Source organism: Chelon labrosus, assembly GCF_963514085.1.
Source record: "Chelon labrosus genome assembly, chromosome: 6".
In the NCBI taxonomy this organism is placed as follows: Eukaryota; Metazoa; Chordata; class Actinopteri; order Mugiliformes; family Mugilidae; genus Chelon; species Chelon labrosus.
Genome location: NC_140342.1, coordinates 27683760 through 27799759, shown reverse-complemented (window position 1 = coordinate 27799759; position 116000 = coordinate 27683760). Strand labels below are relative to the sequence as shown.

Below are 116000 nucleotides of genomic sequence, written 5' to 3'. Positions count from 1 at the left end.
AGAGCAGAAGAGAGTAATCTTAACATGGAAACACTGCAACTAGGGATGTACTGATTAATTCTTTTGCCTCCTGATCCGATTCCGATCTTTTAATATTCAGTATCGTCCAACTTGAGTCCTGATCCAAACCTAAATAGCTTCCTAAAGTCTTTCCTTGTCTTCTCCTAGAGTTGGTCTCCTGTGTCTTCCTAAAGTCTGTCCTTGTCTTCTCCTAGAGTTGGTCTCCTGTAGCTTCCTAAAGTCTGTCCTTGTCTTCCTTGTCTTCTCCTAGAGTTGGTCTCCTGTAGCTTCCTAAAGTCTTTCCTTGTGTTCTCCTAGAGTTGGTCTCCTGTAGCTTCCTAAAGTCTGTCCTTGTCTTCCTTGTCTTCTCCTAGAGTGGACTGGATTCAGTCCAATAAATCTTTCTGTCAAAGTTAATGTAGTGTGGAGAGGGTAGCTGGTACCTTGTGTTCTCTACTCCAGAAATGTTCTGGTCATCCGACGGTGCCATAAACTCCCTAACCCTCTCTGGAAGATTTTTCTCCTTGACGCTGTCTCCAGGAAACTTTTCTCTTTTGTTGTTGTTGTTTGGGTGCAGCCTTTGACTGAGTGGACTCCATGGATTCTGTTTAGATGATCAACTACTACCACCTCACCAGACATCCATATTCAGCTAGTTACAAACATGACGAAGAACAAGGCTCCGTTGACCCGTTACCATCCGGGGGGTGGACATTGTCGAGCATTACAAGTATCTGGGAGTGCACATCGACAATAAAGTGGACTGATCAAAGAACACAGAGGCTGCTCTACAAGAAGGACCAATGTTGACTCTACTTTTTGAGGAGACTGAGGTCCTTCAACATCTGCCGGACACTGTTGAGGATGTTCTACGAGTCTGTGGTGGCCAGTGTGCTCCTGTAATAGACTCAACAAACTGATCCCAAAGGCCAGTGATGTCATAGAGGTGGAGCTGGAGTCTTTGAACACAGTGTCAGAGAGGAGGATGTTGGAGTGAAGACCATCCTGGACGACTACTCCCATCCACTCCACAACACACTGGCCAGTCTAAGGAATGCACCACAGAACACCTACAGGAGCTCATTCCTGCCTGTGGCCATCAAACTTTATAACTCCTCCCACTGAGTGTTGGTCACTGTTAACACTTCAGACTCTTTTATGTTTATTTATTTACTCGTAACCATTTTACCTCTGTTAAATTGTGAATTACTTTTTATTCTATTTGTAGTTGACAAACATTGCAACTGTCACATTATAGGAGCAATAGCAACACAACAATTTCCTTGAAGGATTAATTAAGTATTCTGATTACTAACTGCGGTCTGACTTAGTCGGAGGATTATACTTCTTCTTCTGGCAGCTATAAGGATGTGGTTTTGGTTCATGGAAGACCTAAAACAAATGACTACCAAAGATCAGGCTTGGCTGAAGCCGATGACGTTAAAATGCCTGGATCACCGCTGCCGCCCCCGATACCAATCGAGACCAAAGTCCCGTGAAACAAATGCAGATTAACATGTCAACGCATGTCTTTAATATATCAAATATTTAACCGTAAGCTAACAAGCCAGTCCGCTAAATGTTAAGAAACATGCAACTATGCTAACTCATTCATTTCTTCAAGGAAAATGGTCCGGTTTTCCTTGTTTCAGGTTTTTGTTTAATTATTCGTTTTTTGGATATACCAAGACGCGGTTGTCTGAGAACATGAGGCATCCCTAAAGGTTCCCTCATCAGAAAACAGCCAATGGGTTCTCAGACTGTACTGTCGTTTAATAATAAATATAGAAAAGTACGGACGTAAGGGATATTGTGTAGAAGAGAGCTTTTTTCTCTAAAGGGGAAAAGGAGTAATATTATTTAAAGGAAGACTGCATCGTATCCAATAAATATGAAAAACATTTATTTGGTTGAATGATCATGTTGAATGATAACAAAGAAATTCCAGTCATTAGTTTAGAAAGCAGTGTGTCATATTTGTGAATATTTAACTCCTGTATTTTGAAATCGATTGCGGTATAAGCTAATTGCTGGAAGTGTTATTCATGCTCTTCATCTCGATCGCAGCTTCTACTGGGACACGTTTCAGTCAGGTTTACCTTGGACCTGGGCTTTCCACACACAATCACACAGGTGAGACATTACATTAAGTCTAGAAGATGGAAATTTGCAAGAAAAATAGGAATGGAGCTGCTCTCCGAGTAATTCACTAAAGATTTCTCACGTGTTGTTACTGCAGCGGTCAAACCTCGCGTCAACACGGCGTGATCGACAGTTTTGCTTCCTGCCTCTGTCCAAGTCGTTTACTTGTACTTGCAGGTGGGAAGTTAGTGGGTCGGGTTACATTTTACAGCCCAGGTCACGTTTCGCAGCACATTCAGTCCCCTGCGGTCCCAGTTTAGAACATAACTTGGGCTCTGAAGTGCTTCTGCTTGGTGGTGTTGTTGCTCACGCCCATCTTCAGCATCCACTTGGACTTCATCATCTGTACGTACTGCATGTCTTTCTGTTTTTGATGGAAGGAGTTGATGCCTGAGAGAGAGAAGAGAGAGAAGGGAAGGGGGATGGGAGTAACATGCATGTTTCGAAGTTTAATCACAGATATCATGGAGATAATTCAATGTGAACACAAGGGGAACCTTTTCTACTACGCCCACTGTGGACTGGACACGCATAGATTAATTGCCGAAACCAGAGAATGTGCACATCATTCAGAACATTGGTCAATAATGATCATCTCCCCCAAGTCATGTCTCCAAGTCAACAACTTGGTCCTGACCACATGATGTTTGCCAGTGGTGGTTCCGTCAAGACCAGTGACGTCTTCTCTCCTTGCCTAAACTTTATCAAAATCACTGACTTTCCCTTTAATCTTATTCAATCATTCCCTATAGCTTGTGCTTTTCTTTTTATGGCTTCTCTTGTCTGCCTCTCAGCTTAGCATAAGAGCTTTTATCCAATCATATTTCATCATCATGTGTCGCTGGAGTCAAAGAAATCTGCCTGGGCTTTCACAATTAAAACTGAAACACATTGTAATGATGCTGGTCCTTTAACCAATCACATTTCTAGTTGGTATTCTTAGTCCTTCTCTGTGTCCTACGGTAGCGTCAGCGTTTTACCGTCCTCTGATTGGACGGTCAGAGAGCTGCTCCGTTTAAGCTAAGCTAGCGGTTCATGTTCATCTGTTGCTAGCTGCACAACGTTAACGTTTTGATAGCTATTTGTTGAACTCATGATGGAGGAAGGAGGAGAGGCTATCCATTTGGTTGCAGATCTTCTTAGAAAGACATTTTCACGAAGGATTTTCCAAGAAAATATGCATATTGTGAGGAAAGGCCGCCACTTTCAGGTCAGCAACTATGAGCGCTACCCTTGGTTGACAGGATCTGAGGAGAACTCTAAATAGTTTCTAAAGTTATGGTGAGTAAAATGAATTACATTTACATATTTTATGTTTTTATTGGGTTGACATTGATGCTCCTGCTGGATTTGGCGCTGGTGCCCTGCTGCAGCGAGTGAGAGGAGACTTTATGAATCGTTATATGCGAGTTTCTTGCTTTTGTAATGCCATTCATCTCTCGATATGAGACATACGTCTACGTTTTATTGTGTGTCTGTATGACGTTGATGTTTTCTATAGCAGTGGCGTCATAATGATCGTATTAAGACGTGAATAAGGGTGGAAAGCACTGAAGGCCTAGGTGGAAAATGCACGGCCCGCCACCGGCATTTCAATCAGCTGTAGAGGTAGTGGTGGTGTAAACCTTTGACAACCTGACCTCCTAATAACCATGTTTCTCTCTGGTTGGAATAAATCTGTTCTCTCTGATCATATCCGCTCCACGTAGTTTGAATTAAATCATGTTCAGATGATTCAAACAAACAAAACTGTTCTGACGTTTCTGATTAATCCGACTCTTACCTCCGTCTCCCCAGCCCAGGGCTCTGTACTGGCGAAGGACTCTGCCGACAGCGTTCCTATTGTGGGTCAGGGCCACCGCTCGCTGTGCTCCAAACCGCTGCTTATAGTACCTCATGAGGGACCGGTGGCCGATCTTAGCGCCTGAAGGAAGGCACAGACAGGACATGCATACCGTTACAACATAAGATCCACTCAAGTCCAAAGTTAAAATCAAATTTCCATTATCTTTAAATCTAGATTACTTTGGGGAGAAAAGGAATTTGTTAACCAACACATTTTGGGCTATTTAAAATAAATCTAGGGTCCTGTCTTGTAGTCCAAACATTTCATATACCTGAAGGGAGAGTCAGCTCCAGAGTGTCGTCGTCATACTCCAGGTTCTTGTCGTCAGGCAGCTCTTCGTCGTCCATTTCAGCGTCCTCTCCCTCCTTCTTGTCGGGGTAGCTGCTCCTGTAGGCGAAGAAATAAATAAATGAACCCGACAGCAGTGCGCCGTAAATGCGTTCTTGTTGATTTTATAATAATTGCCCATTCCCACTAGCCTGGCTGACGCGACTGCACATCTCAATGAGATGCTGGTCTGGAAACTACGTGTTTATTTTCTCGTATTTGAGGCGTGGTTTTACAAATGCCTAGAGCCGTTTATTGGGCGCTACGAATGTCTATCAAATGCGCCTGGTAATTCCCATGCTGCCTTGCGCGCGATTCATAGCCAAAGCCTGTTGGTAGCAGAGCAAACACATCCTTCTTGGCAATGAAGTCTTTCAACGCCAAACGTTGCTCTTTTTTTAAAATAAACTTGCGTTCTAAGCTACTTAAAACACTGTCTAAGGCTGCATCGAACGGTAACGTTAGGTCCGCTCGCTGCCATGTTGGATTAACACACTACAAGCTTCGGTGTCGCGCATAGACGTCGTCATCGTCTTGCTGCCCCACCCCCCCGTTCTGTGATTGGTTTCCTATCTCAGGAGAAAATATGGGCGATGGTTTCCAGACTGCTTTTGCAGCGAGAATGAAATCGCGTGCAAAGCAGTATGGGAACACCCAGGCTACATTCCCACTAGAATAGGTTTTACAGCTTGTTATATAAAAAAGGTTTTATTACCTAAAGTCATAAAAGTCTGCGAACTCCAGGGCAGCATCGCCGTCTGTGAAGAGTTTACAGTGACTTTTATCTGTCATGTGACTCTGTACCGCTTCTGTTGAATAAAACGAACGCCCCTTTTCGTTACACCATAAACACACGTTCCCGGCACCAACTTTTTCACCTGTAAAACAAGAAAGGAAAAAAAAATAAGTTTACCAGAAAGCACATTAAGAAATACGTTTTTCTTTTTCCCTCTTTCATTTGACTACTGCTGATAGACACTCCTAACTCACCGAGGTAACGGATGAGGCCCCTCAGGTTGACGAGGAACTCCACATCTGGGATGAAGAAGCTGTGGACTTTGGTCATGTGGGCCACGTTCTTCATGAGGGACTTGGAGTGGTGACTGCAGAAGAGGCAGTCGGTGACGGGGATAGAGCCCTGCAGAGCGGCGGGGTGGCGGTCAGACGGAGCCTCCGAGTCTCCTTCCTCCTGGTCCATCGTCTCCTCCTCTTCCAGATCCTCCTCCATCTCGTCATCTTCCTCCTCATCAATGTCCTCCCAAGCTTCTGCAAAAAGTTTAATGCCAACACATAAAAAACACACAAAGGGCACACAATTCAACCTTTGGCCAATTTATTTAGCATACATATCATCAATTTCGACTATTGTGCACATTATAGAATCCATAAAAATACTGACATGTCCTCCGTATGGCTGTTGTGCACGTATGTATCTCCTCAGAGAAACAAGTCACCAAGGCGTGCTGAATATCACTGCAAACTAATCTTTAGTACCACCATTAGCCCACTAGATGGAGGCAAAGGACCACGTATGAAATTGAGGCACATGGCTCAGATTCGGTTAGGTGGAGCACAATGTGGTGCACAGATGATGGAGAATCGTGTGGATAGACTCAGAAGAACCACAATATAAATTGCATTAGTTGTCAATTATTTTTTAGATTTGATAAAAATACTGAAATGCTGACTGAGAAATTCAGAGTTTGGCTGTGTGGTTTCTCTGTTAGCTGACGCTAGGTGGTTAGCTCCAGCTACGTGATGCTTTGTGTTAATGAAAAGACTATCTCGTCTAGTTTCAAATTACACCCAACATGGCAGAGGCATGAAAACTCGGCCTTGCCCGGGAGTTTAAGTATAAAGAAATTGATTAACATGTTGCTGGTTTCGTTGTTTCTTTGATATCTGTCAATAATACATTGGTTTTATTTGACCTCCCTACCTTCTTCTGCTGTGGCTCCATCCTCTTTCTCTCGTCTCTTGGCTTGCTCCTCCAGCCACATCAGCCGGGGAGGTTTCTCTGACTTCTCTACCTTCTGCTTCTTCGCTTCCTGTGACGTCTGGGCCTTCTCTTGCTTGGCCGGGCTCGACCGCTGCTGCTCCTTCAGGGCCTGCTGCAGAGCCTCGTTCCTGGCATCGTTATCGACCTTCTCGTCAGCGAGTCCCTTCTCCAGGTTCTTCTCGTTCATCTTCTCCAACCTCCTCTGGGCGGCGAGCATGGCCTGCTTCTCCGCCTGCTGGTGCTTGTGGGACTGCAGGTGGTTCTGGTAAGCGTTCGCGCTGGAGAACTTCTTGTTGCAGACGGAGCAGCCCTCGGTGGCGGCTGCGTCGGTCAGCTGCTGTTCGGCGGCGGCCCTCTGCGCCAGGACGCGCTCCTGGAAGTTCTCGGCAGTGACGGGCGGCATGTCGGCCACCTTGCGCTTCAAGTTGTAGCGGTGCCAGTCGGTTTTGTAGTGCGCTCGCTGAACCTCGCCGTCTGCAAAAGTCACTCGGCAGCTGATGCAAGTGTAGGACGTCATGGTGACCTGAAGAGTCAAGTAAAGACATAAAATCACCGGGTGTCAACATGATGTTAAGACGAACTGGAGGAGTCAATAAATATACGTCTTATATTCAATTATTATTCATTTTTGCAGCTTTAAAATATTTTAATTTGACAAAAATAATACCCTCACATTTGAGGCTCATCTCAACAAGACATTTTAGTGATTGTAAATCAGAAAGAAATGAATATTTTAAGATTATATATACACACTATATAGACCTTTATATGGAGAAGACACTGATGAAATGAGGCAACGATTTAAAGCGGAAACATTTTCAATATTATACTGTTTATTTGGTTACTGTTTTGCAATTTGATTCTATAATTTGTCTTATAACAGCAATAATTTAATTTTGTTGTACCACAATAACAAATAAAGACATTATATTCTGTTCTATTCTTCTAATAAAGCGACGACTTGATTCTGGTTCATTTACCCTTATGTCTGTGTGCGCAGACGCAGTGTTTCACTCAGCGTTCACAAAAACAAATCATTAAAGAGCTTTAATTAAATATAAATCTTGGTATTTTTAAGATAATTTTCACTTATTTCACAAATCCACACTCTAGTGGGAGGAAGGTGGCAACGGAAAAGAGGGCCACCGAATAAAAGAAACACAGCAATTTATTAAAATTGAAGGGTTAGAGGGTTTGTGTTTCAGATAAAGTAAGCCCCAAGAATTAGGGATATCTTTTAATCACCTGCCAGCACTTGCATATTCATTTGAAATGACTTGATGCAAATAAATAAACATAAAATGCTGAAACAACTAAATAACTCACTTCTCTGCTCAACCACTGTGGTCACCTGCTCCTGTAATTTGTCTTACGTGACAATGAAACGACAAACTGGGGTTTAGTCTGTTTAATAACGTTACAGTTAGCATAGCATAGGTAGCTACACATTAGCCAGCCCCGTAAAGCAGCAGTACATATTATAAAGCAAGAAATTAACGAACACAACTTATAAGTAAGAATAATTAAACGATGTTAAACAATGTTAAACCATGGTGCTGCGTCAGTCTGGGCTCAACTATATCAACAGTAGCTAGCAACCAGCTAGCTAAACTTTACACACACTTTAGTGTACACGCCAGCTAAACACAGCTAACGATTATCACAACGACAACAGGACGCGATCAACGGGGAGTCCAGTCTGAGCTTTACTTACTTATTCTGTGAAAAGACTCTTCTGACAACACTGTTTTAAGCTCCGTTTAGTGGAAACGTGCTCCAAACTCAGTGTCGTAACCACACACGCCGATACGCGAGGTAACTTCCGGGTGAACTTTGAACTTCTTCTTCTTCGCGAGTTTCATTGCGGTTGGATTTCAGGTGGTATATCGCCACCTGCTGCTTTGGTGCAAAATAAATTAAATTAAATTAAATTAAATTAAATTAAATTAAATTAAATTAAATTAAATTAAATTAAATTAAATTAAATTAAATTAAATTAAATTAAATTAAATTAAATTTAAAAAATTTCATTATGTGGCAAAAGACAAAAGAGACACAATACAAAATTACATCAAAAACATTTAATAAAGAATATAATTAAGATGAAAGATAAAGAATGACTCGGCTGAAAAAATCTCAGCTGAATTCAATACAGTTTATGTTGGTTAAATTCTTATTAGGTGATTAACAGTATATCCAGAAACTTTACATTGAAGTTTACATTGTCATGGAAATAAAAGTCATCATGAGCAGTGATATCCTCCACGGCTAAACAGACACAGGCTCCACCTAAAGAAAGTGATGAAACATCAAGAGAACAACTATTAAACATGTCAAGGTAGCAGCCATAATGTTTGACTGACAGCTGATCTCTGTGCAGAAACACCACAACAATGAACTCTCAGCAACAAACATGGAGAGAAAACAAGTTGATGAAGAGAAACACAGAATTTAACTCTCTGCTCCTGAAGTAACCTGTGTCACTTTAATCAACTCAGCACTTGACCCTAAACCAACCCAGAGTCCAGCATAGAGCGGCTGAGTGAATGTGGTCTGGACTCTGTGGAGGAGAGTCATGGTTTCAGAAACGCTGTAGAAAGACAGAATACCTGCTCTGTGATCCAGGTACACTCCTACTCTGGACGAAACAGGACCTGAGATGGGAGTGTCGATGTTGTTGTAAGCTAAACTAGGACTGTCGTAACAATTTAATGTCCAAGATTTGTGATTACGTCCAAATCTACTTTCATCTCCTACTCTGCTGATATTCTTGTATGAAACCGCTACACCAACTCCTCTTCCTCTCCACTCCACCTCCCAGTAACAACATCCAGTCAGACTCTCTCTACTCAGGACCTGAGTAAAACGAGTGAATCTGTCTGGATGATCAGAATAAGACTGTATTTTTTTCACTAATCTTACTTTTCTGCTCCTCTCAGACAGTACCAGACGTTTGTGCACTGTGTTTGGATCCAGTGTCATTTCACATGAATACTTTAAGAATTCATCTCTGGTCTTTGGCTCTGGTTGTGGCAGTAAAACATCCACTTCAGTCACTGTCAGTGAGATGTTCGTCCTTGTCTCTCTCAGAATGTCCTGTACTTTCTTTCTGAGCTCTGTCACAGCTACTTTCACGTCCTCAAAGTCGCTCAGAGGACGGATATTGATGCTGGATGAGTGTGTAGATTGACTGAGTGGTGACAGTGAGGGGTAGTTGTGTAGAAACTGATTGTGATCCTCTGTGTCTGAGAGCTGCTTCAGCTCAGCGTCTTCCCTCTTCAGCTCAGTGATCTCCTGCTCCAGCTTCTCATGAACCTCTTTGACTCGACTCTCTTCAGTTTCCTGCTGGGATCTGACCAGCTGCTCCACATCAGAGCTTCTTTCCTGGATGAGACAGATCATCTCAGTGAAGATCTCCTGACTGTCCTCCACTGTTTTATCAGCAGAGTGAGCGATGGCCTTCAGCTCCTGTTGAAGCAGCTTCACATCTTTCTCTTTGTCCTGGATCATCTGCTGGATGTTTTGTCTTCTCACCTCCACCTCTCTCTGTCTCTCAGTCCTTTCTGCTGCAGCTGAGACTGTGTCGTGGCCTTTATGTTCATCCACAGAGCAGAGATAACAGATACTCTGCTGATCAGTACGACAGAACATCTTCATCACCTCATCATGACGAGAGCAGATGTTCTCCTGGAGGTTCTTGGAGGGATCCACCAGCTTGTGTTGTTTAAATGTAGGTGACTTATAGTGAGGCTGAAGATGTTTCTCACAGTAAGATGCCAGACAGAATAAACAGGACTTGAAGGCTTTCAGTTTTCTTCCAGTGCAGACATCACAGGCCACATCTTCAGGTCCAGCATAGCAGTGATCAGCAGGAGCAGCTTGGAGTCCAGTCTTCTTCAGCTGCTCCACTAAAACTGTTAACATGGTATTTTTCACCAGGACAGGCCTCGTTGTGAAGAGTTGTCTGCAGTCAGGACAGCTGTGGATTTTCTTCTTGTCCTCTTCATCAAAGTGACCTTTAATACAGTTCATGCAGTAGCTGTGTCCACAGGGAATAGTCACCGGATCCTTCAGTAGATCCAGACAGATGGAACAAGAAAAGGTTTCTCGATCCAGCTCAACTCCTTTCTCCGCCATCTCAGCTCTCAGTATAAGTTTCTCTTTCTTAGAAGTAAAACTATTCTGATCTCATCTGATCTGAACATCATGTGTTTCTGCAGTGAATGGGGTCAGTCAGCTCTTACACTTCACCATATGTTGTGCAGATCTAAAGGGGAGGGAAACAGGAAGTATGTGAATTATCACATTCATTCCAAGAGGAGGAGCAGCGCTGTCAATCAAATTTTACTTCCTCAGTGGCAGTGAAGACCAGGTTAAATCCTGCTCCCTGTTTTTATTTATCTCATTATTTAATAGTTAAAATAATTATCTACATCTCAGGATCTGGTGACTGTTCCACATTTTTCTAAGTTTTCTTCAGATTTCAACTTTAACTTCATTGTTGACTTGAAACCTAGTTTTTATTTAATCATTTGACTCTTGTGTCCTGATTTTGTCTCGTGCAGTTTGAACTGAGCTGCAGATTCATGTTCATCACTGAGTGAGCCCTTCCACTCTGTCATGTGGTTCATTGTTATCATAAAATACAGATTATAGACATGTGAACATGATGTAATGTTCAGTAAAGGAAGACGTTATTGAATAACTGAGCTTTTCACAATATTAGCAGGGCTCTGTCTGGAGACTCTGTCTGGAGACTCTGTCTGGAGACTATGTCTGTTCTGTTCAAAGTTTAGTCCAGACACCAATCAGTTCATTTGACACAGTAAGTTGTAAAATCACCAGTTGAGTTGGTGACAGGACTGTTGGTCACATTCTTTGCTGTATTATGTTAAAAGAAGTTGCTGCAGATGAAATTCAATCTGATCCAAACTGTCAGCTCAGAGGAGGAAAGGACTTATTCCTTCACTTGTAGAACATCACAAGAATGATTTCAGCTGAAGTAAAGACCTTTCAGACACATTTTATATGAGACGAGAAAAGAAAACAGCTTTGCAGCAATCAGTCTGTGCTTTATAAAATAATGATACGTCCTTGTTTGCTAAGGAGAACCATTTGGATGACTGCTTGATCTGATATTTATACAACATAAACTATGGACGTGTTTCAGGAAAAAGACAGAGTCTCAATTATTCTCTCATTCATTTCAGATTCTAGTGAGATCCTGGAATGAAGACAGAAGTCAATATTTGATTTCCTCTTGGGGAAAACCCTTTATTTATTGTTTAAACCTTCAGTTGGTTCACACATTAAACTGGTTAAAAAATCCGCACAATCAATCTGCTTCACTAAGAATCTCAGTTATGGGAAAGAAGAAAAAACTATGAATCTGATCAATAAAGAACATTATTCTGTCCTGGCTGACAGATAGCGAACTAAATGAGAGACCCAGTAGATTTGACTGAGGTTGCTTTACTGAATCTTCTCAGATGTTTTTTGTAAAACTGAAATACACAACATGTTACAGTATAGAAATAAACACAACATTACATTACAGTAAACACACACCATTTTTACATACATGCACCCATATGAAAGCAATCATAATACAAAAGATGCAATAAAGATGCAAATTACCCCATACAACACAAATGAAGCGCAACAATGAATTACATTAGCCAAAGCAGCCTAACTAGCCCCTTGCTAACGGTTACCTTTGCGATTAACATTGGCATAGTTCGCACGGTTTTCGTGACTTAAAATTAATGCCTCAAACACCACCTTAAAGATCACAGTGCTGTGAAACAACTAAAATAAATCAAGTGCATTTATACTCACTGTTGGTTCCACCTTAAGGCTCTGACCACTCTTAAAAATGCAGTAACTCAAAATCGCCACCAGGGGGACACTTAACTTTTTTATCAGTCACTGACAGGAGTCAGAACAAACATGATGATTAGAGGTTTATGAAACTGGATTTGTACAAATCTCTAAAGCAACTTAACAAAAACAGACAAACACACAAATGTAAATGTAATCATAGATTTGCTTCTCTACAAAGTGATCAACAACATATCAGTGATAAAGGAAGGTCTGCTGATTCCTCAGCTATGAAGTGGAAGAAAAACAACAAGACACAAAAACATCAGTACAAATATTCAGCAGACATTTAGAGCTCAGAGAAGTTTACATTGTCATGGAAATTAAAGTCATCATGAGCAGTGATATCCTCCACGGTTAAACAGACACAGGAAAGAGCTCCACCTAAAGAAAGTGATGAAACATCAAGACAACAACTATTAAACATGTCAAGGTAGCAGCCATAATGTTTGACTGACAGCTGATCTTTGTGCAGAAACACCACAACAATGAACTCTCAGCAACAAACATGGAGAGAAAACAAGTTGATGAAGAGAAACACAGAATTTAACTCTCTGCTCCTGAAGTTACCTCTGTCTACTTCACTTAAATCAACTCAGCACTGGATGATAAACCACACACCCATAGTCCAGCATAGAGCGGCTGAGTGAATGTGGTCTGGACTCTGTGGAGGAGAGTCATGGTTTCCGAGACGCTGTAGAAGGACAGAATACCTGCACTGTGATCCAGGTACACTCCTACTCTGGAGGAACGAGGACCTAATGCAGGAGTTTGGATGTTGTTGTACTTAAATGTAGAACTGTCTGTGGAATAATATAATGCCCAAGATTTGTCATTATGTCCAAATCTACTTTCATCTCCTAATCGGCTGATATTCTTGTATGCGACTGCTACACCAACTTTTCCTCTCCTCTCAACCTCCCAGTAACAACGTCCAGTCAGACTCTCTCTACTCAGGACCTGCAAACAATCAGTGAATCTGTCTGGATGATCAGGATGCGATTGTTGTAACTTCAATGTTACTTTTCTGTTCCTCTCAGACAGTACCAGAAATCTGTTTGCTGTGTTTGGATCCAGTGTGATTTCACATGAATACTTTACGAATTCATCTCCGGTCTTTGGTTCTGGTTGTGGCAGTAAAACATCCACTTCAGTCACTGTCAGTGAGATGTTTCTCCTTGTCTCTCTCAGAATGTCCTGTAGTTTCTTTCTGAGCTCTGTCACAGTTGGTTTCACATCCTCAAAGTTCCTCAGAGGACGGATATTGAAGCTGGATGAGTGTGTAGATTGACTGAGTGGTGACAGTGAGGGGTGGTTGTGTAGAAACTGGTTGTGATCCTCTGTGTCTGAGAGCTGCTTCAGCTCAGCGTCTTCCCTCTTCAGCTCAGTGATCTCCTGCTCCAGCTTCTCCTGAACCTCTTTGACTCGACTCTCTTCAGTTTCCTGCTGGGATCTGACCAGCTGCTCCACATCAGAGCTTGTTTCCTGGATGAGACGGATCATCTCAGTGAAGATCTCCTGACTGTCCTTCACTGTGTTATCAGCAGAGTGAGCGATGGCCTTCAGCTCCTGTTGAAGCAGCTTCACATCTTTCTCTTTGTCCTGGATCATCTGCTGGATGTTTTGTCGTCTCACCTCCACCTCTCTCTGTCTCTCAGTCCTTTCTGCTGCAGCTGAGACTGTGTCGTGGCCTTTATGTTCCTCCACAGAGCAGAGATGACAGATACTCTGCTGATCAGTACGACAGAACATCTTCATCAACTCATCATGACAAGAGCAGATGTTCTCCTGAAGATTCTTGGAGGGATCCACCAGCTTGTGTTTCTTTAATGGAGCTACATCATAATGAGGCTGAAGGTGTTTCTCACAGTAAGATGCCAGACAGACTAAACAGGACTTGAAGGCTTTCAGTTTTCTTCCAGTGCAGAAATCACAGGCCACATCTTCAGGTCCAGCATAGCAGTGATCAGCAGGAGCAGCTTGGAGTCCAGTCTTCTTCAGCTGCTCCACCAAAACTGCTAACATGGTGTTTTTCAACAGCATGGGCCTCGTTGTGAAGAGTTGTCTGCACTCAGGACAGCTGTGGTTTTTGTTCTTGTCCTCTTCATCAAAGTGTCTTTTAATACAGTTCATGCAGTAGCTGTGTCCACAGGGAATAGTCACCGGATCCTTCAGTAGATCCAGACAGATGGAACAAGAAAAGGTTTCTGGATCCAGCTCAACTCCTTTCTCCGCCATTTCAGCTCTCGGTATAAGTGACTCTGTGAGTTCCTCTTTCTTAGAAGTAAAACTAGTCTGAGCTCTGATCTGAACATCATGTGTTTCTGCAGTGAATGGGGCCAGTCAGCTCTTATACTTCACCACATGTTGTGCAGATCTAAAGGGGAGGGAACCAGGAAGTATGTGAAATATCACATTCATTCCAAGAGTAGGAGCAGCGCTGTCAAAGTTTATTTCCTCAGTGGCAGTGAAGACCAGGTTAAATCCTGCTCCCTGTTTTTATTAATTTCATTATTTAATAGTTAAAATAATTATCTACATCTCAGGATTTGGTATTGGAATATAAGTATTCTTCAGACTTCAACTTTTAACTTCATCGTTGACTTGAAACCTAGTTTTTATTTAATCATTTGACTCTTGTGTCCTGATTTTGTCTCGTGCAGTTTGAACTGAGCTGCAGATTCATGTTCATTGCTACGAGTGAACCCTTCCACTCTGTCATGTGGTTCATTGTTATCATAAAATACAGATTATAGTCATGTAAACAAAATATAATGCTCAGAAACGGAAGGACGTGAATAACTGACCTTTTCACAATATTAGCTAAACATCTCATCTGTGCATTTCTGTCAGCGATTGCAATATTCACCTATCCAACACAGTCCATTTCCCTCTAGTTCTTTCAGTGATGTGCAGTTAACGAGGCTTCTTGTCAGGTCATGTTCTGCCTATCAGACGTGTGAAGGGAAGAGGTGTGCTGTGTTTGAGAGCAGAGAGAAGAATGAGGGTTGTCAGGTTTGCCACATTCCAGGACGAGGAGCAGCACAGCCAGATAAAAACAGCAGATACTTTCACAACAACAGCCGTGAAACACACAGAGCAACAAGTAAGACAGCTGTTCACACTGAAAAATCAGTTTAAAATCAAATCAAACAGTGTCCTCTACATGAATGCCCTGCTAGCTGCAAGTAAAATAAGTTCAAATGAAAACTGAACACTTCAGATAAAAATGTTAAAGCTGCTGGAGGAGCTATAGATGAGTCAAAGTCTCAAGAACAGTTTTTACAGTATTCATGTTAAACCATTATTGATTTATTAATTGTTCTTTCTTTCATATCATTAGTCCTGCATTGTTTTAACACCATGAGCTGATGCTGAAGAGAAGACGGAAAATCTACTAATATCTAATAATGGTATGATGAGTAAAACCTTCACTGAGCTTTCAGCCTCTTAAATAACACCAGTAAAGAGGGACTGATACTCATTCACATCAGGCGGTTCAAGATTAAAGTGTGTTTAGTTCAGTTTTCAGTTTTAGTTCAAAAGAAGGCCCAAATGTAATGTGAAGGAGAGGGAAACGAGACAAAGACAGGAAGTTAAGAAAAACATGAAACACCAGACAAAACAAAACAAGAAACAATCCAGAATACACAACTGGTTAATTGTGCTGGCTGGTTGGAGGGAGTCTAGAGGAGGGATCAGAAAACCTTGGCAGGACCTCAGCCTGAAGTAAGAAGCTCCTCAAAGTTCCTCAGCTTTTCTTGAATGGCCACTTTGAGTTTAATGAACTCAGCACTTGTTCCAAAAGAAGGACAACCACTAATCCAGAGTCCAGCATAGAGCGACTGAGTGAATGCGGTCTGGACTCTGTGGAGGAGAGTCATGGTTTCAGAGATGCTGTAGGAGGACAGAATACCTGCTCTGTGATCCAGGTACACTCCTACTCTGTAGGAAGGAGAAATGTAAAAATCTTCTACACCAACTCCTCCTCCTCTCCACTCCACCTCCCAATAATAACGTCCAGTCAAAGTCTCTCTACTCAGGACCTGAGAACAATCAGTGAATCTGTCTGGATGATCAGGAGAACACTCACTTTGACTCATAAATGCAGGTGACTTATAGTGAAGGTCCAAGGTGTTTCTCACAGAAGTCATGAACTTTGGGTGTTGACTGAGAGACCATTGTAGATCCAGGTGGATGGAATGAGGTTCCTCTGTAGGGTGGCTGGACTCAGGCTTAAAGAGCTGCTGCTCTTTTGTGTTGAAGGGCTCCAGTTAAAGTGGTTCAGGCATCTGGTGAGGATGCATCATAGACGCCTACCTTTGGAGATCTGCTAGGCATGGAGAGCTGGTAGAAGAACTTGAGGTTGACCCAGCTGGTTGGATTATATATCTTGACCGGTCTGGGAACGCCTCCGACAAGAGAAAGTTGAATGTTTGGCTCAGGAGAGGGATGTCTGGAGATACTTGCTTAGGTGTTGGGACCCAAACTCAGATAAGAGGAAGAAAGTGGATGGATGGATGGATGGATGGATTGAGACTCTGTCTGTTCAGCTGAAAGTATAGTGCATACACCAACCAGTTGTAGAATCACCAGTTGAGGTGGTGACAGGACTGTTGGTGACATTCTTTGCTGTCTTGTGTTGGTTAAGTTCTTTTAAGATGATTAACAGTTGTAAACCATTCCTTGGTAAGTACACCTCGCTCTAGGTTCTTTAGGAGCTAAGTTAACAGTGGAATAAACAAACCCACAAAAAAAAAAAATGATTCAGTTAACTGTAACTTTAGTTTATAGCAAAGTTGTAAATTAAATACACGATTAGAAATGTGGCGCAGCCGGGTGGGGGAGAGTGTCGAGTTCGGTGATCGGAGGATCTCGTCCCTGCTTTTTGCGGATGACGTGGTCCTCTTAGTTTCATCAAACAACGAACTCCAGCTCTTGCTGGGGCGGTTCGCAGCCGAGTGTGAAGCAGCTGGGATGAAAAACAGCACCTCCAAGTCTGAGGCCATGGTCCTTAGTCGGAAAAGGGTGGATTGCCCACTCCGGGTCGAAGAGGAGGTCCTGCCTCAAGTGGAGGAGTTCAAGTATCTCAGGGTCTTGTTCACGAGTGAGGGTAAGAGGGAGCAGGAGATCGACAGGCGGATCGGAGAGGCATCTGCAGTGATGCGGATGCTTAACCAGTCGGTCATGGTGAAGAGAGAGCTAAGCCGAAAGGTGAAGCTCTCAATTTACCGGTCGATCTACGTTCCAATCCTCACCTATGGCCATGAACTTTGGGTAATGACCGAAAGAACAAGATCGCGAATACAAGCGGCCGAAATGAGTTTCCTTCGTAGGGTGGCCGGGCTCAGCCTTAGAGATAGGGTAAGGAGCTCGGACATACGGTAGGAGCTCAGAGTAGAACTGCTGCTCCTCCACGTCGAGAAGAGTGAGTTGAGGTGGCTAGGGCATCTGGTAAGGATGCCTCGGGCATGTCCCACCGGAAGGAGACCTCGGGGCTGACCCAGGACACGATGGAGGGATTATATCTCTCGTCTGGCCTGGGAACGCCTGGGGGTTCCTCCAGAGGAGCTGGCTGAAGTGGCTGGGGAGAGGGCTGTCTGGACTTCCCTGCTGAAGCTGCTGCCCCCACGAATCCGGACCCGGGTAAGTGGAAGAAGACGAGACGAGACGAAACGAGATAACAAAAAAATAAATTTGTGTCCTTTAAAGAAACCAAAAGAATAGAAACTGTCCTTTAGATTAATTGTCCACAGTCCAATTAGTTTGAAGGTCAAGTTCGATGACCAGAGTGGTAGGTCCAAGTCACTGTAGACGTGTTAGATGTTCACACCTAATGGAGGACTGATCTGTCAGAGTTGAATGAGTCAGGAGTCTAAAGGGTCAGAGTCTAAAGGGTCAGAGTGCACTCTAGTTCAATTGTGTGTTCGGCTGGTACCAATCCTGGTGACTGGCACAATCCTACCACAAGGCAGATAGTCCATCCAGCTTTTATGTAGAACAATAGATCCAGGTTCCTTTTATCTGAAGTGGGTGGCTCGCCATCTACTGGAAACTACAGGATCTGCATGCTGCATTTCATCCCCAACAAAAAAACCTGACCTGTACTTCCAAACAGCCTCACAGTCTTTGTTCTGCTTATCTATATATGTTCATCTTGTTTAAATCTCATGTTGTATAACATTAAACTAGACTGTAACACACTGAAATTAAGCGTTACCTTCTACTCTAGATTCTAAATTCTCAATATCAGAACTGGGCTGTTCTAACTAAATATGTAGAACATACATTAACATGCACATATTAAGCATACATGCAAATATCAAGCATGAAGATAGAATTAAACGGTTTGTGTTTAACATTTAGGTAGTAATAAAACTCACAACCACACAAATCTTACTTGGTCTGTGGAAGTAAACTTGTATTTCCCACTAGAACACAGTACTTCTTTCAGCACGGAGTAATGTTAACACACAATCACACAATGTTATCAAAACTGCAACTTAACAATCACTCACTAATCTCCAGGGAGCATAGCAAGTGACTGAGAACTACACATTATAACAGCACTGTTTTAGCACTTTGGTGAATATTGTTGTAAAAATTACACACACCAACATCAAATTAACTCACTTTTGGACATTACTCATCAAAACTATGACACAAGGCAAGAATGGCTTCACTTTTATGTGAAATGAATATACAACAACCTAAAGGAAAAAGAGAAGCTACCATTAGATCACAGAAACATGTGAGATGCTACTCATCAAGGCAAGCGTCACGTCCAGCAATCGCGCTCCTTCTGCAGTGAATCTGTCTCAGTGTTTTTCTGACGACTGCTTGACTTCAGAAACTTTTTGACTAGATTTAATATTTCTCCTAACTTATACAACTCTACCGTTCTCAATCAAGCCACAACTTCTCCCAAACATGGCGACTCTCTTCTGCATCTCAAACTTCTGTTTAGTGGGTGAAACAGGAAGTCAGTGGTCAATTTCCTGTCGATACAAAATAAAAGCATCAACATAAAAAGTATTAACTGAAAAACTTAAGTTGATCTAGTTCAATTGTTTAAAACTAAATTTCTATGTTAACCCAGTTTTTGTTTCAGCTGGGTCTCACAGTATATCCAGAAACTTTACAGACTCTCTGAAATAAACAATGTTTGCAAAAAACTACAAATGTCAGTAAAAGAAGTTGCAGCAGATGAACTTCAATCTGATCCAAACTGTCAGCTCAGAGGAGGAAAGGACTTATTCCTTCACTTGTAGAACATCACAAGAATGATTTCAGCTGAAGTAAAGACCTTTCAGACACATTTTATATGAGACGAGAAAAGAAAACAGCTTTGTAGCAATCAGTCTGTGCTTTATAAAATAATTGTAGGAGCCATTTGTCATGTCTTTCATTTCTCATCATTTTATCTCCAAACCGCTAGGCGGCAGTATTTTCTTTTGTTTCTAACCTGAACCGGATGTTGGTGGTCAGGCGGGGTTATTTGAGGTTGCTCAGTGTTGAGCCAGGTGCTACTGATGAGAAGGAGCAAACAGTTTTTTGACGGGTACGGTCCTTAAAGGCCTAAAAAGGTACTTCTAGGTTGGAGCATATATCTTTGTTATTTTTGTATACAAGTGGCTTCGTTAAAGAAATAAATGAATGTTATTATTTCAAACACAAAAGGATTTCGTTGGTTTATTACGCTTTGGAGGACCAGTCAGAACTAAAGCAATCAGTAACCAGTAGCGACCACAGGATTGGTCCCTACAATAATGATACGTCCTTGTTTGCTGAGGAGAACCATTTGGATGACTGCTTGATCTGATATTTATACAACATAAACTCTGGACGTGTTTCAGGAAAAAGACAGCGTCTCAATTATTCTCTCATTCATTTCAGATTCTAGTGAGATCCTGGAATGAAGACAGAAGTCAATATTTGATTTCCTCTTGGGGAAAACCCTTTATTTATTGTTTAAACCTTCAGCTTGTTCACACATTAAACTGGTTAAAAATCAGCACAATCAATCTGCTTCACCAAGAATCTCAGTTATGGGAAAGTAGAAAAAACAATGAATCTGATCAATAATGACCATGATGATTACAGTTTTATGAAACTGGATTTGTACAAATCTCTACTGCAAGTTAACAAAAACAGCCAAACACATAAATGCAAATGTAAACATTTGCTTCTCTACAAAGTGATCAACAACATATCAGTGATAAAGGAAGGTCTGCTCATTCCTCTGCTATGAAGTGGAAGAGAAACAACAAGACACAAATACATCAATACAAATATTCAGCAGACATTTAGAGCTCAGAGAAGTTTACATTGTCATGGAAATAAAAGTCATCATGAGCAGTGATATCCTCCACGGCTAAACAGACACAGGAAAGAGCTCCACCTAAAGAAAGTGATGAAACATCAAGAGAACAACTATTAAACATGTCAAGGTAGCAGCCATAATGTTTGACTGACAGCTGATCTCTGTGCAGAAACACCACAACAATGAACTCTCAGCAACAAACATGGAGAGAAAACAAGTTGATGAAGAGAAACACAGAATTTAACTCTTTGCTCCTGAAGTTACCTCTGTCTACTTCACTTTAATCAAATCAGCACTTGACAAGCAGACCCAGAGTCCAGCATAGAGCGGCTGAGTGAATGTGGTCTGGACTCTGTGGAGGAGAGTCATGGTTTCAGAGATGCTGTAGAAGGACAGAATACCTGCTCTGTGATCCAGGTACACTCCTACTCTGGAGGAAGGAGGACCTGAGACGGGAGTTTTGATGTTGTTGTACCAAAATTTGTAACTGTTTGTCGAACAATCTAATGTCCAAGATGTGTCATTACGTCCAAATCCACATTCATCCCCTGCTCTGCTGATATTCTTGTATGTCACTGCTAAACTAACTCCTCCTAATAATCCTCTTCCTCTCCACTCCACCTCCCAGTAACACTGTCCAGTCAGACTCTCTCTACTCAGGACCTGATAACAATCAGTGAATCTGTCTGGACGATCAGGATAAGACTGTTGTTCAAATCTAAATGATGCTCTTCTGTTCCTATCAGATAGTACTAGATGTCTGTTTACTGTGTTTGGATCCAGTGTGATTTCACATGAATACTTTAAGAATTCATCTCTGGTCTTTGGCTCAGGTTGTGGCAGTAAAACATCCACTTCAGTCACTGTCAGTGAGATGTTTCTCCTTGTCTCTGTCAGAATGTCCTGTAGTTTCTTTCTGAGCTCTGTCACAGCTGCTTTCACATCCTCAAAGTTCCTCAGAGGATGGATATTGATGCTGGATGAGTGTGTAGATTGACTGAGTGGTGACAGTGAGGGGTAGTTGTGTAGAAACTGGTTGTGATCCTCTGTGTCTGAGAGCTGCTTCAGCTCAGCGTCTTCCCTCTTCAGCTCAGTGATCTCCTGCTCCAGCTTCTCCTGAACCTCTTTGACTCGACTCTCTTCAGTTTCCTGCTGGGATCTGACCTGCTGCTCCACATCAGAGCTTCTTTCCTGGATGAGACGGATCATCTCAGTGAAGATCTCCTGACTGTCCTTCACTGTTTTATCAGCAGAGTGAGCGATGGCCTTGAGCTCCTGTTGAAGCAGCTTCACATCTTTCTCTTTGTCCTGGATCATCTGCTGGATGTTTTGTCGTCTCACCTCCACCTCTCTCTGTCTCTCAGTCCTTTCTGCTGCAGCTGAGACTGTGTCGTGGCCTTTATGTTCATCCACAGGGCAGAGATAACAGATACTCTGCTGATCAGTACGACAGAACATCTTCATCACCTCACCATGACGAGAGCAGATGTTCTCCTGGAGATTCTTGGAGGGATCCACCAGCTTGTGTTGTTTAAATGTAGGTGACTTATAGTGAGGCTGAAGGTGTTTCTCACAGTAAGATGCCAGACAGACTAAACAGGACTTGAAGGCTTTCAGTTTTCTTCCAGTGCAGACATCACAGGCCACATCTTCAGGTCCAGCATAGCAGTGATCAGCAGGAGCAGCTTGGAGTCCAGTCTTCTTCAGCTGCTCTACTAAAACTGCTAACATGGTGTTTTTCACCAGGACAGGCCTCGTTGTGAAGAGTTGTCTGCACTCAGGACATCTGTGGATTTTCTTCTTGTCCTCTTCATCAAAGTGTCTTTTAATACAGTTCATGCAGTAGCTGTGTCCACAGGGAATAGTCACCGGATCCTTCAGTAGATCCAGACAGATGGAACAAGAAAAGGTTTCTGGATCCAGCTCAACTCCTTTCTCCGCCATTTCAGCTCTCGGTGTCAGTGACTGTTTGAGTTTCTCTTTCTTAGAAGTAAAACTATTCTGATCTCATCTGATCTGAACATCATGTGTTCCTGCAGTGAATGGGGCCAGTCAGCTCTTACACTTCACCACATGCTGTGCAGATCCTAAGGGGAGGGAAACAGGAAGTACGTGAATTATCATATTCATTCCAAGAGGAGGAGCAGCGCTGTCAATCAAAGTTTATTTCCTCATTGGCAGTGAAGACCAGGTTAAATCCTGCTCCCTGTTTGTATTATCTCATTATTCAATAGTTCAAATAATTATCTCCATCTCAGGATTTGGTGATTGTTCCACATTTTTCTAAGTATTCTTCAGATTTAAACTTTCACTTCATCGTTGACTTGAAACCTAGTTTTTATTTAATCATTTGACTCTTGTGTCCTGATTTTGTCTCGTGCAGTTGGAACTGAGCTGCAGATTCATGTTCATCGCTATGAGTGAGCCCTTCCACTCTGTCATTTGGTTCATTGTTATCATAAAATACAGATTATAGACATGTAAACATGATGTAATGTTCAGTAAAGGAAGACGTGAATAAATAACTGAGCTTTTCACAATATTAGCTAAACACCTCATCTGTGCATTTCTGTCAGCGATTGCAATATTCACTGATCCAAAACAGTCCATTTCCCTCTATTTTTCTCACTGATGTTCAGTGAACGAGGCTTATTGACAGCTCCTGTTCTGCCTCTCAGATGTGTGAAGGGAAGAGATGTGCTGTGTTTGAGAGCAGAGAGAAAATGAGGGATGTCAGGCGTTGCCACATTCCAGGACGAGGAGCAGCACAGCCAGATAAAAATCCTTAACAGATAAATAACGACTTTATTCATCAGCAGTGAACACGGGTCAAGATTAAAGTGTCTTTACTTGCATTTGTTAGTTTCAGTTCAAAAGAAGGCCCACATGTAAAACACACAGGCAACAAGGCAGAATGATCACACAATTAGTGAGCTTTAAGTATGAGTACACAACTCATACAGCTGACAGGTTTAAGCAGGTGATGTAAGGAAAATGGGCGGCATGATGAAGAAGAGGGAAACGAGGCAAAGACAGGAAGTTTAGAAAAACATGAAACACCAGGCAAAACAAAACAAGAAACAATCCAGAATACACAACTGGTTAATTGTGCTGGCTGGTTGGAGGGAGTCTAGAGGAGGGATCAAAAAACCTTGGCAGGACCTCAGCCTGAAGTAAGAAGCTCCTCAATGTTCCTCAGCTTTTCTTAAACAGCCTCTTGGTGTTTAATGAATGAATCTGTCTGAATGATCAGGATAAGACTCACTTTGACTCATAAATGCAGGTGATGGCCCAAGGTGTTTCTCACAGATGTCATGAATTTTGCGTGTTGACTGAGAGTCCATTGTGGATCCAGGTGGATGGAATGAGGTTCCTCCTTTGGGTGGCTGGGCTCAGGCTTAAAGAGCTGCTGCTCTTTTGTGTTGAAGGGCTCCAGTTGAAGTGGTTCAGGCATCTGGTGAGGATGAATCCTGGACGCCTACCTTTGGAGATCTGCTAGAAGAGCTTGAGGTTGAACCAGCTGGATGGATTATATATCTTAACTGGTCTGGGAACACCTCCTTTAAGAGAAAGTTGAATGTTTGGCTCGGGTTAGGGACGTCTGGAGATACTTGCTTAGCCTGTTGGTGTGTGGACCCAAACTCAGATAAGAGGATGAAAATGGACGGATGGATGGATGGATGGATGGATGGATGGATGGATGGATGGATGGATAGTCCAGACACCAATCAGTTCATTTGACACAGTAAGTTGTTAAATCACCAGTTGAGCTGGTGACAGAACTGTAGGTCACATTCAATGCTGTCTTATGTTGATTAAATTCTTCATAGATAATTGAAAGTTGTAATCCACGCCAAGGTAAGTATACCTCGCTCTAGGTTTGCTAGGAGCTAAATTAATAGTGGAATAAACAAAACCAAAAAAAAAAATAATAATAATATTCAGGTAACTGTAACTTAGTTAACAGCAAAGTTGCACATCAATTACACGATTACAAACAAATAGATTTGGGTCCTTTATACAAAACAAAAGAATAGAAACTGTATTAATTATTGTCCACAGTCCAATTAGTTTGATGGTCAAGTCCGATGACCAGAGAGGTGGGTCCAAGTCACTGTAGATGTGTTAGATGTTCAGACCTAATGGAGGATTGATCTGTCAGAGTTGAACGAGTCAAAGTCTAAACGGTCAGAGTCTAAAGGGTCAGGGTCTAATGTTTCAGAGTGCACTCTTGTTCAATTGTGTGTTCGGCTGGTACCAATCCTGGTGACTGGCACAATCCTACCACAAGGCAGATAGTTCATCCAGCTTTTATGTAGAACAATAGATCCAGGTTCCTTTTATCAGAAGTGGGTAGCTCGCCATCTAGTGGAAACTCAGGATTTTCCACGCCTCATTTCATCCCCAACAAAAAACCCGACATGTACTTCCAAATAGCCTCATAGTCTTTGTTCTGCTTATCTATATATGTTCATCTTGTTTAAATCTCATGTTGTATAACATTAAATTGGACTGTAACACACTGAAATTAATCGTTACCTTCTACTCTAGATTCCAAATTCTCAATATCAGAACTGGGCTGTTCTAACTAAATATGTAGAACAGACATTAACATGCACATTTTAAGCATACATGCAAATATCAAGCATGAAGATGGAATGAAACGGTTTCTGTTTAACATTTAGGTAGTAACAAAACTCACAACCACACAAATCTTACTTGGTCTGTGGAAGTAAACTTGTATTTCCAACTAGGACACAGTACTTCTTTCAGCACGGAGTAATGTTAATACACAATCACACAATGTTATCAAAACTGCAACTTAACAATCACTCACTAATCTCCAGTGAGCATGGCAAGTGACTGAGAACTACACATTATAACAGCACTGTTTTAGCACTTTGGTGAATATTGTTGTAAAAATTACACACACCAACATCAAATTAACTCACTTTTGGACATTACTCATCAAAACTATGACACAAGGCAAGAATGGCTTCAGTTTTATATGAAAATAATGTACAATAACCTAAAGGAAAAAGAGAAGCTACCATTAGATCACAGAAACATGTGAGATGCTACTCATCCAGACAAGTGTCACATCCGAATCTCTGGTCCTGAAGTTACCTATGTCTACTTCACTTTAATCAACTCTGCACTTGATTCAAAACCAATCCAGAGTCCAGCATAGAGTGGCTGAGTGAATGTGGTCTGGACTCTGTGGAGGAGAGTCATGGTTTCAGAGACGCTGTAGAAGGACAGAATACCTGCTCTGTGATCCAGGTACACTCCTACTCTGGAGGAAAGACGACCTGAGACAGGAGTTTGGATGTTGTTGTACCTAAATGTGGAACTGAACAGGAAATACTCTAATGTCCAAGATTTGTCATTACGTCCAAATACACTTTCATTCCATGCTCTGCTGATATTTTTGTATGTGACTGCTACACCAACTCCTAATCCTCTCCACTCCACCTCCCAGTAACAACGTCCAGTCAGACTCTCTCTACTCAGGACCTGATAACAATTAGTGAATCGGTTTGGATGATCAGGATAAGACTGTTGTTGTTCCACTAATCTTACTTTTCTTTTCCTCTCAGACAGTACCAGGTATCTGTTTGCTGTGTTTGGATCCAGTTTGATTTTACATGAATACATTAAGAATTCATCTCTGGTTTTTGGCTCTGGTTGTGTCAGTAAAACATCTACTTCAGTCACTGTCAGTGAGATGTTTGTCCTCGTCTCTCTCAGAATGTCCTGTAGTTTCTTTCTGAGCTCGGTCACAGCTGCTTTCACGTCCTCAAAGTTCCTCAGAGGACGGATATTGATGCTGGATGAGTGTGTAGATTGACTGAGTGGTGACAGTGAGGGGTAGTTGTGTAGAAACTGGTTGTGATCCTCTGTGTCTGAGAGCTGCTCCAGCTCAGCGTCTTCCCTCTTCAGCTCAGTGATCTCCTGCTCCAGCTTCTCCTGAACCTCTTTGACTCGACTCTCTTCAGTTTCCTGCTGGGATCTGACCTGCTGCTCCATATCAGAGCTTGTTTCCTGGATGAGACGGATCATCTCAGTGAAGATCTCCTTACTGTCCTTCACTGTTTTATCAGCAGAGTGAGCGATGGCCTTCAGCTCCTGTTGAAGCAACTTCACATCTTTCTCTTTGTCCTGGATCATCTTCTGGATGTTTTGTCGTCTCACCTCCACCTTTCTCTGTCTCTCAGTCCTTTCTGCTGCAGCTGAGACTGTATCGTGGCCTTTATGTTCATCCACAGAGCAGAGATAACAGATACTCTGCTGATCAGTACGACAGAACATCTTCATCACCTCACCATGACGAGAGCAGATGTTCTCCAGGAGCTCCTTGGAGGGCTCCACCAGCTTGTGTTTCTTTAATGGAGCTGCATCATAATGAGGCTGAAGGTGTTTCTCACAGTAAGATGCCAGACAGAATAAACAGGACTTGAAGGCTTTCAGTTTTCTTCCAGTGCAGACATCACAGGCCACATCTTCAGGTCCAGCATAGCAGTGATCAGCAGGAGCAGCTTGGAGTCCAGTCTTCTTCAGCTGCTCCACTAAAACTGCTAACATGGTGTTTTTCACCAGGACAGGCCTCGTTGTGAAGAATTGTCTGCAGTCAGGACATCTGTGGATTTTCTTCTTGTCCTCTTCATCAAAGTGTCTTTTAATACAGTTCATGCAGTAGCTGTGTCCACAGGGAATAGCCACCGGATCCTTCATTAGATCCAGACAGATGGAACAAGAAAAGGTTTCTCGATCCAGCTCAACTCTTTTCTCTGCCATTTCAGCTCTCAGTGTAACTTCCGCTTTCTTAGAAGTGAAACTAGTCTGAGCTCTGATCTGAACATCACGTGTTTCTGCAGTGAATGGAGTCAGTCAGCTCTTACACTTCACCACATGTTGTGCAGCTCTAATGGGAAGGGAAACAGGAAGTACATTAATTATTATATTCATTCCAAGAGGAGCAGCAGTGCTATCAGTCAAAGGTTATTTCCTCAGTGGAAGTGAAGACCAGGTTAAATCCTGCTCCCTGTTTTTATTTATCTCATTATTTAATAGTTAAAATAATTATCTACATCTCAGGATCTGGTGACTAAGTGTTCTTCAGATTTCAACTATTAACTTCATCATTGACTCGAAACCTAGTTTTGATTTAATCATTTGACTCTTGTGTCCTGATTTTGTCTCGTGCAGTTTGAACTGAGCTGCAGATTCATGTTCATTGCTACGAGTGAACCCTTCCACTCTGTCATTTGGTTCATTGTTATCATAAAATACAGATTATAGACATGTACACATGATGTAATGTTCAGTAAAGGAAGACGTGAATAAATAACTGAGCTTTTCACAATATTAGCAGGACTCTGTCTGTTCAGCTCAAAGTTTAGTCCAGACACCAATCAGTTCATTTGACACAGTAAGTTGTAAAATCACCAGTTGAGATGGTGACAGGACTGTGGGTCACATTCTTTGCTGTATTATGTTAAAAGACGTTGCTGCAGATGAACTTCAATCTGATCCAAACTGTCAGCTCAGAGGAGGAAAGGACTTATTCCTTCACTTGTAGAACATCACAAGAATGATTTCAGCTGAAGTAAAGACCTTTCAGACACATTTTATATGAGACGAGAAAAGAAAACAGCTTTGCAGAAATCAGTGTGTGCTTTATAAAATAATGATACGTCCTTGTTTGCTGAGGAGAACCATTTGGATGACTGCTTGATCTGATATTTCTACAACATAAACTCTAGATGTTTTTCAGGAAAAAGACAGCGTCTCAATTATTCTCTCATTCATTTCAGATTCTAGTGAGATCCTGGAATGAAGACAAAAGTCAATATTTGATTTCCTCTTGGGAAAAACCCTTTATTTATTGTTTAAACCTTCAGTTTGTTCACACATTAAACTGGTTAAAAATCAGCACAATCAATCTGCTTCACCAAGAATCTCAGTTATGGGAAAGAAGAAAAAACTATAAATCTGATCAATAATGACCATGATGATTACAGTTTTATGAAACTGAATTTGTACAAATCTCTACTGCAAGTTAACAAAAACAGCCAAACACATAAATGTAAATGTAATCATAGATTTGCTTCTCTACAAAGTGATCAACAACATATCAGTGATAAAGGAAGGTCTGCTCATTCCTCTGCTATGAAGTGGAAGAGAAACAACAAGACACAAATACATCAATACAAATATTCAGCAGACATTTAGAGCTCAGAGAAGTTTACATTGTCATGGAAATAAAAGTCATCATGAGCAGTGATATCCTCCACGGCTAAACAAACACAGGAAAGAGCTCCACCTAAAGAAAGTGATGAAACATCAAGAGAACAACTATTAAACATGTCAAGGTAGCAGCCAAAATGTTTGACTGACAGCTGATCTCTGTGCAGAAACACCACAACAATGAACTCTCAGCAACAAACATGGAGAGAAAACAAGTTGATGAAGAGAAACACAGAATTTAACTCTCTGCTTCTGAAATTACCTCTGTCTACTTTACTTCAATCAACTCAGCACTTGACATCAAACCAATCCAGATTCCAGCATAGAGCGGCTGAGTGAATGTGGTCTGGACTCTGTGGAGGAGAGTCATGGTTTCAGAGACGCTGTAGAAGGACAAAATACCTGCTCTGTGATCCAGGTACACTCCTATTCTGGAGGAAGGAGGACCTGAGACGGGAGTTTGGATGTTGTTGTACCAAAATGTGGAACTGTCTAGCAAACAATATAATGTCCAAGATTTGTCATTACGTCCAAATCTACTTTCGTTCCCTGCTCTGCTGATATTCTTGTATGCAACTGCTACATCAAGTAATAATCCTGTCCTTTCCACCTCCCAATAACAACGTCCAGTCAGACTCTCTCTACTCAGGACCTGCCAATAGTCAGTGAATCTGTCTGGATGATCAGGATAAGACTGTTGTTGAATCCCTGAGGTTACTTTTCTGTTCCTCTCAGACAGTACCAGATGTGTATCTGCTGTGTTTGGATCCAGTGTGATTTTAAATGAATACTTTAAGAATTCATCTCTGGTTTTTGGCTCTGGTTGTGACAGTAAAACATCCACTTCAGTCACTGTCCGTGAGATGTTTGTCCTCGTCTCTCTCAGAATGTCCTGTAGTTTCTTTCTGAGCTCGGTCACAGCTGCTTTCACGTCCTCAAAGTGCCTCAGAGGACGGATATTGATGCTGGGTGAGTGTGTAGATTGACTGAGTGGTGACAGTGAGGGGTAGTTGTGTAGAAACTGGTTGTGATCCTCTGTGTCTGAGAGCTGCTTCAGCTCAGCGTCTTCCCTCTTCAGCTCAGTGATCTCCTGCTCCAGCTTCTCCTGAACCTCTTTGACTCGACTCTCTTCAGTCTCCTGCTGGGATCTGACCTGATGCTTCAGATCAGAGCTTCTTTCCTGGATGAGACGGATCATCTCAGTGAAGATCTCCTGACTGTCCTCCAATGTTTTATCAGCAGAGTGAGCGATGGCCTTCAGCTCCTGTTGAAGAAGCTTCACATCTTTCTCTTTGTCCTGGATCATCTGCTGGATGTTTTGTCGTCTCACCTCCACCTCTCTCTGTCTCTCAGTCCTTTCTGCTGCAGCTGAGACTGTGTCGTGGCCTTTATGTTCATCCACAGAGCAGAGATAACAGATACTCTGCTGATCAGTACGACAAAACATTTTCATTACCTCACCATGACAAGAGCAGGTGTTCTGCTGGAGCTTCTTGGAGGGATCTACCAGCTTGTGTTGTTTAAATGTAGGTGACTTATAGTGAGGTTGAAGGTGTTTCTCACAGTAAGATGCCAGACAGAATAAACAGGACTTGAAGGCTTTCAGTTTTCTTCCAGTGCAGACATCACAGGCCACATCTTCAGGTCCAGCATAGCAGTGATCAGCAGGAGCAGCTTGGAGTCCAGTCTTCTTCAGCTGCTCCACTAAAACTGCTAACATAGTGCTTTTCACCAGGACAGGCCTCGTTGTGAAGAGTCGTCTGCAGTCAGGACAGCTGTGGATTTTTTTCTTGTCCTCTTTATCAAAGTGGCCTTTAATACAGTTCATGCAATAGCTGTGTCCACAGGGAATAGTCACCGGATCCTTCAGTAAATCCAGACAGATAGAACAAGAAAATGTTTCTCGATCCAGCTCAAGTCCTTTCTGAGCCATCTCTACTCTTGTTGTCAGTGACTCGTGTCCTTTGAAGACTTTACAGTTGATAAATGTGTTTTTGAGGAAGTAGCGTGAGGCGTCATCAGACTCTTATTGTCGGAAGAGGAGTGACCTGAAAGTATCTGACTATTAAAACATAAAACAATAAATTTTATGCACCCTACATAAAAATTGTACGAAGTACAAATCAATACAGATTTAAAGCTCTAAACATTTTCCTTATTACAGTCCGGACCAATTTTAAGAAGACAGTTTGTCTCATAATCAAACATATTTAAAAAATTATAAAGAGGTTAACATTAGTTTTCAATCTATTTCTTAAATAGAAGGGAACTGTAAAGTGCTTCCTGAGATTATTACATATGAGTTAAATATTAACCATGGCCACGGCAATGTCCTCTCAGTCTCTGATAAATAAAATGCTTCTACTGTCATCTCACACTATTAAAAGGAATCACATTTTTCAGTCAAAAGGTCACATTGTTGTATATCTTTATAACAATCCTACAACCAATCAGAATAACAAATTATGTGACATATGCTTCTTGAGAAATGCTTTAAACACTGTTCACTCTTCTTTTAAAGTCATTTCATAATCAACATCTTTTACAACAGATTGTTATGTCCCCCGAAATGCTAGGGGAAAAGGGGAGTAACAAACAGTCAAACCACTAATTTACAAAAGTAAAACATAACCTAAAGACAACGCCAAAAAAAACAGGTCTTGCCTCCCTCCTAGATATAACCTGCTGAGCAATAGGCGTCACTTGTGGGAATCCAGAGAGGAGGAGGAGCACCTGAAACACATAAGGGAACACATGGGGGAGGAGAGAGCAACCAAACACACGCCCCCTGGGCCGTAACAAGATGCAACAGCAGAATCTAATCCTTTCATTTTGTGTAACATAGTTCAACTCTATGGTGCTCAGGTGAAGTATATGACTACTTGAGATTGTTGTGATAAGTTAATCTAAATGATATTATAACTTTTGTATGTCATTGGCATAAGTAAACATGGGCAACTAGTATACTTGTGTAGTGTAGAATAAAAAAGTTTAAGTTATACAAAGAATAGTAAGAAAGGCCTAAAAGGAGTTAAAAAGTCCCCTTAGCTGTGTTTAAAAAAGTCTCTGGTAATTTCTTCCCCAGGATCCATCTCGTCATGTTTTTGAAAATATATTTTTTAATTATCAATTAGAATTCGGTCAAAAAAACTAAAGCGGTCAAAAAGTGTAAAATGTCCCCTCATACAGTGGAATGAAGCAGAAAGTAGCGGAGACATAAATATGCATAGTAAATTTGAGTAAAACACAGAGTTTGCTTATCCCATGCAAATGCGCCATATGAAACACAGATGTAGGGGCGTCATTCCTAAATCACATGACGTCCCAAGGTAACTAGTCCTGTGTGAATAGGGGTTTTAGGAATGTACGGCTGAAAAGGGACTGAAATTTGCTTACTCAACTAAATTTGGCGAGCCAGCCAGGAGGTGAAAGGGCAAAGGAAAAAGATCAGTGTATGCTGTCATCTGTTGCCTTGTTGTTGTGGTTGAGTAGATTTAGAATTGTAATTAAATCATAGATTGGTTGAAACGCTACATTGTAGCACACGCTTTTCTATTTTGGAGATTTTTGGAAATCTTTTATTGGAACACATCCAACATGGTGACTAAAATATACATGCTGTCTCGCATATTCAGTGTGTATTTTCAGATTATTTGAGTTTAAACGCTAATAAATGCAAAAGGCTTATAAGGACTCATGCCGTCAACTCAACTCAACTCAACTCAACTTTATTTATAAAGCCCTTTAAAACAGCTGTGGCTGACACAAAGTGCTATACATAAAATACAACCTAAAATATAAGACATCAAACATAAGAGACAATATAAAAGCAATAAAAACAATATAAAAACAATAATAAATGATAAACAGTATTAAAATAATAATAAAACAGAACAGAAAACAGGGTCTCATGCTGTGTTAAAGGCCAAAGAATAAAAATGGGTCTTAAGATGTGTTTTAAAAATGGACAGCGAAGGGGCTTGTCTGATGTGTAGGGGGAGATCGTTCCATAATTTAGGACCGGCAACAGAAAAGGCTCTATCCCCTCTGAGCCTCCGTTTGGCCCTTGGTACCTCCAGGAGCAGCTGATCAGCTGACCTGAGGCACCGGGCAGGAGTGTAAGGGTGGAGCAGCTCAGAGAGGTAAGGCGGGGCGAGACCATTTAAAGATTTAAAAACAAATAAAAGAATCTTAAAATGGACTCTAAAATGCACAGGCAGCCAATGGAGAGAGGCTAAAATGGGAGTAATGTGCTCCCTCTTACGTGCTCCAGTTAAAAGGCGAGCGGCAGCATTTTGAACCAACTGGAGACGTGCGAGGGAGGATTGGCTGACTCCAAGATAAAGTGCGTTACAGTAATCCAGCCGCGAAGTAATGAAGGCGTGGATTACTGTTTCAAAATGCTTACGTGCAAGGAAAGGCTTCACCTTTGCCAGCTGCCTAAGGTGAAAGAAGCTGGACTTTACTATTGCACCAATTTGCCGATCAAGTTTAAAATCACTATCCATCCTAAAACCCAAGTTTGTGACTATTTGCTTCCTGTAACCCACCAAGGGGCCCAAATCAACAGGAGGTGGTTTGCTGGGGCCACCGGGACTGAACACCATCACTTCAGTTTTATTTTCATTAAATTTTAAAAAGTTCAAGGACATCCAAGCTTTAATGTCCTCAAGACATAAAAGAAGCGATTTCAGGGAGAACGCATCCTTCTTTCTTAGTGGCACATAGATCTGGCTGTCATCAGCGTAACAATGAAAAAAGATCCCATGCTTTCTCAGGATTGAACCCAGGGGCAGCAGGTACAATGAGAAAAGTAGGGGCCCTAAAATTGAACCCTGTGGAACCCCATATGACAGCGGAGCAGAGCGGGACTCAGAACCACCAAGGCGTATGCACATGGTCCTGTTTGCCAGGTAGGACTTAAACCAGTCCAGGGCGGTGCCAGAAATACCTACTAGGTGCTGCAATCGATGCACCAAAATGCTGTGGTCCACGGTATCAAAAGCCGAAGACAAGTCCAGAAGCACAAGAGTCACGTAGTCTCCAGAGTCATTTGCCAGGAGGATGTCATTAAAAACTCTTAATAGAGCTGACTCTGTGCTATGCATTGTTTTAAAAAAAAAAAGCTCTTAAAGTAAAAAAACAAGTGGTGCAATGGGTCAAGCTCTCTCTGTCAGCATAAAATGCTGAGGTCAAACAAATGAAACTACAAACAGTGTTACAACTTTTTATTGATGTTGTTGTTTCATGAAATTACATTTAATTAATTCATTTTGGTTCTGACCCTCCAACACCATTTGAACCTGGTTCAGTGGATTCCTCACGTTTGATATACCATGTTACACCTGAAGGTAAATTTGAAAAAGAACAGTTTCAACAGTTTCATCTGTTCAGTGAAGCTTGAAACTGCCTGGACCGTCATTCATCAGTTATTACATATGTGCTAAATATTAACCGCAGCCTCTACAAAGTCCTCACAGTCTCTTCTCCTGCCATCTCACAGCAATAAAAGGCATTACATGATTCACTCAAGAGGTCACACTGTACATTGCTGTGTCTTTGTAATAAAATTCATGTGTTTAAATTTACAGGTCATATTATATAAACAGTTTAGTCGTCATGTGCAGTCGGTAAATCCTCGGCTGATTCTTGGTTCAGAAGACTTCTCTATGCAGGGGCTTAGTTGATTCATCATTCAAATAGAAATGCAATGCTCTAAAACTACATTTGGCTTTACTTTGAGTCTAGTTTCAGATCAGAGGTCTTAATGGGTTCACTGGGTTCTAACTGAGACTCGAGTCTAAACCGATCCTGTTCTGATGCTGCAGGTCTGTTCAAAAAAACAAAAGAGGACTTTCAGGTCTGATCACATGCATCTTCATCATTGGAGGAAGGAGGGCATGAACTGCAGATAAAATCCCATGTACTGTACTGATGCTGTTTGTAAGCCTATAACTGCATTTAGGACTGGGTCAGTTCAGACTGAGTCAGGCTGCAAAAGCTTCATTTGTAGCCTGCGCTGTTTGTTGGATTGTATGTCTCTGCATCAAAGACCTAGTGTGAAGGAGCCAGACGTCTTTAAGGTTATACAAAGAAAAAATATCTCTGCATGTAATTGGATAGTGCTCCAACCAATCAGAGCAACAAATTATGTCACACATGCTTCTTGCGGTAGGAGGAAGTTCTGCCTTCCAGGCTATCAGAGGCCTCCACTAACAGGCGGCGTTGTGATTTATTCAGGTAAATAAAGCTTACACGAGCAGGTGGACCAAATCTTAGATAAGACTCCAGATTATTTGAATATTTAATTGACGATGAGGAACATAAATCCCACTGTAGACACTCAAAGGTTTGTCATTTGAACTGGAGGCTACAATTCAATACGGGTCTGTAAAAGGAGAAGAACAGTAGAAGACAAGAAAAAACTTATACTTAAGTAGCAACTAGGAAGCAGCATAAATTAAAATCCTGATCTCCTGAAGGATATTGTTCTTCATATTTGTCACAGACAGGTTGTATCCATCATGAAGACGCCACCTGCTGCCATTTATTGAAGGTTTATGGCAGGTTCAGTGATGATGTCGACATTGTGATTCTTTTTGTTGCAATAGCTGCAATAGAGTTGATTTTCTGTGACAGCATAATCAACATAATAATCAACATAATAACTCTAACTAATAAACTAATAATAAATAATTGTTATTTACCCTCTAATTTCAATGCCTAGTTTTTCACATTTCAATCTGGCCTTGTGATGTAGAAACAACAACGTATTGTATTTCAAATTTCCTCCAAGTCACAGGAGATAACGGAGTATTTCATCAGCTCCTCAGCCTTCTACCAGAAACTTGGAAGTGGAAAGCCAAAGCAGCCTGAAGAGACTAAAACTTTATTTTTAATGTTCATCACTTAGTCAGAGAAAGGCCTGTTTTCCTCTGACTGTGTCATAGATGCAGTGAGTTGAAGGTTAGCACATTTCTGCCCTCTAGTGGTCAAATAATATTTACTGCACTTGACTCAGTGATGAGGTTGGAAAACAGTAGTTGCAAATTTAGTATGAGAGGACACTGAACTCCCTTTTTTACCATGAGTTCTGAGAAGTGGCTTTTCAGGAGTGTAAAACTTTCCTACGGAGACCAGAATACAGAATATAGACTGTGACCATCAGCTGAAACCAGTCCCACAATGAGTCCCGTCGTTGTTTTTAGATTATGACACCAATGACCACATTTCCAGCACAAAGATCTAAACTTTAAATTGGAGTTAATATTAAAGAATCAGATGTATCCCCTTCCAGTCCTTCCAAGAAATCCACGACTCAAAGCTCTGGAAGTAAGTTTTATGTTTGAATGTCGTGTTTTCACCTCAAAATGCGATTTCCATGCATAGTATTTTGAGACTGGCTGCATTTTGTTATAAAATAAATATTCATGAAAAAAAAGTACATATAAAATTAAAAAACTAAATAATTAAAAAAAATTGGTTTCTTTTTTCCTTCTCTAAACTTTTATAGTGCACCATCCAAACATAAACAGCGATTTGATATCCTTGTGATTGTCTTTTGATTTCATGTCTGTTGAATTCCGGGTAATGACATTGTGAGTTGTCTATGTTGTAGCTGCAAATCAAAGGAATTTGTAATATATATTTCTAATGTGTGAAATTAAGCTAAAATACAGATTTTACTGCAGTCTTTAAGAATCTGCTTAGATGTACAGTCAGACTTGGATTACAATCTAAAAAAGTGTCTTTTTAAGATGATTTTTTTTTTTTTTTAATTTTCTTTAAAAGTTTTTACTTACTGCTTAGAGGTTGTTGAAAAATCAGTTCCATTTCTGAATATTTTGTGTCCAGTGCAGAAGGATGTTCTGGGTTATTTTACTAGTACCTATTTTTTTAGCATTTCTAAGCAACATGTAGTTTATTAAATGGTTTATCACACACTACAATTTAGTTGTAAGCAGATATAAAGAACTTTGATGAGTGCTTTGGTTTTGGAATTTGAGAATGTAAAATATGACTTTTTGTAATTACTATGCTTACAATTTGTTTATTATATTGATTCTTTTTAAATACAATAAGCTGGACTTTGTTCATTACCACAATTACATGTAATTATTTGCTTACAGCCAAGTAATAATATGTAATAAATCATTTAAAGCGAGTATTCGTACGGTGCTTGTAAATGCTAGTGACCTCTCTATTATTCAGCTGCTTCAATATAACAACAGCAAATGATTAAAGTCAATGCAGGAGATTAGTCAACAACAAATCAACAACCGATTATCCCGTGATCAGACAACAACATTTTATCAAATTGTCACTTATGGTGATGGGAGTCATAAGGTCAGCTCTGGAGGGTACAGTCACTTTTCATCCTTTATGAAGCCATAATATTAAAAACCAACAAATTTGGCAGAGAAACCAACCCATTACCCTCTGAGCTGGGTGATGGCCACTATGTACAAAAACAGTTGGGGGCATGAGAAGAAACTAAAGAAATCTTAAATTAATACTGTGCACAGTCTGAATGCACCATGTAAAGTAGGTGTGATAGAAGGAACAACACAATCGCACTCTCAACCAGACATTGTGGAGCGTTCCTGAAGTAGTTTAAAACAGGAAACAGTGCCCTCCTGAGCTGATTTGCTGTGTCAGGCTTGATTTGATGTAGTCTGATATCGGCATTAGGATTGGTTGATTCAGACAAAAGCAGCAGAATATCTTTCAGTGTAGATAATAGCTCTAAAGGCAAAAAAAATACATGGAAACATTATTTTCTCACAACCCCCAAGAAGTTGCCTATGACCAGAACATCCTCGTCTACCATCCACATGTCCCTTGTAACCCATCCCCCACCCCTGCTTAACTTTTCATCAATCATTGGCGTCGGAGGAGCTTGGAGAAGAATCCAGAAGAGGCCGGCTTGTCGGCCTCGTCCTGCGCCTCCTCTTTTGGATTGGCCTTCTCCTCTCCCAGCCCCAGCTCCCCCTCCAGTTGCTCCAACTCTGACTGGTCCAGTAGCTCAAAGTCCTCCACTTCGCTGTCGGACTCCTCGGGCAGCTCCAGCATCCTGCTCGAATCTGGGAGCCTCGACCGCTCGGTGTCTTCGCTCAGCGCCATGAAGCCGACCGCTGACTCTATTCTCTCCTGGATGGCGGCAGTGACTGCGGCGGCGATGACATCCCCTGCCATCTGGTTGACCAACTCCAGGGCTTTGTCTGTGGCTTGGACTTCGTGATGCGGAGGCAAATGCTTGGATTTGACTGGCTGCTGGGGCTGAGGCGGGGGGAAGGGAAGGCCGAGGCTCAGATCATCTTCGTCGTCGCCATTGGTCGTTGCACCGTTGTCTAGGGAAGGGAATTCTGGGAGGCCGCCAATGAAGGCTTCTTCTCTGTCGAGATCTGTGAGGTTAAAGAAAAAACAGAAATTGTACAACAGTAGCGTAGATAGGATCATGAAGCAAGCACAAACTCCTCACAGTGTGAAAAAAACTGGATGGTGTGGAACTGACAAACGTACCCTCTGAGTTCTCAGTCTGTGGTGTGTGTCCTTCTGACAGATTAAAAGTACCGTTTTCAGTCCACGTCACATCAGACACCTCGGTGTCCGATACAGACATTTCTTTACACACAGTGGAGTCGAGCTGTAGGGAGGGAAACACATGGAGATTTTACAGTGCAACATCACAATAACGCTGCTAAATGGTATTGACATGTGTGATCCCGTGTGAAAACACCCAAGGTGTATTGAGGACGCATTGGAGATTGCTATACGATCACTCTGACGACATTTGGAGGTGGTCTGGGCCACTTGTGACCACATCTCTTCTTGTGGTGTGAACACACAATGTGTCCTGGCCACATTGACGGACCACATGCTCAGCTCACATCCTTTTGCATCAGCTTAGCTTTACCACAGTCACCATTATGAATGATCACCAGAAAAGGCAAAAGCACCTTAAGTGTTAATTCCATTTGTTCCAATAGCTAATAAATAAATCTAAAAAATGACAGATTTAGTTTAATTTCCTCCTCAATAGTGGCCTTGGCTTGTAAAATCATGTTTATTTGCATATAGAGCACCGGATTATGTGAACGATCACAAGTAGTCACTTGAGACGCATTTTAATGCTAGTTATGAACATTCACCGATCAGCCACAACATTGAAACCACTGACAAGAGAAGTGACTAACATTGGCCATCTTGTGACAGTTCAATGTTCTGCTTTTGGACCTGGCATTCATTGGTGTGGATGTTACTTAGACATGTAGCACCCACCTAGACCAAACCAGACACCCCCACCCCATAGCAATGACACTCCTTGATCTCATATCTAACCTCACTGCAAAGTTACTGATATTTTCAGCAAAGAGAATGAAGAACAAGTAAAAGTCCTTCTCAAACTGTAGGTTGATGCATCTTTCAGATCCACAAATGCTAATCATCATAGTTACATACCTGAACTTTTGTTCAAGGTGTGAAACTTTTCCTATCTCAAGTCATGTCTTCAGGGATTCAAGTGTAAACACAGTGAAATTTTCATCTTAAATCTGATACAGTCCCATACATATAGTCTCAATCCACAGCCCCGCCCTTTTGCTGACTCATCCCTATGCACTACGTACGCTTACTTTATCAAATTACGATATGAATGATCCAATCTCCAGACAGAGAGGGAAACACGCTCACTGAATTTTATCTGTAGCCAGCTGTTTGGCTAAAGGAGCAAAGTTTAAATGGATTTTCTTTGGCACAAAACCTTTTTCCACACACCACAACGCTGATGCGGATCATGCGTACAAGATTTCATTAGCGTTAACGGGAACCCGTCAGTAAACACAGGCCTAATTAGATTCAGATGAGAAGACGATTAGCCAACCTTCGGAAACATGGAAGAGAGGTCCGACTCGATGCCCTCTTTCTCGGTCTCAGCCTGCATGCGTTTCCTCTCTGAAAGAAGGGAAATGTGATGTAGAGTGATTTAGTTTTCTGGTACAGCACGGATTTAAAAAGTCAATGAAGAGACATCAACTTTATCGGACACATTTAAAGCCTCATATTTATGTGTTGCCCTTTGTATTCGACCCATTGGTATTTCAAAATAATGTGAATGCAACAGGTTCCCCATGATTTCTGCTGTTTTGCAAAAACACAATCCTCCTTGAAGTCAAACGTGACACTTCCAAAAGGTGTCTGACATTAGGTTGCATGTTTTTAAGCCTCGTCTCTGAGACTCTTGTGATTGACTGGCACACTATATGTAAAAGCTTCCTACATTGTTGTGCCTCCATCCAGACTTGTTCAGTGTGGTACACCGTGCAGCAACCATTACAAGACCACGAGGCGGGTACTTGCTCAGACATGCAGGCGTCATGTTAAAGGGGTGCGTGTCTGGTCTTTAAGGTGCTAACTATGCATGCATGTACACTGTATGTCGAGCACTGTATAATATTTACCATGATTCTCTTTGATTTTTTGAAAAAATTCCCCGATGCCAAAGTCCAGCTTCTGCAGAACTGGCTCCAGCCACAAACCAACCTCATGAGATGAGATCAGAGGCCACAGGAAGACACCCAGCACTATGGAGAGACACCAAGAGAGACAATGAAAAAATTCATGTGCAGAAACACTTTTGCACACGATCTTGAATCATCATATGTAGCCTTAGCATGAACCCTTTGCTTTGATGGTGCCAATTAAAGTGATCAGAATCATATTTATTGGCATGTATGCTCGTAAATACAAGGAATTTGTCTTCATGTTTGGAGCAATTAGGTACATACAGTAAATCTAATTAAGAAATAAGAACAAGATTAAATATAAGCGAATATATGCTGAGGACATGCAGCTATAGCTCTGAGGAGACAGCAACATTAAGCTGAAAACTGAAGGCTGCAACTTTTTCCAGCTCCACGGATGCAATGAGGCAAATGTGACTGATTCATAACCCTAACCCTAACCCTAACCCATTCATAAATGACTTTTCCATGTGCAAAGATTTGGTTGACTCACCTAGAATATACGAGAAGACAATCCCTGGAATGTAACGTCCTAAGACAGCAAAGAAGGTGCACAAACTGCAAACCAACAGGCAAAACTACAACAGGAAAAAAAGCAGTAACTGTTAGTTCATTTATTTTTGTGGAAAACATGCATCTTTGTTATTGTTTTTTTTTTGACACACTAAAACCACTGTTATGTTACCAATCTGTTCTTCACGTCTTTGTATCTGTGACGGTTCTCAGTCGGTCATGGTTTATCCAAAAAAACAAGCTGAGACAAGGACAACTGGTCTTGTTGGGTTTCTTGAAGATGTTGAAATTACTTCATGAAAGTCCAGTTGCCCTTGTTTCAGCATGTTCTTTGGATATTCAAGTCTTAATGCGAAAAAATGGCAATAATATAGCCATACATTTCTGAACTATCCAGTAAAGGCCCAGTGGGTGATGAAATCAGGCAAATTGGAGTTAGTCTGGAGTCGTCGGCTGCCTCTACCTCACCTTGCCTGGGTTTTGCTGTTTGAAAGCCGACGTCTCCTGGAGGAAGAGTTTGAGGGAGTCGCTGAGATGAGGTCCACTCCCAGACTGGCTGTCCTGGCCTGAGTCAATGATCTCCCAGCTACAGAAACACAAAGACAGAGGTACTGTTAGTCACCACTAAGATCTCTTAATGGATTATATTTGGTTGATGTATGGCCATGATGTACCATCAAAAAAAACCCAAAAAACCAAAATGCTGTTCCATCTATGCTGATGATGCTATACTTTATCTTTTGCCAAACTCAGAAATCTCATTAAAGACATTAATAATTAACCCTAACCCTTAATACAAGAAAAAAAATACTATATAGTCAATCAACATGTAATTCTGTTCTTAAGACATTCACCCCCTACCGAGCTCAAGCACATTAAGTTCTGAATAATGTGTCTCACTAAACTCAACAGTAGAGATGTTTCCAGGGTTTCCTCGAGGGCTGTCTTATCTATGCTGATGAGACTATGCTTTAACTTTTGTCAAATTTCAAATCCAGTAATGTCGTTCTTAAGACAGTCACCCCCAATTGAGATCAATAGTTGTTCGGATAGTAGTAAAACACTGTTTCCAGAGTCGATCAGTGGTTATGTCAGGGACAAATTTGCAGAAGTGAAGATGAGACCAAACGACAGGAGTTTTAAAATCCTAATTGATTTTAAAATCAGGCTGCATCACACACTTAAGGAGAAACTTAAGATATTCTTCTCTCCAATCTTGAACATGCACACACTCACGCACACATTACCAGATCTGGTAATAACACTGCACAAATGTGCCACAAAGCTAAACAAGTGTCAATGACAAAACTGACTACTAAGTCCAATTGCATCTCTTGAACACTTTTTGGACAAACCATGACCTGGATGACTGAGAACCTTCACAGACTGTGTGTCTATTCTTCAGAGATAAATGAAGGTGAACTTTTAAACTTATCTGTCCACAGTACTATGCTAACTAACTAGCTGCTGTTTCTCTCATTGGCTATTGTGAAAGTGCTGGTGCAATCATCCAGACTTTAAATCCATTAACCCAGATAAGTCTGTGTTAGGTTTAAAATGCACTGTAAACCCTCAAATTAATAGATAAACTAGGCATGAACCTCAGTGCGAGCGAGGTCCAGAGGATTTCATATACTGATTGAGAGTTAATCAGGAAAAAAACTGGATCTGAACCCCCTATTTCTAAACTTAAGTGTTTCCTGTATTATAACCTCGAAAAAAACAACAACATTTAATTCATGCTTTTATTTATGCATCTCTTTTTTAATCCCCTCTAGGAATCTTAAGAGCATCTGAGAGAGCCCCCAGCCACTCCAATGAAAATGTCATTGTCTAAATAAAGCAGTCTACCATAACACAGACGAGATGAGTAAACAGACAGGTGTGAGATGGGAATAGGGATGTGAAAGTGCTTTCCATGCGGAGGCACTGCTGGGAATTCCGGGCCACCTGGTGAGGTATGAAACTTTCCCCTCCAACAAGGAGGTTCCCAAACATCATCTCCCATTTAGGCTCCATCATCAGCCCTTGTGATCACTTCACATAAAACAGCTATGAAAGGAACACATGGAGGTCATGAGCAATAAATAGATAAGAGTGTTGCTTCCCCTCTTGGCTGTTTTCTCTTCCAACAACTGGAACCCAATGGAAGTTTCCTCTTCATCTGGACTAAAAGTCACAGTTTTGAAGATGATAAATTAATATCTGGAACTGGAAATGAATCATCATTGGCCTGCCAGAGGGTCAGTTATCAAAAAAATGTTACACAAGACACAAGAATGTGTTGCCATTCAAGAGCAACATATCCTTTTAAAATGTGGAGGCTTAACAGCAACTAATGGAAACATCACCACGGCAGAGTAATAACCTCAAAAGGGTTCATCACATTTAAATGACAATGTACTAAATTTACATCCAGCTGAGGATGGAAACTTCCCATCCTGTGAAAGCAGCTGTCCTGGAAACAGCTGGTGTGGAATCACCATAGAGATCAGGTTACTACAACAGATAAGTTCCTGCCTGCTGCCTGTTATTTCAACATAAGGTAAATACTGTCTGACAAAATGCGTGTGACAGGACAATGGTAAAGCATTTCACCATACAGTTTACAACAATGACTTTGCATATTTTAGTCCATTGTAAGCACTGTTTTAAATCAATAGTGTTTCACGGTAGTTGGCAGTGAGTTTGTTTGGCATCTTGGAGAACGTTCTTCTCTCGGAGGATATACTGTATTTACATGGACACTTGTATTCCTCTAATAATCAGAATCCATCTGAACAGAGTCTCTCTCCATTCTCTCTAAGCATGTCTGCTCCACATGGGGTAAACTTCAGGTGAGGAGTTTCCAGGAGGGAGTATTTGAACGGATGAACCAAGCTGAAATCCATGTGGACTGCAATGTTGGAGACATGGAGACATCTCGGTCATCTTCTACTACTCTAGACATTCGGGAGTGGACACTAACATGGAGGGAAAAATGTCCTCTTCTTCTGTTATGCTCCACAGCACCAGGACCCCTTTGTCAATATAGTGACTGATGTTTTTGGGCTGTTGCAGCCTCCAGTTGATGGCGTCTTGTGTTCTGATCCAGACTGATCAGGAGGACCCAATAAATAGGAGGAGGAACCATGGCTCTTTCTCTCATCGCCTTCTTCTAGCCGCCGCTGCAGGAGCCATGATTTCTGAGTGGCTTCTCTTCTTCTAGTTATTTTGACCGGACCATCCAGATCAGTTTTGTTGTTAGGGTTCCTTAATGTCTGTGAAGGTTCTCAGTCATCCAGGTCATGGTATATCCAATTGTTTTTTTTTTTTTTTGAGAAGACGTTTCACCACTCATCTGAGGAGAACTGAAGAAGCTACTCGGATGAATGGTGAAACGCCTTTTTTTAAAAAAAAAAAACTATACAGTCCAGTTGCCTTTTTTGAACTTTTTTAGGATATAGGGTTGCTTAATGTTTATAATGTTTATAAATCAAAGTTCTTATGCAAATTTTCCTATTTAGTGAGAGCCTGTTGCAGGGGGTCATAACATAATTTCGATGGTCGTCCAAAGCTTTTAGGGTTGGTATGATTTAGTCATTTGAGTTTGATTGTCTTGGTGGTAGTAGGACAGTCTTTTTTTACCTAGTGAAACGAAGGCTGACTTTTGTGTCTGTGTTTACCATGGTAGACGAACGTAAATGCATACATCTTTTCAGATTCTTTTATTTGGCGTCCATGTAAACCATTAAGTTGGAATCTTAACCACTTTTTTCCGACTCTTCACAATGTTGAGGTCAAGACTCTATGGGGGTCGGACCATCCGCTGCAGGATTTCCCTTCAGTTCTTTGTGACTCTGACTGGATGTCTGGTCTTGTTATTGGCCTTGTACCAACTTAAAGCCACATGGTTGAATTCTTGGCACATAGTGAAAAGGAGATCATTGAACAAGTGTATTATTTATTTACATTTTTGGGAAGAGATCAGATTTAATATGGCATTTCTGACACAGCTCAGATTTATTCCAGCTGGCAGCTCTCAAGGAAAAGCTTTGGCATTTAAAGAGGTGAAAATTAGCATCCAGTGCTATTTTCCCTCGAATGTAGAGCCGTTTAATTACACATCTCTGCAGCCATAATGTTCCCTAAAGGAGATTAACCCCCCTAAGCTCAACCCATGTCCCTGCTTCCCCCAAAACGTCGCTACCTCGTAATCATGTATTAGCCGGCTGCTAGGGACAAGCACGAGAGGCCACAAGGAGCTATCTCATATACACCCACCTGACGCAAACCCCCTGGCCTTGTCTCACCCCCCTGGCCTTGTCTCACATAACGCTTGAGACGAAAGGTCGATCCGCTGCCACCCTCTCCACTTCCAGGCACATGCCCCTGTAGGAGGTTGATTTCCACAGAACATGTGACGGACAAACTGTGAAGCAATAAAGCAGTATGGAGGGATGGACACAATCAGCACTTATCTGTTCCACGAAAAACAGACAGGTCCCGGGAAAGAGGTACACTCACAAATTTTTTTGGAGAACTGAGCACTGGAGGTGATGGGACTCAGTACCCTATGAGCGAAGGTATGACCATTCATGCTCAGAACCAGAAGCCCCTTTTACAGTCAAACTGTCAACTTTTAATTTTAAGCATATTTGATATCTTGACTTGAAGGCCTATCCAGAAATGTTCATTTTGTTTGAAAATGAACATTTCTAATTGGGGCAATAAATACATTAAGTCAAGGTTTGAAATATTTTCAGGAAGCAAGTCAGTTGTAGAAGGGTAGCTAGTTACAAGCCTAAACTTAATCTAAATAAAATCTTAAACCACAACTGACTAGCTCACAAGCCAAACTTGGTCAAACCAGCGTTGACAAAACATAAAAGGAGAATCAATGCTAAGTCAATAAACTGCTGCAATCAGATTTCATTGCGTCTAGTAGCGGATGTGATTCTTTCAGCTTTGGTTTCTGAGCTGGAAACCATCTTCCATCTTGTTTTAGATCCATATACTCTGCTGATTGAGCTTTGAATTAAAGCCACAACCCACGTCTGGCCCTAAATATCAAGCATTAAGGCTGACGATGACACTTTTATGACGTCCTGAAAATTCAGATTCTGACTGCCTCCGTCTTCTGAGATCTTCCACAGAATAACTCCTCGCTAACTTATGGTTCTAGATATAATCTGAAAGCATTTTCACAACTTGTGAAGAATAACAGTCATCCCAATACACATGGGTAGCAAATCCTGACATTTTTAACCCCCCAATCCCTCCCCACCCCCACCCCCCAGTCACATGCTGCGTGAGCCTCACAAACACTTTGGATACTGAGAAGAGAATATATCGTGTTTCATTACAGACACCCCCAGAGACCGCCCTCCGGTGCGTCATCAATCACTCAAGACGTTTACACCTTACTACGTCAGTCAACACTTCAACAGAAAAAAATTCCAACTTCCAACAGCCTCGCCAACACCGGAGGATTTGAGGCAGGGGATGAGGACGGCAGTAACACACTAGCAGCTGTTCGGCAGCTATCACTTTTTACCCAATCGGTAATCTCTGAAACAACACGGGCAGCAACATGTCTGAGCCTCTAACGAGCCGATTTAAAAATAGAGCCAGACAAACAATGCGAGGAATGGCGTCAAAAACATCTCAGCTCTGCACTTGTGATTGGGAAGAATGGGGGGAAGTGGGGGTGGGGTGGGGTTAGTAAATATGTTTACCCAGCTGTTTGTGTTCTGCATACAGGAATATAAGTAAAGTTTAGTGCACGCCTGTCTCTGCGCAAGACGCAACTGCTAAAGCTACGAGTGATATAAGACACCAGTGTTGTGGAGGGACGTGCAGCGATGATGATGCAACGACGGCTGAACTATCCTGGGATTTATATGGACCGAAAATCAAAAGGCCAAAAAACTGTAATTAAACACTGATTGCACCACTGAAATACACACAACAAGCTTGCAGTCTCTTATGTGATAGGCTGACTAGCAGAAGTTGTAAATGTTCTTTCTAAGCAGTACAACAACTCCACCTCAAGCATCTTTCAGGTGAAGAAATCTCACATCCTTAAACCTTAAAATAATAAGTGAAATAAAATCCAAACTGTCCAAATGACTTAAATATTGCCAGCTATAAAAAAGTGAACATGTGTTTTCTTTTCTGTGAGCTGTTAAAAACAGGCCTTCCTCTCCAGCACACATGGCCGTACCTCAGTCCTGCCCCACGATCTTCAGGAGACATCTCGAGAAGCTCAGGAACCTTCAGAAGACTCGACGGCACAACCAAAGGCAACCAAAAACGGGATCACGAATCAGTTACACGTTTACAGACAGAAAGCAGGATTAAAAAAATCTTTTTTTTCCCAGCAGTAAGAAAATGCCAAACTTAGGTTTTTACGTGACACGCTGTGTGAGAGCAGTTTGTGTTTATCTTCAATGGAGCCCCGGTTGGAGTATTTCAAGCAGCCTCGTCTAAAAATAACCGAGTCACACTACATTCCATCCGACAGCCACCGGGAGGGCAGAGAGGATGGGGTGAGGGGGGGCAGAAACGGCCCCCACCCAACAACAACCACATCCCAAACACACCTACTCTTGTGACAGTGACACTAGAGACGTGACATGTGTGTCACACTGTGATGTTTTCTGATGATTCATTTGACATTTTGGGAAACGCACTCATCTAATCAGCTTGATATGTGACGCTCCCAACTAAGGACTGGAAACACAGGGAAAATGCTAAGCTGATTCTTAACAAAATCCAACTAATAAGCGTCTAAAGCTTGATAATCAACATCTCATTTGTTCAGTCCCTATAGAAACCAGGTTGTACTTCCTGGTCAAGGAATACAAGCTCCCTCCGGATGTCTGAGTTCCTCACCACATCACTTAGACTGAGCCCAGCAACCTGAGGGAGGAACCTCATTTCAACCTTTCAGCTTGTAACCACATAACCACGATGTCATTCTTTAGGTCATAACCATAAGTTCATACATCAAATGTAGACTGACTCCGACAGTCCACTATAATGTCCACCTTACTGCATCTGCCACCCAAACCACCTGTCCACCTCTCGCTCCATTGTATAATCACTCATAAACAACACCTTGAGATACTTGGACTCCTTCACTTGGGACAGGAACAAGACCCCAACCCGTAGGGAACAATCCACCATTTTCTGCATCATGGCCTTGGACTTGGACCATCCCAGTTTGAACTGAAGGCCACGGTTTGAAGAAACAGAAGTAACGTAATAAGAAGGAGCAGCTACAGTGAGCTGTTCGAAGAAGAGCTGCACACCTCCAACGTCTCAGGAAGGTAACAGTGGTGCCAGATACAGCTCATGGTTTCCAGCTTTGTTAAAAAAAAAACTGTCAAAAATATAAGATCGAGACCTTGTTTAGTTTGTTAACCACCGGGAATGCTTAGTGTAGCCTATCATGACAAAACAATGCAGTGAAAGCATAGAAATCATTCAGCAACAAACTACATTAGCCAACTACCACAAGTGCTGGCTACTAGGTAGATATCTGATGATGTCACGTAGTTCACTGATAGGCATATGGAGCTTCTCTACTCTTATGCACTTTGTTTTTGTTTCAAATCAGTTTTAAAAATTAATTTAAAAAACCTCCAAAAAACTGCTCTGATTTTACCCACAAAATAAAATTCAAAACCACCCATTCTGGCAATACAGGTAACAAACTACTTTCACAGACTCATAAAGCATAAACTCAGATCACATTTGATCACAAAATGATGGAAAAGAGATGATTATTCCCTGACTTCTTCATTAAGGTCAAATAATTCTGTGTCCTGTAGCATTAAACCATATTAATTTGCTGTTAACGAGCAGTAACTACAGGGGTCGCCAAATCTGTTATGAATAAAATGTTTAAGGTTACCACATGTTATTTCATAACATATACAAGTAAAACCCAGAAATACATTGCATAACGCTTATTGTGGACATATGACTGCATCACATCATCTGATTGTGATGAAACACTCATGGCTGCTTTGTTTGGTTGTTTTCTTCCAGTCAGGCCCACGTCCAATCAGAGGGGTCGCTCTGAAGCACACCCCCTACATGTCGAGCTATCCGATTGGAAGCCTTAATCACTTCCGGCAGCGAAGAAACAGCTGAGTCACACACACACACACACACACACAGATATCATGTACACACGGCACTCAGGTTTCACTGCTCTTAAGACACTTCGGGTTTGTTGTGAGAACACATGGTGGCACGGCAAGACTTTCCTCGAAGTCAAATGCAGCAAAAACATAAATCACTCGGAGTCACGGGACGTTTGTCCACGTCTGTTTCAAGCATGGTCACTAAAAAACACACACACACGTTAATCTCTCTATAGTTGTGAGTACCACACATTAACATAATGCGTTCTCTAGACCATTACCCAAACCTAACCATCTCAACTGAAAGCCTAACCCCCACCCTAATCTCATTGTAAGTGTAACTTTATCCGTAAAAACCAAGCGTTAACCCTAAAAACATTGAGAGGAAAAATGTCCTCACAACTATAAATGTCCTCATAATGTTGGTGGACCGTCAAGGACTGGTCAACACAGCCACAACATTAAAACCACTGACAGGGGAAGTAAATAACATTGACCATCTTGTGACAGTTCAATGAAAGTTCAAAACTTTTGGACCTGGCATTCATTGGTGTGGATGTTACTTAGACATGTAGCACCCACCTAGACCAGACCAGGCACACACAAGGTGTTGACCTGGCCTCCAAATTCACTAGATCTCAAACTGATCAAGTATCTGTGGGATGATCTACTGTTTTGAAGGCACAAGGGAGACCTACACAATATTAGGCTGGTGGTCATAATGTTATGGCTGGTCGCTGTATAATAGTGGTTGAATGAATGAGTTAAACTCCTCTTCCACAGATCAGCCCTGTTGAGTAGGTGGTCTTTAATGTGACCCAGGACTCATTGTGTGTTCACACTACCAAAGGAAGAGGTCACATGTGTCCCAGACCACCTCCACATGTGGACTCAGATCCGTTCTCTCAAATGCATCCTCACTGTGTCCCGGGTGTGTTCACATCTATACGATCAGATTGCTCTGGACAGATGTTGCAGCTTCTTTTTCTACTTTATTGACGGCCCAGTTTTCAAGTGTGAAAATTTTGAGACCTGCTGTTCTTATTCTCCATAACTAGACCTTTAACAGTAATGAAGAATTACATAACTCTGACTTTATTCTACTATCAGTGTGAACAACACACAATTTCACCAGCAACCATGTGTGTTTTGATGAACACACACTCACAGGCGGCTGGCTCAAACTCTGCAGCTGTCAGTTCGCATTTTGGGTCAACAGCTAATCTCCTGCAAGCCTTTGCCCGAGACTTGCTCTGAGCCCGATGTACAATTACCCACGAGACACCTCTGATCGACAACAGCAGGTGGCAAGAACACAACACAATCCCATTCTGCTGGCCAAATGTCAAAGAGTCAAAGAGAGTTTAGAAGTGTCAAAGAGATATTTAGAAGTGTCTCATACGCAAACTGGGAAAGCAATGAAAGTTTAGAAGTTTCAGTATGATGTTGTTTAGAGGCAAAGATGCATTTTACACTAACTATGATGTCTGAATGTGAACAGGGACCTTTGGGACCTAGGGACCCATCTCTGTATCAACATTTAAGTCCAGTTCACCTTAGACTTTAAAGATCAACAGATCCATCAAAATGGAAGTTCTCAAAATATGGTGGATGTGCTCTAACCGGAAGGATTTAACACAATGATGTTTTGCATTGTTATTTTTCAGTGATTATTCTGAGATTAAAACATAGCTTGTGCAGTTTTTATATGGAGTCACGGGAGAGCCATAAAAGTACAAATATAATCTTGAGGGATGAACATAAAGAAAAAATAATAATTTTTAGATATATATGTATTTTAAACATATCCGTTTATTTATTGCACATAAATACTTTTTTATACTTCATAAATTATTTGACAAAATGGCATATATTTTGTGCTTATGTTTTTACACTTTTTCATTTCCTTTTCCCTTAAATGGCACAATATAAAACTAAACAAATAATTTAAAAAAAAAATGATTTAAAAAAAATAAAAAGGAAAAACATGTTTTTCTACAAAAATAAATTAACAAATAAAAGTGAAAATTAACTAATTACAAAAATGTTAAAATATAACAAAATATATATGTTGGTACTTGTCTTTTTATTTCCAGATTTATTTATTTATTCTTTTACTTTTTCTTTTTTTTTTCCTACGTCTCCTCAGTTTGAAACGCCCCTGACCCAGACCCAACCGACTGTCAGTTACATAACTCAGATGTGTTGCGTCCAGCCTGGCGCCCACAAATCTCCGCCACCTCCGTCGAATCCCACCCAGCATTGAGTAACGGAACACCACCCAACACACGTCGGCTTTAAAAATGAGGCCGGGCGTGTGAACAAGTGCCCCAATGTGACTCCTCCAACACTGCCAACAACACACCGAGTCAGCCAAATGGGTCATGACTCATTAGAAAACACGAAAGTGATATAAAGTGGAGATAAAGAAAGAGTGAGGATGTGTCTGCTATGTGCTTTGCGCCAAGCAGAGAGCATGCAGATGTGGAGGAAAGGCTATGGAAGTGAACACTCCTTGGTCTTTATTTGTTTGTGGTCTCCTTCTTCATTGTGATCTGTTTGAACTCATAGAGGGTGGAGCAGGTCTCTGGAGAATGAGGTGCTGCTTGTCCTTGGTCAGGGTGGAGTCCATTCCCTGCAGGTGTCCAACTCATGGCTTTGGCCCACTGTGGTTTCATTCTCTCTCCTGTCGCCCTTCTGTTTTTGCCACTAATCCCTAACTGGGATTCATCATCTCCATTCACTCCACTGTAAAATACTGCTCTGTCATGTTTGTCCTGGTTTCCCTAGTGAAAAGTGTTTCGGAGATGCTACTCATCCTCTGAGACTCTACTGAAATCTGCTGGTCTTCATGGAATCCCTGAAATCTGAGCTTTGACGTGATCACTGCCATCAGTCTGAGCTAGAAATCGAGCAGAATCTGAAATATTTCTTCTGTGTTTTATAAGTCATATATATTCAAACTATCAGATTATTTCCAGGTTTAAGTGAAAATTAGACAGATTTCTGAAGTGCTATGAGGCTGAGCAGGTTGTATGTGATGTTGAAGAAGAAAAAGAAGAAAAGTAAAATGTTAATTTGCTTTATTCAACAGTTAACAGACTTGGACCGTTTTAGTTTTTTTTATTACCCATAATCAAACTATAAGTTATCCAAACGTCCACTTTTTAAAATATCTTACTGATAGTCTTCCTTAGCATTTTGACACAGCTATACTGCTGAGTCTGCAAAGTTTAAGTCCCGATTTAACACAGACATTAGTGGTGGGATTAGATTAGACAGTCAGATGTGACCAATAAACTCCGCATTGGGTTAAACAGTAAGATCCTCTGTTCAGCTCATCTGTGCGTTCAGTTTGACAGGAAACATTTTTTTTTTCATGAAGACTGTCTGTGCAAGGTAAGTTTAGAGTCTATAAGAAAACGTCATTCAAAGAAATCCGTTAAATTCACTGATATGCAGTTTTATTTCCAGGGCGGATCTGTTTAAAGTTGTGCTTGTTTTTCTTCACTGCAAATGTGATTTGTTTGTGAGAACGTTTGTTTTTATACCAGATTTAGATCTAAATGGATACTTCCAGATGTCTCTGGGCATGTTAGCACGGCGAGCATCTGCAGGCGAACAGTGTCCCCCAAGGCCTCTTCAATGAGGCCCTTTATTCAGACTTCTCAGGTGTGGCTGGTTAAGGTGATTAAGCACAAGCCAAAGACACTTGCACAGCTAGTGGAGGTGTAGAGGGGCATAACAATCAGAAGAGAAATGATGTACAAAAACAAAAATAGGTGCTACCGCAAGATCATTGAAAGTGCACACAATAAATATATTCGGTCAAAACTGTCATTCAGGTCATGGTATAGCTAAAAAACATTTAACTGAAACAAAGGCAGCTGGACTTGTAAAGTTTCTTTAAGACGTTTCATCCAATTCTTAGTCTTTATGTACCATTCATGCGTGTACAATTCATTGGGGAAAGAAAACAAGATCAAAACAGATTCCTCCAATTACTTCTGAGTAACTGGTTGTTAACGGACCCTAATCATGTGAGTTTCAAGCGGTAAACACCCGCAGATGTTCCTATTTAAACCCCAACTCCTCAACGGTCTTTTAAAACTGATGAAGCTTCTTTTATGAAATGTCTAAGAAACCCAACAAGTCCAGTTCGCCTCGTTTCAGTTTAGTTCTTTGGGACATATTCAGTCAAATGTCAATCGTCGGCCTTGTCCGGTTGCAAGGGGAAACAGTTTCTGTAGTCCCACAACAGAGTGGGACATAAAATCAAATTCAGGAGTCACATTCATCCAGTTAGACTTTCGTCCATGTGATATCAACATTTTAAGCTGATCATCTTAAATCAGGGCCATCGCTGTTCGGATCAAGAGGCTCATGTATTTGTCGGTCTGTCGGATACATTTCAAATCAACAGAGAAGCACCAAGCTCGCTTGGCTTTAAATGTTTAAAAGTTATGGTTATATTTCAGAATTTCTTCACACTAAGCCAACTAAGTTTGCTGACCTGAAAACAGCTAACTTGTAACTCAACCAATAAGAGGACCAAACAAACACATCCCACTCCCTCCAGTGTCCTACCTTGACGTCATGCTGCGCCATAAGTGAGCTCCTGTGGACAAAAGAAATCTGTTACTCATCATCACTGACTCGAAGAGTTCACAATGCTCACAATAAACAGCTGTAAGAGTAAGACTCGTTGCATGTTGTTTTTTTTTAAATCTAACAGTCATAAGTTTGCATTTATTAGTGCATCAGTGCACTTTTCTGTGCTTGGTACATGTCGGACTACTGCATAAGAAACATAAGTGATTAAAAGATTGTTTAAAAGATAATCACAGACAATTCGAAATAAATATGTTCAAACAGGAAACCGAGTGAGGGTCATGCTGATGAGTAACAACCTGTCTCATCCTTACTCATTATGCTAATGAGTCAGCACCAGGGTGACATTATCCTACAATCTACCTCAGCTGGTGCCAGGGCTATTGTCTTAAAATGAATTAAAGCATCCAAAACCATAGGGCTGTCAATAGACCTTAATCCATTTTAAATGCTCCTTGATGGGATATTGTTCCAGTTTTCAAATATATATACACAACTATGCAAACTGATGTATAGGTCAAGAATATTGTTGTCCAGGTGTCTCTGTTGCAATTCTTCCAGCTGCTTGACCCAGTGGTAACTCAGTTGACATTGTCAGTAAATACCATGGACTGTATAAATATGGATAATGTGTCCCCACTTCCTTGCATTGGCCAAACTGGTGCTATTTTCCCAGGATACGGGCAACGGCATATAGCGATTTTGGAGCCAGAGTCTGATCAGTACAGTCCGAGAGTGCCCCGCCCACACTTCTGCCAGACTCACTTGCCTTTTCTTTTAATTAATACTACGCTCTGCTCTACCTCCAACAGTTACAAGGAAATGTTTGATTATACACTGTGTGTTTTTACATTATTATGTCACATCCTGGTCACATCACCTTAAGTTATGACCTTAACTGCAGCCAGTTACCAGGGGAAGCTCTGCTTGCTTTGACTGCACTTTTGTTCCATCTTTGTACTGTCTATGGTACATACGGGTAACTTTTTTTTTTCTTGCTTGCTTTCTTGATCTGCTACTTTTGTCAATGTTGGGATTTTTGACGCTACAGGGTGTTCAACTGCCCTCTGCATGGTATAATTATGTACTACGGCCACACTTTAGATTCTACTTGCTTTCCAAAGTGTTACAAGCCTGGAAGTCAGAAAGACTTTCCCGCCAAACACATCTTTTCTGACGGAGAGTTGGTATGGAGTCTCTCCGCTGGGAACTGTTCATGCCCTGGCAAAGATCTGCCGAGCCAATCAAACTGTTTGGGTGGGGCTTTATGCGGTGATGGACAGAAGAGTAACAGCAGCGTAGTCATAATCTGAGCACCACGGATTTTAATTTGTTGACAACGAAATGAAGAAGCAAGCTGTTTAGAGTCTGCTGTTGTAATAATCTCATTTCAGAAGTTGGAGCTAAATACATTTGACTTTTTTGTTTGAAAATAGACTAACTGATTACGAAAGTTGCTTCTCATTAATTTCTTTCCAGTCGTCTAATCAATTATTTAACTAATTGTGTTGATTAATAATTCAGTGACTCATATTTGACGTGTCGGGCTGGACTAATTCTGCATCACGGTGAAGGAAACAGATGATGCTATTAAAACTGCTCCACTGGTGTAGAACTAGAGGATGTTTGGGTGTCACCTGCGGATCTGGACTGGATTACGTCTTTGGCGGTCACCGTGACGACCAGCAGAGCCAGCAGGAAGGCCACGAAGCTGTAGGCTCGAAGAGAGCTGAAGGCCACAAGCCTGCAAAAAAATAATAATAATAATGATAATAAATAAAAAATAAACATTCTTCAATTTAATTCACCCTCATGTGAAGGGTTTTTGCAACACACATTCATCAACATATCTTTTTATGTTCATGGCGGACTGTGGTGTGCCACAAGGCTTCTACATGGGTCCACTTCTTTTCTGTTTCTGCACCAGTGATGCACTTTGCATTAAGCATATCTTAAACATTTAAACAACTAATAACTGCACAGAATTAAGTAAAGCACTAACTAACTGTATCAGTAATAGGCTGCTCCTGCTAAATCTCATATAGGTCATATTGTCTGATGTGGCTCGCACTAGGGTCGGCTACTGGTCGATCTAGGATCCATCTATCTATATAAATGACATGACTCACAGATTTAGATTTCGCTGTCCCCTTTCAGTGCTGTGAAACAATCAGTCATTTAGTTCATTTTATTTTGTCCTTAGTGGTGTTTAGATTAGCGACACCTACGGTTATAGTTTGTACCATAATTTTAAAGTATGGACACAAGGAAGATGAGAAACTAAAGGCAACGCAGATTAACAAATCAATACACACAAATAAATAAATGAACATTTGGATATTTTAAAGAGGATATTCCCGCTACTGTTGCTGTTACATTTACTCCTCTGTAGAAATAACACTAACATGTCAACTGAATAAATGTATGTACTTTTTAGCATGCGTTGGGAGGAGGAGGATATTCTCCAACATAAAAAAAGATTAAAAAATTACAAAACACAGCTGAAAATGACCCAGATCAGTGTCAATTAAATACATTCCTGAATGTGAAATCACCACTATATGTGCAACAGTGTTTTAAGGATTGCTGTTAAAAGTAAAAGGAACCAAAATTTCAATAAAAACTGCACAGCAAATGTAACAGATTATAAATCTAAATATGTGGAGGGTGAAAATAATTAAAAAATATAATAATAATAATCTGAAGTCAAATTTCTGTTTTATATTTGAGGTTAACCCAGAGTCCTAATTAATTTTGCTTTAATTAACAGGAGCTCAGTGTTAGTCAGGATGAGGCTCTCATATCCCTGCGTCATGATGCCTACCAGAGCACCGTGTTGGCTGCAGCAAACAGGGCTGAAGTCCTGCAAGGTCTCTGCCTCCAGTTGACCAGGCCGGTGAGGCGACACCCCGCACTCCCTGGACGCGTCCCCTCCTCGCGGTGCGCAAGGCTCGGGGGCCCGGCAGCCGCCTCCCCGCCGCCGGCGGCGGTACCTGCTTCCCGGTTCCCCAGCATTGGAAAACGACTGGGATCCCTCAGCTCAGCCGCTCCGCTCCCCCGGCACAGATCGGTGTCAAGTTAACGGCAGCGTTTACAGGAGCGTTTCCGGTGATGGATTTTTCAGAATAAATGTCACTTTTAGGCTCTAACTCAGCAAAGGTATTGTGCTAAATTAAAAGTGTAACTAAAAGTATTAGCTTTAAAATATACCTGTAAATTACCAAAAGTAAACTTGCACATTATGCAGAAAGTAAGGATTAATTAATGAGTAAAAATCACTTTATCAATGCATTTGTTAAAATATTGTTCTAACTTTTTTAATAACACATCATTGTATATATTAGTATTAGCCTGGTACAAGTATGTCAAAATTGTGCTTACAAACTTTTTCAGGCCTTTTCTATTTAAAAATAAGTTTGTTATTTTATTTATTTATTTATTTAGATCTATGTCACCTCTAATTCCTCTAAAGAGGAATTCTTGTATATTAGGAATATACAAGGTGTAAAGACTCACAATTTCATTATTAAATTAACTCTACACTTGACCTGCTAGTATTCATTTTAGTGTTTGCGTTTTCTCACTTTATTTTGAAAAGCAGACTCACCCCGCTTCCTGTCTAGCCCTGTGTGACTTGACAGATCCTCAGACTTCAGCTGCTGCTGTTGTTGTGGTTCAGGTCCATGACGTCAGGTGTGTGTTTTCCTGTTTTTATCATGTTGCGGGGCCCAGTTCTTCACGGACTACTCAGGTCGTGGGGCCACGTCGTCCTTGTGGGGACATTTATTCTGGGTTAAAACCTGTTGATCAAGACTTGGTGTTGGGGTAAAGGTCACAGTTAGGTTAGGGTTCTGGTAAAGGGGCCAGGGAATTAATTATGTTAACAGGAAATCATGTTCTGGGGCGGAAACAGTGGTGTGGTGGTTAGCACTGATGAGTCAGAGCAAGAAGGTTCTGGGTTCTAATCCTTTTTAAGTTTGCATGTTCTCCCTGTGTCTGCGTGGGTTCTCTCCAGGTTCTCCAGCTTCCTCCCTCCATCCAAAGATATGCTGGTGTGAGTGTCTCTCTGTGTTAGCCCTGTGATAGACTGGAGACCTGTCCAGGGTGGACCCCGCCTCTAGACCAATGATAGCTGGGATAGGCTCCAGACCCCCCATGACCCTCCAGATGACAAGCTGTTACAGAAAATGAATGAATGACATATTTTGCTTTAACCTGAACTTCAGAAAAGGTGAGAAAGGTGGTAATTCAAGTGTAAGATCATTTTAGAGCACAAGTGTCAAACATAGGGCCCGCAGGCCAAAAGCGGCCCTCCAGAGTGTCTAGTCTGGCCCGTGGGGTGAAATTGCTAAGTGTAAAAATTACACTGAAGACATTTACTGCATTTTTTCCAATAAATGTTATTCGATTTGTGGACATAACTCAACACTAAACAGAAATTGCACTTTCTGTACCAAATGAACCTTCTCATAATCAAATGGAATCAGATTATGTTGGTTTTTCCGTCACTCCTTGGACCGTTTTTGCCTCTTTTAGCTCGTAGTTTCTGCCCAGCAGCGACCAGCAGACAAAGTTAGAGAGCAGTGATGAAACCAAGAAGAAGATGTTCAGTTAGCAACTATGACTCGAAAGGGATGACAGCGTTGCCTTGCTTTTGTTGGTGCTATACAATAAGCAGGAACTGTTATTGCGCAATACCTGTGAGAAAGTTTATAAACCAGATGATAAGTCATTGTTTTTTTCGCCCCCTAGTGGTCGAACATCAATTACTCAGCTTTAAATTCTCAGAATAGAAAGTAATCCAATTCAACCCTTATGACAAATTAGAGCAAAGAACAACTAAAAAAAGTTGTTGGTTTCTTGGCTCCATTAAGAGGGATTTTATTACTTTATTGATTGGGAGTAACTAGCTGGGATCACTACATAAACTTTAACTTGATTGTAGCTTAAATAGCTGTGCTGTAATTACCTAAAAAACAGTAAAAAATTAGCTAATGGAGCTGATAAATAGTTTTTGGTTTTTTAATGTAGTTCGTAGCAGCAAACTAACTTTCTGCAAATGGCCGGTAGGGACCAGTGGTTGGCTGGTCAGCCTCACTCTCTATAAGGATTCAAGTATGTTCCACAGTCTGCAAAATTTTTGTGACAAACTTGTCATTTCGCATGCAACAGTTTTCCAAATTCAGTTCAGTTTGTGGTGTAAAATGTACCTCGGCAAGAACAGAGGCCAAAAAAAATTGTTTCTAAACTTTTAATTAGAGATTGTGATTTTTTTTTTATTATTATTTCAAGAATCAATTTGGCAAAAAAAAAAAAAAAAATATCTAGGTGACGCGGTACGAGTTAAAGCAGAGTGAGCCTATTTCCACACACGACAGGGTCAGAAGGAAACTTTACCAAGAACTACAAAGAGGCCGTGACCCATTTTGCGCGGCCGCCTGCACCGCTCTGGCCGTGAATGGAGATCAGAGCTCGCTGCCAAGCTGTGATCCATAACTATTCCTGCTCCAGCTTCACTTCACCTCGCGCCAGCTCACCGTTTCTGACACACATTGGAGCTGCTGCGATGCTCTTGAGACAAATTCGGATATCTGTTTTTTAAAGGATAACAGAGTCTCAGTTCTTAATGAATCAGCCGTAGGATGTCGGTTCCAGGAGCCAAATGTTGGGCAGATGAAGTCAAAGTCAGCTTTATTGTCAGTGCTGACATACAACTAACATAACTGAAATTTCTTTCCTCAAAGGTCTATGGTTCAACAACTTAAACATAAAATGTACACATCTGAGATGAGTTGCACCAGCCAAAATAAGAACTTAAATGAGTCAATAAGTTTAATTTCATCTGACGTAAACGTTAATGATGAGGTTAGATTAGGTTAGTTTGACAGCAGTAAACTTTTATTCAAAAATCAAAGAAGGCAAACACACGAACACGAATGCAAACTAATTTATCGTGAGCACTTGCAAACACAATAACACATGCACAAGTAAACAAAAGTCATGCAAATGCCTCTCATTCATATTTTCCAAGGTACACCCTAATGCCGTTGACGCTGTCGGTATTTTCTTTGTGTGCATGTGTGCGTGTGTGTGTGTGTGTGTGTGTGTGTGTGTGCGTGTGTCCACTAATTGGACTGAATTTCACTGAGCAACAAAAGATCAGACTCGAAAATTCCAGCTCTGGTTTGTACAGGCTCTGCTTTGTTGTCCTTTCGCCTCTGTTTGCTGTGTTAACAGTTATCTCTCTCTCTCTTTCTCTCGTTTCTCCCTCCCTCTCCTCTTTCTCCCTCTCTTTCTTTTTGTGTCTTTCTCTCTCTCTCTCTCTTTTTCATGAGCGGGCCATGAAAGGCTTTTTTTTTTTGCCCCAAACGAAGCACAGTCACCCCAACTGCTCAGAGGCAGGCAAACCCCAGAGGCCAGAACTTGCGAGGGGCTTCCCACATCCACTCCTGAATCTCTTTCTCTCTCTCTCACACACACACACACACACACACACACACAGTGCAGGAACCTGTTGGACAGCCACAATGAACCCGAGACCTTCAGTGGAGTGGATCTTTGTCGCCTTCATCCATGGGAAACTTGCTGTGTCTCTCGCCGAGCCTGGACCTGAGCTTCTGTTCGGATTTTTCCGTTGATCTCGCGTTAGCATAAAGTTTGAGGGTAGGATGATGCTCGAGCTGCAGAGCCCCGAGAATGGCGTAGGCGGTGGCGGTTGTAGCCACGCGGACACACAGGGCACTGAAGAACTGGAGTGTAAGATCTGCTACAGCGCATACAACCTGGGGAGCCGCAGGCCCAAGGTGCTGGAGTGCTGCCACCGCCTGTGCTCCAAATGCCTCGCCAAGATCCTGGATCTGGGTGAGTCGCCCCCAAATGCTTTGGTATGCCCGTTCTGCCGCTACGTCACCAGGCTGCCGGGAGAGGCCGTGAGCAGTCTGCCGGAGGACTGCAACCTGGTAGCGGCACTGGCCCTCCAAAGCAGGAACCAGAGGAACCTCCACTTCCAGCAGGACGCCACAACCGAGCTGCTCCTCAGCCCCAGGCGCCTGAGCTCGCTGATGGGTGGCAACACCGTCATGTCCCCTTCCGCCTTATCCTCCTCAGCCTACTCCACCATCCGGAGCTCCCCCAACTTTGTGGTCATCACTATCATGGAGCCTCCACCAGCCTCTACATCGACCCAGGACCTCCACCGCCTGCCGCGTGGCTCTCAGGACTACCACTCGTCCAGTCAGGACTCCATGGCATCCATCACGCAGAGGTGGACGGTGTGGAACTGCGCGGCACTTCTGTGTCAGACCTCGGCCCGGGCTCTGGTGTGGCTGCTGGGGCTGTTGTACTTTAGCTCGCTGCCGATGGGGGTCTACCTGCTCATCATGCAGAGGACAACAGTCGGGGTGCTGCTGGTGAGCCTGGTTCCTGCCAGCCTCGTCATGATCATGGTCTACGGGTTCTGCCAGTGTATCTGCCACGAGATCTGGGATTGCATGCCTCCCTAATGGGACCAAATATATGGGCGACTGTTTGCTTTGAACATTCTTGACAATAGAGCTCCAGAATTCACTAATGGGGAAGTTACTCTGCAACCAACCGTGTGAAGTTACGTCAGTGGCAGGAATATGCTCCTTTTCATTACCGGTGACGACAGTGTCACAAATAGACCTCACAATTCAGAGATTCTTATTGTTATACATGTTAATTTGTACTTTTTTTTTTAGGTGGAAATCCTTCCTGATTAATCTGCTAAATGCAAAGCAGACTATTGCTCTTGGAAAGTTGTTTTCAGATTGTGTCTCAGCCTTAAATTCCTCAAATGTGAACCTAAACATCACAGAATCCAAAGTTCTTGCATCAAAAAAGGAGATCAGTGTTGTTTTTTACCTTTAAATGGGAGTGTCACAAATATGGACAGGATTTACAGTAATTATATCTTGAAATAAAAGTAGTACTGAATGCTTTTATGTGTTTTTTTTTTGTTTTTTTTGTATTTGTATGCAAGAGTATCAGTTGTTCCCTGTTGAGTTTGAGTCTGAACCAGCAGAGGGTGCTGTGACCCTCTAACCCCGGCTCCCCTTTCATCTGCAGAAGTGTGGTCAGTTGGATGTTTTTGTCACTGTTCTTTTCCCTGTCGATGAAAACACAAGCTTTGCTTTAACAAAAATATACATTAAGTGTGTAAATCCATGTAGTGAAGGCCTGAACGTGTCAGGGAGAATCACGCCCGCCTTGGCTCAGATTGTTGTGTCAGTTAAACGATAAAACAAATCCTGCAGGGCTGTTTACACGAATGAATTTGAAAGTCAAACGAATCTGCTGTGCTGTCAGACAGTACTTACCTGGTAGTGTATAAACTGGAGACGTCTGGATCGGATAACACGCTTTAAAATCATCTGTGGGCCCTTAACAATTGATCAGACTCTAAACACTGTGTATGTTTTAACTGATGATGTATCATGTCAGATCTATATGAATGAACCACTTGGGGAAACTAATTGTTATCATTAAGCACCAACTGTCACTGATAAGAACAACAAATAAAATTAAGAATTTTGCAATTTCTGTAGCAGAAACCTTCAAGAGAGAAGTTAAAATGTGTCCGCAACCAGAAAACCGCCATTTGTATGCAAATAAGGGCTTATTTGGAGGGGGTGGGAATAGTGGTGTGGTGGTTAGTACTGATGTCTCAGAGCAAGATGGTTCTGGGTTCTAATCCATGGGCCAACTGGTTCCTTTCTGTGTGGAGTTTACATGTTCTCCCTGTGAGTTCTCTCTTTGTACTCCAGCTTCCTCCCACCGTCCAAAGACATGCTGGTTAGGTTCATTGGTGATTCCAGGGTGGAGCCTCTCGCCCAGTGACAGCTGGGACAGGCTCCAGCACCACCACGACCCTCCAGAGGAGAAGTGCTTACAGCTGCTGTCTCTAATGGATCTCTACCTACTGCTGGATCAGAACCAAGAACAGCTGTTTGCTGACTTGGGGAGATGATCCACATTTTGGAACAAGCTATAAAGTCTCTCTTTCTCAGTGAAAGCAGCAATACTAACATGTTAAGTTATTATTTAGTTGTTTATCTTCTCCCTTAGAGCCAAAGCTCAGATTAAAACTGAACCCTGGAAGCTTCCATTTGCACCATAATCTCTGGTAATAAAGGTAAATAAAGACACTGGGGATTGTCAAGGGAACGTGGCTCCTTATACATCAACATCAACACATCAATAATTAACCAGATTTGTTTTTTTTGTTTTTAATGAGAGACTCGAGAAGAAATTCGAAAAGGAATCTATGTGAAATCTAAACAAACTTTCTACAACGTTACAGTTTCAGTTCTTTTATTTTTGTGCAGCAGCATTATTAAGTTATTATATATATTCAAATGTTGTTCATGGATTTGTTTTGTCACCATCATGATGCTGCTAAAGTCCTCCTCCAGGCCGTCCAAGCTGGGTATAAAACAAACACAGAGGAGCTGTTCTCCGGTACACTTTGTCCTCGCTCTGCCTCTGAAGCACACGTCTTGCTGACGATAAACAGCCCAGACCCTTTAACCGTTGGTGTTTTCCAGAGGGCTTGATCTGAATCTGAGCAAGTGCTTCCCTACAGGGAGCGTAACATCATTTCAGATTCCTTTTTAGTGATGCAATGAACATTCCCACATGTTGGTGTGAGGGACGTTCACAGGCTCTGGAAGCCAAAGCGAAAAAAACAAAAAGAAATCCTTTCCTTCTGTCTTTACTTTATTGTATAACTCTGATCACAGCTGTTGGACACAACAACATAACAAAACAGGATGTTTTTTTTAGTTTAGTTAATTTCCAATTTCCATTGATTTCACAATGAAATCATGTCAACTATCAATGCTGCTTTACCATCTGGGCAACTGCCAAATGAACCCAGACCCCTGAGAGGGTGCTAGGGCGAGTAGAGCAAAAACAGAAAGTTACTGTGGATGAAAAAGCAAAATGCAACACCTGAAAGCACAGGGCTAACACAGAGAGACACTCACACCTACGGCCAATTTAGAATCACCAATGAACCTAACCAGCATGTCTTTGGACGGTGGGAGGAAGCTGGAGTACCTGGAGAGAACCCACGCAGACACAGGGAGCAAACTCCAAACGGTGTAGACAGCAACGCTGGAGACGTGGAGACATCTCGGTAAACTTGGTCTACTAAATGAATTTTGTCAATAAAGCTGAAGAAACGCTCCACGGCAGCGCCACCGCTCGGTCGAATTAAGGGCATGTAAACACATATATCTTATCAGATCATTATATTTATTATAATGTAGACAGTTTCATCAGGTGCATATCTGTTCAGTAAATGGCAAAAGACGTTCAAGCACTCACCCCACAAAAGAAAGGTTGGAGAAAGATTATAGTTTGAGATCAGATCTGCCACCACTTGAATCACGACAGTGCGTAAATCAAAACTACAATCTTTAATGAAGGGCTGCAAAAATGTCAAAGCTTCTGCACCCAACATCCATCGCACCACCTCTCTGATTATACTGCTTCACCTACACTAAATCTAAATGTAGCACTTCATGTTAACAACATAAAATATATATCTACTCTACATCTTGTTGGATAAATTTATATTAAATCAAATGATAACAAAACAACTGACGACATGCAACAAACTCTGGAGACTCTCTAGGCAGGATATACACCTATTTAGTTCATTAGATACACTAGTGAAAGTGAACACTTTCTAATTAGACAGACCTGCACTAAATTCTCCTCCGTGACAGTTATAATGTAAAATGTATGTCGATAGAGTGCGCTGAAAGTTGTTAATTCAACTGGCTGAACATTTTGGAGGATGCAGTTTGCAGACGCTGCAATAGTACCACAAACCACAGCCTCCAATCATCCAAAGAAATGCTGTTTGCAAACATACCATGACCCTTAAGAAGCTGAAACTTAGTGCAGGACTGTTATATTAGAATGCATCCACTAGTGTATCTAATGAACTGGCACGTGAGTGGGCATATATTCTACCAACCTACTAATTTGTCTGTGAAGGTTCTCAGTCATCCAGGTCATGGTATATCCAACAAAGGTTCAATAAAGGCAACTGGACTTGTAGAGTTTTAGAGAAGACGTTTCACCACTCATCCGAGTAGCTTCTTCAATTCAGGTCAGAACTGAAGAAGCTACTCGGATGAGTGGTGAAACGTCCTCTGAAAAAACTCTACAAGTCCAGTTGCCTTTTTTGAACCTTTGTTGGATAACCTACTAATTTGTTTAGTGATGCCGTTTTTTGTTGTTGTACAAGTAAGCATTTATGAAATTATTAGGAAATATCTAGATTAAGTTTTAATGGCTACAGATATTGTTCACACTTCCTAATAACAGCTTAAATATAAATATATGTTACTTCCTATTTAAAGCAATATAAAATACCCCCCTCCCCAATCCCCCCTTTTCAGGCCAGACATGGTGAGACAAAGGCAAACTTAAAAAAGGCAAAGGTCATGAAATTTAAAGTAGACAAATAAATAAAATAAAACACAGTGAAGTCATTTACGTCCGTGTGGACTAGAAGGATTTCTATTTATTTACTATATTTTTCTATATCCAGAATATTTGTTTTGTATTTTGTTTTCCTCTGCTATATTCCTTCACATTTTGTCCATTTAGACGTATTTGGAAATTGACAATAAAGAATTCTTGAATCTTTAATCATGTTCTATGAAAAATGCAATAAATTTCTCATCTTATTTATTATTATTATTATTATTATTATTATTATTATTATTTATTTTAAATTTAATTTATTTTTGAAGTGCATTGCATAAGGGGGCCGATTTGGCTCGTCGATATTTGTTTATGTAAAATATAGTGATGATGATAAGGCTGTTAATTGCCTTTTGGTGTTTAAGGTTACACCCAGAAAAATACTATTGTAAGATTAATAAAGTTATTACATGTGTATGAATTTCAGGTAGTCGTATAAAGATTTCCAAATAAAATTAATCCTGTCATAATCACACTAAATGTTCTGTATCTTCGCTCTCTGTGTGTTTACTTCACATTCTTATAGGAAGTGAGTGGAGCTGCTCTCAGCCAATCAGATGCGCGGATAACGCTCCGACAACAAACAAAAGATCGAGGCTAGCCGAGCTCATTATACTTTGGCGTTACGTTTAGCCTAACGTTAGTAGTTACTTTGCGCCCACCGCTGACCTGCTCCCCTGTCTTTTAACTACTTTCCTCGGATCCCGTGCGACATATAACCCCCTTCTAGTGTCTCAGCCTGTGGCTTTGTGACTGCGAATGTCAACCTGAGCCGTTTCAGCGATCGCTTTGCCTTTGCTGGCCAAGCTAAACGCGTTAGCCGAGGCTAGCTGCTCGGCTAACCAGCTCTGGCTGCCTCTCTACGAACAGCAAAGCCAGTTAGCTTAGCCTGCTAGCTAGCTAGCTTTGCTAACCCCCCCTTTAAAACTTGACACTGACTGACACAAGTGGCTCTGGCTTGTTGCTGACAAGCCATTTTACTAAAACCCGTGTCATAGCCATGTCCGGACAGTCGTCTGGCTGTGGATTTCTGATGTCGGTTGTTGTCCACGGAGACTCGGCTCTGAACGAGCAGGAAAAGGAGCTCAACCAGCGACTCCGACGGCTCTACCCAGCCGTTAATGAAAACGAGACTCCGCTTCCTCGATCCTGGAGCCCGAAGGACAAGTTCAGCTACATCGGACTCTCTCAGAACAACCTCCGCGTCCACTATAAAGGTATGACACAACAGCACTCCCGAGTTTTGCACTTTGTTGCCCAATGCTAACGCTAAGTTAGCTCGGGGGACCGAAGCCAGCTGCCGTTGCTGCTAAAAACAAAGTAGGCTAGGCTAGTAGCTCCATCAACAACAAGACAAGAGGACATCTTGCAACCCGACCAGCTGGCGAGGTGTAACCACAGCCAAAACTGACCTACTAGCTCGTTAGCTTCAGTGCTACGCTGTTAACAGTTTGCCAGCCCCATGAACTGTCACCATGGCGGCCGATCTGCCAGGCTGTCTATTGAAATATCACATGTAATGGCAGATGTGTTCTTTTACATAAAGCAATCACATCTAAGCGTTTTCAGGCTGAATGTGTGTCAGAGCGTTGCTCCGTTCAACGTTAGCCAAAATGGATTAGGGCTAGACAAGCCTTTTGCTAGGCTAACGTAGCATTATTAGGTAATTAAATGACAGGGACTAGGGTCAAATAGCAGGGATAGCCTGAGCTACTCGGAATTGTTGGGCTTCCAGTGAAGTAGCAGTTGATGACAGTGCTGGTAGAGGTTGCTCTTTGCTGCTGAGGGTTTAATATCAAGTGTCTTGCCTGACATTCAGGTTGGACTAGTTGCTTTGCTAAGCTATCAAGAAGGGGTTTTGGTGCAGGCCTACAAGAAAAAGGGCTACTGTAAGAGAAAAAAAAAAGAAGAAGAAGAAGAAGGTGTAACTGTGCTTCCTGGGTGTGTTCTACTATTCTGGGTCTGTCTGGCCCTCTACACACTCTCTTCCTTGTTGCAGCTAGAATGTTCTGCCTTTGTGCAACGGATTCACCTGAATCTTTTGCAGCAGGTATACATGGCTCAGTAACTTCATTGTTCAAACATGGGGAAACTTTTACATGAACCATCTCCAGGGAGTGAAAGCACTTTCTTTTTAAAAAAAAAAAAAAAAAAGTGTTGCTGAAGCTGGAGGGAAAAAAAAGAGACATGTCTAATGTCTTAGTGTGTCTTAGTATTTTGGTGCTCTTTGGGTGGCGTCTGAATCACATTGACAAAAATAAGGGATTGCCTTAATGCCTATAATTGATAAATGTTTTATCTAAAACACACTTCCCATATCCTTCCCCGTTTGAATATCTCTTGTGTACAAACAGCAGTGCCTGCCAGACATTTGATAACGCAGCCGCAAGGATTAGGCCTAAAATGATTGGTCTATTAATTAACCACTGTTTTGATAATCCCATTTTTAAGACAAAATGCCAGGAATTGAGTTGCTGGTTGCCTCCGTCATCTTCAGGAAGAAACTGATTAAATCAATTCTGGCTGCGTCTTTACGAGCCGGTTAGGTTTAGCTAACCCCCCCCAGGCTAGACACTGACTGACACAGTTGGTTCTGGCTAATTGCTGGTAGGCCATTTTAGTTAAACTCGTGTCATAGCCATGGTTGTCCAAGGTTTTCTGATGTCGGTTGTTGTCCACAGAGACTCACCTCTGATGAAGCAGGATCAAACCATCAAAAAAAAGTGATTCGTTTATTTATTATTTAGCAAATATTTTAATAACCAGTTGACCACATTTCAATCGAAAAATGCCAGGAATTGATTTGTTACAGATCCTTAAATACAAATGTTTTTTTTCCGTGTCTCCGTCATTTCTGGGAAAATATCAAGTTGTGCTGTGGGACACTTGATGAGGCATTTTATCCACATTTAGGTTTTGGATTAATGGAGAAATATAATCACAGATTAATACACTACAATAAACAAAAATAGAGCTCTAGTAACTATCCAAGATCAACTGACTGGTCCAGCAGCAGCAGCTGGTCCTGGTGATGCTAATCTGGTGAACTTGGTTCTTCAAAGCCATCTGAGAATTTGATAAACATTTCTGGATTCAGTCATCCAGTATTACTACTCCATGTATGGAGAATAGGCTCCATACGTGGAGTAGTGTAGTGTAAGTATCAAAATTACTGAAGATATCCCAAAAGTACTTGGTTATTCCACATCAAAGACTACATTAAATAATAATGGCAGTGCTCTGCTATGTCTTGTTTCTGTAATTTGTAATCAACAGAATTGATGATGACTCCTTAGTCCATCAGTCAGTCATGTCCTATGTCTGACCACCTGTTATATTGGTCACCAGGGTTAGGTTAAAATGCCAAGCCCCACTAATTCTGGGTTCAAAGTGTTTCTTTCTGAGATATTAAACAGTAAGATTAGAAATAAAAATGAAAATAATGGTGTTCTGGTATTTGTTGTTAATATGGGCTTTGTGGACGACATTTTAATTAGAATTCTGCTCACCTTTATACCCAGGTATACCAACTTGGCAACCATTTTGTTCAAGAACAAATAAAATGGATCTGCAGCCATCCATTTTCCATATCTGAGTAGGGCTCTAGGTATTATAAAGTAAAATCATCCAGATAACTTATTAAACCTGCATGTGAGATGGTCCATCTTGCTCGTGACGGGCAACCAGCGATGACTTCAATGTCCTTTCAAATAAGAAATGCTTTTCATTTTATTGTTTGACCAATATGGCCGTAGAGATTTAAGTAGCGGACGTTAATTGTAAATGAATCTCCAGGCCTGTATTAACATGGTCACACGAACACACGCAGACGCTGTTGTTTGCCATCTCCACAGTAAACATCATACGTCTCAAATTCAAATGACATTTAGAGTGTAAACATTTCAGATATATGACGCCTAAAGATGCTGTAGCGCCTTGAGCTAATGTTAGCATAGCCTCCCACCTAAAAGTAGCTCTTCCTGTTTCCTGGTCTTTCAGGTACAAAACTGGTTGTAGGTTTTGGTCTTGGCGGTGTGTTCAAATGAAACTTTTTGGCAACATTAGGTGATGTTGTGTAATCTTTTTCCTGCACTCGCCCCACCTTTGTTCTGATTAAGTTTGACTTATCTATCACAATAACCGTGACACTGTTTACTTGATACGGCATTGTTTCAGAGTAGGCAAATCACAGGTTGGCATGGTCACTGTTCCTGTTTGGTAAAATACTGTTACACTGATATCTCCTTGTGAAGCATACTCGATCTGGCTTTTATGAATTCATTCATTAAGATTTATCCTCTCCAAAGCCACTCATGCTAATAAATCGGGCCATAACTGTGTTTGGATTTTAGATGAAACGTAAGGGTCAGCAGTAATCTTATAATCCATCATTGTGTCTAACAACCACACCGTTCTTGTTTCTGTCCGAACTCAAGGTCACGGCAAAACCCCTAAAGATGCAGCGTCTGTACGGGCCACCCACCCCATCCCAGCCGCCTGCGGGGTCTACTACTTTGAGGTGAAGATCATCAGTAAAGGCCGAGATGGGTAAGAACACAGAGCGATGCAAAACATTGCCAAAAATGCACATTACTTTCAGCAACATTGGGAGCTTCGATCAAGGGACTGCAGCATGTAACGGTTTATCCAACACTTTGGTCTAAAAGTAAAATGTTTTGATAGCTGTAACATCGCTAATCATGAAGTATCGGTCAAACCCAAATGGTTTCGCTGATCCACTGACTTTTGTTGCCGAAAACAAGTATGTAAGTAAGTGTTACTGAAAAACTTCATTCGCGTAAACATTAGTTAGCATTAGCATGCTACATGTTGACGTTCTAACAGGCAAAATATTTTTCTTTTAATTTTTATATGCTACATCATTTGCATTTGCCAACCCGTTATATGTAAATTCTGAACATGAGCGTGCTAACTATGCACATTAGCACCCACTGGCATGCAAATTGTTGCAAAGTACATATTTGAATACAAACATGTCGACATGTAAAGATGATGCCATTCAAATGAGAGCACATTTGGCCAGTAAACCGCCAATCCTTAGCATTCCGCTAGCAAAGGTATTCATTTTAAACTGTGTTACTGATGTAAAAGTCCACTAAACTCACAACTAAAAAGCTGCTAATGTTGGATGAAATACTCGTAACAAAGAGGCTGAAAGTGTAAAGTCTAAACAACTGACTCCAGTAATCTGGATTTACATATCCTGTAACCTTGCTACCCTTTGACTCTAACTATAGTCACATGTTTACTTTTGATTTGGTTAGCACTTATTAAACTCTTCACAGCTCCAAACTGTAAAACGTCATGGGTGTTAGAATCACTAGCCAAGTTTATTCAAATCAAAATTAATCTGTTTAACGTTTTGAACGATAAAGTCATGCGTCACTGCAGCTTTAATTTCTTCTACAACTGGATAATTTTTTTTTATATATATATATATATATATATAAATCTCGTACTGAGATGAATCCTAATCCTTCCAGTTATCATAACATCAAGACCCACTGGTCTGGTGAAGTGAATAACACTGATTGTCTGGTTATAATGGCTCCTGTCAGTGGATGGGATTTATCAGGCAGCAAGTGAACATTTTGTCCTCAAAGTTGATGTTTAAAGTGGGAAAAATGGACAAGTAGAAGGATTAGAGCGACTTTGACAAAGGTTAAATCGTGATGTCTAGACGACTGCTGTCCTTGCGTGGTGTTCCTGGTCTGCAGTGGTTGGCAGCTTTCAGAAGTGGTCCAAGGAAGGAAGAGGGGTGAACCAGTGATGGGGTCATGGGTGACCAAAGCTCACTGATGCATGTGAGGAGTGAAGGCAGACCCGTGAGGTCCAAACCGACAGACGAGCTACTGTAGATCCAACTGCTAAAGAAAGTTCATGCTGGAACGTATAGCACCAAGGTTCAAGGAACACCCCCTTGCAGTTGCAACAAGGTTGTACCTGGTCTGAAACCGTGCTGAGGTTGTACGTATCAAAGTAACATCCACATATATATGCCAGGACCCAGATTTACCAGTAGAACGTTGCATGAGTTACTTATTAACTTCACAGGTTGGTGGTTTTATTGTTGAGGTTGATCTGTGTATAAATTATTGCGTACCTCAGCTGTTCTTGGAGGTTAAAGCTCTGTTTATACTTGGACAAGATTAGGTTTTAAAAACCCAGGTTGTTTCAAAATGCTTCTATGTTTCTGAAGGCACTTCCAGAATCCTCAAAGACCTTTCTAACCTTGTGGATGAAGAACAAATACTCAGATCAGTCAAATCATAAACCGGGTGTCTTGCAGTAGCTGTGCTAGTGTGTGTTTACCAGATTAAGCCCATACCAGTTTTTTTCTAGGCTGTGAAGAGGTGCATACACCCCCAACCCATCCAAACAATGAAATGAAGGGCTTTGCTCCCATTTGTAAAAATAGCATCACTTGGTGACAAGAATGTCTCTCAACATGTCACTAAACCTTTGTCTGTCTGTCCCACAGGTACATGGGTATCGGCCTCTCAGCTCAGGGGGTAAACATGAACAGACTCCCTGGTAAGTTGACATGTGAATCTAATTTCATTTTCCCTGCAAACCTCCTGTTGGAAACTGAATACCTCCTAAACCAACAAATGGTAGAATATTTGATATTTGCGTCCAGCTCCACAGCATAGTTTGTTAGTACGTCTTTGCCGCTAAGACGTCACTCCTGAGCTCCACTGAGGTTATCAGGCCTAACAGGAGCCCTGACACCCCTTCACCAGTTTGAGAACTGGACCCACCCAGGAGCTCCTGTCCCTTCACACAAAGATAACAGGGGGCCCAGAGCAAGCTGCCAAGTCCCTGCTGATGGCTAGATGCTAATGAAAATTCGCTAATTGTAAATGACCGAGGGCCAGGCTGCTGCAGAGTTGAGTGCTGTCTTTCAGTGATGAATGTGGCAACGACAGGATTAACTGCTGCTCAGCAGTAACTCAGGGGATCCTGCCACTCGGTTTCAAACGTTAAAACAACCCTGAGGCCATTTGTGCTGCAGTAGAGGCTGTGTTGATTAGACAATAACCCCCATTGCCCCCCCTCAAAAGATTAAATGCACACATATTAAAAGCAAAAATGAAAATCAAATAAACCACCCAAAATCTCCAAATCCTGGGAGTGTATTCAACTTTCTGATAAAACTCAATAACCTATGTTCTTCTGCTGTGATGACAAGACTCATTTCCCTGGTTCTGCGTCATTGAGCAAGGCATTGAACCCCTGCAGTGGGGTGCTGCTGTGTTTTTGTCATTGCGCACATACTGACACTTTGTCAATTCACTCCCCTCAGGTTGGGACAAGCACTCATATGGTTACCACGGAGACGACGGCCACTCCTTTTGCTCGTCCGGCACTGGGCAACCCTACGGACCTACGTTTACAACAGGCGACGTGATTGGCTGCTGCGTTAACCTCATCAACAACACCTGCTTCTACACAAAAAATGGTCACAGCCTAGGTAAGGAGCGGCACAGTCAAAACCCAATGGATGGTTCTGCGACCAGTCAACTCCGCCGCGCTCAGATGATGCGTACAACTGTGTCGCTACAGCAAGCAATTATTCAGGCAACTTGAAAACTCAGTAATAGGCGGTTTAGACTTTAGACACAGAAACACTATTTTAGTACTTCTGGCTGCTTCTCCAGCTCCAATTTTCAAAGTGATTGCTTTGGATTAATAAAGATGGAACACATCGAGGTAGCAGAAGGTAAACTGAGGAGGTTCAGAGATACAAACATTGGTCTGACTTGTCTTTGGCAAAAGTTTTGGACACCATTGTTGAAAGTGGAGCAGGAAGTAGAAACAAAAATTAACCCGACTGGCAAAAAAGACACAGCGCCGACTAGTGTTTGGGTGGAATGGCTCGCACTGGTGTGGATTACGTGCGAATGTTGTAGCGTCTACGTCTCGCAGTACTCTAAAAGATCCTTAAGTGATGGTAGACTGACGGCTAACAGCTAGACAGCAGCCAGCTGCATTAAACCTTTAAGGGCTTTGCTATTGTAGGGAAGGTTGTCGCTTTGCAGTGTGACATTGGGAGTATGTCACAGTAAAGTAAATTTATATACCTTGATGATGCATAAGAGTCTGTCTGTGTTTGTATCTTCATCATCATCATCATGATTGCAGCATTTAAACCTGACCAATGACCACATGCTGAAGAATATCACATGTTCATATCGGGTTGATCAGGCCACAGTGCCACGACTGATGCTAACTTTATAAAAAATGCTGCTTTCATTTTACCTTCTTCATAATAAAAGCATTCTGCCGGTTTGACAGAGGAAAGCAGCAGCTGCAGGTAAGGTTTTGTTGTAAGTGTAAAAATAAAGATGACATCTGAAACTACAAACAGGGGAGACGAGCTCAACTCCAAACCAGATGTTTAGGAAGAAGCTGAAAAACTACAAAGAGCTGAAAGCAGAGTTAAAAGCAGAGCTCTCTCTCTCAAGTCTCCAAGCACAGATGAAGACAAGGGTCCTCTCTGCTAGCGTCAAGCAATATTTTATTCTAGTCTTCATTAACATACATAAAGGTAGTTTTTATTTTTTGACTCCCTTACAGAATAAACCAGCTTACATGACATATATAAAACCACGTTGCTGCAGACAGATGAGGGTAACCATATTACCACAGCACATGTAAACACACTGTGCGGAAGTAGAAAGCATTTCTAGTTATTCACACTGACTCTGTCTCTTTTCTTCTGCAGGTATCGCCTTCACAGACCTACCAGTAAGTGTTCACACTTTGTTCACTACTCTTGTTGTAAAGGAACAGGTTTAGTTTCCATAATTAATCAGGACGTCAGGACACAAGGCTGTTTACAGGAATGAAACGTTTCATTTTCTTTAGCCTGTCCTCTGTAGTCTAAATGTTTACATCGTGCAGAATGGATCGGAGGCTGGAACATTTTTTTTGAGAGGTTATTTTCAACATACAGTGATGGAGTTATACATTGTACATGAACTATTAATAGAACGGATATAAATCATGTGTCCAGTCCAGCTTTTCTTTACCCTTTAACTTTGTTTTTGTGTCTCCTCTGCTCTGTAAATTTGGTTTCTTCACAAGTCCAGAAAAAATGGAGCACTACAGATCCATTTATCCCGATTTATTAGTAGAATATGGCATTGCAAAGCTTAAATAAAGCATTCATATTTAGCATTTTAAGAGTCAGATATCTTTGTAGGTGCTTGGCGTAGAACAAAAACTGAGCTACAAGGAATGTGACTGTTTCAGTCCAACAGAAACCCGTCTCTCTAATGCTAATGTTTCTCTGCGTCCGCTAATTCCAGCTGTTTGCTAACAAGTTTGCCACGTCATGTTTGCACCTTGTTTCTGTCGCCTCTTAGTGGCCAAGGAAATGTACTGACCACACTCGAAGCTTTCTGAAAATATTGTTTGTGTGGTCTGAACAAGATATTCCTTTCATCAGTCCCGGACCAGTTAGCTCATCTGTTTTTGTCATACTGGACATGAATTCCAGTCAGATTCAGGCGTGCATTGGCCGCATTGTTGTTGTTGTTAATTTGCGAGTTTTTCTTCCCACTCCTGCTTTTCTCTCCTGGTAGCAAATAAAAACTGGGGCCGGCCGGAGGGAGGAGAAAATAAGAGTCTTAGCCACAACAATAATCCATTGAGCAGCATAACAGACCTGGCTGTGAGCCAGACATTCATGTTCCTCCAGAGTTGTGCAGTGAAGTGCGTCACCTCGGCACAGCTGACCTTTGTGGTTATTGGACCATGACAAAGACGAGTCTCACAGACATACACCCAGCCTTGTACTGCTGCTCAAATGGGGGCAGAGCCTGATTCTAGCTAATTTTAATTAAGTTATTTTACCCTGAAATATCAGCCTCCTTTATTTTAAGAACAGTCTTATTTCTTTTTAAGACTAATGCTGTGCCATATGTTATGGAGATCACTTTCAGGATGCTCGTACCAAACCAAGCACAACAAGGACATAGTAGTGAATGTCTCTGGTCTGTCACCACCATCTCGGATCAAATCACAGCTGTATTTAGATTAGTAGGTTTACCTCATGTTTATGTTCATCTCCTCTTCCTGCCTGAACCGATGTCCTCATGGACAAAAATCAGTGTGCCTGTTGCCAGTAACAAGAAATTAACACATACATAATCCAGTAACATGTCAACAAGGTGGACTGTAATGCATGCTACCACAGTTCTATTGTATAAACCTTTCCAGATAATAAAATAAAATTTTAAGGGGTAATTGCAGACAAAAGCTTATTTCCTGAGAGTTTCCGTTTTCCTGTATTTTTTTTTTTCATTATTTCCTGTTTTGATTTAATGTCCAGATTACATTCCAAACTCTGGTTCCGTCTGTCTTCTTTATTCTCGCTTATCTGTCTCCGCCGCAGCCCAACTTGTACCCGACCGTGGGTCTTCAAACTCCAGGGGAGGTGGTCGACGCCAACTTTGGCCAGCACCCGTTCGTGTTTGACATCGAGGACTACATGCGGGAATGGAGGACAAAGATTCAAGCCCAGATCGACCGCTTCCCAATCGGAGAGCGCGAGGGCGAGTGGCAGTCCATGATCCAGAAGTAAGAGGATTTGAAAGCTGCATTACTCCTGCTTAAACCTGTAGGATACGCGTTGGCTGTGGGGCGACAGGGTTCGGATGAGAATTCATTGATAGCTGCTGTGTAGATTTACTCAACAAAAACTGAAGATGCATCAGTGTTCCTTTTTGTCTTTGTTTTTGTGGTGTGCTGATCTCTTAAATGCAGACTAAATAATTGGTCAAAAGCAGCTAAAACCGCTGTTCTTGTTTCCTACTTGATTTATGTTGGTAATATACAAGTCTAATTAATGTGTGACATAACAACCCAACACTAATGCATCCCAGAATAAGCACCCATTTTCCATCGGTCCATACCATTTTTAGCGACTCCTTTCATATAGTTGATATACACAGTAAAAGCGTTACAACTTATTTTTACTAGACACTAATCTGCCAGTTTCTGAATCGGTTGCTTCATATACAAAATGTGCATCAATATTGAAAGCAACCCATCTAGTTCTTCCAGCGCACATGCTAACATCTTCTGGTTACACCAGCGGGATGCACATCCAATCATAAGAGTAGGTAAAGTAAAAACCTTGTAGGTGTAGTTCTACGTTTGAGGCTAAATCTAGCGCTTGGTCAGAGGCAGGTGTCAAGTGGAAAGTCTGGATCAGTTTTTATGGTGAAAATAAAACGCTTCTGTGCAGACTTCAAAATCAGTAGACATTGGAGATGGAACTTACTGAGAGATTTAGTTTCAGCTAGGTTTCAAGTTGTGTGCGACGCATCTTGAGGGAGAGTGTCATGGTGAACGGCCCTCTGGCATAATGTTTGGCGACATTGCATATACTTTATGGAGAGTCCTACTTACTATTAATTAATTCGTTTTTTTAGTTTTATCATTTCGTAATTTCTGTTCTTCACCTCGGCAGTCGTGGCAGCAGCGTGACAGCGCCAGCAACTTACAAGGATGTGCAAGCATGGCTGCACGTATTCTACACTGGCTGGGTCCAGGCTTGGTTTTAAACAAGCGCCGCAAGAGTACATTTTCATAAAGGGTTGAACCAGATGTAGAGTTTGCACCCAGCTTTGTCGAGCCGTCGCAGCCCATCCTTGATATCTACAAACTAGTGATACATTGAAGAAAAATACATGAAATGCATAAATTTGAGAAGTTGGAACTGGAGCTTAACTGGATAAAAATGACGTAGCTTTTCTTGCGATCGACTTGTCAATCTGCAGAAAGAGACTGATGCAAGATGACGGTCACTAGCTAACTAACTAATGAGTTACGTGTCAAATGATAGAACTCCATGTTTATACCTCTTAGTTCATTTATTAAAAACTCACTGTCGATGCAAACGGAACTAAACTGAGTTTGCTTTTAAAACCTGTGTTCTCACCGTCTTGACAGCTGCCACAGTTCCAGGTCTCATACTTGTATATAATGAAAGTAGCAGTCAGTGCACCATTTACTGCTTATCTGCTGCACCCGTCTGTTTATAGCAGACTGTAATAATTCACATGCGGCTCTCCTCAGGAAGTCCAGTTATCATTACAGGCTTGATGTTTCTACAGCACATTAATCTTTTGCTCATTTCTGCCGACATAAAACAGGAGGGAGCTGACTGCGAGTAAGAATAATGTTACCTCTGCGGCTCATTTTCAGCTGAATGTTCATCGTACTTTAGCTCAAGTCGAGCGTTGGGAGAAGAGGAAGTGCTGGATACTCTACAGTAGGTGTCAGGACATTATTGCTAACATGAAGAAGACTCAAGACCCAGATGGTCCACGTGCCCAATCAAAGAGCCAGAGCCGTGATCCAGAAGTAAAAACTGTGGGACTCGGCTTCTCTTCATGCCATGCCCTGATGGGATTAGCCCTCTGTTGCTATGACTGCTTGTCCTGAATGGATTTAATCTCCATTTGATGGGGATTGCAGTCGAGGGTGGCGTGGAGTGAAGGGATTCGTCGCCTTTATGCGGAAAAGTCGCCTCACAGCCTGTGATGAAAACAGGAAGTTTTTAAACTCCCGTCAGAGCGCCGCATGGGAAGCAGTATTGTCTTTGTAGAGCGGGCGTGATATGATGAGTCTGCAAGGTCAGAGGATCTCATCGCATACAGAGTTGGCATGGAAGTTAATTTATAAGCTGGACAGCCTAGAACAAGATTCACCCTTGAAAAACTCTGCTGCATTGGGAGGACCAGTTATAATCTATCAGTTATTTTCAGAACATAATCATAATGATATATTTAAACATTTATGGATGAAGAAACTATTTCACATTTTTACCTACTAATACTTTTCAACAAAAGTTCAAATTTATTTATTTTACACCTAATTAGGAAAGGTGGTATTTACTGTTTTGCGTCACTAATTAGCAAAGGCAGTGTAGTCAATACTTTATCTCAATGGCTTGTGTTTTTGGAAATTAAAAATGCAGCTGTATTACTTTTCCGATAAAGGTTTCTTTCACCCAGTTAGGGACCTACAAAACTAAATGACGTGCAGAAGCAAAATGGAAAGCAGCGCTGCCATGCTAGCCGTTAGCATGTGCTCCAAAGAGTCTTTGTTGAGGTCTTGTATGATGTGGACTCCCAGGCTCTGACCACCAACCAACAATCGGGACAAAACTCACTGGGATAGTTCAAATAGTGGCAGTGCTGTCTTGTTGTTTTGAGGTCTGGAAGATGGTGGACCTTCTCTGTTGAGATGCTCTCACATAGCCGCTGTTCCATAGTGAGTGACTATTCACAAAGTTGACTCTTGGATTTATAAACACCAAAGAGAAGTTAGGTGTGTCAGGAAATGTGAGGAGTCAGACGAAGACATTAGGAAGCAACCACGGTTTACAAATGTACTTCCTGGTTCAGCTCTGTCCTTCTGCTCGAGAGGCACTGCGACTGACATGTTATATGTACATGCAGACAGTTAAGATAATTTACTTCTTTATGGATCTCAGTAATGAGCATGTCTCATTGAAATTATGGGGGAAAATACACATACATGAGGCCAAACTGCAGATTAAACTCGCCTCTCATTCAGTCGCTGTTCTCCAGCTCTCGGCCGTATCAGATTGTCCTCAACAGCAGACTGAGGTTTCTCAAGTACCAAGATCCAAGGCTTGATAAGCTAAAATTGACTTTCAGCTGAAATTTGGGGGAGATTTGGGTGTGATCGTGATAAAACCAGCTGTATCTGCACTCCCACCAAAAATAACCAATTTCCCTCTTCAAATTAAGTCTGTGTTGGACAGTTTGTATTTATCCTGGACAGGAAAAGCTTGGTTAAATATTATTGCTGCTTGTTGCAGTGTGATTCAAATCAGCAGATCATTTATTGAATGTTTGTTTTGCTGTGTTTAGCTGATAAGTAATGACAGTTAAAAATCTTGTGAATGAACAAAACTGTATTAATACCGTACACATTAAAACGCAGAAACTCTTTTATAGTGTTTTGACCGAGTGTTTTTTGTTTGTTCTCCTCTTGTCAGGATGGTGGCTTCTTACCTGGTGCACCACAGCTATTGTGCCACAGCCGAAGCCTTCGCCAAATCCACTGACCAGGCTGTGCACGAGGAGCTGGCCTCCATTAAAAACCGACAGAGTGAGTGATGGCGTGTCTGTAAATGATGGTGATGGCACGTTAGAAACAGGACATGGAAGGTGTGAACACACCCAGGGTGCATTGAGAACGCATTTGAGTGATCTGATCTCACATGTAGAGGTGGTCTGGGACACATGTGACCTCCTTCCTTTGGTAGTGTGAACACACAATGAGTCCTGGGTCACATTAAAGACCACCTACTCAACAGGGCTGATCTGTGGAAGACTACACCGTGTGCTTAATTATTGATGTGATCATGTTGTTGTATAAGGAGTCACGTGGAGTTAAGTTATGTATTTCCTCCATAAACACTGGTGTATTTATTTAGTTTTATCTCTAAAATAAAAAACTTAACATGTGATAGTCTTTCCATCTTGTTCCAACATCTGGATCATGTCTCCAAGTCAACAAGCAGCTGTTGATGGTTCTGATCCAGTGGTAGGTAGAGATCCATTAGAGACAGCAGCTGCTACAATATTCTACTGACCACATGATGGCGCTGGTTCTTTACAAAGCATTGAGATCAGATCAGATCTCAAGTGCTGGCTGGGGACGCATGTGGAGACACATTTTAATACCACAGGACTTACAGGTACTTAAACCTGGCTGCCTGTGATCAGATTGCCCAGGATGATCCTAAAAACTGTCTGTTTGTGTGTGTATATATAAAAGTATAGCTAAAAAAACTTTGACTTATTCTGTAAAATCAGATTTAAATCCTATTTAAATTAATAAAAAAATAGTTTTTATGGGTAAATTGTAGAACAGAATACCACAGAAGAAGGTTTTCTTGCAAGATTAATCGTTTTCTACATTATACTAGCAAGTCAAAACATTTAGCTCTCTGAAAGTCTGGATAAATTTTGGAGTACAAACATCCACGCTGAAAAAAAGAATGTTATTTTTTATAAACAGAGATCCAGAAGCTGGTGTTGTCAGGTAGAATGGGCGAAGCTATCGAGACCACCCAGCAGCTCTACCCCAACCTCCTGGAGAGGAACCCAGACCTCCTCTTCATGCTCAAGTGAGACCCCGGCTACATCAGACGGTTTCTTTTCCTGTTTAATAATTGAATGTTGTTCAATGTTGTTTTTTTTCCCCTTCTGGTTTTCCTTGCAACCCTTCCTCCTTTCCTTCTGTCCCTCAGGGTGAGACAGTTCATAGAGATGGTGAACGGGACGGACAGTGAGGTGAGGTGTCTGGGAGGTCGTAGCCCAAAGTCTCAGGACAGTTACCCCGGCTCCCCCCGGCCTTTCAGCAGCCCCAGCCACAAAGCCAGCAGCTCCCAGCCCTACCTCTCAGGTACAGTCCAGCTGTGTTCAGTAGAAACACATCTGCAGATTAGAACAGACAACCCACCATTCCACATTCGGTGATGACGTCTACCCTTTTCCAGTTTATTTGTTGTTATGCCTCAGGTTTTTGGGTTGTTTGTCCGTCCATGTGTGCCTTTCTGATATCTCCTCAAAACATATTTTTGCTCATGACTCAGAAATTCATGTTTTACTGTAAAAGATGGAAAGAACATCTTGACTGGCTCGCTCTGAGCTCGGAGGCTGAGCTGAGGACAAACGGCCATGACTGATGCATCATTTGCTTGTTAGCTCACAGCTAACATCATTACAATCAGTGCAGTGGCTCTGGGGGATGAATCAAAGACGGCACACAGTCCAGCGGTCAAATTTGCTTTTTGCACTTTAGTCACACAAACATGCCTCTAATACAATACTAGATGTTTTTAGTGTGCGATGTAATTATTGTGACAGCATCTAAAGACACGTTTAGCTTAAGAGGACTTCAATCAATTGGATGTTTCTCTATATTAGATCAGACAAAGGAATATAAAGATTGACAAAGCACAGTCAGCTGGCAGTTAGGTTTAGTCAGGCACTGCCAAGCTGACACCGGGCAGAGACACTAAGTCAAAAATGGTTAAAGAGGTGGAGGGTAAGTGGAGCTGAAGCTAAAGTCAGCTAGCAACCTATGATGACACCTACCTGTCTCTCAAAGCACCCAAGCCTTTAATTAAACATAGCCTTGATTTACTTTAAACAGGTCAATTCTCCCTGTACAGTTGTCATTAAAGTAGAAATTAACTCAAAAGGCCAAATAAACATGCATTTCCTCTGTAAAGTTGGACATTTTAACATGAACATCTATGGGCTTTGACTCACTTTTTGGAGCCAGCCTCAAGTGGTCATTTGAGGAACTGCAGTGTTTGACATTTCATGTTTCCCTTTTCAGCCTCATTGTCGCTTGTATGAGATATGTCAAGTGTTTATCGCTGTCTTTTTTTTTTTTTTAAGGGTTCGACAGCAACTGCTGTAACGGCGTGACGTCTAATAAGAGCCACAGCTCCTCCCCTCACAGTCATAAGCCCTGCCCCCCAGGCTCTGGCTCCACCACCCCGGCATCTGACATAAGCCTCAATGGGAGTCGCAGCCAGCAGCCCGTAACCAGGTACTAAGGAACGCCACACTAACACACTCTTTTCTTAACTGGCATTGATTTTTAACAGATATTCATATTCACTCTTTCTAGTTAGTGAAAAATGATTTGCTTCTTTTGTACATATCTTATAGATGGTATCAGTTGCCTTGTGGAACTGAGGTCCTACAAGGAGAAATGACTCCCTGTTAACCTGCTGACGGTTTCTCGTTTCCCTCTTGTCTTCCCACAGTAACGACGTGGATATGGAGGTAGACCACTTCACCAACGGAGTGACAGAGTCGTCCTCCAATGGTTTCCTCAACGGCACCTCCAAACACGCCACGGAGCCCGACGACTGCGACGCAGACATGGGTGGGTAGAGTGCCTGGAAATCTTTAAATGGAACGCTGCATTTTAGTACATTTTTGTCCTGGTTTACACGACTGTCTATTCCAGCAGCCTCTTGGCAGGAGTTGTTTGGGATTTTCTACACTTGCTGTCTGATTCCTGTGCTGTAAATGTACCGACACGTTCGGGCAACATTTAAAAAAATAAATAATTTAAATATATATGCCTACTTTGCAGAGGTGGAGTCAGCTCAGTCCAAGAGGCAGCTGTGTGGCGGGAGCCAGGCGGCCATCGAGAGGATGATCCATTTCGGCAGGGAGCTCCAGAGCATGAGCGAACACCTCCGCCGCGAGTGTGGCAAGAACTCAGCCAACAAGAAGATGCTCAAGGTAACGCAGAAGTTATAATTAGAGTCTTAAAACAAACTAGGCTTCAAAAGACTGTGGGAGTTGTTGAGGAACTTTTTAAAATGTAATATTTCAGTCACAGTTTGACTCGGATATTATCCTCCTGAGACACGAGCCTTTGTTTGGTATCGTTTTTAATTTCTCCAAGGTTTTTGCGATTATTAAGGACCTAACTAAGCATCATCTTTGAACAGGAAGTAGTTTTTACAAAAAAATGATGTCCTCATATGTGGACACGGGAATTATTTCCCTGTATATTACAATAAAGACAGAATTGCAAACAATGAAATCCTATTGCCGACGCTGTAGCTTGTTACTTTTGATAGAACTTGTAAAATTTGCATGTTGTTTTCAAACTAGAACATTTAATAAGCATAAATGAACAAGTATCAGCCATAAAATCTGATGAGGTTTTGTACCTTCCCCACTTTTGTCCCGTGAAATGCCTGTTATCATGTTTTTACACCGACTAGTGTATTGACACTTTGCTACCACTAGATGGCAGAAAAAAGTGTCTACTCATGAGGATAACAGGTCTAAATGGAAGTGAATGCAGAATAAGCTGCTACGAATCTAAAACTTAATGTCCCCATATGTGGACACAGGGTCTCAGGAGGTTATGGAAGAAATTCAAGCAAGACAGTTTTAGCGCAGCATGTCGGTTGAGGGAGCATAAGAAGATTTGCTGTAATCTGATCAGTATCTGTTGCTTGTCTCCTGCTCCAGGACGCGTTCAGCCTGCTGGCCTACTCGGACCCCTGGAACAGCCCAGTGGGCTACCAGCTGGACGCCATTCAGAGAGAGCCGGTCTGCTCCACACTCAACAGTGCAATATTAGGTAGGTCAGCCGTCATGTCACGTTGGCTAATCTTTTCTGGTAAAAGCCTGGTGGCAGGTTCGAACCATGCTGACGCCATAGTATTTTATGGTAACAATCCTGACATTTCTGTTTGTCTCTATTTTTTTTCTTTTCAGAGACTCACAACCTGCCCAAGCAGCCCCCTCTGGCCCAGGCCGTGGGTCAGGCCGCCCAGTGCCTCGCCATCATGGCACGAACTGGCAGCGGCTCCTGCGCCTTTGCCTCTGTGGACGATTACCTGCACTAGCCCCATGTACACACACACACATACACACACACACACACACACACACATACACACTCTTTCTCTGAAGGCTTGTCCAGCAATGTCCTCCTCCACCTCCTCCATCAGTGTAGTCCTATTAGCTGAGGAGACGTTCCTCTGCGCCGTAGAAAGTTAACCATGTCACTCGCCTCTTGTTCTGCTTTTACCGATCGACACGAAAACACCACCGAGGATCAGGAGTCATTTCTGGACAGATCTTCAGAGCGCCGACACCACCAAGGACATTTACAACGGGCAAACACGCATCCCTTTCCATCGTAAATATGAAATTACACCTCTGTCTTGGTTGCGCCGCTCCCCCTCCAAGTTCTCAGAGGTCTGCATCTGTCTGACAGCGGGGAACGGCGGCCAAGAGCAGCCAACTTGAAAATACTCGGAGAGCTTGAACTCGTGCGGACTCGCCGCACACACCCAGCCCCCTCCCGCATACCTGGGGGGGGTGTGGGGGCGTCAACAAAAACCAGGATGGAAAAACTGGCAAGAAAAAATAAAACCCTGGTGAAACAAAAGGAAAAAAAAAAACAACAACAAAAAAGAAAACCGACGAGTGACCGCCACGGCCAACCACCGTTTAACGTGGTCCCTGTAAACCTGGCGCACACACACACACACACACACGTAACGCGCGCAAACGAAGGCTGATGCTGAAAACAGGATTTTAAAATCTGTCTCCATCGCGCCGATGCGAGGCTTAGTTATGGACAGCCTGCACCCCCACAACCTTCACCCTCCCTGCACCGACACCCTCCACCCCACCCGCCCCCCGTCGCCACTGACATCAGGACATCGGTGGAGAATGATGTGTGACGCATGTGGACTCGGGGAAGAAGAAGCCAGAGAGAATCTACAGTCTCGACTCCCTGTTTTTAACCTTTTGTTTAGTTTTTGTTTTGGGCGAAGAATGTGGGAGGGACCGGGGAGGTGTGGCTACCTGGCTCTTGTTTTGTTTTTAGTTTTTCCAGGTTTATAAGGTATGGTGCAGACAAGGATTATTATTATTATTACTATTATTATTCTAATTATCATTATATCAATTATTGTTACTTGCATTACACAGTATATTTGTTTAGCGCCAGCAAGAGCAAGTTCCACCGATTTATTATAATAAAGGTCCCGATTCCACCGATTACCAGTGATGAGCGTGTGTACATGTTAACGTTTATATATGAATTTAACAAAACGGAGCTATATCAATAGAGCGAGATATTTAGTTATCAAATGAAAACAAAAAAAACAATCCTTTAATGCTTTGTACCGACACCAGTGAACCCTGAGGAGAGCTGGTTGTTCCTAGTCTGTACAAGGTTTAATGTTTGACTCCCGGGTTCCTACGCAGGTGAAAACTTGACAAATCTGACCATAAGCAGCGTTTTTAGATCTTTACTTTCACGTGTTGCGGCACCTGCCTTGAAGATTGCCGCCGTTGCCGCAGCCTAGCTGAATTTAAGGAAGGGGGGGATCTTCCCGACCAAGTCTGGAACTGGTGAAATGGAAAGCCTGTGAAGGAACCCTGCGATGATCTTTGACTGCATTTTATTTGTCCCCCCCCCCCCCCAAACACCCCGCTGCTCAGCAGGTTTGATGCAAACGTCGTTGGTCTTTATTTTCGTATCGATGTCTATGCTAATCTTTAACCCACGAAGAACTCAGGAGCCAAAACGTCCCTTTGTACATCCTCCTCGGTTTAGAATAGGAAGGTCCAAACCAAGTCGTGACCTTGCGTCTCAGTCAAAGGTGGACTTTTCAGACTCGAACTCACTCCAGAGAAACTGAGCTGAAGTTGACGTAGAGTCAAACTGAAGGTTTAGTTTCACCTTTGTAGTGATTTTCTACCGTGGCGGCACCCGGCGCTCTTTACAGTGTTTCCCATTGACACACTCGCCCCTAATGACAGAAGCTGCCATGCAAGGTGCTCCCACTCCATTGGGAGCAACTTTGGCTTCATTGTCTTGCCCAAGGACACTTTGGACGGCCTTCACTTGGCTGGGGATTGAACTGCCAACGCCGCAGTTGGTGAAAACCCCACTCCACATCCTGTAGACCGAGCCGCCCATGAGTGTTGAATTCTCTTTCCTGCGTTGCCTTTACCAGAAGTTATTCAAAACTCGAGCCAGTCGTCTTTTGCTTGGACAAACTACGGGGCTTTAACCCGTTGTTGTCCCTTGGAACCGGTGAGACAAGACATTTTACCCCCTTTTTCTAGGAAGTCCCAGTGTCAAATGACATAAGGGGAAGTCATTAATCAAAGCCTTGCTAGTTAGCCTAGCTTTCTAGTGGTGGCACTGATTTGACTTCTTATCATTAACACCTGCTGAGTCATTTACAGCCCGTCTAGTGTCCAGCAGTCAAATGTGGTATCGTTAAAAACTGTTGGTGGCACCAACATTATCGGTGTGTACCGAGCATGTACAGCAAAGCAAATGGAGGGGAGTTAGCTTAGCTTAAACCAGACAAACCGCACCAAAGAGATTTTTAATGAGGAGTCATTGCAGAGCTCGAGTGGCCAGGATCATGGATCAGTCCTAACGATAGATGACTGTTAGACGAGGGTGGCTAACCCTTCTCCTAACCTGGGACACCTGGGACTTCTCGCCAACCACATGAAGCACTGATTTAAAGTTTGACTTTTTATTTCTTACTTCTCAGTTTTCCGTTAAGTTTCCGTTAACCCTAAACCGGCTAAGATGCTGGTTAACCGTCAGTAAACCTGGACTAATTATGATATCTCGAGCAACTGGAATGACAGTCGGGTATGAAAAGTCCTCAAGTCCACCTGTCTTCAGATATTTACGTCAACCCATCACCCTTCAGAGGAGAGCTTCCTCTATTAGGTTTCAGTTTGCTCCCAGATCCTCCTCTGGCCTCTTACGTAGTGCGTGAATCATCCAGTATTGTCATCTGCGCTGTGGCTACCGCGTTTGAACCAAATACTTAAGCAAGGCGACGTCACGGCTGTGTGTTTTAGGCCTGTGTGCTTGTGTTGTCCACTCGCAGAGAAACCGGAGAGGCTTCCGTCACGAGGTTCATCTTTTCCTCTCGTTTTCCCTCCAGGGGTCAGGAGTTGACACTTCTCCTCACGGTGGAACCGAGCTTTTCTGTACCTTGGGTTTGTTTTCTTTTATTTTGCGGATTGCAAGCGGTCACGGCATCGTTTTAGAAAACTTCGTAGACAAAGTGTCTGTTGTCTCTTTCTGAGTAAGGTCTGAAACCTATGCATGCCATAGTAAAGTGGTGGTAAGATCAAGTTAGATGTCTCTTACTTTCTTCTTTTTTTTTTGTTTGTTTCTCCTTCTTTTAGCCAGTTCACGGTGTATAAGGAAGATGTCAACCAGTAAGTTGTCCACTGCTGACTGTGTGTCCATTTGGAGATAAAAAAAAAAAAAATGTGCAATTTGTGTGAGGGTGAAAAGATTTATATTAAAAATGACAGATGATGATGATGATAGCATTTGTGTGGATGCTGCATGACGCCTGGAGCTCAGGTCCAGATTTCCACTGAATTTGTGGACTCTGAGTTCAGTTTAATCCCAGATGACGTGTTTCCAAAAATAATCCTGCCGAGTGTTATCCCCCCCCCCCTCCAGCTAACGGACAAATGAGAACCTGTTTAAATCCTCCTCAAATGGAAATATGTAGCTTACAAGGCCTTTTTAAATGACCTTCACTCATTTTCTTTGAGGGAAAACTACGTTTAAGAAACAGACTGCTAGCTCAGAGGGTTGAGTCACTTAATTTACATGATTTTATTATGTATGTCACAGCATAGACTGTATATAAATATGGACAAAGCGGCTCCACTTCCTTGCCTTGGCCAAACTGACGCCATTTTCTTGCTACTTTGGAGCCAGAGTCTGATCGGTACGGCCCAAGAGTAGAGCCATGATATCGATGCCCCACCCACACTTCTGCATTTTCATTCTCTGCTCTACCTCCACCAGTTACAGCCCCACGGGAATGCTAGCGGTTGGCATGGCAACTGGTAGTCGCAATTAAAACGAAACTCATCAAAAAATTGCCCCAAAATATATCAACATTATATTAACCACCTAAAATGACAGAAACCATCCTTGAAAAAATGTATTTGATGTGTATTTTAGAGTTTTAGTTTGGCTCAACTCCCGCCCACTAACATGGAGGGGGTGGAGCTTATGACCTATACTGCAGCCGGCCACCAGGGGGAGCTCTACTTTGGCTTCACTTTTGAGGAGCTGTTCCATTGTCCATCTTTATATAGTCTATGGTTTACAGTATGACAGAACTTCAGTTTTAACTGTCAAGTGACAAATTTACAAAATAGCTGAAACTTTATAAAAGTTACGCTTTTAAAGTGTGTTCAGAGGAACAAATGGTCCGTTTCATTGACAAGAAGGTGCTAAAGTTTCACCTTAATCTCTAATCAAACGCTTTAATTAATGATAAATGTGATTTAAAGTGAATCTGCATAAAAACAAAAGCTCGTCGGTGGACCAGAAGACATTCAGAAAATGATAAGGGGCATTTATTGATGCAGTAAATATTAAAAAAAAGAAAAGAAAAACAGAGCAGATCACAAACGTTCTGCTCCTTAACACACAGTTATGGTGTTACTGTGTAAATGTCCCGGTCCATAAACTCAGATGAACCACCTCCTAAAGGTTTTTCAGGTAATAAAAACCTCATTTGTTTTTTTTTTTGTAAAGTCGGCACACAGTCCCGGCCCAAAGCTTCAACAACGGCGTCCGCGACCAATGTCGCTTTAAATGGAGACGACGTTCGGTCCGTTTTGTCTCGTCAGCAGGAAGGAACCTTCTGTTTGTGGATCCATCTCTTCCTCAACTTCTCTGCTTTGGCTTTTTCCTTGGAGGCTGGAATTTAAGGACCAAAGAGACGAGTGATTAATGAGGGTTAAAAAAAATAACATATCTTTGAACATATTCAGTGATACGTTTATTCTGCTGCACGTACCCCAGTCCTTCTTGACAAACTGCACTGCTGCACTTTTATTCGTCCCCTTCTTGTTCTGGAGGGAGAGCATCTCGTTACCTGAAAGCAGGAGGAGGAGGTTAAACGTGAACGCAGCGCAGAGAGCCGGATGTCGCCGTCTCTGCAGGAGGACGCCCGGGAGAGAGGACGCCTCGGTGGGAGACGAGGCCGTCGCTGTAGCAAAGCTCAAATTGAGACAGATCATCGTCCTCGCAGACTACTGCCACAGAGTGTAGCTTGCAGGAGACCCTCGACATTTAGAGCTCCGGAGAGCGTTTAATATAATTTAATACATAATAAGTAGGACTGATCACGGTCAGTGCCGGTTCACCAGTGGGACTCGATGACAATAACAGTCAATAAGAGCAGCTTCATCTCTTCAGCCCTGTTCTCATGGGATTAGTTTTACCTGGAGACGTCATGTGATTTAGAAATGCAAGAGAAAAAGTAAAAACACAGATGCTGATTCACACTGGATTAGGTTTATCTCAGGACGTCTGTTAGGAGGAATAGGGCAGGTATATATGTGGTGTCATTTTGACGTCCTCAGGTAAAACTAGTCCCGTGTGAACAGGGGTTTTGAAGTACTTAAAACATGATGTGCATTTGAAATCTTTTTGAGCAGCTAGTTATTTGAAAGTGAATGTAAACTCCCTCACCAGACATTAAGTACACTTGTTAAAATCTAAACTCTAAAATATATTTATGTATCAGCACTGCACGAAATCCTGTCTTCATAATAAAAAAAAAAAGGTCCTGGTATTCAGCGTTAGTTTCAAATAACAGGAGAGCCGGTGTCAGTTCAGCTGTGGCAGTAGGGCCGGGTTCTTTCTAACCCTAATTTCCGATTCACAAGGTCCCGATTTGATTTAATATCAATTCATTTAGAGATATCGTTTCAGAACCATTTCCACAAAACTATTGGTCACAGATATTTGTGATGTCTCTACAACATCTTCCAGAGCTTCCATCTCGTAAACCCAGCCCTTGCAGGACTGCTGCATTGTATTGTGTTGTATCGACACATGTAGGGTAGGGGTAGGTTAAATTACAGAAACCTCTGCATGATCATCCAGTTGAATTTCCACCTTTCTGACCGTTTCCACATCAACTGAACATTAGAGAAGTCATGAATTAGGATTTAATGCAGGACTGTTATATTAAGATGCATTCACCAGTGTACCTAATGAACTGGCCATTTCTGTACTTGAGAAGCACCGCCGCACATTTAAGCTGCAGCGTCCGCGTCTTACTTGTGCTCCTGCAGCTTCCCGCTCCGTACAGTCTGGACTGGAGGAAATCTTCGGCCGCCTGCAGCTGGAAGGACGCCGTCGCTCGCTCCTTCACCGTCGCCACGGTGTAGTTCCCCTTCAGACTGAGTAAGACAACACTAGAGCTCAGGGAAGAGGCAAAGCTGGGTGGGGGTTGCTTCACGTCAGCGAGCACTCATCTGGTTAAAAAACAAGCTAAAACAAGGACAGCTGAACTTGTAGAGTCTCTTGTAAGTCTTCAGTTCTAAAAGCCTGGAGGCGAGTTAAGGTTTAAATGTGAGCGTTGCCCTCCTGTTCTACTTCCTACACACCATCTACTCAAGACGTCTTAACAAAGTAACACGATTCAGTATTTGCTCACTTTCTGGAGTGTGCCAGTTTCCCACTTCTCTTCTTTTTCTTCTTCGTCGTTTCAACTTCCTCCTCGGGCTCCTCCTCCTCCTCCTCCTCATCTGGGTGAGACACAGGTTCAGTTAGAAGTCACCCTCAGGTCAGCTAAAAGCTCAAAGATCTGACAGAAGCTCCTTTACCTTCGCCTTCAGGCTGTTTCTGCTTCCTGGAAAATAGAGCCGACGTGAGTGTTGACGGAGGAGAACATGAATGACATGAGAGAGAGCTGCAGCGTTAAACTCACTTCGAAGGAGCCGAGTCGATTTCCTCCAACACGTCGGCCGGTAAGAGCTTCCGTTTCTGTGGGGAGAATGAAATTAATTCACCAGTGGATAAAAAATACTACAACTGTACATGTTGAAATGAAAAAGCACTGATGCTAGAAGGTTATGGGTAAATTAAATTAAAAAGACATTTAAATTAAAAAGACATTTTCTTTTACTATAGTCGTGCTACTGATGCAAAAGTGTCACCAGTTTACCTTCTGTTCCTGAAACAGCTCCTGTCTCTTCCTCCTCTTCTCTTTCAGCAGCTCCTTCTCCCTTCAAACACATAAACGTTTCATTGATAACAAAGAAATGTCACAGCGGCTTTTATCTGGATTTATACTCTTTATAGTGCTCACATTCAACAAGCTCGGTGTAGGCGTTCAGGCAGTCCAAGCCAGCATTTCAAAACAAAACTACACATTGTGTTACCCGTGTTATGAGCCATTTACACATATTTAGTTAAAACAAACGTTGCCGAAGAGAAGGGTGCCTCCCAAAAAGTCAGAATATGTGATGCAACCCGACGTACGGTGCTTTAATTATGTTTATTATTCGAGAAACGCTTAAATACCGATTGTTTTGAATTGAATTTGGCTTAACGGTCTCTTCCGTTAGCTAGCGGTGTTAGCTACCTTCTAGCTGTGTCCAGCGCCTGCTTCATGCTCCGAAAGGCCTCCGCTTTGGAGTCTTCAAATGTGACCTCCTCTGGAGCCTCATCGTCACTAGATTCAAGCACCAAGTTGAGCTTTTCTGTCGGCTTTTCGCTGTCCTTCGACGAAGAGCCTGTTTTCCCACGTTGTTTCTTCGCCATGTTGGTGAGCGAGGGTACGTCATCAGGACGCGCCGCACCTTGACACCACGAAAAGGAAAGGGACCGGAAGTAAAGCCTGGTCTGCCCTCTTGTGGCGGAAAGGATAATCGCGACCAAACAAATAAACCGGTTTATACTTCTAAACAGGTTATTTTTTTATTTTTTTATTTATTAATATTGAGCATTTTTTACGGTTTTAATTGCTTTTTTTTTTTTTTTTTTTTCCACTTTTATTTTGAAAGTCACATCCGGAAGAAACTCTCTCCACCGTGTCCAGCTTGACGGCAGCAGGTTCATCCCGTCATCAACAACAACCGGTGCAGTTAACGGGACTCCGGTTTATTTTCCAGACGCAATGCACCGACTGTTGTTGCTGTTCCTGGCCGCCGCGGGGGCGACTGTCTTCGGCCTCCCGCGGCTGGAGGACGGGCCCTGCGCCGCCCCGCTGCAGTGGGAGGGAAGGTGGGTGCTGTACGACCACAGCACCGGGAGGAACAACCGGGCTGCGGTTTCCTACGACGGCCTGAACCAGAGGATCCGAGTCTTGCAGCAGCACAAGAAACACACCCCGTGTCAGAGGCAAGAGATTTAAACACGTTTAATATCATTTCTTTTTTATTTTTATGAATTAATTTGAACTATAAAAATTAGATTTAAAGAGTTTATTCATCAAGGGAAAATGATTAGTCATAGTAGTTTAGCTGCACATAAAAAAAAAAAAAACACTACTGAGAGCCAAGTACAAAGAAAGACAAAATAAGATTAAAATAAAATAATAAAAAAAATACAAGTAAAATCTAGTAAAATAAAATAAAAATAGTAAAAAAAAAAAGCAAAACATTGACAGAATTAGCATATAAACAAATGTACAAGAAATAGAGACAGGAGAATATATATTATATACATAGGAATGATAATAAAGTGCAATAGTTTGCATTAACATAAATTAATTAGAATAAAAACACAAGCTTTTTTTTATCTTTTTATATCTCCTAATTTCTCCTAATCTTATCTATTATTATTATTTTTTTTTTCAAATAAAACAATATAGAATTATAATGCCTAATTGGATTATACCATTCATAAATATTCTTATACAGTAGGTAAAGAAGGTTTTTAGTTCTCAACCTAAAAGTTGATATAGACAGCCTTCCTCATGAGCTAATCCTTACAGTGGTTAAACGCTTTTAATGGGTCTATTAATAATTAATAAACCATTTCCTAATGTTGTTTTGAACAGTTTGTAACAAGATTTGATCAGTTTGTGACTTAGACAGATTTTGATATAAATATATTTGTATTTTATCATCTGCAGTGTTGTGGGTTTACTCCACGTTAACCGCTTACAGTTTCATGCGCTGTGCACAGAGACTCTGGCAGGACTGAAGTCTGGAGTTGTGAAATAGTCTCTGGCTGGTAAACAAGGACTCAGCCTGTTGATCGACTTTGATCTGTTTAGTTTGCAGAGCGCCTTTAGCCCCAACTTGTTTCGCAGATTGCAGAGAACAGTAATCTGCCAAAGCTACGTGAAAACCTGTGTTTTTAATGTCTGTGGCCAGAGGCAGAGCCATGGGCCGACATGACTCCTTGATGCATGAGGGGACAGAAGGCCGACCTGTGTGGTCCGATCCAGACTAGCAGCTTCTGATAGAAAAGAGTTAGAACAGACAGTTTGTTTAATTTGGGGCTGAGCAGGTGCAGACAGGTCAGGGTTTCCATGCTGACCCCTGTCCACAGATGAAAGCTCCTGTAATAGACAAGTGAGCATCAGTTACTACCAGGATGCATTATGGGAAGAAGCTCCTACCTAAGCGTTGCTGTAGACCATCAATAGACTTTCATGGAAACAGTATTCCCTGAAGGCCTCGTTCAGCGGGATAATGCTCCCTGGTTCAGGGAATGATTTGAGGAACAACAACAACAAGTTCAAGGTGTTAACTTGGCCTCCAAATTCCCCAGATACCTAAGCATTGCTGCAGACCGTGTACATTCTTTCATGGAAGCAGTATTCCTTGACTCCAGTGGCCATCCCGTCCAGCCACAAAGCACCAGCGGTTCAGGAATGGTTTAAGGAACAACAACAACAACAACAAGTTCGAGGTGTTGACTTGGCCTCCAAAGTCCCCAGATCTTGGTCTAATCCAGCACCTGTTGAGATTTGCTTGACAAACAAGTCCGATCCTTGCAGGCCCCATCTCACAACGCTCAGGATTTCAAGGATCTGCTGTTAGCAGATACCATGGCACATCTTCAGAGGTCTAGAGGAGTCCATGCCTCCCCTGTTCAGGGCTCAGAGGGACCTACACAGCATATTGGGCCGATGTTCTTAATGTTATGGTGGATTGGCGTATGTTTTGATGTGGTCAATCCAAAGATTTCACAGCATACAACACCACCTATCAACAGTTCCCCCTAAAGAACCCTGTAACCTTATTTCCCTGATGCTTACTCTCCTCCCACTTCAGGTTTTTCGAATACATCTACTTGTATCAGAGCATGGTGATGTTCCAGATTGACCAGAAGACAAAGGACTGCTCAAAGATTGCCCTGACAGAGGCCTGGGATCCCTTTGACATCCCAGACAACTCCACCTTCGAGGACCAGTACTTCATCGGCGGACCCGGGGACAACGTGGAGGTTCAGGAGTGGTCAGACAGGAAGCCGGCACGCCAGCGTAAGACCGGTTTTTAACATTCACTGAAACACAACACAGAAAATTTACGGAAAATCCTTGTGACGACTGTTATCATTACTTTCTTCGCAGTTTTCAACAGATCATTAATTTAAAAACACATTTTAGGTGAAACGCTGAGATTGAAAAGTGGCTCAAAGCATGCTGCGGCATATGCTTTGGCTGTGCCCAGGCATACACCCCAGTACATCGTCTCTATGCCACCATGCAATGAGCCGCTTTTCAATTTTGCCGCATTTAGCCTGAAACTACTGTTCCTCTTTGAGCTGCCATGACATCTCCTCGTCTCTCCATCAGACGAGACCTGGGTGGGCGTTTACACCATGAAGGACTGCTACCCGGTGCAGGAGACGTACGTCAGGAACAGCAGCGTCACCACCTCCACCCGCTTCTTCAACCTCGAGCTGGGCATCAGCGACCCCGACGTCTTCACCCCGCCGAGCACCTGTCAGTCCGCCCGACCCGAGAGGATGGCCGAGTACGGCTGCTGAGGCCTCGCCTAGACCTCGTCCTTGACCTTAGATATCAACAGATCTTTGAGCTGAAATCGCTTTTATGAAGTAAATAAAGTTTAACAATTACAAATTACTCATACGCTCAGAGTAAAAGTCCTGCAATAACTCGAGTAAAAGTACAGAAATGTTAACGTATTAAAACTTATCCAACAGTAAAATATGTAATGTGACTGATATACAGCTACTACAGTTAGTCGGTGTGGTCTAGTGGTTCCCAGGATATGGTCCAGGCCTGCCCAAACGGCCAAAGGAGGACGAGACAATGACAAATGTTATGTTATTTTTTAAATTAATCATCTGTGGTCACCAGTCCATTTCAAAATGATCAATTTGGGGATTATTAGCAGAAAGTGCATACTAGAGGTTGTACCGACTAGTCGACTTCACTGCTGTGCCATGACGCTTTAAGCAGGAAGTCGACTGGTCAATGATCACGTGACAATAACAACATGGACGCCTCCTAGAAGACTGGTGAAGAGTCCAGTGGGTCGTTGCAGCAAACTAGCAGAGGTTCATCAAGTGTGTGGAAATACTTCACTAAAGATGAAGCCCATACTACCGTGGCACGTCAGGCCTGAAATACAACTAAAGTGCTACTGCAATGCATCTGAAAAGGATAATGCTAATGCTAGCAGAGGCAGTCAGTTAAAGGGGGATTACCATTTTTTACAACCTGGACTTTATTTCTGGCATAAAATATGATTGTTTACTCACCCATATAACTTTGGTGTCATTTGGAGTCTTTGGATATACGTGGATCTAAATATCTTCCGAACAACTCCAAATGACATCATCAAGTTATATGGGTGAGTAAACAATCATATTTTATGCCAGAAATAAGGTTCAGGTTGTAAAAAAAACATAATTCCCCTTTAACTGACTGCCTCTGCTAGTGTTAGCCTTTTCAGATGCTCTGCAGTAGTACTTTAGTTGTATTTCAGGACTGCCATGCCACGGTAGTATGGGCTTCATCTTTAGTGAAGCATTTCCACACACTTGATGAACCGCTGTTAGTTTGCTGCAACGACCCACTGGACTCTTCACCAGTCTTCTTCATGGAGACGTCCATGTTGTTATTGTCACGTGATCAGTGACTAGTAAGTAAACGATCGTGTTTTATGCCAGAAATGAGGTCCAGGTTGTAAAAAATGGTAATTCCTCCTCACCTGCAGTAACGGAGAGAAGAAGGCTGCACAAGGTTTGTCCGTGAATTCCATTGTCTACCTTTCAGAAAAGCCTCCGTAGTTTCTTTTGCGTGAAACGCTGCAGTATGTATTCAGGTCAAGAACATTTCATTTCATATTTATAGAACATTTCATTGTTGTAAAGCATTACTTTCTACTGTGTTTTTATCTGTGACACCATTGACTAGTCAACGTCGACTCGACTTTCACCGCAAATTAGTTGAAAATCCCAAGTCGTTCAACCCCTAGTGCTCACATTTCACAGGATTTAGACTCAAATAAAATGACATGCATTTGAATGCAGCCTTTCTCTAGTGAATATTGTTAATTTGCAAAAACCTGGGCACTGCTAGCTGCTAACATGACATAGTTTCAGGTTAAATCTGATGAAATTAATTAAAATATGTAATAATACTTGGTATGTTTGATTGTTCCTGCTTTTAAATAAAAACGTGGTCTCCTTTTATTATTGTAGATTTTTAGAGAATAGGAAACTGGAAACAATCTCTGAACACCTCGGGAATTCCTCATCAGAGTCGGAACGCCCTCATTCTACTACCTGCTCTCACACGCAGCAGCTCCACCCTGTCCACGTACTTCCTGGTTCCCTCCCCTTTAGATCTGCACAACATGTGGTGAAGTGTAAGAGCTGACTGGCCCCATTCACTGCACAGACACATGACGTTTAGATCAGAGGTCAGACTAGTTTCACTACTCGGGTAACTCGAGAAGTGAAACTCACGGGTGTCACTGACACCGAGAGCAAAGATGGCGCACCAAGCAGTTGAGCTGGATCGAGAAACTGTTTGTTGTTCCATCTGTCTGGATCTACTGAAGGATCCGGTGACTATTCCCTGTGGACACAGCTACTGCATGAACTGTATTAAAAGCCACTTTGATGAGGAGGACAAGAAGAAAAGCCACAGATGTCCTGAGTGCAGACAACTCTTCAGATCGAGGCCTGTCCTGGTGAAAAACACCATGTTAGCAGTTTTAGTGGAGCAGCTGAAGAAGACTGGACTCCAAGCTGCTCCTGCTGATCACTGCTATGCTGGACCTGAAGATGTGGCCTGTGATGTCTGCACTGGAAGAAAACTGAAAGCCTTCAAGTCCTGTTTAGTCTGTCTGGCATCTTACTGTGAGAAACACCTTCAGCCTCATTATGATGCAGCTCCATTAAAGAAACACAAGCTGGTGGAGCCCTCCAAGGAGCTCCTGGAGAACATCTGCTCTTGTCATGGTGAGGTGATGAAGATGTTCTGTTGTACTGATCAGCAGAGTATCTGTTATCTCTGCTCTGTGGATGAACATAAAAGCCACGACACCGTCTCAGCTGCAGCAGAAAGGACTGAGAGACAGAAAAAGGTGGAGGTGAGACGACAAAACATCCAGCAGATGATCCAGGACAAAGAGAAAGATGTGAAGCTGCTTCAACAGGAGCTGAAGGCCATCGCTCACTCTGCTGATAAAACAGTGAAGGACAGTCAGGAGATCTTCTCTGAGATGATCCGTCTCATCCAGGAAAGAAGCTCTGATGTGGAGCAGCAGGTCAGATCCCAGCAGGAAACTGAAGAGAGTCGAGTCAAAGAGGTTCAGGAGAAGCTGGAGCAGGAGATCACTGAGCTGAAGAGGGAAGACGCTGAGCTGAAGCAGCTCTCAGACACAGAGGATCACAACCAGTTTCTACACAACTACCCCTCCCTGTCACCACTCAGTCAATCTACACACTCATCCAGCATCAATATCCGTCCTCTGAGGAACTTTGAGGATGTGAAACCAGTTGTGATAGAGCTCAGAAAGAAACTACAGGACATTCTGAGACAGACAAGGACAAACATCTCACTGACAGTGACTGAAGTGGATGTTTTACTGCCACAACCAGAGCCAAAGACCAGAGATGAATTCTTAAAGTATTCATGTGAAATCACACTGGATCCAAACACAGTATACAGATATCTGGTACTGTCTGAGAGGAACAGAAAAGCAACATTTATGTATAAACAACAGTCTTATTCTGCTCATCCAGACAGATTCACTGATTGTTTGCAGGTCCTGAGTAGAAAGAGTCTGACTGGACGTTGTTACTGGGAGGTGGAAAGGAGTGGAGGAGTTGGTGTAGCAGTCACATACAAGAATATCAGCAGAGCAGGGGATGAAAGTAGATTTGGACGTAATGACAAATCTTGGACATTAGATTACTTCATAGACATTTCTACATTTGTGAACAACAACATCCAAACTCCCGTCTCAGGTCCGCCTTCCTCCAGAGTAGGAGTGTACCTGGATCACAGAGCAGGTATTCTGTCCTTCTACAGTGTCTCTGAAACCATGACTCTCCTCCACAGAGTCCAGACCACATTCACTCAGCCGCTCTATGCTGGACTCTGGATTGGCTGGACCGGATCAAGTGCTGAGTTGATTCAAGTGAAGTAGACAGAGGTAACTTCAGGAGCAGAGAGTTAAATTCCGTGTTTCTCTTCATCAAATTGTTTTCTCTCCATGTTTGTTGCTGACAGTTCATTGTTGTGGTGTTTCTGCACAAAGATCAGCTGTCAGTCAAACATTATGGCTACTACCTTGACTTTTATTTCCATGACAATGTAAACTTCTCTGAGCTCTAAATGTCTGCTGAATATTTGTATTGATGTATTTGTGTCTTGTTGTTTCTCTTCCACTTCACAGCAGATGAATCAGCAGACCTTCCTTTAACACTGATATGTTGTTGATCACTTTGTAGAGGAAGAAATCTATGATTACATTCATATGTTTTTAAAGGAAACCTTGTTCAAATCTACACATACGTGAAGCACTATGAGGTTTTAAAAAATGTGATTGTCATGATGATTGTTTGTTATATTTGCTGAACTGAGATTGTGGATCTGTAATTGAAATCATTTAACATGTGAACAAAGTCATTGTTTAAATATTGAATAAAGCTGCGTCTCATCAAATATGAATTACGTTCTTTGTTTTTTATTTGGCTGATAGAGAAATATTAAACTAAAAACTAAACAAAGGAATAGTTTAGATATGAAGCATCTAGGGTTAGGTTTGTTTAGACAACAGATATTTTCTTTCAAATCAAGGAGGACTTTAGTCTCATCTTACCCAGGTATCTCTAGAAGTGTCAGACAGGAGCTGGGAGGTGAGAAGAACTGAAACTTCTGTGGTTGCAGAGGCAACAACTCCGGTATAGGAGAAGCTATGGAGAAGAACTTGTGTTTGGCCTCATGTCATATTTGACAAAGTATTTGATGACTGGAAGAGAGAGCAGTCTACGGCTCATGCTTGTGGAGGTAGGGAGCTGTTGACCCCTACTGGGGATGTTGTCGATTGGTGAAGAGAGTACTTTTTGGAGCTCCCGAACCAGACCAGAAGATCATTCTTCAGACCATCCCAACACTCAGCCCATGTCTGTTGCCCAGGTACAATAAGTCTTTAAAATGATTCCCTAGAGCTCAGGATCCTGTTTATGCAGAGACATGTTGAATGGACAAGGCCCTTACAGGAGTTTTGTGGCATGACTTCAATGAGCAAATAATTGAGGAATCAGTGGTCCTGTGGTCGTCCAATACCATGTCTCTGACATCTTCAATCGCTTTGGATTTGTCCATCTTGATGGCATCATGATTCTTTTCTTGTGCCCTTGCAGATCATCACTTCCAGGTTTTTCTGGGGCTGAAAAACAATCTCTACACAAGAGTGAAAGGTACCAGTCCCACAAGACCTCTGTGACTTTTCCAGAATATATATCTGAGAGTAGATAGGTTACTGCTGTTACTGAATGGCAGAGACCTGCTACCAGAAAATAATTGCAGCAAAATATAACATCACTGTTCCTGTTCTGGCACATACAGATCACTCACTCATATTCATTGTTGGGGGTAGATGTTTCCAACTCTTTAGTGTGAACCGTCCTGTCAGAATCCTCTGGCTCAGACCACAAGCTCTATCCCTGTGAATTTTACTCTTTCTGATTCCCTCCAACGTATGGCAATGAGGACTTGGTAAAGTGGGAACTCCTTGATGACACACTGAAGGAGGCAGAACATCAGTTTGTTGGTTTCTACAGAACATAATAACCTGGAATACATCCAGTGTGAGAAATACCTCAGCCTCTACAAATTCGCTGCCCCTTGTTCTTGAGAGTTTCAACTTTACCACACCCTACCCTACAAGCTCCAAACACCTGAACCTAAATGTTTTCTCTACTTTTATAGTTTCTGTTCTGAACAGATCCCAACCAATCCTGAGATTATCCTGCCCTCTTCCTGTGTAGTTGTCTGAATCACGTGGGAGAGTCCTTGATAAGGTCCAACGAGCGGAACTGGACAAACCAGATTGTCTCTCTGTTCCACTCTCATGCTCTAGTTGTTTTATCACTCCTTTTGGCAGACATACTATGTGTTTCCTGAGCAAACTTTTGGTGTCATTTCAATTTGACAGGGAGGTTCACAATTATGTTTAAGATTGCACTGGGTGTGTCTTGGAATAAGGCCTCTCATTGCCCTCCAATGGAGCTACTCCACCTCTGCCTGTCTCAAGTCATCTCAGGCCACACATTATACTTGATTTAGTTGCTGGTCTCATTGTGCTGCATGTGTTCTTCATACTAATCCTTCTGCCAACTCCTTGGAGATGCTGTGAGACTGTCATCGTTCGGACGGAGCAAATAAGACAAGACCTAGAAAAATCAACAATTTGCTGACCCTCATCATATCTCAGCCCTTATCTCTGCTCCAGGTCAAACAGTTTGGTTGTTTCCCTAAAACAATTTCATTAGGCCTTTTGGACACCTGTGGTCCATCAAATCATCCTCCTCTACAGCATGTAAATCCTGGTTCATCCAACAAGCTTTGCCAGATTGTTTTGTCACCTTAAGTGGTAGCCAATGCTTGAGGCCTCAGATTTAGTGCTGGTTGTTGTAATTAAGATGAAGTCTAATCATGTTCTCTTTGTGTTCTGTATGTAAATAACAAGAGTACAAAGCTGCCTCTTTGTTTTCATGGAAAGTAAAGGAATGGTTTCTGTTCAAATCTCAGTTGATGACATCTTTGATTTAGTGGAGGACATTTAAAACAAGTTCATGTTGATTTAAGTACAGCATGTTTGCACAGTAAACCTCGAACTGATTGTTGTCTAAGTGCATTTATTTCATTTCAGCTGGCTCACACACCTTGTTAGATTTACATGAAGGGTGCGTTCTGTATGCAAATAGTACTGTAAAAAGCTGCCTCTTTGTCCTCATTCAAAGTATGTTGAGAGAAAGTGAAATTATTTCAGAGTCAAGAGAGCAGAGATGGCACAGCAAGGAGTTGAGATGGACCAAGAAACAATCAGCTGTTCCATCTGTCTGGATCTAATGAAGGATCCTGTGACTATTCCCTGTGGACACAGCTACTGCATAAACTGTATTAAAAGCCACTTTGATGAAGAGGACAAGAAGAAAATCCACAGATGCCCTGAATGCAGACAACTCTTCACAATGAGGCCTGTCCTGGTGAAAAACACCATGTTAGCAGTTTTAGTGGAGCAGCTGAAGAAGACTGGACTCCAAGCTGCTCCTGCTGATCACTGCTATGCTGGACCTGAAGATGTGGCCTGTGATGTCTGCACTGGAAGAAAACTGAAAGCCTTCAAGTCCTGTTTATTCTGTCTGGCATCTTACTGTGAGAAACACCTTCAGCCTCACTTTAAGTCACCTACATTTAAACAACATAAGCTGGTGGATCCCTCCAAGAAGCTCCAGGAGAACATCTGCTCTCGTCATGATGAGGTGATGAAGATGTTCTGTCGTACTGATCAGCAGAGTATGTGTTATCTCTGCTCTGTGGATGAACATAAAGGCCACGACACAGTCTCAGCTGCAGCAGAAAGGACTGAGAGACAGAGAGAGGTGGAGGTAAGACGACAAAACATCCAGAAGATGATCCAGGACAAAGAGAAAGATGTGAAGTTGCTTCAACAGGAGCTGAAGGCCATTGTTCACTCTGCTGATAAAACAGTGAAGGACAGTCAGGAGATCTTCACTGAGATGATCCGTGTCATCCAGGAAACAAGCTCTGATGTGGAGCAGCAGGTCAGATCCCAGCAGGAAACTGAAGAGAGTCGAGTCAAAGAGGTTCAAGAGAAGCTGGAGCAGGAGATCACTGAGCTGAAGAGGGAAGATGCTGAGCTGAAGCAGCTCTCAGACACAGAGGATCACAATCAGTTTCTACACAACTACCCCTCACTGTCACCACTCAGTCAATCTACACACTCATCCAGCATCAATATCCGTCCTCTGAGGAACTTTGAGGACGTGAAAGCAGCTGTGACAGAGCTCAGAAAGAAACTACAGGACATTCTGAGACAGACAAGGACAAACATCTCACTGACAGTGACTGAAGTGGATGTTTTACTGCCACAACCAGAGCCAAAGACCAGAGATGAATTCTTAAAGTATTCATGTGAAATCACACTGGATCCAAACACAGCAAACAGACATCTGGTACTGTCTGAGAGGAACAGAAAAGTAAGATTAGTGAAACAACAACAGTCTTATTCTGATCATCCAGACAGATTCATTGATTGTTCTCAGGTCCTGAGTAGAGAGAGTCTGACTGGATGTTGTTACTGGGAGGTGGAGAGGAAAGGAAGAGGTGGAGTTGGTGTAGCGGTTGCATACAAGAATATCAGCAGAGCAGGGAATGCGTGTAGATTTGGACGTAATGACAAATCTTGGGCATTATATTGCTACAAAGGAAATTATACACTTTGCTACAACAACATCTCAACTCCTGTCTCAGGTCCTCCTTCCTCCAGAGTAGGAGTGTACCTGGATCACAGGGCAGGTATTCTGTCCTTCTACAGCGTCTCTGAAACCATGACTCTCCTCCACAGAGTCTAGACCACATTCACTCAGCCGCTCTATGCTGGACTCTGGATTGGCTGGACTGGATCAAGTGCTGAGTTGATTTAAGTGAAGTAGACAAAGGTAACTTCAGGAGCAGAGAGTTAAATTCTGTGTTTCTCTTCATCAACTTGTTTTCTCTCCATGTTTGTTGCTGAGAGTTCATTGTTGTTGTGTTTCTGCACAGAGATCAGCTGTCAGTCAAACATTATGGCTGCTACCTTGACATGTTTAATAGTTGTTCTCTTGATGTTTCATCACTTTCTTTGGGTGGAGCTCTTTCCTGTGTCTCTTTAGCCGTGGAGGATATCACTGCTCATGATGACTTTTATTTCCATGACAATGTAAACTTCTCTGAGCTCTAACAGTGTGCTGAATATTTTCCTTTATCACTGGTATCATGTCGATCACTTTGTAATGAGAGTGACATATACTTAGGGGTCCATGCAACAAAGCAAAGAAATTGCACCTCAAAGCAAAATAAACTTCTCCTAGCCCGTTCATCCAATTCCTACCAAACTTGGCATGTATCATTTATGGACAAAGATAATGAAAAGTTCTCAAAAAAACTTCAACAGGGTTATTCATTACAAAGTTAACGGCTAATTAATTTTTACAGCGTGGTGCAGTATAACTCCAAAGCTAATATTTTGAGAAGTATATACCTAAACTTAATCAAACTTCATATCATTGATAATAGCATGATTATGTCCAAGCACCCCAACTTTTGTAACCCTTGGTCTCTAGGGAGCGCTACACAAGCAACATTTCAGTATCTCAAAAACTGCAATAGCTAACTTCATGAAATTTAGAATACACAATCTGTAACATGTTGTGTAGACACCCATGAAGTTGCGTGACATTACGTCTACTGGTGACGTGTAAATATTTGAGTCCCATCTCCTACTCAGTTGGCAGACCCAGCTTTCCCCTAGTCACACTTGACCTCCTGTCAGGTCTTTTCCCACTTGCTTTAGCCTATGACTCCCTCTAGTGGCAGACTGAGGCAATGGCATCTGTGGAAGACTGCATACAAGCAAACCACATTTCGTTGCTTCCGACCCGCCGGACTCTCATTCACTTGTCAGCCAAAGGATTCCTCCACAGACACTTTGCCTCCATTCAGGCCGTGTCCGACCCACTTATGCCTCTGCGTCCTGCTCAGGCATGGACCCCTTTATGATTGCTTGCGGTCATTTATATGTTTGAGTTCTAATATACATATACGTGAAGTACTTTGAGGTTTTATTAAACTGTAGTTATCATGATGAATATTCATAGAGAGACTCTATTGAATCTGTACATGAAATCACTGGGATGTGTGAAAAAAGGGATGATTTAAATACTAAATAAAAGTTTTTCATCAGATGTGATTAATTTTGTTCGGTCTTCATTCCAGGTTTTCTTTCTCAGCTGATGCCTTCACAACTTCATTATAGTGGGTTACTTACAATCTATGTGCCAGTTTATTTATGTATTGATTACCAATAACGAGTAGGGACTGTAGCGGGTTTGACTCGTTTTTAATTATGGGGTGCCAGTCAGAGTCAAGTCTGACAACGTAAAATAAAACAGAACAAAAAAAATAATTAGTCAACCCACACAAAATAATAACCAGGCAAATCAAATACATCCATAAACCCCAAAAGCAATCAACCGACCCAGCAATGTAATTTCCACCATATATATTTCACAATTATGATCCACAGTGCCAAAACAAATAAACAAAAAAGGGGCGCGCCTTAGTCCGTCTATTAATCCCAGTTCAGTCCGGTGGGAAAAGTCTGTTTCAGGGTTCGGCAAAATCCCAGTTCAGTCCAGTACCTGCGCCCCCACAAAACAACAACTCAAACTCCGCTCCGGGTTTTACCGCAGGCTCCGACACAAAATAAGGAAATAACTCAAAATAACAGCGTCTCTCGTCGCAGTGCAGCAAACGGCACATACAAAACCAAAAAATACACCCGGGGTACTCACGGTACCGGAGTTTTTTGTAACGTTGTCAGTCAGTCAGTCAGAGTCGGACTTGCTCCACTGGTACGGTATCTCCCGACTCCTGAGACAGCTGATCCGACAGGGAAATAAACAAATCCAAGCGGCGTTCGTGCCGACAGAACTCCAGCGAGAGGATTAAGTGGACCGCTGTCACTCTTCTCCTCCACGGACTCTCCTTCTGACTCTTTGCTACGGGCGGCTCACCGGTGACTTGCACTCATCATAAATGCCCTTCCTGGAGGACGGATTCAAACTGCGCGGGAATCGGTGGATTATTTTCCATTGGAATAGGAGATGAATGTGGGTGGATGACGGAGGAAGCCATGAATGGAGGTGTGTTATGTGATTCTGACTTTGCGGGCGCTACACTCCTCCCCCCTTAGCAGAAGCCGACCAAAGGTAAGGCGCAGTAGTTGTCCTAGTGTGGGTGTTTACACAGAATCACATCCTAGGTTATTGTTCAATAGGTGTTGGGTTTGTAACCACAGTCATTGTCTGAGTCAGAGGTATTGTCAGAATTGTAATTTTGGGGTTTCTCTGCAGATCCTTTCATCCATCCTCCATTAGAGGTAGAACAGGAGGAGTCTGTGAATCCAAGGAAGTCCTCTTCATCCGACTCCTCATTGAAGATTTCAAGAAGGTGTTTTTTCTCCTGCTCCTGTATATCCTGAGCAGTCGGGTAGCAAGGTTTGAGACGGGAAATGTGAACAACTTTTAAGTCTTGGCCTGAATTTTATAAAACCACTTTGTAATTCACAGGCCCAACTTGTTCCAGTACCCGATATGGCCCTTGCCATTTTGGGGCTAATTTGGCGGCAAATGATTTTTCAGCCTTGGAGAGAGGATGGGTTCTCAACCAGACTCTGTCCTGTTCCTGAAACTCAAGGTCACGCCGGTGTTTGTCATAGTTCCTTTTTTGCCGTTGATGAGCAGAGTCCAGATTTTTTTTAACAAAGGAACAGAGATCTTTTAGCTGTGTGATTTTGGTGTATGGAGGGGTGTCAGGAGCAGTTTCCTGAGGTTGCAACATTACATCAAGGGGTCCTCTGAGGGAGCGACCAAGATTAAGCTCTGCAGGAGAAACGCCTGTTGACTCCTGGACTGCAGAGTTAATCGCAAACCGGAATTCAGACAGGTTCTTGTCCCAATGTTTATGATTGTCACCAACATAGGATGCTATCATTGATTTTAGGGTACGGTTCACTCTCTCTGTAAGGTTAGTTTGTGGATGGTATGCAGATGTTAACTTGTGTCCCACATTCCAGGTCCTGCATACAGTTTGGAAAACTGATGAAACAAACTGTGTTCCCTGGTCTGACAGAATGTAGTCAGGAATGCCCCACCTGGTCAAGATGTCTTTGACCATGACCTGAGAGATGGTTTCAGCTGTGGCATTTCTGATGGGGAACAGTTCAACCCACCGGGAGAAATAATCAACAAACACAAGGAGATAAACGTTTTGTTTGGAGCTTTTGGGAAAGGGACCCATCAAATCCACTCCCAGCATTTCCCAGGGGCGGTGAATTTGGGTTTGTTGGAGTTTTCCTGCAAGTTTTCTGTTTTCTGGTTTGTAAAGTTGACATGTGTAACAGTTTTTTACATGTTCTCTGACATCCCAGCTCATCTTTGGCCAGTAGACAAGATGTTGTAGTCTTCGGTAGGTTTTGTGCCTGCCCAGATGTCCAGAGAGGGGATCTTGGTGGAAGTAGTCCAGTAACTGTGAGCGGAAACTAGGAGGTATGTAGAGTTGGTAGATGGTTTTGTATGGGAGGGTGACGAGACGGTAGAGGAGATCATCCATGATGATGTATGCAGGGTTTGAATTAATGACTTGTCCAGTTTCCACTACTTTTTGATATAGAACCTGACATCCTGGATCCTCCTGTTGTGCCTTCCACAGGGCCTCAATTGAGATTGGAAGCTCTTTTGATGGTTTTGGAGGGGCAGATGTGATGGTAGCATACACAGGTACAGTTGTATGGATGGAGTCTGTAGGAGCCCGGGAGAGGGCATCTGGTACAGTGTTATACTTTCCCTTTCTGTATTCAACAGTGAAGGTGAATTCTTGAAGCCGGAGTGCCCACCTGATGAGTCGTGTGCTGGGTTTGGTGGTTTTGAACACCCATAGAAGCGAGGCATGATCTGTAACTACTGTGAATAGTCTACCTTCCAGGTAAGTTCTCCACTTCTCAACTGCCCACACCACTGCCAAACATTCTAGCTCAGTGGCAGCATAGTTTTTCTCTGCAGGGTTTAGACTGCGGCTGGCAAAGGCGAGGACTTCCTCGGTTCCATAGTTGGATTTCTGGACAAGCACAGCTCCAAGTCCAATCTCACTGGCGTCGGTGTATACCACAAAGGGAGCATTGAAGTTTGGATGGCCCAGGACAGGTGGTTTAACCAGGTGATTTTTCAGGGTAATAAACGCGGTTTGGCAGGCAGGTGACCAGCTGAATTTTGCTCCTTTTTTCTTTAGGGCATTGAGTGGTTCTGCAATCTGGGAAAAGTTGGGGACGAATCTGTGATACCACCCAGCCATGCCCAGGAACCTTTGTAGGGCTTTCAGGTTGGTGGGTGCAGGGAAGTTCTGCACAGCCTCAATCTTGTCTGGGTCAACATGGACTCCTGTAGCAGAGACAATATGGCCCAGGAATTTCAAAGAGGTTCTGAACAGTTTACTTTTCCTCATGTTCACAGAGAGGCCTGCGTTTCTGAGTTTGTCCAGGACAGCTTGGACATCATAAGAATGCTGTTCCCAGGACGAAGAGAAGATGATAATGTCATCCAAGTAGACAAAACAGATGATTCCCTTCAGCTCTCCCAGTGCTCTCTCCATGAGCCTCTGGAAGGTGGCAGGGGCATTCTTAAGTCCAAATGGCATGACTTTAAATTGGAACAGTCCATGAGGGCATATGAAGGCTGTAATTTCCCTCACCTCTGGATCCATCTCCACCTGCCAGTAGCCACTATTTAGGTCTAGTGAAGAGAAAACAACAGCACCTGGGAGACTATCCAATATCTCCTGGATTGTGGGAATGGGATAAGCATCAGTGACTGTGTTATCATTCACTTTCCGGTAATCAACACAAAACCTTGGTTTCCCTTCTTTTTTGGGGATCAGGACTACAGGCGAGGCCCATGCAGAACAAGAAGGTTCAATGACGTCATCTTTTAGCATGTCCTCGATGAGTTCCTTCATCACCTCCTGTTTAGGAGGGGAGACTCGATAGGGTTTCTGTCGAATGGGTACAGGATTGGTGAGAAAGATTTGATGTTTCAGTATCTCAGTACGTCCTACTTTGGTTGTACACACATCAACATTGTTAAGTAACAAGTTGTGTAACTGAGGTTTTATGTGCTCCTCCAGGTGAGACTCCTGAACTGCCCTCAGCATCAAGTCTGAGTCTTCCAAAGGGGTGTGTGTAGGGAACAGTGCAGTGGCCGATGGAGCTTCCACAGAAAAGAAGGCAATAGAGTTGCCAGTCTCCCCCTCCCCCGAAGGAGAGGACTCTGCACAAAAGTAGAATATCTTTTCTACATTATCCCGGAACCAGTACATCCCGCCTGCAACATCAAGCTGCATACCAGTAAAAAACACGAAGTCCAAACCAAGCAGGGCAGGAAAAGCCAGAGTCCTGGAATCTAGGACCACCACAGTTACCAACCAGGTCTTATCCTGCAGGATCATTTCAAGCTCTACCCACCCAAGGGGTTTCCTGGCTTGACCATCAGCAAGGTAAAGAGGGTCACCCGTCCATGGGGCAAGTTTATCATCTGCAGTTTTGACATTGTTCCAGACATGTTCATTTAGCAGAGTATATGTGGAACCTGTATCAACAACTGCTTTCCCTGTCCAGTTCCTTACAGTCAAAGGCACTTTAAGCTGTCGTGGGAGGGCTGTATCGGTGCTTCCTCCGGGGATGCCGAACTTTTTCAGGCCCTGCACAAAGAGATGTGAGGTGACACATGACGGTGGTTGACCTGAATGGGTCACAGCGTTCACTGAAGAATGATTCTGGGGCTCTGAAGAGTGAAAGGTTTGATTAGAGTGGTTTTGACGATGATGGGGTCGCTGAGAATGGTGTGGCTGAGAGTGTTGTTGCTGTGGATGGGGTGGTTGTTGAGGGTGGGCGTGCTGTGGGAAGGATTGTTGAGGGTGAGATTGTCCAGGGGGCCTTGATTTCTTGAACTGATTATAATTTGGGCATGAATATGGAGCATGACTGCCTTTACATCTCCAGCAGTAAACCACAGGGGGAAAGTTGTCTTTCTGCGGTGGTGGGTCCGTAGCAGTAAACATCTCCACTTTCTCTTTTTGTTTCACAATTTTTTTTGTCCGTTGTTCATAGTTCGCCTGACTTGCCCTGTCCTTTTCCAGTTGTTGCCCGAGCCTCACCAGTTCATCCACTGTCGTTACTCTGCCTCGGAGCTGGCTTGCCATATGGGGATTGATGTTCCTGAAAATCAGCTTTAAGACTGCGTCTTCCTGAATTTCAGGCTTCCACCTCTGACACAAGGAGCGGTACCTGAAAGCAAAATCCCGAATGCTTTCACCTTCGCCTTGAACTCTTGTCCTCACTCTTTCTGCCAGTTCATCTTCATAATCTTCTGACAGAAAGGCAGCACGGAACTTTTCTTGAAAGTCTGACCAGGTATGTGTGTTTAAACGTACCACATCCCACCAGTCTCTCGCTGTTCCATGTAGAACATTTCTCAAAGTTGCCATCAACTCCTCATCCGTCAGTGGATTTAAAGCAAGAAAATCATTACATTTCTCCAAGTACAAGAGGGGATCCGGTTCATCCTCCATCTTTCCAAATGATGGAAACTGCAGTTTTACAGGACATTGTCCTGTTAACCGTGCCCTGGTCTCAGACAGAACAGGAGAATCCTTAGGAGACTGAAGCACACCTGCTTTATCCGTCAGAACAGTAGATTGGAGGCGCTGACTCCGAGCCTCCTCCAACTCAACATTTTTCAGTGCTGTTTGCACAGGAACTGTTGCAAGTGCGGATACATTCAATGTTTGTTTCATTGTACCCAATTCCTGGGACATGGAATCCATATTTTGGGACAATCTCCACACATCATCCTGCAGGTGCTCAACTGCTTGTGCGACTGGGGTCATGAAGTCTTTGATGTCCTTTAAAATCTCTGTATGATGGTGAGTTAAGCGCCAGTTAAGGTTTGCTGAAAACTGATTCCTCAGAAATGTTGATTGTTTGTCCAGAGTTTCATGTAAGCGTTGTTCATATGTTGCTGTGATATTTTTAAATAAAGTTGTAACCGTTTTTTCAAGCTCCTCCTTGTGTTGTTTTTGTGTTTCCCTTAGAATTTTAAATTCTTCCTCCAAAGTTACTTTTATTGTTTTATCAGTGTCTACTGGTTCCTCCATTGATTCAGTCGTCCATAAAGATGAACAACCATCCTGATTTCCAACTTCACCCTGAGATGCCACTGCCAGAGGAATGAGAGGCTGAGACAGATCCGGGTTCAATGTACCACATAAATCCATATCTAATAAGGAGTATGTGGTCCTTTTCTCTTCAGATGGCTGAGTTTGACTGCCGTTTTGCTTTGTTGTGGCCATTATGACAGGTGTTGGTTGAAGAGGGTGGAATTTTTTAGTTTTTATTTTTGCAAATCCAGGGTTTTAGTGAATCCAGATATCTGGGGTGCCACTTTTTGTAGCGGGTTTGACTCGTTTTTAATTATGGGGTGCCAGTCAGAGTCAAGTCTGACAACGTAAAATAAAACAGAACAAAAAAAATAATTAGTCAACCCACACAAAATAATAACCAGGCAAATCAAATACATCCATAAACCCCAAAAGCAATCAACCGACCCAGCAATGTAATTTCCACCATATATATTTCACAATTATGATCCACAGTGCCAAAACAAATAAACAAAAAAGGGGCGCGCCTTAGTCCGTCTATTAATCCCAGTTCAGTCCGGTGGGAAAAGTCTGTTTCAGGGTTCGGCAAAATCCCAGTTCAGTCCAGTACCTGCGCCCCCACAAAACAACAACTCAAACTCCGCTCCGGGTTTTACCGCAGGCTCCGACACAAAATAAGGAAATAACTCAAAATAACAGCGTCTCTCGTCGCAGTGCAGCAAACGGCACATACAAAACCAAAAAATACACCCGGGGTACTCACGGTACCGGAGTTTTTTGTAACGTTGTCAGTCAGTCAGTCAGAGTCGGACTTGCTCCACTGGTACGGTATCTCCCGACTCCTGAGACAGCTGATCCGACAGGGAAATAAACAAATCCAAGCGGCGTTCGTGCCGACAGAACTCCAGCGAGAGGATTAAGTGGACCGCTGTCACTCTTCTCCTCCACGGACTCTCCTTCTGACTCTTTGCTACGGGCGGCTCACCGGTGACTTGCACTCATCATAAATGCCCTTCCTGGAGGACGGATTCAAACTGCGCGGGAATCGGTGGATTATTTTCCATTGGAATAGGAGATGAATGTGGGTGGATGACGGAGGAAGCCATGAATGGAGGTGTGTTATGTGATTCTGACTTTGCGGGCGCTACAGGACATTAAAGTGAAGTTTTATCAAATTGCTGATTAAACTCTAAACGCTCTTATTATATGTAGTTGGTTTAGTTTCTTCTCTTTTTCTTCCTCCCAAAAAATGCTTTGTTATAAAAGGAATTTCCTTGCTAGTGACAAATACTACTTTAATTGAAATTACAAAATTTAGCCTAAGAGAATATAAAGATGATTTTCAATAAATAGAAGAGATTCTTATTTTCCTTGTTATTTTTTTAAGTAATCTTCACTGCAGGATTTAAAGAGGCAGTAAAACTCGTACTGCTCCTTTAAAAGCTGATCTGTAACTGTGGATATGAGAGGAACCAACTTGTGATCGTACAAGAGCTGCTGATTCACTGAAGATCAGCTGATGATCATGAGCAGAAGAAGGATGAGTTTGTTCTGAATCAAAGTGAAACTCTCACACTCTTCACCGCTAGATGCAAAAAAAACTGTGCGTTCCAACATGTTATTCATTCATCTTCTATACCCGTTTAGTCCTGTTAAGGGTCGTGGGGGTCTGCTGGAGCCTATCCCAGCTGTCATCGGGCGAGAGGCAGGGGTACACCCTGGACAGGTTGCCAGTCCATCGCAGGGCTAACACAGAGAGACAGCCATTCACACTCACACACACACACCTACGGCCAATTTAGAATCACCAATTAACCCAATCACTGGGATGTTGGGCGGTGGGAGGAAGCCGGAGTACCCGGAGAGAACCCACGCAGACACAGGGAGAACATGCAAACTCCACACAGAAAGGCCTCGCCACTGTGCCGCCCAACATGTTATTCTTTGCCATTAAAACACAGTCTGGTTGTCTTATCTTCTCCTTGTCCTGTGGCTCCTGCACAACCTTTAGGTTAACGAACCAAAGTGGTCATAAAGTGGTCCATTAGATGGTCATCCCAGGCAGAGGGAGATGTCTACTTCCATCTGTTTAATGTCCAGATTTGATATTTTTATGCTTAAGGTAAACGTAAACGTTGTGTCGGAAATAAAAACTTTACTTCAACTTATCTCAGAGAATAATTATGTAACAAGGGGGGAGGGGGGAGATGAGAAGTGGAAATGAAATGATGAATGAAGAAAATGTTATTATTGTTAAAGGGGAGGGAGCACAGGTACTGGTGAAATATCGGGGGAGAACACGCTGACAGCGACCAGAGGAAAGAGAGGCGGAAAACCAGCTGATGCCGGTGTACTAAAAAAAAAAAATGGGTTTATTACACGGACTTAAAACAATAAAAATAACCAAGAGCGTTAAAACCTTAAAGGAACAGTATGTAAGAAATGTATTTCAATTAATCATAAAATGGCCCTGATATGTCACTAGACATGAAGAAATCATGTTCATTTCAAATACTTATATCACTGACAACAGTGGTCCGGCCAGGATATTGTCATTTAAAAGTAAAGTTGCAGCCCTCAACTGATGTTGATGTTGTCATGTTGTGTTTTGGTCTGAGGCGCCACCCTCAAGCTATCTACTAATCACGAAGTCAGTAGAGTTTCGTCATCCGGGTTGCCAGCTCTGCTCTAGTTACCACAGCTGCAGCTACGAACGTGTCAGATAAAACATGTATAACGTTACTAAACCTAAAAGACCTCGTTATGAATCCGAAATACGTCGTGACAAAGTCCGGAATGGCATGGAATTGACCCTCGACTTTTGGATGCTATATTCTACCATGTTTGTTGGTATAGGCTAAAAGCCCCGTGCTTCCGTACATATAGACAGTGGATTTTCCATGGTCGCCCGTGTTAAATGCGTTCATAAAAAGCTTTATATCGCACCACTAGCAGGGTATGAAAACAATCTATGTTCCGACTGAAATGTGGTATTACAGTACATCTTTACGAAATATTTGGCTAATCGCGTTAGTAAATTTTTGCGATACATAATTACTTCGCAAAACATCTCTCATGAAGCATAAACTTTATTAACAGAAAAAAAATAAAAAATAAAAAAAATTTAAAAAAAAACTTACTGTGTAGGACTCGTCACTTGCCATTGGAAGCTCCTTGTAGCAGCCTACGTTCCTGCTGGATCCTGCTAGCCTGGCTCCGCCTGCCTACGTACTTCCGCTCATTTGCATTCCCTACAGTACTCCGTCTGGAATAGCTTGATCCGCTAACGTTTACTCCGGCCAACTGGTTGGCGGACCAATCAGCGAACAGAGGGCGGGTCTGAGAGCGATTACGTTTCAGTTGCGCGCCGAGTTTGAAATGTTTACACGAACGGAGACGGATATACTCGAAGCCATTCGCTCCGTTGTGGATATGCTTACTGGCATTACAGCACTTTTATTCCAATTTCGCGTCCTTAATTGCAATAGGGGATGGTAGAGTAGCGATTTGTTAACTTGTTGCGTTCTTGAAAGCGGAAGTACGAGGCAGCAGAGCCTGAAGGCTCCGGCGCATAACATACGTCATTACCAAACGTTAGTGATTGGTTAAAGGAACTCCGATGATTTTAAACCTCAAACCGTGCCCTCCCACCAGGAAATAAACGTTTGCCAATGGAGCTAGGCCAGACTCTCTGCGAAGTCAGAGAGTCTGGTATCCAGGCTAGGATCCTGCAGCTTAGCTGGCAACCTTGAGTCGGGGGGAGGGGGAGGGGATACACCGTTCTACAGTATTTTGAAAGTGATTGCAGTACCAGTTTTGGCCACAATCCTACATACTGTTCCTTTAAAACGGTTTTAAAACCAAAACTTAAAAATGCAAATAAAGGTTTTAAACAGTCCATTCCTAAAAGAAAATAAAACAGTCTACCATGGTCGCCAGACCGGGTACAAGGCGGCTCTGAGGGGGAGAGACGGAGGCCTGCCACCAACCCAGGTGCAGCAGGCGCCTCTCCTGCCCTTTGCAGTGGCCTTGCACGAGGCCAGTACGGGTGTCTACACAACGCACGAATTACTGTGCCGCCGCACAACCACACACCAGAGCGTTACTAGGACGCACGGGGGTCCGCAAGGACGCAATAGGTCCGCAATAGGTCCGTACGCACGGACGCACTGTGTCAACGCGGAAGCATAAATTAGGCTTAACGGCCCATAGGGAGACACTTACCCGCCAGGCACAGCGATATGCTCTGCCGCTGAAGTACTTCACATCGTAACCCATGATCTCTTTGCGGCCGGGACACCCGCTGCTTTATATCCTTCCGCCACTCTCTGCCGCTGCCGATTGGTTCAGCGGTCCGGGGAAAGGGCGGAACTTCCAGGTGTAGCGGCTCAATCAAGTGGTGCATTCACAGGCAGTCGTTAATTAAAACCACACGCATGCATTAAAAACATAAAACAATTAAAAATACAACACAAGTAAAAACATGCAATAGTAAAAACTCAAAATATAAAAGCAAATAATAAAATCATGCTAAAACACTTTTCTGCCCTGTGACAATTAGATCAAATGTCTGCTACAACACCCACAGATGTTTCAGGACGACAGCTTCTCACCTGTGTGAGTCCTCTTGTGCCTAGTTGAATGAGTATTTTGATTGAAGGTTTTACCTCAATCGTATGGCTTCTCGCTTGTGTGAGTCCTCATGTGTTTATTCAAATCACAACTTTGACTGAAATGTTTCCCGCATGCTTTGCAAGGGTATGGCTTCTCCCCTGTGTGAAACCACATGTGCAGAGCCAAAGCACTATTTTGACTGAAACGTTTCCCACATGTCTTGCAAGAGAACAACTTCTCAGGTGGGTGTGTTTTCATATGATGTCTAACTGATGACCAGTTAATAAATCTTTTACCACATGTTTTACAAAGGTACGGTCTCTTACATGCCTAAGACCTCAAGTGTCTGGTTAAATTATTATGTCGACTGAAGACTTTACCACATGTTTGACAAAAATGCATACCCTCACCTGTGTGAATCCTGGTGCATCTAATTAAACCACTACTCTGTGTGAAACTTTTACCACACGTGTTGCTATGGCAAGGTGTCTCACCAGTTTGAAATCTGTAATGTTTCTTCATTACAGACATGTTCTTAAAGGTTTTTCCACAGACGTCACATGTTACAGACTTTCTACCTGTGTCAGTATCACACTGACTCTCTGACATGGGAGAGTTGTCTACATTGTTACTGTGTCTTGTGTCTCTGTGACGTCTCTTCTTTGGATTCAGCTCTGCATTTCTAGTTGATCCTGAGTCTACATGTTTGCTTCCTTCCTGATCTGGGCTCTCAGCTACAGGAGGGTTGTTAGAGAGGAGCTGGTCACTGTTTGGTTCTGGTTCACTGTGCTCACTTTCCTCATCAGTAGGAGTCTCCATCAAGGAATCAGTCTCCTGCTTCAGAACAAGATGTTCTCCCTGCTGACTGCTGCAGAGTTCCTCCTGTTCCTCTTTCATCTGTGGAGGTTCTGGTTCCTCCTGTTCCTCTTTCATCTGTGGAGGTTCTGGTTCCTCCTGTTCTTCTTTCATCCGTAGAGGTTATCCAAAAACAGCAATTGGACTTGTAGAGTTTTTTGGGAAGACGTTTCACCACTCATCCGAGTAGCTTCTTCAGTTCCAGGGGACTGAAAAGTCCCCTAGAACTTTTCAGGAGGAGTTCCTATTTAAACATCAGACTTCCCACCAGTCCCCTAGAACTGAAGAAGCTACTCGGACGAGTGGTGAAATGTCTTCTCAAAAAACTCTACAAGTCCAGTTGCTTTTTTTGAACCTTTGTTGGATACACCATGACCTGGATGACTGAGAACCTTCACAAACATCTGTAGAGGTTCTGGTTCCTCCTGGTCCAGACTGGAGTTCCTCTCCTGGTTACAGAGCTGCTGGTCACTGAGAACCTCCTCCTCCGTGCAGACATGTTGCTGTGGGAGGTCTGGAGGGACAAAGAGACACAACATAAAGGTTGAGACTGAGAACCTTCACAGACAACAT

The 116000-nt window shown here is 42.4% G+C and overlaps 12 protein-coding genes across 14 annotated transcripts; 5 read left to right on the top strand and 7 right to left on the bottom strand.

Moving 5' to 3' along the window:
- Nucleotides 1-1881: 1881 nt before the first annotated feature.
- On the bottom strand, nucleotides 1882-8140 carry znf622 (zinc finger protein 622). Its single transcript, XM_084546460.1, has 7 exons — nucleotides 8029-8140; nucleotides 6255-6837; nucleotides 5306-5581; nucleotides 5031-5193; nucleotides 4260-4375; nucleotides 3926-4066; nucleotides 1882-2532 (listed from the first exon to the last, which is right to left on the bottom strand). Exons 2-7 carry the CDS (start codon nucleotides 6829-6831, stop codon nucleotides 2399-2401), a joined length of 1407 nt encoding a protein of 468 aa, XP_084402586.1. The 5' UTR covers nucleotides 6832-6837; nucleotides 8029-8140; the 3' UTR covers nucleotides 1882-2398.
- Nucleotides 8141-8533: 393 nt separating this feature from the next.
- Nucleotides 8534-10595, bottom strand: LOC311489381 (tripartite motif-containing protein 16-like). The gene has a single exon (XM_084546447.1). It carries the CDS (start codon nucleotides 10449-10451, stop codon nucleotides 8766-8768), a length of 1686 nt encoding a protein of 561 aa, XP_084402573.1. The 5' UTR covers nucleotides 10452-10595; the 3' UTR covers nucleotides 8534-8765.
- A 967-nt stretch (nucleotides 10596-11562) lies between these two features.
- LOC311488942 (uncharacterized protein) lies at nucleotides 11563-22661 on the bottom strand. Its single transcript, XM_084545811.1, has 2 exons — nucleotides 20797-22661; nucleotides 11563-14501 (listed from the first exon to the last, which is right to left on the bottom strand). Exons 1-2 carry the CDS (start codon nucleotides 22459-22461, stop codon nucleotides 12780-12782), a joined length of 3387 nt encoding a protein of 1128 aa, XP_084401937.1. The 5' UTR covers nucleotides 22462-22661; the 3' UTR covers nucleotides 11563-12779.
- Nucleotides 22662-25693: 3032 nt separating this feature from the next.
- On the bottom strand, nucleotides 25694-27567 carry LOC311489383 (tripartite motif-containing protein 16-like). The gene is made up of 2 exons (XM_084546449.1): nucleotides 25993-27567; nucleotides 25694-25858 (listed from the first exon to the last, which is right to left on the bottom strand). Exons 1-2 carry the CDS (start codon nucleotides 27313-27315, stop codon nucleotides 25757-25759), a joined length of 1425 nt encoding a protein of 474 aa, XP_084402575.1. The 5' UTR covers nucleotides 27316-27567; the 3' UTR covers nucleotides 25694-25756.
- A 1574-nt stretch (nucleotides 27568-29141) lies between these two features.
- LOC311489389 (tripartite motif-containing protein 16-like) lies at nucleotides 29142-30700 on the bottom strand (the record flags this gene model as incomplete). Its single annotated transcript, XM_084546459.1, has 2 exons — nucleotides 29142-29255; nucleotides 29378-30700. 2 exons carry the CDS (start codon nucleotides 30698-30700, stop codon nucleotides 29142-29144), a joined length of 1437 nt encoding a protein of 478 aa, XP_084402585.1.
- A 5577-nt stretch (nucleotides 30701-36277) lies between these two features.
- Nucleotides 36278-56563, bottom strand: retreg1 (reticulophagy regulator 1; the record flags this gene model as incomplete). The annotated part of the gene is made up of 9 exons (XM_084546461.1): nucleotides 36278-38171; nucleotides 38290-38413; nucleotides 39650-39720; nucleotides 40227-40349; nucleotides 40783-40867; nucleotides 41271-41388; nucleotides 53525-53555; nucleotides 55186-55292; nucleotides 56373-56563. The coding sequence occupies 9 exons, from the start codon at nucleotides 56561-56563 to the stop codon at nucleotides 37648-37650; spliced, it is 1374 nt and encodes a 457-aa protein (XP_084402587.1). The 3' UTR covers nucleotides 36278-37647.
- A 3482-nt stretch (nucleotides 56564-60045) lies between these two features.
- On the top strand, nucleotides 60046-61062 carry rnf182 (ring finger protein 182). Its single transcript, XM_084546463.1, has one exon. It carries the CDS (start codon nucleotides 60217-60219, stop codon nucleotides 61048-61050), a length of 834 nt encoding a protein of 277 aa, XP_084402589.1. The 5' UTR covers nucleotides 60046-60216; the 3' UTR covers nucleotides 61051-61062.
- A 4433-nt stretch (nucleotides 61063-65495) lies between these two features.
- Nucleotides 65496-87925, top strand: ranbp9 (RAN binding protein 9). The gene is made up of 14 exons (XM_084546446.1): nucleotides 65496-66288; nucleotides 69508-69619; nucleotides 71574-71626; nucleotides 72399-72566; nucleotides 73821-73843; nucleotides 75495-75679; nucleotides 79137-79249; nucleotides 80165-80273; nucleotides 80397-80551; nucleotides 81556-81709; nucleotides 81930-82051; nucleotides 82265-82416; nucleotides 83161-83272; nucleotides 83410-87925. Exons 1-14 carry the CDS (start codon nucleotides 66072-66074, stop codon nucleotides 83538-83540), a joined length of 1806 nt encoding a protein of 601 aa, XP_084402572.1. The 5' UTR covers nucleotides 65496-66071; the 3' UTR covers nucleotides 83541-87925.
- A 130-nt stretch (nucleotides 87926-88055) lies between these two features.
- Nucleotides 88056-91562, bottom strand: nol7 (nucleolar protein 7). Its single transcript, XM_084546464.1, has 8 exons — nucleotides 91104-91562; nucleotides 90684-90744; nucleotides 90447-90502; nucleotides 90343-90368; nucleotides 90174-90264; nucleotides 89795-89916; nucleotides 88524-88601; nucleotides 88056-88423 (listed from the first exon to the last, which is right to left on the bottom strand). The coding sequence occupies exons 1-8, from the start codon at nucleotides 91280-91282 to the stop codon at nucleotides 88350-88352; spliced, it is 687 nt and encodes a 228-aa protein (XP_084402590.1). The 5' UTR covers nucleotides 91283-91562; the 3' UTR covers nucleotides 88056-88349.
- epdr1 (ependymin related 1) lies at nucleotides 90420-96392 on the top strand. 2 transcript variants are annotated; one of them, XR_014699119.1, is made up of 5 exons: nucleotides 90420-90486; nucleotides 91633-91861; nucleotides 93748-93956; nucleotides 94272-94534; nucleotides 96149-96392. XR_014699119.1 is itself a non-coding variant. In XM_084546467.1 (4 exons), the coding sequence occupies exons 2-4, from the start codon at nucleotides 91638-91640 to the stop codon at nucleotides 94463-94465; spliced, it is 627 nt and encodes a 208-aa protein (XP_084402593.1). In that variant the 5' UTR covers nucleotides 90420-90486; nucleotides 91633-91637; the 3' UTR covers nucleotides 94466-96135. The 2 variants fall into 2 exon arrangements, 1 of the variants encoding a protein (XP_084402593.1); XM_084546467.1 differs by lacking the exon at nucleotides 96149-96392 and having other exon boundaries at nucleotides 94272-96135.
- A 22-nt stretch (nucleotides 96393-96414) lies between these two features.
- On the top strand, nucleotides 96415-98703 carry LOC311489384 (tripartite motif-containing protein 16-like). 2 transcript variants are annotated; one of them, XM_084546451.1, is made up of 2 exons: nucleotides 96415-97924; nucleotides 98019-98703. In XM_084546451.1, the coding sequence occupies exons 1-2, from the start codon at nucleotides 96442-96444 to the stop codon at nucleotides 98090-98092; spliced, it is 1557 nt and encodes a 518-aa protein (XP_084402577.1). In that variant the 5' UTR covers nucleotides 96415-96441; the 3' UTR covers nucleotides 98093-98703. The 2 variants fall into 2 exon arrangements, with proteins under 2 accessions (XP_084402577.1, XP_084402576.1); XM_084546450.1 differs by having other exon boundaries at nucleotides 96415-98703.
- A 2269-nt stretch (nucleotides 98704-100972) lies between these two features.
- On the top strand, nucleotides 100973-102482 carry LOC311489387 (tripartite motif-containing protein 16-like; the record flags this gene model as incomplete). Its single annotated transcript, XM_084546458.1, has 2 exons — nucleotides 100973-102325; nucleotides 102462-102482. 2 exons carry the CDS (start codon nucleotides 100973-100975, stop codon nucleotides 102480-102482), a joined length of 1374 nt encoding a protein of 457 aa, XP_084402584.1.
- Nucleotides 102483-116000: the final 13518 nt, after the last annotated feature.

Bases quoted from the DNA above. Each gene is read 5' to 3' on its own strand.
- znf622 (XM_084546460.1), bottom strand. From the start codon at position 6,831: ATGACGTCCTACACTTGCATCAGCTGCCGAGTGACTTTTGCAGACGGC. The intron at 5,582-6,254 runs GTAGGGAGGTCA...AACTTTTTGCAG, and splicing joins TGGAGCCACAGCAGAAGAAG to AAGCTTGGGAGGACATTGAT. The intron at 4,067-4,259 runs GTATATGAAATG...GCCTTCCTTCAG, and splicing joins GGAGCTGACTCTCCCTTCAG to GCGCTAAGATCGGCCACCGG.
- LOC311489381 (XM_084546447.1), bottom strand. From the start codon at position 10,451: ATGGCGGAGAAAGGAGTTGAGCTGGATCGAGAAACCTTTTCTTGTTCC.
- LOC311488942 (XM_084545811.1), bottom strand. From the start codon at position 22,461: ATGGCGGAGAAAGGAGTTGAGCTGGATCCAGAAACCTTTTCTTGTTCC. The intron at 14,502-20,796 runs GTGAAGTAGACA...CATGATGTTCAG, and splicing joins CAAGTGCTGATTTGATTAAA to ATCAGAGCTCAGACTAGTTT.
- LOC311489383 (XM_084546449.1), bottom strand. From the start codon at position 27,315: ATGGCAGAGAAAAGAGTTGAGCTGGATCGAGAAACCTTTTCTTGTTCC. The intron at 25,859-25,992 runs GTGGAGTGGAGA...TTCCACATTTAG, and splicing joins CTGGACGTTGTTACTGGGAG to GTACAACAACATCCAAACTC.
- rnf182 (XM_084546463.1), top strand. From the start codon at position 60,217: ATGATGCTCGAGCTGCAGAGCCCCGAGAATGGCGTAGGCGGTGGCGGT.
- ranbp9 (XM_084546446.1), top strand. From the start codon at position 66,072: ATGTCCGGACAGTCGTCTGGCTGTGGATTTCTGATGTCGGTTGTTGTC. The intron at 66,289-69,507 runs GTATGACACAAC...TCCGAACTCAAG, and splicing joins CCTCCGCGTCCACTATAAAG to GTCACGGCAAAACCCCTAAA. The intron at 73,844-75,494 runs GTAAGTGTTCAC...TCTCCGCCGCAG, and splicing joins TCGCCTTCACAGACCTACCA to CCCAACTTGTACCCGACCGT.
- nol7 (XM_084546464.1), bottom strand. From the start codon at position 91,282: ATGGCGAAGAAACAACGTGGGAAAACAGGCTCTTCGTCGAAGGACAGC. The intron at 90,745-91,103 runs GTAGCTAACACC...ATGTGTTTGAAG, and splicing joins GCGCTGGACACAGCTAGAAG to GGAGAAGGAGCTGCTGAAAG. The intron at 90,503-90,683 runs GTAAACTGGTGA...TTCTCCCCACAG, and splicing joins AGCTGTTTCAGGAACAGAAG to AAACGGAAGCTCTTACCGGC.
- epdr1 (XM_084546467.1), top strand. From the start codon at position 91,638: ATGCACCGACTGTTGTTGCTGTTCCTGGCCGCCGCGGGGGCGACTGTC. The intron at 91,862-93,747 runs GCAAGAGATTTA...CTCCCACTTCAG, and splicing joins AAACACACCCCGTGTCAGAG to GTTTTTCGAATACATCTACT. The intron at 93,957-94,271 runs GTAAGACCGGTT...TCTCTCCATCAG, and splicing joins CAGGAAGCCGGCACGCCAGC to ACGAGACCTGGGTGGGCGTT.
- LOC311489384 (XM_084546450.1), top strand. From the start codon at position 96,442: ATGGCGCACCAAGCAGTTGAGCTGGATCGAGAAACTGTTTGTTGTTCC.